Source organism: Macaca fascicularis, chromosome 16, assembly GCF_037993035.2.
Source record: "Macaca fascicularis isolate 582-1 chromosome 16, T2T-MFA8v1.1".
NCBI classification, from domain to species: domain Eukaryota; kingdom Metazoa; phylum Chordata; class Mammalia; order Primates; family Cercopithecidae; genus Macaca; species Macaca fascicularis.
In genome coordinates this window covers 59,292,146-59,393,214 of record NC_088390.1, presented here as the reverse complement: position 1 = coordinate 59,393,214, position 101,069 = coordinate 59,292,146, and the positions used below count along the sequence as shown (strand labels likewise).

The window sequence follows — 101,069 nt, the reverse complement described above, 5'->3', positions numbered from 1 at the left end:
CCAGGCTCCATTCTCTCCAGTTGGTTTCCCTCAGGTTCTCTTTCAGTGCTGAGGAAGTGAAAACAAGGAGAAGGTGGTGGCGGTGGCAGCCACTCATGCTGGGCCTCTGAAACAGCTGTTGCTTGGCCAGGCCTAGGGTCTGGTGTTGGGCTTTGAAGAGCTCAGGGACTGTTTGTCCTCACAGATGCTAATCTGGCCCTCAGGAGTAAACTCCTACTAGCCAAAGTCATGGTGGCTAGATTGCTAAACCCAATGCTGTCTTATCAATACGTCGTGAACACTGCCGGAAGCTTCACAAGCAGAGCCCCTGAATAGGGACAGGATAGTACCACCCACAGTCTCTGTGCCAGTCTACAGGGTCCACAAGGGCAGCCCCCCAGTCCTCCCTCCTCCCTGGCAGACTAGATCCCCTAGTGCTTCTCTTCTTCTACACCCCACAGGGACCAAAACCTTCAGCAACAATGTTGCCTCAGAGGTACAGCAGTGTGGAGAGGGGCAGGGCACATTTGATGTGAGACCAGGCTGGAGTGCAGTGGTGCAATCAACACTCACAGCTGCCTCAACCTCCCAGGCTCAAAGAATCGTCCCACCTCAGCCTCCCGAATAGCAGGGACTACAAGTGCATCCCACCATGTCTGGCTAATTTTTTTATTTTTTTAGAGACGGGGTCTCAGTGTGTAGCCCAGACTTCCATGGATATTTATTCTGTTTGATAAAATTAAAATAAGATACTTATCTCTTGATGAATGTCTTGGCCAAAAACAATCTTTTAGGGGTTAAAAAAAATGTTCCGGGCGGGCCAGCATCAAATTTTCCAACCATCTCTTCCAGAGGCTTCAAGAGGGAGGCAGACCAGGATTCACCTCCCAGACCTGCCATTTAATATTCGTGTAGTCTTGGGCAAGTGTTCTGACCTCTCCGCGCTGCAGCTCCCTCATCTGTGAACCAGACACGCTAACAGCACCTCCTCACATTGCTGTTGAAAGATGACATGAGAATGTGAGTCTAAAATGCTTGGTCTACTGGTGGGCACAGAAGTGATCAATAAAAATTAAGCACTGGCCAGGTGCGGTGGCTCACGCCTGTAATTCCAGCACCTTGGGAGGCCGAGGCGAGCAGATGACCTGAGGCCAGGAGTTCAAGATCATCCTGGCCAACAAGGTAAAACCCCATTTCCACCAAAATTACAAAAAATTAGCCGGGCATAGTGGCACATGCCTATGATCCCAGCTACTAGGGAGGTTGAGGCAAGAGAAGTTCTTGAACCTGGGAGGTGGAGGTTGCAGTGAGCCAAGATTGTGCCACTGCAGTCCAGCCTGGGTGACAGAGCGAGACTCCATCTCAGAAAAAAAAAAAAAAAAAAGTTCCTTCTACAAAGGATTGAATTAATTCATTTTATGTTGATTATTATTAGCTTTAGCTCAGCAGGTGACGATTTCTGACCTTGTCCCCAAATTCTAGGAGGCCATACCATGGCTACAACCAGGTGTTCCCTTTGCGGGTGGCACCTGCTTTCAGCCAGCTGGGAGTTAGAGATGAAGAATGGCAGTTTCCAGCCTGGTGCTCATCCCTGCCCCCCAACCTGCTTCCTTCTACCTCGGTAGCCTCCAGGGCTCCCTGGGGAACAGGGAGAAGGTGGAAAGAGAGCTAAGAGCCACGGGTAAGGCAGACAACTCCCGGGGTGCCATGAACCTAGGAAGGGAGGAAGGAGGGGGATTACCCAGGAGGGAGTGGAAGGAGATGAGAGGGAAGGGGGGACGGCGGGTGGCGGGCCCTACTCCTGCACCTGCTGCTCTGAGAACAAAGCCAAGAATGATGCAATCCTGGCTTGGTGCAGCTGAGGCTGCAGGGCCCCGAGAGAGAAGTGGGTGTCAGGGGTGGGGAGGGCAGTGGGCAGCAGGGCAGGACGCCTGACCTTGATTCACAGCCAACGTGTGGCCCCTTCATGAGGCCCCTCAGCCTCCTCCTGAAGCTCCTCACCCAGGGCCAGACCCCTCCCCAGTAGTCACAGTCACCTAATAGGCAGGAGACGGGCATGATGCAACCAGGCTATCACTCCAGGCAGCCTCCTCGGAGGGAGGGGCATGACAAGAGGCCCAGATGACGGTGTCTCCGAGGCCCTATCCGGCCCTCAGGCCTCAGGCGGCCGGTCTCTGTCCGCACCCTCTCCATGCTGGAGACAAAAAGGCAAAGTCCTCCAAGAAGGTGAGATGGGAAGGTTCAGGAGAGCCCTAACCCGGAGACTGCACAAAATAGTGCCTATTTATAGAATTAACTAGAACCCGCAGCAGACACAGACACGTCCCGGGCTCCAGTATCTCCCATCAGCAGCCATCAAGCCAGCGGGGGCGGGGTGCATAGGCGTGGCATCCACCATCGCCAGGTGTCCGCCTTGGCCCCCCAACTCTGCCCCGGAGCCAGGAGAACAAAGGCTTCTCGCTCTCCCTCCACCTGGAAGAGGGGGTCGTGTCCCACACACCAGGGCCAGGTGAAGGGCGCCTCATGGGCCAGGGTCCCTGAGAGGGCAGAGCGTTGAATGGGTTAACAGAAGGCGACTGGAGACGCCGTGTTTAGGAATATGTAAGTCCGGCCTCACCCCAGCACCACCGAGGGGACCTGAGGGAACAGCAGAGTGGCTTAGCCCGGAGCAGCCACTAGGTGGCAGGAGAAGCCCAATCACTCACCCAGCTCCGCCCACGGCCACCAGCAGCCTGGGAGGCATTCCCCACCTGGAAGCTCCCTCTCTTTTTCCCTACAGCCCACCCCTCTGCAGCCTCGGGTCAGGGGAGCTTTTCATTCTTCCTCTGCCTTTGGCGAAAAGAATCTCAATCCTGGTTTTCAAAATACTTCAAATAGGGCGGGGCGCAGTGGCTCACGCCTGTAATCCCAGCACTTTGGGAGGCCGAGGTGGGAGGATGCTTGAGCCCAGAAGTTTGAAGTTGTAGTTGCTTCTGCACTCCAGCCTGGGTGACAGAGCGAGACTCTTTCCCTCTCCCAGCAAAAATAAAACCCCGCTAATAATAATGATCACGGGACCAGGAACGGTGGCTCATACCTGTAATCCCAACACTTTGGGAGGCTGAGGTGGGTGTATCACCTGAGGTCAGGAGTTCAAGACCAGCCTGGCCACATGGTGAAACCCAGTCTCTACTAAAAATACAAAAATTAGCCGGGCATGGTGGCAGATGCCTGTAATCCCAGCTACTCAGGAGACTGGGGCAGGAGAATTGCTTCAACCCAGGAGGCAGAGGTTGCAGTAAGCTGAGATCTTGCCACTGCACTCTAGCCTGGGTGACAGAGAGACACTCCATCTCAAAAAAATAATAATCATAATCAGTGCCCAGAGATAGACAGAGAAATGACACATTTTGAGACAGTGTCTCGCTCTGTAGCCCAGTCTGGAGTGCAATGGCACCATCACCACTCACTGTAGCCTGGAGCTCCCAGGCTCAAGCGATCCTCTCACCTTAGCCTCCTGAGTAGCTGAAACTATAGGTGCATGCCACCATGCCCAGTTAATTTTTTTTTTTTTTAATGGAGATGGGGTCTTGCCATGTTGCGCAGGCTTTTGTGGATGTTTATTGAGTGCTCAAGATGTACCAGGCATTTTACACACATGTCTCATTTACTTACACATGAGATAGGAAATAAAACTCAAGAGGAAACAGACCGAAAAAGCATAAATAAATTGCCCAAGATCACACAACCAGCAGGTAGTAGAGCCGAGACAAACTCAGGTCAGCAAATCCTGGGCTAGGCCCTCCCCAGGAGTCTTAACAAGCAGGCAGGGGCATGGGAGGAGGCGAAGAGCCCATGGATGCCCCTGAGATGTCTCATCTGCTATCCTCATCACCCCCTCTCCCCCACAACCCCTTGAGATTCTAGGAGGGTGTCTTAGTCTTGGGAGTGAGATGTGAAAAGGTTGTCTAAGTGATTCAAGCTCACAAAGCCTCTGCCTTGGCTGAGAACCACAGCACCATCCCCGAAGCCTCTCCTCCAGACTCCACAATGCATTCTGCGGTCTCCCTCACCAGCATTGCTGAAAACAATTCCCACATAAACTCCCATTCCAATATGGGAGCTCCCCGATCCAGGCCCAAAGGTGATTCCAGCCCAGAAGACCTTTCCCCACTGCTACCTCCCTCCTGGCCTGGCTCTGCCTCTGACCTGCTCCATGTTTTTAGTAAACATTCACAGGGGTATGTATCCCTTCATGTGCTAGGCTGGAGAGTGGGGGTCATCCCAGAAGACGAGCAAGACACAGAGCCCACTCTCCACATGCAGTCGGCATTTAACATGTCCAGAGCCATGTGGGATCCCAGTCAAAGAAGTATCTGCCCTGTGTTCAGACAGGTTTTTGTTCGCTTTGAGACAGAGTCACTCTGTTACCCAGGCTGGAGTGCAGTGGCGCAATCACAGCTCACTGTAGCCTTGATCACCTGGGCCCAATCGATCCTCTTGCCTCAGTCTCTTAAATTGGTTGGGCTTAAATTGGTTGGGACTACAGGCACACGTTACCATGCCCAGCTAATTTTTTATTTTTTTTAAATAGAGATGGAGTCTTGCCATATTGCCTAGTCTGGTCTTGAGCTTCTGGGCTTAAGCAATGCTCCTCTTTTTTTTTTTTTTTTTTTTTTTTTTGAGACCGAGCCTCCCTCTGTCACCCAGGCTGGAGTACAGTGGCACGATCTCGGCTCGCTGCAACCTCCGCCTCCCAGATTCAAGTGATTCTCCTGCCTCAGCCTCCCAATTAGCTGGCGTTACAGGTGCCCACCACCATGCCTGGCTAATTTTTGTATTTTTAGTAGAGATGGAGTTTCACCATGTTGGCCAGGCTGGTCTCAAACTCCTGACCTCAGGTGATCCACCTGCCTCTGACTCCCGAAGTGCTGGGATTACAGGCGTGAGCCCCCATGCCTTCCCCATACTCCTGACTCTTAAAGTGCCGGGATTATAGGCGTGGGCCACCGCGCCAGGCCGATATCTCAGGTTTTTCAATACCAAGGCATAGGGGAGAAGAGGCACCAAGAGATGACACTCACTGCATAGTTAAACATCTTGACTTTATCAGTCTCACACACAGGACAGCTGTTGCCAAAGAACTTCCTACCTGTTTCTAAACCTTCTCAATGTTCCCCACGCTCAGCCATTACCATTCCCTCTTACTTTTCTCTCCGAGTATAAACCTAGCTAGCCTCTCCCGTTCTCCCATCATCCCTGGATCTGCAGAATAAGGGCCCAGAAATAAAATCAAATTTCTCAGCAGTGCAGGGGCCAGGAAGCCAGGCCTTGACACCCACCCCCAACTCTGACCCTGATGAGATGAGAAACCTGGGATGTAAGCCTGGGATGTGAGAAGGGGGTCTGGGTTGAGCTCTCTTTAAATGCAGGGTTTCTGTTAAGTGGTAACTCAGCAGGTGGCTCAGTGCAATCTTTGGCCACTGGACCAAGCTGGCTGACCCTAGATCGGTAGCGTCTTCCATCCAAGAGCAGCAACAGCTCTATCATCCTCTATGACGCCAGGAGGAAGCAGTCTATATCCCACCTCTGGAACATCTTGGGTTACCGCTGTGTCACTTCTTTCTTTCTCTTTCTTTCTTTTCCCTCCCTCCCTCCCTTCCTTCCTCCACTTCCTTCCTTCCTTCCTTCTTTCCTTCCTTCCTTCCTTCCTTCCTCCCTCCCTCCCTCCCTCCCTCCCTTCCTCTCCTTCCTTCCTTCCTTCCTTCCTTCCTTCCTTCCTTCCTTCCTTCCTCCCTCCCTCCCTCTCTCTTTACTTTTCTTTTTTTTTTTTGGACGGAGTCTTACTCTGTCACCCAGGCTGGAGTGCAATGGCATGATCTCAGCTCACTGTAACCTCCACCTCCCGGGTTCAAGCGATTCTCCTGCCTCATCCTCCATACACAGGCGTGTACCACGACGCCCATCTAATTTTTTGTATTTTTTAGTAAAGACGGGTTTTCACCATGTTGACCAGGTTGGTCTCAAACTCCTGACCTCAGGTGATCGACCCGCCTCGGCCTCCCAAAGTGCTGAGATTACAGGTGTGAGCCACTGCGCCCACCTTGTATCACATCTTTCACACTCCTACTCCAACCATGAAAATTTCAGTCTCTTGAGAAAGTTTTGCAGAAGACTGACATTTGGGGCTGGGCACTGTAGCTCATGCCTATAATCACAGCACTTTGAGAGGCCAAGGCAGGTGGATCACTTGAGGCCAGGAGTTAGAGACCAGCCTGGCCAACATGACGAAACCCAGCCTCTACTAAAAAATACAAAAATTAGCTGAGTGTGGTGACACATGACACATGCCTGTAATCCCAGCTACTTTGGAGGCTGAGGCATGAGAATCACTTGAACCTGGGAGGCAAAGATTGTAGTAAACTGAGATTGCACCACTGCACTCCAGCCTGGGTGATAAAGTAAAACTCCATCTCAAAAAACAAACAAACAAAACAAAACAAAAACAAGAAGAAAAAGACTGGCATTTGGTGACTAAAAATCCCCACCTCTAAACAATCCAGTTGTCCATTGTGAAAGGTGGAGATCCAGGTTCAAGGACTGGCTGACTAGAGACCAGGGAATATTAGCAACATTCCTGGGGGGCTGATCTCATCTCCTCAACTTATCACCACCTTGGCACGGCCATTCAACTGTGCCAGGCCCTGGGAGTGGGGAGAGAGATAAATAGGACACTGTCCCTTGCAGAGGTCACAGTCGGAACAAGCAGAGATAGATGAACAAATGTCATAAGAGAGGAAAGAGCCATTTGTTTGTGGCTAGTGACAATTCCAATTCCACAGAGTGACCCTGGGGCAGGGCCCGAAAGGATGAGTTCAGCAGGTAGAGAGGGTGACAGGTAAGGGTCCTCCAGGCACAGGGTGAACTATGAGGGAAGGCAGAGTGGCAGGAGGAATGCCATGATCACAGACATCAGGTCACACGTGTGGCCAGACTGAAGCCTACGTTGTCAGGGAAGGAGAAACAGCATTGGAAAGCAGATCAAGGGTTAAGATTTCAGTGGGGATTTCTCTTGGTTGAAAGATATCAAAGATTGCAAACTAAAGAAATTACACCATTGGGTGTGGTGGCTCATGCCTGAAATCTCAGCACTTTAGAGGCCAAGGTGGAGGACACTTGAGCCCAGGAGTTCCAGACCAGCCTGGGCAACATAGTGAGACCTCGTCTCTACAAAAAAGATTAATTAGCCAGGCATGTTGGCTTGTATCTTAGTCCCAGCTACTCAGAAGGCTGAGATGGGAGGATAGATTGAATCTGGGAGGTTAAGCCTGCAGTGAGCCGAGACTGAGTCACTGTACTCCAACCTGGGCAACACAGTGAGACCTCATAGAAGGACATTTTAAAGGACTAGAGAGGAGAAACAGGAAGTAGGAAGACCAGTTGAAATTGTCCAGGTTCACAAAGGAGAATGCCTAGTGAGGACATGGCAATAGACAGATGTATGGTGAAATCACAGCTTCAACGGGAATCTGTGCAGCAGAGGAAGCTACAAAATTCCTCTCAAAACCCCCCTGGGGAGGCGCTCTGTTAGGGATCAGCTAGTACCTCTCCTGAGCTGGAGTCGACTCTTGTGCCTTTGGCTGAGCACCAGTGAAAACAGTTGGTCTTCAGAATCCACGTGGTACAAATATGCACTAGAATCCTTATGTGCGAGATGTTCACACTATGAGAGGCTGGAGGGAACCAAGAGACATAAAACTTACTGTTTCCGTCTCACCTTCAATCAAGGGGACATACAATGGAATGAATGAAGAATCTCTGGCACTATTACTTGCCAAGTGCTTATCATTGAATTCAAGTAAGTATGTGTGTGAGGAAACTCCACTGCAGAGGTTTGACGGAACAGCCTTTGTGATGAGGAGATGAAGCAGGTAGTTTCAGGTTTTGGAGGTGAAGACAGTGGGAAGGGGTTTTATTTGGGGCCCATTGTTTCCAAAAGAATGCTAGGCTGGACACAGTGGCTCATGCCTATAATTTCAGTGCTTTGAGAGGCCAAGGGGGGAAAATTGCCTGAGGCCAGCAATTCAAGGCTGGATTGAGCTATGATCGTGACACTGCCCTTCAGCCTGGGCATCATAGCGAGATCCTTTCTCTACCAAAATAAAAAAAAAGTTTTTAAGTTAGCCAGACGTGGTGGCACATGCAGTCCCAGCCACTCAGGCAGCTGAGGCAGGAAGTCAATGCAACTGGTCATCTAAGAGCTCTGATGGAGCTGCGCAAGGAGATGAGTGTTGTTTTTGTGCCTGCAAACACAACATCCATTCTGCAGCTGATGGATCAAGGAGTAATTTCGACTTTCAAGTCTTATTTATTTTTCTGAGATGGAGTCTCTCTCTCTTGCCCAGGCTGGAGTGCAGTGGCATGATCTCAGTTCCCTGCAACCTCCGCCTCCTGGGTTCAAGCGATTCTCATGCCTCAGCCTCTCAAGTAGCTGGAATTACCGGCATGCATCACCACACCTGGCTAATTTTTGTATTTTTAGTACAGACAGGGTTTCATCATGTTGCCTAGGCTGATCTTGAACTCCTGATCTCAGGTGATCCACCCGCCTCAGCCTCCCAAAGTGCTGGGATTACAGGCATGAGCCACCGTGCCCAGCCCCAGTTTCTTTCTTTCTTTTTTTTTTTTTTGAGATGGAGTCTTGCTCTGTTGCCTAGGCTGGAGTGCAGTGGTGGTGTGATACCGGCTCACTGCAACCTCCACCTCTCAGGTTCAAGCGATTCTCCTGCCTCAGCCTCCTGAGTAGCTGGGATTACAGGTGTGTGCCAACACACCCAGGTAATTTTTGCATTTTTAGTAGAGACGGGGTTTCACCATGTTGCCCAGACTGGTCTCGAACTCCTGACCTCAGGTGACCTGCCGACCTTGGCCTCCCAAAGTGCTGGGATCACAGGCATCAGGCACTCCGCCTGGCCCTCAAGTTTTATTATTTAAGAAATACATTATTCCTGGGCACGGAGGCTCAGGCCTGTAATCCCAACACTTTGGGAGGCCAAGGCGGGCAGATCACGAGGTCAGGAGATCAAGACCATCCTGGCTAACAAACACGGTGAAACTCCGCCTCTACTAAAAATACAAAAAATTACCGGGGCGTGGTGGCAGGCTCCTGTAGTCCCAGCTACTCAGGAGGCTGAGGCAGCAGAATGGCTTGAACCTGGGAGGCAGAGGTTGCAGTGAGCTGAGATCACACCACTGCACTCCAGCCTGGGCGACCGAGTCTCACTCTGTCTCAAAAAAAAAAAAAAAAAAAAAAAAGGAAATACCTTCATAAAGCTACAGCTGCCATAAATAGTGATTCCTCTGATGGATAGGCAATGCAAATTGAAAACCTTTTTTTGGAAAGGACCCACCATTTTAGATGCCATTAAGAATATTCATGTTAGGCGTGGTGGCTCACACCTGTAATCCCAGCATTTTGGGAGACCGAGGCCAGTGGATCACCTGAGGTCAGGAGTTCAAGACCAGCCTGGCCAACATGGTGAAATCCCGTCTGTACTAAAAATACAATCAGCCGGGCATGGTGGTGCACACCTGTAATCCCAGCTACTCGGGAAGCTGAGGCAGGAGAGTCGCTTGAACCCAGCGGGTGGAGGTTGCAGTGAGCCAAGATCACGCCATTGCACTCCAGCCTGGGTGACAGAGCGAGACTCCATTTCCAAAAAAAAAAAAAAAAAAAAAAAAAAAAAACACGCATAATTCATGGAAGGAGGTCACAGTATCAACATGAACAGGAGTTTGAAAGAAGTTAATTCCGGCCGGGCGCGGTGGCTCAAGCCTGTAATCCCAGCACTTTGGGAGGCCGAGACGGGCAGATCACGAGGTCAGGAGATCGAGACCATCCTGGCTAACACGGTGAAACCCCGTCTCTACTAAAAAATACAAAAAACTAGCCGGGTGAGGCGGCGGGCGCCTGTAGTCCCAGCTACTCAGGAGGCTGAGGCAGGAGAATGGCGTGAACCCGGGAGGCGGAGCTTGCAGTGAGCTGAGATCCAGCCACTGCACTCCAGCCTGGGTGACAGAGTGAGACTCCATCTCAAAAAAAAAAAAAAAAAAAGAAAGAAGTTAATTCCAACCCACATGGATTACCATGAGGGGTTCAAGACTTCAGTGGAGGAAGTAACTGCAGATGTGGTGGTAACAGCATAACTAGAATTAGAGGTGAAGCCTTGAAGATGTGACTGAATTGCTACAATTTTATCATAAAACTTAAAACAGATGGGAGTTGCTTTTTTTAAGGGACGAGACTGGGTCTTGCTATGCTACCCAGGCTGGCCTTAAACTCCTAGGCCCAAGGGATCCTCCTGCCTTGGACTCCTGAGTAGCTGGGGTACAGGTGCGTACCATCACATCTGTCTGGAGTTACTGCTTATGGATGAGCAAAGAAAGTAGTCTCAAGATAGAATGTACTCCTGGTGAAGATGCTGTGAACTTTGTTGAAATGACAACAAAGAAGAATATTACATAAACCTAATTGATAAAGCAGTAGCAGGATTTGAGAGGGCTGACTCCAATTTCTAAAGGAGTTCTACTGTGTGGAAATGCTATCAAACAGCATCACATGCTACAGAGAAATCTTTTTTGAAAATAAGAGTCAAATTAATGCAGCAAACCTTATTGGTGTCTTAAGAAATCGCCACAATAGGCTGGGCGCGGTGGCTCACGCCTGTAATCCCAGCACTTTGGGAGGCCAAGGTGGGCAGATCATGAGGTCAGGAGATCGAGACCATGCTGGCTAACACAGTGAAACTGTCTCTACTAAAAATACAAAGACTTAGCCGGGCGTGGTGGCGGACGGCTGTAGTCCCAGCTACTCGGGAGGCTGAGGCAGGAGAATGGTGTGAACCTGGGAGGCGGAGCTTGCAGTGAGTTGAGATCGCGCCACTGCACTCCAGTCTGGGAGACAGATCGAGACTCTGTCTCACAAAAAAAAAGAAAAAGAAATTGCCACAGCCACCCCAGCCTTCAGCAACTGCCACTCTAATCCATCAGCAGCCATCAACATCGTGGTGAGACGCTTCACAAGTGAAAAGATTACAATTTGCTGAAGGCCCAGATGATCGTTAGTGTTGTTTAGCAATGAAGTATTTTTAAATTACGTACATTATTATTTTTTTTGTTTGTTTGTTTGAGACGGAGTCTCGCTCTGTCGCCCAGGCTGGAGTGCAGTGGCGCGATCTCGGCTCACTGCAAGCTCCGCCTCCCGGGTTCACGCCATTCTCCTGCCTCAGCCTCCCGAGTAGCTGGGACTACAGGCGCCCACAACCACGCCCGGCTAATTTTTTGTATTTTTAGTAGAGACGGGGTTTCACCGTGGTCTCGATCTCCTGACCTTGTGATCCGCCCGCCTCGGCCTCCCAAAGTGCTGGGATTACAGGCGTGAGCCACCGCGCCCGGCAATTACGTACATTATTTTTAAAGATTACACACAACAGCGTAAACATAACCTTTTTTTTTTTTTTTTTTTTTTTTTTTTTTTTGAGACAGAGTCTTGCTCTGTCGCCCAGGCTGGAGTGCCGTGATCTTGGCTCACTGCAAGCTCCGCCTCCCGGGTTCACGCCATTCTCCTGCCTCAGTCTCCTAAGTAGCTGGGACTACAGGCGCCCGCCACCATGCCTGGCTAATTTTTTGTGTTTTTAGTAGAGACGGGGTTTCACCGTGTTAGCCAGGATGGTCTCGATCTCCTGGCCTTGTGGTCCACCCACCTCGGCCTCCCAAAAGTGCTGGGATTATAGGCGTGAGCCACCGTGCGTGGCCTAACATGACTTTTATATGCACTGGGAAACCAAAAAAATTTGTGCAACTTGCTTTATTGTGATGTTCACTTTATTGCGGTTGTCTGGAACGGAACCCACAAAATCCCCAGGATATGCCTATACACACGTTGTCAACCAGAGGAACAACCTGGTCCTTTTCTCTCCGAAAAGCACAGCTTAAGCAACAGTAGGCTAGAAAGGCGGCACGAGGGCTATGGGTTAAACTTAGGAAAAATCTTGGTGCCAGCCACGGGGAATACTAGGAATGACTGCTATGGTAAAATATGAACTCTCCCTAGGTAGAGCCCCACGCTACTGCTCACTAAGACAAAAAGGCCACAGGCAGCCCCAGAAAGCTCTCTGGAATGCTCCTGCACTTCCTAGGGAAGGAGAAGGTAGCTCTGAGCAGTAGCCATCAGCCTCAGGGATTTTTCAGCACCTCTAATTCTGACAAGCCTAGTGCTGCGTGCACTCTGCTTGGCCGACATCACAAGGATCACCCATTCCCCGGGGCTGGGTCATCAGATCCTATTGGGGCATATCAGGAGTCACATGAGATGGGAGAGGGAGTGAAAAACACCAACCCAAAGAACATGAAATAATTTCTAAACATTTTTATTTCAAATCTCTTTTCACCCCTCCCCAAAAAGACATGGGTAGGTACAGCAATCATAAAAAGGAGATACAAACACAAGAGTCAAATGTCTCTCGCACTGACACTTACAAAAAACTGGGAATTGTACATGGGGTTTCCAAACAGGACCTGCAGCAGCTACTAATGTCCCTTTACGAGAGTCAAACATGCCTATTAATACAGTATATACAGACACCCCATTCTGGAACTAATCTACAGGGACATCCCTAACCCCACCCCCTCTATCCCCAGAAAAATACCAAAACACACCCAAAGTGCATTTGTTTTGTTTATATCAAAACCTCTTTCCCTTTCCCCATCCCACCCTCAGACCCCCCACCCCATTTAAGATTGGCCTGCAAGTCTATTTTAACCATTTAGTATTTTTTTATAGTTTATGAAAATAAATTATACAGCAACTATTTTAATAAATTAAGCACAAAAGGAAGGGCAAAAGAGGAAAACTAAATGGGAAGACAAAAGCCAGGCCACGCTTTGGCTTGGAGGTCAGAGGGGGGCTAACGGGGACAGAAGTGGTTGCAGGGTGTGGCTCCCTTTCTGGTGAAAAATTGGCAACCACCCCGAGCCAAGAATGACACCCCTCTTCATCGAGTTTCTTAAAAACAACCAGAAACGTACAGCAGTGGCTATGCCACAGGCAGCACCAGTTTGGGCATTCCAACAGCCAGCTACCCAAAGTGGCACCTGGACCCTACCTGTCCCTTGGACAAGGTTCTGGGCCTAAGAGTGAGGGGCAGGTCCCCACCCAAGGGAGCACCAGAGATGGAGGAGTGAGACCAGGCTTCTGCTCCACCTGAGCTGGTTAGGGAGCTCAGGACGAAGCTCTGAGCGGGGCAGTGTGGTATGTGATGATCCCAGAGTCTGAGGAAGAGTGTCCTAAGTTCCTCACACTCGATCTCCAGGAGGAACTACGATCGCAGTCCAGCTGCAACCAAACATGCCCGTCTTCCCGCTGTGGCCAGCAGCTTTCTGTCTGCCCCTCCAGGCCTCTTGGCATTGAGGAGGAGCGGGTAGGAGAGGGAAAGGGAGCAGTTCCAGGTCCCCTCTAAACCCTCTAGAAATGAAATGGGAGTGAAGCAGGTCATGAACTAAGCATGCAGGGCTGGCTTCCCGGGAGGTAGATGGGAGTGGGACAGGATAGCAGGTGTGGAGAAGACAGGAAGGAAAACAGGAAGAAACTGAGCGACACCTACCAGGAAGGTCAAGAACCAATGAAAAGGACAAAGACAATATGAAATCTGCATGTAAAGAAAAGTCCTTTTCTGGCAGACTAGAGAATCATCATTTTCAGTACAACTCATTACGCTACTTTCCTAACTGCAGTACCCGAGTCCCCAGTGCCTGTCTCTATGATCCAACCCCCATTTCACTGCTCCCAAGACTTTGCTCTCCATTTTCTCAAGGCCTCCGATTGTTTTGTGCTGAGCGAGAAGGCTCCAATGTGAAAGCAGGGTCTACCACAGGGACGTGCAGACTTGACCTTTGTGGCCCAACCATTCTATAGCTATCATGGCGAAGGAGGGGGGCACACTTTTCTTCTTTTTTTTCTTTTTCTTTTTTTAGTAAAAAAGGTTTTACTCCCCAGGAGCAAATAAATCATTTTCAACTACTGATAAACACTGCTGCAGTGAAAAGAAAGATGGCTACATGTATGCAATAGCACAAATTCAGTGGAAGAACAGCTGTGTTGACGATTAGAGATAAAAATCACTTCTCCATTCCCTCCTTTCCCACAAACCAAACCCAGGATTCCCATAGGGAAAATGTCTAACTCAATAGCTCCTCCCTTACATGACAGGGGGCGTGTCATTCTCTTAAAAGTGGAAACAAATGCCAGGTCTCCGCCCAGTGGAGATGCTCTTAACACCCCAACTGGTAGCAAGACTTCTGCAAATGACATACACACACACACACACACACACACACGCGCATACGCATATGCACACACACAGACTCAGACGTTCCAGCAGCCGTAGAGCTTTATCCCAGTGTCTTGTCCACTAACTTTAGGGCTCCAAAGCTAAGGGAGAGAGGCAGCAGGGAAGGGAAAGCTCTAACTGAAGGAAAAAGCTCCTCCTCTCCCCACTTTCTGCAGGGAGCAGAGGGCTTCAAGCATGCCATGCTTTCCTGGGAGCCCCGGGGTGAGGGCTGACAAGGCTGGATTCCAGGGCACTTCTGGTTCTACTCCCACCTCTCACCTCTAGGCCTGAGAACTAGAATTACCCCCACTCCCCAATTCTTCCTGGATGTCTGTTACAGGGGTGTCTGCAGCTATCTCCACACCATCCCCAACCTCAAGGGGGGCTTACATGATTAGCCCAAGTGAAATGTAGGGAAGTGGAAGGAGCAGGAGCCATGCGGGAGCTTCCCTTGGTCACACCTTTCTCCTCAGGGAGGCGGTGCCACCTCCACGGCTCAGGTTCCAGGATGTAACATTCACTTTACCTAGGTAAAGTAAAAGGTGACCAGGCCAAGGTCAGCACCAATGGTTCCAAAGAGCCAGCTGCCACCCACTTATCTAGTGCCCACAACAAAACCCCCACCCGCCTACTCCTATGCTCCTAACATAGCACACAAATTTCAAGTAACAGCAAGTTGTAGCAGTAGTTGTCACTGGCTCACACTGGCTCTCAACCTGAGGAAGGTTACAGTAGATCAGTCATAAACAGGTGAGGGTTATATAGGCACTGAAGCCACTAGTCTCACCCACCCACAACTTAGAAATCAATAGTGGGTCTCTAGATGTAAGCCTTTTCCAATTTGTGACTTGAAAATACAACCAGAAAGGAAATTTTTTTTTTTTTTTGAGATGGAGTCTTGCTCTGTCGCCCAGGCTGGAGGGTAGTGGAGCGATTTCAGCTCACTGCAACATCCGCCTCCTGGGTTCAAATGATTCTCTTGTCTCAGGCTCCTGAGTAGCTGGGACTACAAGTACAGGCCACCATGCCCAGCTTATTTTTGTATGTCAGTAGAGATGGGGTTTCACTATTTGGCCAAGCTGGTCTTGAACTCCCAACCTCGTGATCCGCCCACCTCAGCCTCCCAAAGTGCTGGGATTACAGGTGTGAGCTACTGCGCCCAGACCTAGAAAGGAATACATTTAAATGAGCTCTACACAGCACTGGTGAAGGAGGGGTGGGCCTGGTCGGGGAGGTGAAGGGCAGGTGCTACCCCAGCTGCTGCACCTGTTCCTCTGCTCCATTTACTCTCTGACCAGGCTGCATCCCAGAGAGCTGGTCCAGCCCCATGCCTCCTCCTCATCTTCCTCTAACTGCTCTGTGCAAGGCCACCCATGCAGGCACCAAACACCCACACCTGTCTCCTCTTGCACTGCTGTTTTGCAGCCCACTCCACAGAGGAAGGACTAGGCTGCAGCCAGGGCTGGGACCAGTGCACCGACAGATCAGACACAGTTCAACATGACCCTCCCCAGGAGAAGAAAGGTGGGTGGTGAGGTTGGGTCACACTTCCTCAGTTGGTTTGTTTTGTACCTGAGTGTATGAGTTCTCCAGAAGAAACCCCAGTAACATAAGGTGTGTGCAGGTTCTGCCTCCCTCACATGGCCTGACCATAGTGAGGCCCTGGCAATGGGCAGAAGCCTTGCTGACTCCTTTGGGCTTTGGGCTCCACCTAACCAGCATAAACCCTCGGCACTCAGGTCTGCCTGGTGGCTGAGAAGCTTCCATCTAGACAACTGCACTGGAAAGGATGCTTTAACCATGTAGCTCTAACAGGGCTGTGCACTGTTCAGTACATGCCATGCAGATTTCTGTTTCCTTGCTTTTGTTCATGTGTTTCTCATCTCACTGTCTGTCCTGCCATTAACTACAACCCAAAACCTCAGAGGCACAGAACTTTCCCAGACCATCTGTTCTACCCTGATCTTATCCACTACAAATGTCTTTAGATGGTCCTTGATTTTCTGCTTGATGTGCAGCAGTCACCTAAAAGCTCCCTTAGGCCACAGATTACGTCTTTTACCTTTTTTGTTTTCTATAGTATCTAGCACAAAGCCAGGCACACACACACTAAAAAATAATCTTAAAATTATGAGTGGTTGAAAAGGAACAAAAAAAAGAAAGCTCCCAGGCTGCATATCCGCCACCCAAGGATCTCAATGGATTCCAGACTTCAGGCTCTGTATCAGGGTGGCACTTCCTGCAAGATGGCGAGTTATATCACTTGTACTCTCAAGAGGCAACACTCACATGCCAAGCCAATTTCTGGGATCATAATCTTGCTTAATTGGTAATAGTTGGTAATACTACCATGGAAGCCAAGAAGAGAAGAGGTACCATATGACAAATCAGAGGTGGGCTGTGTTTATGGTGCAAAGCTCATCTTGTGGGCCGCCCCTCCATGGTCAGGTAATGATGCAAGTTTCCTCCCTGTTCAGCTACAAGGAGGAAGACTGGTCATTACATGCAGGACTAAGGAAGAAGGCAATGCTCCCAGATGAGGTGGTCCTATAAATTACCAAGACACTGGGGCCCCACCCAAACCATCAGGAAGCCACAAACCTGACATTAGTATCTTGTGAGATGAGGCAGCTATAAGCATGGGGAACCCAGAAAGTGTCTCACAGAACACACGCAAAGGAGTCATGAAGACCCAACAACTCCACTGTTACATCTCAATAGCAAACCTCTCCCCAGAGCAGCTCTACAAGAAAGCAAACTCACAGCGTCATATGAATTGGCCATGGCCAGCTGCAGAAACCATTAAAGACCATTGGAGTTTTTCTGCCCGCTCCTCCTGAGAGCCAGAAGACAGGCAGCTCTCAAATCGGCACCTGACAGACTTTCCAGTGAGTGGAGACCAGCAAGCTCTGATCTGGAAATGTCTGGGTTGCTAGAATGAACACAGGAAAATATAGAAGCCCTTGCTACCTCCCATCTCAGAAGTGGGACAGCAGTGATAAACCTAAAAACATGAGATGCGATGCTCTCCTCTGACCTAAGGAAATCCTGTGAGGGCTGCGTTCTGAGAGCTTTCTCTAGGAAGAGCACAACTGTGGGAGCTGCATTTCTCACCTTCCTCCACATTCCCCCTCATAAGCTGACAGGCACATGGAAATAACACTGACTCCTAAGTCATGAGTACAGTGCCATGAAGAACCTGGAAGCACGCTCCATTAAATTCAGCAGCCCATGATTGGCTCTGAACCGCCCAGGTGATGAGAAAAACGATTGCCTTGACAGCCGGCAGAAGCAATAGGGATGCCGTTACCATGACCAGAGTGACATGTACAGTTATCTCAAGGGGGAATGGGTTGAGAGCAGAGAAAGAATGGGTTAACTTCAGGTCATGGAACTTAAGGAATTAAGTAAATGACAACTAGTACAGCTTCCATGAGAGGTGTTTCTGAACTCAGATTCCTAAACCTTAAAAAAGGATGCAGGAGTCACTACTTCCCCCAGCTAAGGCCAATTGCCAGGTTTTGCCCAATATTCTTTTCGAGATCACCTACCCTCCTTTCTCTCCTGCTCCTACCACAGCTGCCCATGGCAACAAGAAGCAGACTCCCCCTCCCTCAGGAACTCTCAGTCCTTTGCAAACCTCAGGCCCTTCCTCCCATCTTCCAGGCCCACGGCACAGACTCTAACTCTGCCTTTGGCACCAGCTGAATGGCCGTCCCGTCCCCTCCTCCCACCCCTTCTTTGGACCTGCTCACCCTTCATACCACTTTCAATCTAATGGGCACAAACCCCAGCTGCCTTCAAGGTGAGTTTTCCATACCAAGTAATACAAATATCAAAAACAAAACTTCTGAAAAAGAAACAGTGTTGAGACTTCTTCCAGTTTTCCAAGGAGCCCCTCCAGTCCCAAGATGCCCAGGGGTGGGTATGAGGTGGAGCCCCACGCAGAGTACGGTCATGTGCTTCTTCCAAGCCCCAGGGCTGCGTGGGGAACCGAAGTCTCTGAACAGAGAATCCCAATCTTCCCGTTCCCTCACTTTTCCTCTTCTTTTCATGGTAGCTTAATTTGGTTCTTCAAAGCTGGAGCTTGGCAACCAAATGCCTAGGTAAAAAAGGAAAAAAAATTAAAACAGTTAAACAGAATAGAACCAAAATGGAGTGAAAGAACAGCCAGGCACTGAAGGTGGAGCAACACACCTCAAAAGGAGAATGGAGCCTGGAGAGCTGAATGCTTCCACGAGGGCCACATGTGACTAGGGATGCAGCAGTGGCCTTTGTCAGGGGACCTGAGCAGCCTATGACTTGGATGACAAAACAAGGTCCCGAAATAACTAATAAATATATCCTACCACATTGCATAAATTCTCTCTTTCCCTTTCCCTTACCCCTTCATTTCCTACCCACTTTTTCTCTGAGGCTGAATTGCTCTAGGGACTGAAAAGGGAAGTGAGCCCCTGGAGTAATCCCTTTTGAACCTGGCTAGAAAGAGCTCTATATTTCTTTTTTTGTTTTGTTTTGTTTGAGACGGAGTCTTGCTCTGTCACCCAGGCTGGAGTGCAATGGCATGATCTCGGCTCACTGCAATCTCTGCTTCCTGGGTTCAAGCGATTCTCCTGCCTCAGCCTCCCAAGTAGCTGGACAGGCGTGTGCCACCAAGCCTGGCTAATTTTTGTATTTTTAGTAGAGACAGGGTTTCACCATGTTGGCCAGGCTGGTCTCAAACTCCTGACCTCGTGATCTGCCCGCTTCAGCCTCCCAAACTGCTGGGATTACAGACGTGAGCCACCACGCCTGGCCAGAGAGCTCTATATTTCTGCAGCTTCTGTCAACTGGACAGGGTTGACACAGAATCACAAAGGCCACTGTTGCGTCCACCTTCCGACTTGAGACAGGCACTGTTCTCGCCATTACTCTGTAGCCTGACTCCAAACCCCCTGGCATGAAATTCCAGAGGTAACAGCACACATAGACAAAGCAGGCCATTCAGAACTCCCAAATTAAAATCAGTCTGAACAACCGGAAGTCCTAAAGACCAAATTTCAAACCCTAAAGACCTTTCCTGACGGGGCACAGTGGCTCATGCCTGTAATCCCAGAACTTTGGGAGGCCAAGGTGGGTGGATCACTCGAGTGAGGTCAGGAGTTCGAGACCCACCTGACGAACATGGAGAAACACCATCTCTACTAAAAATACAAAATTAGCTGGGTGTGGTGGTGCACACCTGTAATCCCAGCTACTTGGGAGGCTGAGGTGTGAGAATTGCTTGAACCCAGGAGATGGAGGTTGCAGTGAGCCAAGATCACACCATCGTGCTCCAGCCTAGGCAACAAGAGCAAAACCCCATCTCAAAAAAAAAAAAAAAAAAAAGACCTTTCCCTTGGGAAGTGTTACATCCCCCCTTTCCAGGGCTCCTAGGATCTACAGCAGGAGCAAGTTCAGCATTACGCTTATTCTTTGCTACAGGCATCAATCCTGATGTCACAGCAAAAAGGGATCCTGGGAGTTCAGTTCAAACCTTTGCCAATATATGACTGTCCCCAACACTCAAGACAAATGGCTACCCACTGGCCTGTTCCTGATCATGCCATGTCCCTCTCAGCTGAGGCAGGGCCTTTATACCTCTAGGTCCCCTTGCCCAGAATGTTCTGCTCCAAGGCACTCCCATGGCTGGCTCCTTGATATTCGGGTTTCAGCTGAAATGGCACCTCCTTGCAAGTCTCTCCCTGACTATCTAAACTTGAGGAGTACCCCACTACTAATCACTAAACTTTACCCAGTTTTATTTTCCTCACAACACTGTACAGTCACCTGAAATTAGCCCATTCATTTATGTTCGTGTTTGTTGCCTGTCTTTCCTTAGAAGGGAAGCTTAGTGAGAACAGGGCCTTTGCTTTGCTCAGCACTCTATTCTCAATTCACACTGGGTGCCGAACAAACACAAATATACAGCTATCTGCTGAATGGAAGCTCTTGAGGAAAAGCATCCCAGGTTTGGACTTCTCTGCTAAAAACGTTCTTCTAAAGTTGGACTGAAATCTAGTTCCTTGTAACTTACATTCATTTTGGTCCTTGTCCATGTCTCTTTTTGCTGTGATATGGGAAGGCCTTGGAGCAGAGCATTCTGGGCAAGGGGACCTAGAGGTATAAAGGCCCTGCCTCAGCTGGAAAGGGTGTGGCATGATCAGGAACAGGCCGGTGGGGAGCCACTTGTCTTGAGTGTTGGGAGCAGTCATGCACTGGCAAAGGTTTGAACTGAACCCTCAGGATCTCTTTTTGCTGTGACATCAGGATTGTTGCCTGTGGCAAAGAATAAGGGTAATGCTGAACTTCCTCCCCACTGGAACCACAGAGAGGAAGTTAATCACTCTCTTTCTCAGGAAAACCCATCAAATGCATCTTTCAGCTATCCCTCCCTAAAACCTCCATGCTCCCGGTTAATCACATTTCTTTCTAGGCCATTTATTCCTATATGATGAAGTTTGAGCTCTCCAATGCTACAAGGCCCTCCTCTGAATGTGCTCCCTGTTTATGTGGGTTCTTCTACAGCACTGCACCCACAGACATGGTCCTCTAACTGAATGGCCTAATTACTCTTCAAGGGTAGTCAGGTAGGTGGACCTCCCTAGTGCTCTCTCTACCTCTCAGCCTAATCTCAAGTGCAAAGCCATCATGCAGAGAAATCCACCTAGACACCAGACATTAGATGTTTAGTCACTTCCAAAGGCATAGAATTTGCATATAATTGAAGAAATGATGAGACTGTACATCTACTCCAGGATTCACACCAGAAGAAAGCAGTCATTGCACACTGGCAGTCAATCTTGCTTTTCACCACCACCACCAAAGTCACGGCTCCCTGGCAATTGTGTTCCCTACTCAGGAACTTGGCCCCACAACGTTCAATTTAGTGCAATTTAAAAGACTAATTGGAATTCATCTGCACAAACCAGTATTGCAAGATATTTTATGGGAAAATAAATGAGTAGAACTGTGTAATGATGGGAGAAGAGCCTCGTAGATAAATGAATTCCTTAGTTAATTCACTTATTCTCTTCAAGAATTTACTTTGTAATGGCCCAAATGGAACTCTAAATAGAAGAGTGGGCTGTTTTTCTTCATCCCCATATTCCAAGCTGTGGGACATGGTGGAGTCTCACTCAAGTGCATGCCTGTTGCAATTAAAGGCATATTTGTGTTCTCTTTGATGAAGTTTCCTTTCCCTTTAGCTTCCTGCTTTATATGCCAATTGTGTGGTATCAGGGAGATCAGCCCAAGTCCGTATGAGAGGAGGCTGCACTCTTCTTTTTATTTTTTTCAATTACCCTCTCCTTGCCAGAGGCCGCACTCTTAGCTACACTTGGGTGTCCCCCTCCTTGCTCACATTCAGTGATTAGCTTGCACATTTCCTGGCAATCTGCTTTCATGTCTGTCTGCTTTCCTCCCAAATGGGGTGTGTGCCCCTTGGGGACTCCACAGTCAGATCTTGTCATTCTATGGGCAAATGCTTGGATCGGGGCTATCCATGTTGGGAGATGCAGGGAGGGGGCCCAAGGCTCAATGCATGATGATGACTGCCCAGTAAGAAATGTGGCTGGGCAGTGAGGCGGAGAGCTCATACCCTTGGTGGCGACCAGCAGGGAGCCCCTCGCTACGTGGAGGGTTCCACCTCTTGCTTCTGTTTGGAAATGAGCTGCGCTTCCTTTAGAGACAGGTATACCTCTTCCTGAGGATCATAGTAGTAGAACTTTCGGATATAAGAGATCAGAGGTCTGTGAAAAACAAATGAGGGATATACACAAAAGGTTTTTATGCAAAATATAAAAGAAGTAACTCCTTTGTTCAACTCTTCTTCATTCCCTACATGGTAGAGACCTAACACAATTCCCATTTTCTCAGTTATTATAGTTCTGTCTTCCTTACCCTTACCATTTCTACTCTATTCTTCACAGAGACTGCAGAAGGGAGGCTGACACACACACCTTCCTCCCTCTGGCTGCAATATGACAGTTCTAAAGTTAGGTGCTAAGACACAAGAAATGTGAAAGAATGATGTCTGCAAATATTTTATGCCAGACTCTGCCTGTGAAGGTAGCTTGCAGGCCTCACTGACATTTGTTACCTCCCCACAACCCCCTTACTCATTCCTGTCCCAACCCTAAGAACCCCATTGTACTTAGGCAGTGGGAGATCTGGGATGTGATCTATCCTGACGAGCTGTCGTATCCGGAATCTGCAAAGGTGCTGGAGGGATTTGACATTGCTGAATCGGGACACTGGATAGAGCAGCTGGACAGGAGTTGGTGGCAGTCCTTCAAGAAAGAAAACAAAGAAAAATATTCAGAGAAACAATGGAGCTAACTACCATTTCTTGTATGAAGAGAACCTAGGGAGGGGAAATGGGACTTCTTTATGGTTCATATATGTATTCTGTGCAAAAGCCCCTCCGCAAAGGGCTGTTGATTTCCATTTCCAGAAGAACCACCACCACCTTCACACTTAAGGAAGTCTATTCTCTGCCAAAGGCCTCCTTACCATCACTTTTGTGTGTGTGAGTGGTTTTTTTTTTTTTTGAGACAGAGTTTCGCTTTTTTTTTTTTTTTTTTTTGTGAGACAGAGTCTCACTCTGTCACCCAGGCTGGAGTGCAGTGGCCGGATCTCAGCTCACTGCAAGCTCCGTCTCCCGGGTTTACGCCATTCTCCTGCCTCAGCCTCCCGAGTAGCTGGGACTACAGGCGCCCGCCACCTCGCCCAGCTAGTTTTTTTGGTATTATTTTTAGTAGAGACGGGGTTTCACCGTGTTAGCCAGGATGGTCTCGATCTCCTGACCTCGTGATCTGCCCGTCTCGGCCTCCCAAAGTGCTGGGATTAAGTGCTGGGATTACAGGCTTGAGCCACCGCGCCCGGCCTGAGAGTTTTGCTCTTTTTGCCCAGGCTGGAGTGCAATGGCGCGATCTCGGCTCACCGCAACCTCCGCCTCCCGGGTTCAAGCGATTCTCCTGCCTCAGCCTCCCGAGTAGCTGGGATTACAGGCATGTGCCACCACCCCGGCTAATTTTGTATTTTTAGTAGAGATGGGGTTTCTCCATGTTGGTCAGGCTGGTCTTGAACTCCCGACCTCAGGTGATCCACCTGCCTTGGCCTCCCAAAGTGCTGGGATTACAAGCGTGAGCCACTGCGCCCGGCCTGGTTTTTTTTTTTTTTTTTTTTGGAGACAGGGTCTCGTTCTGTCACCCAGGCTGGAGTGCAGTGGCCCAATCTCAGCTCACTGCAGCCTTGACCTCCCAGACTCAAGAAATCCTCCTGCCTCAGCCTCCTGAGTAGCTGGGACCACAGGTGCATGCCACTGTACCCAGCTAATTTTTGTATTTTTAGTAGAGACGGGGGTTCCCTGTGTTGCCCAGGCTAGTCTCAAACTCCTGGGCTCAAGCAATCCACCTGCCTCGGCCTCCCAAAGTGCTAGAATTATAGGCGTGAGCCACTGTGCCTGGCTCCTAGCATCACTCATAACAGCTGAGAGTCCTGCTCCTTGGAGTAGTCCAATGATGCCAAACTAGAGACACTGCTTGACCCAAGTGGCCAGTCCCAGGCCTGAGGCTCTTGGGAAGGCCAAGAATCAAAAGGATCCCTGCTGGGAATGGGAGATACTTGTTGGACACATCTACTAGTATCCTGAGAGTGAGGACTCAGAAAAGCCGTTCAGAGGAGTCCCCACCAAATTCCAACTGGTTCAGCAGAGAGGCTGGTAAGTAGAAGGTAACAGCTGGGATCAAAGTTGACAAGCCTATTATTCCCGCTATTACTTCAAGCCAGGACAATCAGGTTTAACCCCTCTTATACTCACCATCCACAACCCCCACTTCCTGCTTCTGAAATTTTAGGCCAGGAAACCAAAAAAAGATGATGCTTTTAAAAGAACAACCACCACAATAACTTGGGCAAGCTGGGTTTAGTACTACTCAGTGCAAACCTGCCTGCTGATTGATGCCAAATAGACTCAATGGGAGTACCACCTCCTTATGTATTAGCAGGCTATGTGCTGGGGAATCCCACCCCAAAAAGGGCCCCACGCCACAGCACAGAGACATCCAGAATGGCAGGAACACCGGGGTTCAAGGGAACTAAGAATATTTTGTTTTCTTTTTTTTTTTTTTTTTTGAGACGGAGTCTCACTCTGTAGCCCAGGCTGGAGTGCAGTGGCCGGATCTCAGCTCACTGCAAGCTCCGCCTCCCGGGTTCACGCCATTCTCCGGCCTCAGCCTCCCAAGTAGCTGGGACTACAGGCGCCTGACACCTCGCCCGGCTAGTTTTTTGTATTTCTTAGTAGAGACGGGGTTTCACCGTGTTAGCCAGGATGGTCTCGATCTCCTGACCTCGTGATCCACCCGTCTCGGCCTCCCAAAGTGCTGGGATTACAGGCTTGAGCCACCGCGCCCGGCCAGAATATTTTGTTTTCAATAAACAAAGGGGCTATGGAAGGTAAACAAGATTCTTTGAGAAAGAATCTGAGTTGTAAAACCTGTCAAAGAATTCTCAGCCATTGTCATATCAAAAGACATTCTGTAGACAATTCTGTAGACACAACTGATTGGAAAATAAAATATCTACTATTATTGGGGTTTAAGTTCAAACAGGTTTTTTGTTTATTTGTTTGTTTAAGACGGCATCTTGCCCTTGTCGCCCAGGCTGGAGTGCAGTGGCGTGATTTCGGCTCACTGCAAGCTCCAACTCCTAGGTTCAAGCGATTCTCCTGCCTTAGCCTCCCGAGTAGCTGGGATTACAGGTGCCCACCAACATGCCCAGCTAATATTTGTATTTTTAGTAGAGACGGGGTTTCACCATGTTGGCTAGGTTGGTCTCGAACTCCTGACCTCGGGTGATCCACCTGCCTCAGCCTCCCAAAGTGCTGGGATTACAGGTGTGAGCCACCATGCCCGGCCCAGATAGTTTTAAAATTTTGTTTGAAGGCATGGAAACAAAACAAATGAAAGCTTGCACACTGCATCCCAAAGCTTTTTCATGATCACTGACAACAGACTTTCTGGGGGGAAAAAAGAAATCAAAATATATTATTTTATTGTTACTGCGCAAGTAAGCTCATCTTAAAAACATACTCAGGCTAGGTGCAGTGGCACATGCCTGTAATCCTAGTACTTTGGGAGACCAAGGAGGAAAGATCACTTGAGGCCAGGAACTCGAGGCTACAGTGAGCCAAGATTGCACTGCTGCACTCCAGCCTGGGTAACAGAGCATGACCCTGTCTCTAAAAAAAAATAATAGTAATAATGATAACTTATTTAGTCTTTAAAACTATACTTTGAGGCAAACACCACCATCCCCATTTCACATATAAAGAAACTGAGGCCCACTGAGCTTAGAGAACTTGCTGTGGCATGGAGCCAATAAAGTCGGCCTGCCTTGAACACCTGCCCTAAGGAAGAATTATCGGTGGCTCTACCATAGCTGAGGAACCTCTCAGCAGGGTTCTCCAGGAGGGTCTCTAGAGTGCCTACACGTCTGCCCATCTAACAAGGAGGTTGTCCAGGACACAGCACTCTGGTTCATGACCAGCCTCTCCTAGTCCTCTGCCTGGCACTCCCACCCCTTCAAAACTAAGTCTTGTATTTTGAAGCCCTACTGCTCTCCTCCAGCCACATGGTTGGTCCTCTCAATTAAAAGAAAAGAAAAAGAACTCATACGTGAATTTTTCCTTGAATATATTTAACTCAAGCGGTTTTAAGAAATAATTTTGGGTTCAAATGCCTCTTTGAATTTGTCCTGTCCCGCACTGGTATTTATATATTCTTTAGTAAATTAAACTATGGCAAACAGAAAGCTTTGGGGGGTTGGCTGTAATACTGGTAAACTCAACATGATGTTTCAGAGATAAAAGTAATTTATATATCTAATAATTTATTCCCAAAGATAACACTGTGCTGAAAGAGATCAGGATAATATACAACATACAATTATCTGATTGTTTGCCTACTTAAATTTTAATGACCACATATACTTGCCTATTTAATCATATTACTTGTAGCCTTTAGGTTTACAAATAGCAATTTGAAACCTGTTAATTTTCTGATATTCTCTGGTGTTTATCTGACCATTTACTGTTTGCCCACAAGCGCAGAAAACGATTAAAACTCTCACATTTAAAGCATGCTAACAGAAGCAGTTAAAAATAGAAAGAATCCAGGATAAGACCCAACTGGGGTTAAAAGAGTAAGGGTAAAGTCAAACATTAATCATCAGTAACTTTCTTCCAGTCCTCATGGGCACAAACCTAGTCTGTAGCCATGCACTATTTTTCATTTGTCTCAACAAAGACCATGTTAGGGGTAAGAAATCTCTTCCAGGTATAAACACCCAAACACCCACGTCTTTCTGCCACACCAAAGGTTTTTCTGTCCCCTGAAGACAGAATCAGATCAGGAATCACATCTGTTTCACATTCCAAGTCTCATTTTCTTAACAGTATAAGTAAAAATAGAATAAACTAGGGAGTCTAGTTGACTTATATATAATCCTTCAAAAAGAAAAAAATAAGCACAAGGGCAATAGTAAAAGGCGGCCCAGTGCGGTGGCTCACGCCTGTAATCCCAGCACTTTGGGAGGCTGAGGTGGGAGGATTGCTTGAGCCCATGAGTTCAAGATTGGCCTGGGCAACATAGGGAGACCTTACCTCTACAAAAATTAAAATTAAAAAAATTAGCCAGGCATGGTGGTGCACACCTGTGGTCCCAGCTACTCAGGAGGCTGAAGTGGGAGGACTGCTTGAGCCCAGGAGGCTGAGGCTGCAGTGAGCTATGATTGCACCACTGCGCTCCCGCCTGGGTTATGGAGTAAGACCTTGTCTACAAAAAAGATATTTAGCTAACAGTGAAGTACTGTTTTTTAATATCCCACTCCTTTCTTCAGCTTGAAACAGCTTAAGAAAAACTAAACAATAGTTTAGTTTAGTGGGAGCAGGGGTGAGAGGGCAGAAGATTCACTTTTCCTTATATTCCCTTGGGTACTATTTGACCTTTTTATCACATACATGTTATTTCAAAATTTGAAAAGAAATACATGTTATAACTAAAAAATGAGTTATGCAAGGTTACAGGATATAAGATGAATATGCAAAAAGCAATTAAATTTCTATATTCTAGCTATAAAAAATCCAAAATTCAAAAATAATTAAAATTAAGAAAGCAATTTACAATAGGATCAAAAACAAATGCTAAAAAATAAATTTAACAGAAGAAGTACAAAATTTATATTATGAAAAAATACGGGCCAGGCACAGTGGCTCATACCTATAATTCCAGCACTTTGGGAGGCGGAGACAGGTGGATGGCTTGAGCCAAAGGGTTAGAGACCAGCCTGGGCAACGTGGTGAGACCACATCTCTACTAAAAATATAAAGATTAGCCGAGCATGGTTGTGTGCGCCTATAGTCCCAGCTACACAGGAGGCTGAAGTGGAGGGCAGATTGAGCCAGGGAGGTAGAGGTTGTAGTGAGCCATGATGGCACCACTGCACACCAGACTGGATGATAGTGGGACAAAAAAAAAAGACTGAAAGACAGAAAGAAAGATAAGGAAGGAAGGAAGGAAGGAAGGAAGGAAGGAAGGAAGGAAGGACAAACAAAAGAAAAAATACAAAACATTGTTCAGAGTTTTAAAAAGACCTAAATAAGCAGAAAGACAGCCTATGTCCATGGATCAGAAGACTTAATATTGTTGACATGTCAATACTCCCCAAATTGATGTACAGACTCAACTCCACACTCTTGCCAACACCAGGGTATTAAAATCTCAGTAGGCTTCTTTGCAGAAATTGACAATCTGATCCTAAAATTCATATGGAAATGCAAGAAATCCAAAATAGCCAAAACCATCTTGAAAAACAACAAAGTTGGAAGACTCACACTTTTCCATCTCAAAACTTACTACAAAACTATAGGAATCAAGACAGTAATGGCATAAGGATGGACATACAGCTCAATGGAATAGAACTGAGTCTGGAAATTAACCTTCACAGTTACAATCAACTGATTTCAACAAGGATGCCAAGACAATTCAATGGGGAAAGAATATCTTTTCAAAAAATGGTGCTAGAACTGAATAAAAAGAGTAAAGTTGGACTCCTTTCTCATGCCATACACAAAAATTCAAGGCTGGGTACAGTGGCTCACACCTGTAATCCCAGCTCTTTGGGCGGCTGAGGTGGGAGGATCACTTGAGGCCAGGAGGCAGAGGTTGCGGTGAGCCAAGATTGTGCCACTGCACTCCAGCCTGGGTGACAGAGAAAGAGTCTCTCTCCCTCTCTCTCTCTCTCTCTCTCTCTCTCTATATATATATATATATATATATATATACACACACACACCAAACAAAAAAAAAAAAGAAAAAACAAAAATTAACTCAAAATGGATAGTAGACCTAATGTAAAAGCTAAAAGTTTAAGTCTCCTAGAAGAAAATATAGGCATTAAGCTCCATTGCCTTTGGTTAGGCAAACTTTTCTAAATATAACAAGCAAAAAAAAAAAAAAAAAAAAAAAACAGGTAAGTAAGAATAGGAACTCATCAAAATCCTTCATGCTTCAAAGAATACCATCAAGAAAGTAAAAAGACAACCCACAGAATGGGAGAAAATATTTGTAAATCACATCTGACAAGGGACTTGTATCTAGAATATATAAAGAACTTTATTTATCTATTTATCTATTTTGAGATAAAATAAAAGCTGGAGTGCAGTGGCGTGATCTTGGCTCACTGCAACCTCCACCTCCTGGGCTCAAGCAATCTTCCCATCTCAGTCTTCCAAGTAGCTGGGACGACAGGCATGCACCACCACACTGGGCTAAGTTTTAAATTTTTTGTAGAGACAGTGTCTCCCTGTCTTGCCCAGGCAGGTCTTGAGCTCCTGGGCTCAAGCAATCCTCTTGCCCTGGCCTCCCTAAGTACTGGGCTTATAGGCACCATCCCCAGCCTGTGAAGAACTCATAACTCAATAAGAAGACAAACAGCTCAATTACAAAATGAGCAAAGGATGTGAAGAGACACACAGTAGCCAATAAGCAGATGAAAAGATGTTAACATCATTAGTCATTAGGGCAATGCAAATCAAAACCACAATGAAATACCACTTCATACTCACTAGGATGGCTATATTCAAAAAGATGGACAATAACAAAGTCTTGGGTGCAGTTGTTTTGGGAGTCTGGCATGGGGTTAAACATGGGATTACCATGTGACCCAGCAATTTCATGCCTAGGAATATATCCAAGAGAAGTGAAAAGATATTCACATAAACAGCTGTACATGAATGTTCAAAGCAGCATTATTTATCTCATAATAGCCAAAAAGTGCAAACGACCTAAAGAATGGAGAAACAAAATGTGGTATATCCAGAGTGGAATGTTACTCAGTCATAAAAAGGAATGCAGTGCTGACACATGCTATGACACTGGTGAACTTTGAAAACATTATGCTAAGTAAAAGAAACAAGACATAAAAATATTGTATGATTCCATTTATGTGAAATGTACCAAATAGTCAAATCCATAGAAACGGAAAACAGATCAGTGGTTGGTAGGGGCCAGGAGGTAGAGGGAATAGGGAGTAACTGCTAATAGTCTGAGGTTTTCATTTTGGTGTGATGAAAACATTCTAAAATCGATTGTGGTGATTGTTGTACAACTCTGTGAATATACTAAAAACCACTGAATTGCACAGTATTTTTTCTCTTTCTTGAGACACAGTCTTGTTCTGTTGCCCAGGATGAAGTGCAGTGGTGTGTTCTCAGCTCACTGCAACCTCTGCCTCCTGGGTTCAAGCAATTCTCCTGCGTTGGCCTCCTGAGTAGCTGGAACTGGGACTGCAGGTGCTCACCACCGCTCCTAGCTAATTTATGGTTTTTTTTTTTTTTTTTTTTTGAGACGGAGTCTCGCTCTGTCGCCCAGGCTGGGGTGCAGTGGCCAGATCTCAGCTCACTGCAAGCTCCGCCTCCCGGGTTCCCGCCATTCTCCTGCCTCAGCCTCCCGAGTAGCTGGGACCACAGGCGCCGCCACCTCGCCCGGCTAATTTTTTTTGTGTGTTTTTAGCAGAGACGGGGTTTCGCCGTGTTAGCCAGGATGGTCTCGATCTCCTGACCTTGTGATCCGCCCGTCTCGGCCTCCCAAAGTGCTGGGATTACAGGCTTGAGCCACCGCGCCCGGCCTTTTTTTTTTTTTTTTTAAATCAAGATGGGGTTTCGTGCCATGTTGCCCAGGCTGGACTTGAACCCTTAGGCTCAAGCAATCTACCTTCCTTGGCTTTGAATGACACATTTTAGATGGGTGAATTGCATGTTATGTGAATTATATCTCAATAAAATTGTTAGATAAAAGAAAGGAAGGAAGGGAGGGAGAGAGGGAAAAAGAAATACCCCAACATGAAGAGCCTTCTGCTGGCCAAAGGTGAGACAATACGAGCTTCAATAATTGTAACTGTAATGAATTAAAAGCCAGTAAGTGGGCCAGGCACAGTGGTTCACACCTATGCCTATAATCCTAGCACTGTGGGAGGCCGAGGCAGCTGGATCACCTGAGTTCAAGACCAGCCTGGCCAACATAGCGAAACCCCATCTCTACTAAAAATACAAAAAAATTAGCCAGGCGTGGTGGCACGTGCCTGTAATCTCAGCTACATGGGAGGGTGGGGCAGGAGAATCACTCGAACCCGGGAGTTGGAGGTTGCAGTGAGCTGAGATCGTGCCACTGCACTCTAGCCTGGGTGACAGAGCGAGACTCTGTCTCAAAAAAAAAAAAAGAAAGCAAGCCATTAAGTATGTTTAATTCCATGAATTTTATATATATTTATATAAAATATATATATACATATTTTTGAGACACAGTGTCTCTCTGTCACCCAGGCTAGAGTACAGTGGCGCGATCTTGGCTCACTGCAACCTATGACTCCTGAGTTCAAGCGATTCTTCTGCCCCTGCCTCCCAAGCAGCTGGGATTACAGGCACATGCCACCATGCCCAGCTAATTTTTTATATTTTTAGTAGAGACAAGGTTTTGCCATATTGGCCAGGCTGGTCTCCAACTCCTGACCTCAGGTGATCCAACTGCCTTGGCCTCCCAAAGTGTTGGATTACAGGCGTGAGTCACTGCACCTCGCTGAATTAATCACATATATATATATATGATTAAAAAAATATATATATATATATATTTTTTTTTGAGACCGAGTCTTGCTCTGTTGCCCAGGCTGGAGTGCAGTGGCATGATCTCAGCTCACTGCAAGCTCTGCCTCCCGGGTTCACGCCATTCTCCTGCCTCGGCCTCCCGAGTAGCTGGGACAACAGGCGCCTGCCACCAGGTCCGGCTAATTTTTTGTATTTTTAGTAAAGACTGGGTTTCATTGTGTTAGCCAGGATAGTCTCAATCTCCTGACCTCATGATCCACCCGCCTCAGCCTCCCAAAGGGCTGGGATTACAGCGTGAGCCACCGCGCCCGGCCATTAATTATAATTTTTTAAATGATCACCTTCAAAGGATGATAGGGAACCAATTCATTATCTTGAAAATTAGTAAATAAAGAAAAAGAATCAAGCATTTATCCTGCTTTTTCTATATGAATTTGGTAAATAATAGTTGAGGAGAAATGTCTCTAAAAAACTATTCCATCTAATAAATAAAAAGTGATAAAATCAGAGTATCATGATTTTGCAACTCCCAATGAACAGCTGCTAAGATCACAAAAAGAGACACAACCAGACATCATGTGTTTCCTATGGGCATGCCAAATACTGCCTATATAATCTTGCTAAAAGGATCAAGCCTCAGTTTTTTTGTTTGTTTTTGAGATACAGTCTCATTCTGTCGCCCAGGCTAGAGTGCAGTGGCATGAACATAGCTCAGTGTGGCTTTGACATCATGAACTCAAGCGATTACCCTGCCTCAGCCTCCTGGCTTTTTTTTTTTTTTTTTGAGACACAGCCTCCCTGTTTCACCCAGGCTGGAGTGCTGTGGCGCAATCTTGGCTCATTGCAATCTCCGCCTCCTGGGTTCAGGCAATTCTCCTGCCTCAACCTTCCAAGTAGCTGGGATTACAAGTATGGGTCACCATGCCTGGCTAATTTTTATATTTTTAGTAGAGACGGGGTTTCTCCACGTTGGCCAGGCTGGTCTCAAACTCTTGACCTCAGGTGATCCACCTGCCTCGGCCTCCCAAAGTGCTGGGATTACAGGCCTGAGCCACCGCGCCTAGCCTCGGCTAATTTTTAATTTATTTTTTTGGTAAAGACAGGGTCTTACCATGTTGCCCAGGCAGGTCTTGAACTCCTGGGTTTAAGCGATCCTCCTGCCTCACCTCCCAAAGTGCTGGGATTTTAGGCATGAACTACTATTATATGTTCAGCCAAGCCTGAGTTTGAATCAGACACCTGCTAATTTGTAAGAAATACAGAAGACAGGACAACATGCTAAACTCCAACAAGAGTATGTAATTAGTAAAATCCAGGGAAATTCTCCAGGTCAAACAGCCCAATTATTCAGTAAGTAAATTGTAAGGAAATGAAAGAAAAATCCAAGAATAAGAGATTTAAAAGATATGAATTTTTTTTTTTTTTGAGACGGAGTCTCGCTCTGTCCCCCGGGCTGGAGTGCAGTGGCGGGATCTCGGCTCACTGCAAGCTCCACCTCCCGGGTTTACGCCATTCTCCTGCCTCAGCCTCCCAAGTAGCTGGGACTACAGGCGCCCGCCACCTTGCCCGGCTAGTTTTTTGTATTTTTTAGTAGAGACGGGGTTTCACCGGGTTAGCCAGGATGGTCTCGATCTCCTGACCTCGTGATCCGCCCATCTCGGCCTCCCGATATGAAAATTTTTTTAAATGAGCAACATCAAACTATAGTGCTCAGGGATACACATTTGGGTGATAAAAGCATTCATGGAAAAATGAAAGGAAGTGATTATTATAAAGACAGTTGTAGAGATTAGTATGGGGAACACAGAAGGATTTCTGGAGCGTCTGGAAAAGTTTTGGTTCCTTTGCCTGAGTGCTATTCATCTTATAATAATATTAAACCAGCCGGGCACTGTGGCTCACGCCTGTAATCCCAGCACTTTGGGAGGCCGAGACGGGTGGATCACGAGGTCAGGAGATTGAGACCATCCTGGCTAACACGGTGAAACCCCGTCTTTACTAAAAAATACAAAAAACGGCCGGACGCGGTGGCTCAAGCCTGTAATCCCAGCACTTTGGGAGGCCGAGACGGGCGGATCACGAGGTCACAAGATCAAGACCATCCTGGCTAACATGGTGAAACCTCGTCTCTACTAAAAAATACAAAAAACTAGCCGGGCGAGGTGGCGGGCGCCTGTAGTCCCAGCTACTCCGGAGGCTGAGGCAGCAGAATGGCGTGAACCCGGGAGGCGGAGCTTGCAGTGAGCTGAGATCCGGCCACTGCACTCCAGCCTGGGCGACAGAGCGAGACTCCGTCTCAAAAAAAAAAAAAAAAAAAAAAAAATACAAAAAACTAGCTGGGCGAGGTGGTGGGCGCCTGTAGTCCCAGCTACTCGAGAGGCTGAGGCAGGAGAATGGCGTGAACCCGGGAGGCGGAGCTTGCAGTGAGCCGAGATCGCACCACTGCACTCCAGCCTGGGCAACAAAGCGAGACTCCATCTCAAAAATAATAATAATAATAATAATAATAATATTAAACCATGCATATGATTTTTGTGGTTTTCTATTTTATTAAAAAAAAAAGAAAGAAAAGAAATTCAGATGAAGTAGTGCTGTCATGCCGCTCCCCCTCCGCAGCGAATCCAAATTGGGTGAGCCTTTGGATTCAATTACCATTTTACAGAAAATTCAGAGGACAGAGAAACATATTAAACAATGCCATGGAGATGCAATAGGTAAACTCCAGACAGAACAATATTTTAAATATATAAATTGCAAGAAAAAAAGGGAAAAAGAAATGGAGGAAGAAAACTACAAATTAAAAAAGAAGTGCTGCCGGGCCTGGTGGCTCACACCTGTAATCCCAGCACTTTGGGAGGCTGAGGCGGGTGGATCACAAGGTCAGCAGTTTGAGACCAGCCTGACCAACATGATGAAACCCCATCTCTACTAAAAATACAAAAAATTAGCTGGGCGTGGTGGCGGGCACCTGTAATCCCAGTGACTTGGGAGGCTGAGGCAGGAGAATGGCTTGAAACCGGAAGGCGGAGATTGCAGTGAGCCAAGATTGTGCCACTGCATTCTAGACTGGACAATAAAAGCAAAACTCCGTCTCAAAAAAAAAAAAAAAAAAAAGAGCTGGGTGCAGTGGCTCACGCCTGTAATCCCAGCACTTTGGGAGGCAGAGGCGGGTGGATCACGAAGTCAGGAGTTCAAGACCAGCCTGACCAACACGGTAAAACCCTGTCTCTACTAAAAATAAAAAAATTAAGGCCGGGCGCGGTGGCTCACTCCTGTAATCCCAGCACTTCGGGAGGCCGAGATGGGCGGATCACGAGGTCAGGAGATCGAGACCATCCTGGCTAACACGGTGAAACCCCGTCTCTACTGAAAATACAAAAAAAAAATTAGCCGGGTGCGGTGGTGGGCGCCTGTAGTCCCAGCACACGGGAGGCTGAGGCAGGAGAATGGCATGAACCCGGGAGGCGGAGCTTGCAGTGAGCCAAGATTGCACCACTGCACTCCAACCTGGGCGACAGAGCAAGACTCCGTCTCAAAAAAAAAAAAAAAAAAAAAAAAAATTAGCCAGGTGGTGCGTGCCTGTAATCCCAGCTACTCAGGAGGCTGAGGCAGGAGAATCGCTTGAACCCAGGAGGTGGCTGGTTGCAGTGAGCACCACTGCACTCCAGCCAGGGTGACAGAGGGAGACTCCATCTCAAAGAAAAAAAAAAAGAACCTGGGCATGGTGGTTCATGCCTGTAATCTCAACACTTTGGAAGGCTGAGGAGGGAAGATCACTTGAGCCCAGGAGTTTATGACCAGCCTGCGCAACATAGAAACACCTTGTCTCAACAAAAAAATTGAAAAATTAGCCAACCATGGTGGCCCATGACTGTAGTCCTAGCTACTCGGGAGGCTGAGGTGGAAGGATCACTTGAGCCTGGGAGGCCAAGGCATGACTGCACTACTATACTCCAGCCTGAGTGACAGAGACCCTGTCTCAAAACAAAACAAAACAAAAGTATATTTAAAAACAAAACACTAGGCCGGGCGCGGTGGCTCAAGCCTGTAATCCCAGCACTTTGGGAGGCCGAGACGGGCGGATCACGAGGTCAGGAGATCGAGACCATCCTGGCTAACACGGTGAAACCCCGTCTCTACTAAAAAATACAAAAAACTAGCCGGGCGCGGTGGCGGGCGCCTGTAGTCCCAACTACTCGGGAGGCTGAGGCAGGAGAATGGCGTGAACCCGGGAGGCGGAGCTTGCAGTGAGCTGAGATCCGGCCACTGCACTCCAGCCTGGGCAGCAGAGCGAGACTCCGTCTCAAAAAAAAAAAAAAAAAAAAAAAAAAAAAAACAACAACAAAACAAAACACTAGTATGCAATGAAGAAGTGGACAGGTATACAAACAGGGCAGGAGTGGCCATGGGCTGATGGTTGCTGGGGCTGGGTGATGGATACATAGGGTTTATTACATCATTCTGCATACCAAGCAAATAAACATAAAGAAGGTAATAATCCAGGAATAAGTCTAGTTTGCAAATACACTCAAGGGAGTCTTACAGTGTTGCTGGAGGGGGTCATGCAGCCAGAGCAAGGAGGGGAGCCCAATCAGTGGCATGACCCTGTATCTATAAAATAAGGACAAACCACTTACTGGGGAGATGCCCAGGGACACTGGTCACAAATCCCCAGGAAAGGACTCCTGGCTTCCTTCTTTCACAAGCATAAGTGTAATAATCTCTTCTTAGTATGCCTAATACCTCATCAGCAAATGTTTGAGTGTTCTAATATACAAAATAATATAGAGCAGGCTGGGCACGGTGGCTCACCCCTGTAATCCCAGCACTTTGGGAGGCCGAGGCGGGTGGATCACCTAAGGTCAGGAGTTCAAGACCAGCCTGACCAACACGGTGAAACCCCATCTCTAAAAAATACAAAAAATTAGCCGGGCGTGATGGTGGGTGCCTGTAATTCCAGCTACTCAGGAGAATTGCTTGAACCCAGGAGGCAGAGTTTGTGGTGAGCCGAGATTGCGCCACTGCACTCCAGCCTGGGCACTACAAAGCAAGACTCCATCTCAAAATAATATAGAGCAAAGGAAAGACAGTTCTTGCTCTGGATGACCTGGCAATCAGATAGGTAAGATAAAATAACGACAAAGGGCATCTCAAAGGATATCACAAGGATATCTGAGGGGCCACCCGGAGTATCATTCAACACATATATCTTGAGTACCACCTTTATAGGGCCAGGAGAACACCAGAGATACCACCTTAAACACTTCCTATGCACCTACATCTTAGAGACCACTGAGAAAAGTAACATCTGTTGAGTGCTTACTCTGTGTCAGGCATTGTCTTAAATATTTTACATGAGTTAATTCTTGCATTCCTCTAAACAACCCTATAAGTTATGTACTATAATCATCCCCATTTTACTGTTGAGGAAACTGAGGCAAGAGAGGTTCAGTTCATGCCTAAGATCACAGAGCTAATAACTGGCAGGACCTGGGGTAGCACTCGGTGCTCTGGATCCAGAACCCGTACTTTTTAACCACTATGGTATATAGCAATGGTTCCCAACTGGGTATGATTTTGGCCCCCAGGGACATATGGAGACATAATGTGATTGTCACAGCTTTGTTGTTTTTTTTTTTTTTTGAGACGGAGTCTCGCTCTGTCACCCAGGCTGGAGTGCAGTGGCCGGACCTCAGCTCACTGCAAGCCCCGCCTCCCAGGTTCAAGCCATTCTCCTGCCTCAGCCTCCCGAGTAGCTGGGATTACAGGCGCCCGCCACCTCGCCCGGCTAGTTTTTTGTATTTCTTAATAGAGACGAGGTTTCACCGTGTTAGCCAGGATGGTCTCGATCTCCTGACCTTGTGATCCGCCCGTCTCGGCCTCCCAAAGTGCTGGGATTACAGGCTTGAGCCACCGCGCCCGGCCTGATTGTCACAGCTTTGCGGGGGCGGGTGAGTGCTCCTGGTATTTAGTGGGCAAAAGTTAGGGCTTCCTCCAATACACAGGACAGACCCCACAACAAAAAACTGTCCAGCCTAAAATGTCAATAATGCTGAGCTGAGAAACTCTGATAAACAGGGAAGACATGTCACTGAACAAGTAATTATAAACTTAACAAGCGTTACAAAAGAGGAAGTAACCAATTTCCTTAAAAAGCTGTCCAATTCGGCCGGGTGCGGTGGCTCACGCCTGTAATCCCAGCACTTTGGGAGACCAAGGCAGGCGGACCATGAGGTCAAGAGTTCAAGACCAGCCTGGCCAACATGGTGAAACCCCGTCTCTACTAAAAATACAAAAATTAGCTGGGCATGGTGGCAGGTGCCTATACCATCCGAGTACGGGAGGCTGAGGAAGGAGAAACGTTTGAACTTGGGAGGTGGAGGAGGTTGCAGTGAGCCGAGATCATGCCACTACACTCCAGCCTGGGTGACTGGGGGAGACTCCATCTCAAAACAAACAAAAAAGATCTGTCCAACTCAAAGCGTGTTTTTTTTTTGTTTTTGTTTTTGTTTAAGATAGGGTCTCACTCTGTCACTTAGGCTGGAGTGCCGTGGCGCAATCACAGCTCACTGCAGCCTTGACCTACCAGGCCTAAAAGATCCTCCCACCTCAGCCTCCCAAGCAGCTGGGACCAAAGGCGCATACCACCACGTGTGGCTAGGTGTTTTTGTTTTGTTTTGTTTTTGTAGAGATGAGGTCTCTCTTTATTATCCAGGCTAGTCTAGAACTCCTGGGCTCAAACAATCCTTCTACCTCTACCTCCCACAAGTGCTGGGATTACAGATGTGAGCCAACAAGTCTGATCAAAGTATGATTTTTTAAAGACATTTTTTGTTCATGAACTTTACAGATGAAGATTCTCTCAATTAAAAAGGGTATGTTTGCTTTTAGCCTGGCTCTAATAGGATCAGAGGTTTTGTGTGAAATCAGTCACACTCTCACTGCTGTCTGGTGTTAGGGGTTTAGTTTTTTTTGTTTTTGTTTTTGTTTTTGTTTTGAGATAGTCTCTGGAGTGCAGCGGCGTGACTTGGCTCACTGCAACCTCCACCTCCCAGGTTCAAGCAATTCTCCTGGCCTTAGCCTCCTGAGTAGCTGGGATTACAGGCGCCTGCCACCACGCCCAGCTAACTTTCGTATTTTTAGTAGACACGGGGTTTCACCATATTGGCCAGGCTGGTCTCAAACTCCTGACCTCGTGATCCAGCCACCTCGGCCTCCCAAAGTGCTGGGACTACAGGTGTGAGCCACTGCGCCCAGCAGGGGTTTAGTTTATAATTGTGAAATGGATGAGGCCAGACTGAGATGTAATCAGTGACCTCAGATCTGCTGGGACCAGGATTCAGTATTACAATAACCCCAAACTTCAAATTTAAAAAAAAATTATATATATATTTACATTTAAAAAAAAAAAAAAACAATGAGAAAGGATAAGGTCAAACCAAACTCAGGCACCATTATTTTACCAAGGGTTCCTCTCCCAGATGCTAATTATTCAATTTATTCTATTCTACTTAATTTATCTCTGTTCCTTATTTGTCACCACTCAGAACCTTCCCATTAGTCCTAGCTTTGCAACTCCTGTGATCCCTGGTATCCCTTTGACACCAGTCTTTTTTTTTTTTTTGAAATGGAGTCTCACTCCATAGCCCAAGCTGGAGTGCAGTGGCATGATCTTGGCTCACTGCAACCTCCAATTCCGGGGCTCAAGCAATTCTCATGTCTCAGCCTCCCAAGTAGCTAGGACTACAGGTGTGTGCCACCATGCCCAGCTAATTTTTTGTATTTTAGTAGAGATGGGATTTCACCATATTGCCCATGGTGGTCTTGAACTCCTGAGCTCAGGCGATCTGCCCACCTTGGCCTCCCAAAGTGCTGGGATTACAGGCATGAGGCACCATGCCCAGCCTGACACCAGTCTCAACACCTTCCTACTGCATCCAGCTCTGGGAACTGAGCCAGAAAAACCTGAGATCGCATCCTAGCTCTGCAACTCACTGGACCTCAGTTTCTTTTGCTTTTCCAAAAAGAAAAAAAAAAAAAGGAGACTGTACTATCCCCTCAAAGGATAACACTTGGTTAAATGGAATAACACCTGGCTCCTTGTAGGTGTTCAGTTTTCATCATTCCAAAGTTTGAACACACAGGATCCTTTCTGAATCGATCAAGTTAAAATCCTTGACGCAGACTAACAGAGCTCAACCTAAATGCTAATACCTACCTCCTTCCTCACCCCAATCCTCTCCTCTAATAAAGTCAAGCTTATATAATGCCTTCCCCTTTATGATAAGCAAAAGAGGGCAGCAAACAGTGGTAAAGGCTTTGTCTTCTTTGGCCCTATCCTTCAAAGTGAGGTCACTTAGGGTTGAGAGGCAACAACTCTGCTTTGCCCTCTCAACTTGATTACAATTTTAAGTCTACACAGATCTTTAACTGGAGCATTTGCACCCTCCTGCCCCCAATAAACATGGTTCTACCTTCTTCAGGTAGTTTCCATAAATGCCAGCAAACTTTCAATCTGATTACTACTACCTCTTCCAATAACAGACTGGTGGGAAATAAAGCCAAGGATTTGTAGTTGGGCCCAGGTTTGAATTCTGGCTTCAGCACTGATCAACTGAGTTAACTTTAGAGTACATAATCTAACTTTTGAGCCTCAGCCTCAGTTTCCTCACTGGCAAAATGAAGTCTTATGTATTATTTTATTTTTAAATTTATTTTATTTTATTTTTTTGGAGACAGAGTCTCCCTCTGTTGCCCAGGCTGAAATGCAATGGCGCAATCGTGGCTCACTGCAACCTCCACCTCCTAGGTTCAAGTGATTCTCCTGCTTCAGCCTGCTAAGTAGCTGGGACTACAGGCACCCGCCACCACGCCTGGCTAATTTTTGTATTTTTAGTAGAGGTGAGGTTTCACCATGTTGGACACATTATTATTATTATTATTATTATTATTATTATTATTATTTTTGAGACAGAGTCTTGCTTGGGGGCCCAGGCTAGAGTGTAGTAGCACAATCTCAGCTCACTGCAACCTCAGCCTCCTGGGTTTTAAGCGATTCTCCTGCCTCAGCCGCTGGAGTAGCTAGGATTACAGGCGTGTGCCACCACGCCTGGCAAATTTTGTATTTTTAGTAGAGGCAAGGTTTCACCACGTGGGTCAGGCTGGTCTCGGAACTCCTGACCTGAGGTGATCCACCCACCTCGGACTCCCAAAGTGCTGGGATTACACGCGTGAGCCACCGCGCCAGGCCATATTATTTTAATAGATTGATCTGTATTACCTAACTTTGAGGTTGTTGTAAAAATGTCAATATCTTTAAATAAAGAACCTGGCCAGTACCTGGCATCTAACAGGCACTCAATATTAACAGTGGCAAACACTATACACTCTAGCCCTTAATACAATGCTAAGAATCTTGGTTAAAATATCTGCAGACAGGGTACATTTGTAGAATGAAATAAGCTGTATCTGAGGAGTCCAATATTCCACGAAGTTTCTCAATATTCTACCAGTAGAGTGACGCTCCAGAGTCCAGAATACTCTCTGAGATTTTCCAGACTTACCCACAGGCAGAGCTGACTACCCTAATCTTGCTGGTCACCGCCACATGCTTTATACTGACTTGAACATGTGCTCTCACCTTTGTCTTCCTTCCTGTCCCCTCTTTGAGACTATGACTTCTCTGAAGGCAGAAATGTAGCTTATTTTTTATAATAAATTAAACAAACAAATGTTTGTTAAATAAAAACCCCCCAAAAAGCCAAAAACTTTAAAAACTGCTAAGCAGAGTCAACTCTTATATGGAAGGAATCTAACTTTTCCTTTTAAGCAAGTCAACTGCACAAGACCCAACTGTGTTGACAGCACTGAGGCAAAACTAAATGAAGTGAGAATTAATACAGTTCACACCCTGTCATGCCTGATTTAAATCACCAAGATTACAAGAAACATTCCTGTCACCTGGCTCAATCCTGTTTCTAGTCTTCTGCCTGAGGCTCCCCTGAGCTCCTACAGTTTAGACCAATTTCTTGGCATTCTGTTTAAGAATCTTAATTTGGGCCGGGCGCGGTGGCTCAAGCCTGTAATCCCAGCACTTTGGGAGGCCGAGACGGGCGGATCACGAGGTCAGGAGATCGAGACCATCCTGGCGAACACGGTGAAACCCCGTCTCTACTAAAAAATACAAAAAACTAGACGGGCGAGGTGGCGGGCGCCTGTAGTCCCAGCTACTCGGGAGGCTGAGGCAGGAGAATGGCATGAACCCGGGAGGCGGAGCTTGCAGTGAGCTGAGATCCGGCCACTGCACTCCAGCCTGGGCAACAGAGCGAGACTCCGTCTCAAAAAAACAACAACAACAACAAAAAAAACAAAAAACAAAAACAAGAATCTTAATTTGATTCAATGGTAAAGCATGAAGTTCTCATTTTAAATTGTTTATTTTTTTGTTTTGTTTTGTTTTTTTTTGAAAGAGTCTGGGCTCTGTCACCCAGGCTGGAGTGCAATGGCGCAATCTCAGCTCACTGCAACCTCCGCTTTCCCAGCTTCAAGCAATTCTCCCTCTTCAGCCTCCCGAGTAGCTGGGATTACAGGCACCCGCCACCACGTCTGGCTAATTTTTGTATTTTTAGTAGAAACAGGGTTTCACCATGTTGGCCAGGCTGTCTTGAACTCCTGACCTCAGGTGATCTGCCCTCCTCAGCCTCCCAAAGTGCTGGGATTACAGGTGTGAGCTACCACCCCATGCCTTTTCTTTTTGAGACAGGGTCTCACTGTGTCACCCAGGCTGGAGTGCAGTGGCTTAATCTTGGCTCATTGGAGCCTCTGCCTCCCAGGCTCAAGTGATCCTCCCACCTCAGCCTCCCAAGTAGCTGGGACTACAGATGCCCGGCATCACACCCAGCTAACTTTTGCGTATTTTGTAGAGATATGGTTTCACCATGTTGCCCAGCCTGGTCTTGAACTCCTGGACTTGAGCAATCTGCCCGTCTCAGCCTCCCAAAGTACTGGGATTATTACAGTGTGAGCCACCATGCCTGGCTTAAGTTGTTTGTGTCTTACAAGTTCCTCATATTAATGTCCTTGTCATTTTGTCTTACCAACACTATAAAGGCAGATTGCTCCAAAGAATCCCCTCTTGCCCTCCACAAACTATACAGACACCTCCCTAACTTAGTGGGCAGGAAGACTATACAATCACACCAGCAAGAATAGCAACTGCCCAGTGCTCCCAAATGGAGAGAGGTCTTGTATTCATCAATGGTAGGGACAGCAAGACACAAAACAAAGAATTTACTGTTCAGCAGCAAGTTTAGTACAACATGGGCAAACCCACAGCAGATACTTCCTAACAGAGCGCAATGTGCAATTGGATTTGGCCCTTGTTTTTTCTTTTTTTGGGGGAGACAGGGTTTTGTTCTATCACCCAGACTAGAGTGCAGTGGCACGATCACAGCTCAGTGCAGCCTTGACCTCCTGGGCTCAAGCGATCCTCCCATCTCAGCCTCCTAACTAGCTGGAACTACAGGCATGTACCACTATGTCTGGCTAATTTTTTAAAGAGATGGGGGTCTCAAATTCCTGGGCTCAAGCAATCCTCCCATGTTGGCCTCTCAAAGTGCTGGGATTACAGGCATGAGCCACCATGCCTAGCCAGACTGAGCCCTCCTGATACTCGCCCTGCCTTTCTGGTAAACATTCTCTTACCTTTCCCATTCCTATGGGTAGGACCTGAGAGCTCTCACCTTTCTCCTCCACTTATAAATGTTGACATGCCTAGATCAGGGACACCTCCAAATGTCAAATGTTCACATGATGCCTGGACATCAGAGGTGGAAGCAGTTTTCTCATTCACGTGGTCAGAGAAGCAAAGATTCTTCCTCAGTATGCTGAGAGATTAACGTACAAAGGCAGGGGATTAACCACAGGACCAGGAGTGGTGGCTACAACAGCCAGGGGAAAGAAGCTTAACCATGGCCTTTTGTGGGGGTGGTGTTTTTTGACACTAAACTGGATCATACCGAAGTTAAGTTAAATAATTAACAGAAATACAGCCTTACCTGGAACCCTGGATCTTAAGAAATAGAGAAACTTTCCATTCTTGGAGTGCATAATGGCTCTCTTAATAAACTCTACAACAGATTGACAGCGGTCCTCAAACTTAGGATGACACCACAGGCTGAAGGTTCCTGCCATGGAAAATTAAGAAGTAAAAATTTTAAAACTTAGAAGATAGGAGAGGCTGGTTTGAATATTTTAACAATGATTCTCACTTTTGGGAGGGCAGTTTGGGGGCAAGCTGGCTCAAAAGTCTCTGAAGCTACCTGTTCCTGCTTATCTCACAGTTAACTGTAAAAAGATGTTGCCTTTTGTAAGACATAAATTAGATCTTACAAAGTTTTTGTTAAGTAAATACAAGTTAAGTACTCCTTATCCGAAATGCTTGAGACCAGAAGTGTTTCAGATTTTGGATTTTTTTCAGATTTTGGAATATTTGCATTATACTTACCCATTGAACATCCCTAATCCAAAACTCTGAAATCCAAAGTGCTCCAGTGAGCATTTCCTTTGAGCATCATGTCAGTGTGCAAAAAGTTTCAGATTTTTAAGCATTTTGGACTTCAGTTTAGGGATACTCAACCTTTAATAATTTCAAATCAGAAAAAAAGATATGAAATTTTTCATCAAGTATGAACATTAATGTTTAAATCACAGACTTCCTCTCTCTATATATATGTACTTATGTATATTAAGTATAGGTACAGTCATGCATTACTTAATGAGAGGAATATGTTCAGAGAAATGCATCATTAGGCAAACATCAGAGTGTACTTATCCAAACCTAGATGGTATAGCCTACTACACACCTAGGCTATGTGGTAGAGCCTACTGCTCCTAGGCTACAGACCTGAATAGCATGTTACTGTGCTGAATACTGGAGGCAACTCTAACACAATGGTAAGTATATGAATACTTAAACATATTTATGTTTAAATATGTATCTAAACATATTTAAACATAGAAAAAGTACAGTAAAAATACAGTAATATAATCTTATGGAACCACCGTCATATATGTAGTCTATCATTGACCAAAATGTTGCTAAACAGTGTATGACTGTGTGTTGTGTGTACACATATAAGCAGGTCTTTGAATAACATTTTGTTCAGTGTTGTTTCCTTATAACTTTTTTTTTTTTTTTAGACAGGATCTTGCTCTGTCACCCAGGCTGGAGTGCACTGGAGTGATCTTGGCTCACTGCAACCTCCACTTCCTGGGTTCAAGTGATTCTCCTGCCTCAGACTCCTGAGTAGCTGGGATTACAGGCACCTGCCACCACGCCTGGCTAATTTTTGTATTTTTAGTAGGGATGGGGTTTCGTCACATTGGTCAGGCTGGTCTCGAACTCCTGACCTCAAGTGATCCACCTGCTTCGGCCTCCCAAAGTGCTGGGATTACAGGTGTGAGGCACCATGCTTGTTCCCTTATAATGTTGTAAGAAAAAAAAATTGATTTCCGGCCAGGACCACTGTCTGTGTGGAGTTGGCACATCTGCATGGGTTTTCTCTGGGTATGCTGGTTTCCTTCCATATCCCAGAGATGTGTGTGTAAGGTGAAATGGCACGCTAAGCTGTGCCAGTCTGAGTGAGTGTGGGTGTGTGGGTATACACCCCCCGATGGAATGGTGTCCTGTCCAGAGTTGTTCTGCCTTGCATCCTGAACTGCCATGATAGGCTCCGGCCACTTGTGATCCTGAGCTGGAATACTTGGGTAAATGATTATCTAATTTGTTTTCATTAATCTTTCTTACATGTGTGTATAGTTTACATATATTTCACTGTTTAATATTAGAAGTGTTTTGGTCTTTTTTTTTTTTTTTGAGATGGAGTCTAGCCCTGTCACCCAGGCTGGAGTACAGTGGCGAGATCTCAGCTCACTGCAAGCTCCGCCTCCCGGGTTCACGCCAATTCTCCTGCCTCAGCCTCCTGAGTAGCTGGGACTACAGGCGCCCGCCACCACGCCTGGCCAATTTTTTGTATTTTTAGTAGAAACGGGGTTTCACCATGTTAGCCAGAATGGTCTTGATCTCTTGACCTTGTGATCCGCCTACCTCAGCCTCCCAAAGTGCTGGGATTACAGGCGTGAGCCACTGTGTCCAGCTGTGTTTTGGTCTTTATGTAGAAGTTTGGTCTTTATTTCAGCCTGACCAACATGGAGAAACCCCATCTCTACTAAAAACACAAAATTAGCCGAGCTTCGTGGTGCATGCCTGTAATCCCAGCTACTCGGGAGGCTGAGGCAGGAGAATTGTTTGAACCCAGGAGGCAGAGGTTTCAGTAAGCCAATACTACACCATTGCACTCCAGCCTGGGCAATAAGAGCGAAACTTCATCTTAAAAAAAAAAAATTGGTTTTGTTATGCGTCATTTTGCTTAAAGTCAGTTTCTAAGAACCTATTAATGACCTTTAAGTGAGGACTGACTGACTTATGTACGTACACTGACCCTTGAATAATGTCGGGGGGGCATGAACCCAATCCCAATGGCCCAACATCCTCCTCAACCCCACCAAAATCAAAAATCCACATATAACTTTTGACTCCCCAAAAACTTTACTAACAACCTACTGTTGACTGAAAACTTTACCAATAATATAAACAGTTGATTAACATATGTTTTGTATGTGACATGTATTATATACCGTATTCTTACAATTAAGCTAGAAAAAGGAATACTATTAAGAAAATAAGAAAATATATTTACTATTGATTAAATGGAAGTGGATCATCATAAAGTGATCATAAAGTGGATCATCATAAAGGTCTTCATCCTCATTGTCTTCAAACCAAATAGACTGAGGAGGAAGAGGAAGAGGAGTGTGTCTCAGGGTTGGCAGAGGTAGAGAAGGTGGAAGGGGAGGCAGGAGAGCAAGGCACACATAGTATAAATTTACAGAAATGTTATAATTTGTCTAACTTTTTTTGCTTTTTCTATTTTTTAGAAACAGGGTCTCACTCTATCACCCAGGCTGGAGTGCAGTGGTGTGATCACAGCTCGCTGCATCCTCGAACTACTGGGTTTAAGTGATCCTCCTGGCCTAGCCTCCTGCATAGCTGAAGCTATCAGCCCAGGCTGGTCTTGAACTCCTGGCCTCAAGTGATCCTCCTGCCTTGGCCTCCCAACTGCTGGGATTACAGGCATGAGCCTCCACACTCAGGCTTGGTTTTTCATTTCTCTAAAAATGTTTCCATATGGTACCAATTCTTCTTCCACCATTTGCTTTGGTTTTAGTGCTCATATCATCGAAGGGTCCAAGTCTAAAATAACTCAAAAGCAGTCTCAAATAACCTGAACCCTTCTGCCAGATTGCCTGACATCAATGTTTTCTGGCACTGTTTCTTCTATGTCTTCTTCCTCGTCATCTGGCACTGGCTCAGAAGAACTCATCTCTATCAAGTCATCTTCAGTTAATTCCTCTGATGTGCTGTTCTTGAATTTCTCTAAAATCCCTCTCTTGAAATCTTTCACCCCTTACCTTCTATTTTTGCCATATCTCTTTCATGATTTCCTTGATTGGCTCTGTCACACATCCTATGAAGTCACACATAATTTCTGGACACAGTTTTCTTCAGCAGGAATTTATTGTTTTCGGCTTGATGGTTTTCACAACTTTTTCTTTTGAGACAGGGTCACACTCTGTTGCCCAGGCTGGAGTGCAGTGGCATGATCACCCGCTCACTGCAGTTTTGACCCTCCCGAGTACCTGGGACTAGAGGTATGCATGACCATGCCCAGCTTATTTTTGTATCTTTTGTGGAAATGTGGTTTCACCACATTGCCCAGGCTGGTCTCTAACTTCCAGGTTCAAGTGATCTGCCCACCTCGGCCTCCCAAAGTGCTGGGATTACAGGCATGAGCCACTGCACCTGGCCCACAATTTCTTCTATAACAACTACGGCATCTTTTTTTTTGAGATGGAGTCTCACTCTGTCACCCAGGCTGGAATGCAGTGAAGCGATTTTGGCTCACTGTAACCTCCACCTCCCAAGTTCGAGTGATTCTCCTGCCTCAGCCTCCCAAGTAGCTGGGATTATAGGCATGCGCCACCAGGCCTGGCTAATTTTTGTATTTTTAGTAGAGACGAGGTTTCGCCACATTGGCCAGGCTGGCCTCACACTCCTGACCTCAGGTGATCCACCCACCTTGGCCTCTCAAAGTGCTGGGATTATAGGCGTTAGCCACTCCACCCGGGCAACTATGGTATCTTCAATGGAAAAATCCTTCCAGACATTCATGATGTTCTATCGGTGTCTTCTTCCACAGCACTTAAAATCCGTTGCATAGAGTACCAAGTACAATGAGTGTGAAAGGTCCTTATGACCCATCTGATCTAGAGGCTGAATTAGAGACATTGTGTCTAGGGGCAAGCAGACCACTTTGACACCTTCAGTGTTGAACTCATGGGGTTCTGGGTGGCCAGGGGCATTGACCAATATCAAAAGAGCTTTAAAGGCAGTCCCTTACTGGCAAGGTACTTCCTGACTTCAGAGACAAAGCACTGATGAAACGAATCCAGAAAAAAAGGTTCTCATTGTGCATGCCTTCTTGCTGTACAACCAAAAGACTGTAGCTTTATAGGTAAAGGTAGTCCTGATTATTAACCCAATTGCATTTGCACAAAACGAGAGAGTTAGCCTACCCTTTCCTGCCTTAAATTCTGGTTCTTACTTCTCTTCCTTACTAATAAATATCCTTTGTGGCATTTTCTTTCCCCCAGAATAGGGCACTTTCATCTTCATTAAAAACCTGTTCAGGGCCGGGCGCGGTGGCTCACGCCTGTAATCCCAGCACTTTGGGAGGCCGAGGCGGGCGGATCACGAGGTCAGGAGATCGAGACCATCCTGGCTAACACGGTGAAACCCCGTCTCTACTAAAAATGCAAAAAATTAGCCGGGCGAGGCGGCGGGCGCCTGTAGTCCCAGCTACTTGGGAGGCTGAGGCAGGAGAATGGCGTGAACCCGGGAGGCGGAGCTTGCAGTGAGCCGAGATCGCGCCACTGCACTCCAGCCTGGGCGACTAAGCGAGACTCTGTCTCAAAAAAAAAAAAAAAAAAAACCTGTTCAGGCAGATATCCTTTCTCCTCAGTGATTTTCCCCATGGTGTCTGGGAACCTGTCTGCTGCCTCTTGGTCAGTAGAAGCTACGCCTCCTGTTATCTTGACATTTTTCAAGTCAAATTGTCCTAAAATTATCAAACCATCCATTGCCGGAATTAAATTCTCCAGCTCTAGTTCCTTCACTTTCCTCTTGCTTTAAGTTGTCATATAATGACTTTACTTTTTCCTAAATCATATTAATCTATAGGTATGCTTTGCTTTTCTGTTTTCTTTTTTGAGACAGGCTCTTGCTCTGCCACCCAGACTGGAGTGCAGTGGAGCAATCATGGCTCACTGCAGCCTTGACCTCCTAGGCTCAAGTAATCCTCTCACTTCATCCCCATGAGTAGCCAGGACCACAGACAGGCATCACCATGCCCAGCTAATTTTTAAATATTTTAGATCTCACTATGTTGCCCAGGCTGGTCTTGAACTCCTGCCCTCAAATGATCCTCCCGACTTAGCCTCCCAAAGTGCTGGGATTACAAGCATGAGCCACTGTACCCGGCCAAGGTATCCATTTCTTATAGTAGCAATCTGGCACCCATATAAAAGCTGCATTTTTACTACGAGATTAAAAAGTATTTCACAATAAATGAAAGCAGAAACAGTGGCTTCACGAACGAATGTCTTTTCCTTTTCTTTCTTTTTTTTTTTTTTTTGAGACGGAGTTTCGCTCTTGTTGCCCAGGCTGCAGTGCAATGGCATAATCTCGGCTCACCACAACCTCTGCCTCCTGGGTTCAATCGATTCTCCTGCCTCAGCCTCCTGAGTAGCTGGGATTACAGGCATGCACCACCACATCTGGCTAATTTTCTATTTTTAGTAAAGACGGGGTTTCTCCATTTTGGTTAGGCTGGTCTCGATCTCCCGACCTCATGTGATCCGCCCGCCTTGGCCTCCCAAAGTGTTAGGATTACAGGCATGAGCCACCACACCCAGCCTTTTTTCTTTTATTACAACAGTCCTTATGCTGAATTCACTTATCTTGAAATGGTGAACCACCACAGCTGCAGACCTCAAACTATGTACAAACTGAGCAATTTTTCTTGTGATGTTCTAACTTTTCTCTGCTTCTTAGGAGAACTTCCAGCAACACTAGTGGCACTAGTGGGTCCTACAGTATTATTCAAGGTTTACTGTATTGCACTAAACACAATGAAAACTATACAAGAACCATGAGACATCAATTTTTACTGTGATACACAATTAGCTGGAGAGATAAACGCTCACGTGGTGATGACTAGCGTCACACAGCATTTTAAGCGGATACTTGCAACACTTGAGCTCACCACAGTAGTAACAGGGAGTTGGCTATGAAACATTACAGTAGTACATCCAGTATGCAACAGTTAATTTTATGCAGTTATGATTTAATACTGCACCTTTACATTTGTTTACATTTTCTCTCAACAGTGAATGGTGCCATGTACGGTTTGTGTGCATAAGTTTTGATAAAGTTTTAACTTTTTATAATAGATTTGTATTTATTTCATGGTAGCAAATGTTAAAATAGACTAGTATCCACATATATTTTATTCATTCATAACATACCTTTTTAACTTTTTTGATATTTCTAGGCTAGTTTATCTGTAAGATTTTACAAACTGTCACAAATCTCCTAAATATTTTCCAATGTATTTATTTTTTTAAATCCATGTATAGAGGCCGGGCGCAGTGGCTCAAGCCTGTAATCCCAGCACTTTGGGAGGCCGAGACGGGCGGATCATGAGGTCAGGAGATCGAGACCATCCTGGCTGACACTGTGAAACCCCGTCTCTACTAAAAACTACAAAAAACTAGCCGGGCGAGGTGGCAGGCGCCTGTAGTCCCAGCTACTCGGGAGGCTGAGGCAGGAGAATGGCGTGAACCCGGGAGGCGGAGCTTGCAGTGAGCTGAGATCCGGCCACTGCACTCCAGCCTGGGTGGCAGAGCGAGACTCCGTCTCAAAAAAAAAAAAAAAAAAAAATCCATGTATAAACAGACCTGCACAGTTCAAACCCAGGTTGTTCAAGGGTCAACTGCATATACTTCTTAGAGACCATATGGGATAGTCGAGGAAAGGCAGGAACAGCAGTTTTGTGGGTCTCATTCATTCATGTGTGTGTTGAGTGCAAAAAATAAAAGTCTTTCCTTCTTTAACTGTAAAACCCCATGCCAACATATTATAAAGATCCCACCTCAAACTTTAAAATCCCAAATGGAAAAGGGAATCTGAACTCCTATGACTTAAAAAAATAAAACAACAAAAAACTCAAAAAAATGAAGCACCAGATTCCAAAGGAATCACCCACAAAAAAAAGAAAAAGAAAGAAAGGGCCAGGCGCAGTGGCTTATACCTGTAATCTCAGCACTTTGGGAGGCAGAGGTGGGCAGATAGCTTGAGCGCAGGAGTTCAAGACCAACCTGGACAACAGAAAAATCCCTGTCCTGGCCAGGCACGGTGGCTCACGCCAGTAATCCCAACACTTTGGGAGGCTGAGGTGGGCAGATCACCTGAGGTCAGGAGTTCAAGGCCAACCTGGCCAACATGGTGAAACTCCGTCTCTACTAAAAATACAAAAATTAGCCAGGCGTGGTGGCATGCGCCCAGGAGCTACTCAGGAGGTGGAGGCAGGAGAATCGCCTGAACCCAGGACGCAGAGGTTGCAGTGAGCTGAGATTGTGCCACTGTACTCCCCTGGGCAACAGAGCGAGACTGCCTCAAAAAAAAGAAAAAAAAAAAATTAGTTGGGCATGGTGGCACCCATCTGTAATTCCAACTACTCAGGAGACTGAGGCAGAAGAATCGCTTGAACTCAGGAGGTGGAGACTGCAGTGAGCCGAGATCGCGGCACTGCACTCCAGCCTGGGCACAGAGCCAGACCCTCTCTTTAAAAAACAAAACAAAAACAAAACAAAACACAAAAAAGGGATACTAATCAGTCAAGAGAACTGCAGATTTGAGGCTCTCTACCTACTCTTATAGTATAACTTTAAAAAGACAAAGACAAATGCTCCACTGCAAACTGGTAACTGAAAGGCCCATAAGGTTTCCATTAAAAATTCCAGTTATAGGCCGGGCACACGGTGGCTCAAGCCTGTAATCCCAGCACTTTGGGAGGCCGAGACGGGCGGATCACGAGGTCAGGAGATCGAGACCATCCTGGCTAACACAGTGAAACCCCGTCTCTACTAAGAAATGCAAAAAAACTAGCCGGGTGGGTTGGCGGGCGCCTAGTCCCAGCTACTCGGGAGGCTGAGGTAGGAGAATGGCGTAAACCCGGGAGGCGGAGCTTGCAGTGAGCTGAGATCCGGCCACTGCACCCCAGCCTGGGCGAAAGAGCAAGACTCCGTCTCAAAAAAAAAAAAAAAATTCCAGTTATAGGCCAGGCACTGTGGCTTATGTCTATAATCCCAGCTCTTTGGGAGGCCAAGGCAATAGAATTGCTCCAGTCCAGGAGTTCAAGACCAGCCTGGGCAACACAGTGAGACGGTGTCTCTACTAAAAAAATATTATTTTTTAATTAGCTGGGCATGATGATGCATACCTCTAGTCCCACCTACTAGCAAGGTTGAGATAGGAGGATCACTTGAACCTGGGAGGTTGAGGCTATGATAAGGAGTGATCTCACCACTACACTCCAACTTCAAACTTGGGCTGCAGGGTGAGACCCCGTCTCAAAAAAAAGAAATTCCACTTATTCAAGGAAGCAAAGTCCCTTTAACAAAAAATAACTGATGGCCAGGTGCAGTGGCTCACACGTGTCATCCCAGCACTTTGGGAAGCCGAGGCAGGCAGATCACGTGAGGCTAGCAGTCGAGATCAGCCTGGCCAACAAGGCAAAATCCTGTCTCTACTAAAAATATAAAAATTAGCTGGTCGTGGTAGTGCACACCTGTAATCCCAGCTACTTGGGAGGTTGAGGTACAAGAATTGCTTGAACCCGGCCAGGCATGGTGGCTCACTCCTGTAATCCCACCACTTTGGGAGGCCAAGGCAGGCAAATCACGAGGTCAGGAGTTCAAGACCAGCCTGACCAACATGGTGAAACCCAGTCTCTATTAAAAATATAAAAAATCAGCTGGGCGTAGTGGCAGCCGCCTGTAATCCCAGCTACATAGGAGGCTGAGGCAGGAGAATTGCTTGAACCCGGGAGGTGGAGGTTGCAGTGAGCCGAGATCATGCCACTGCACTCCATCCAGTCTGGCGACAGCGAGACTCTGTCTCAAAAAAAAAAAAAAGAAATTGCTTGAACCCAGGAGGCGGAGGCTGCAATAAGCCGAGACTGTGCTACTGTACTCCAGTGAGATTCCATCTCAAAAAAAAAAAAGGAATCAGAGAACCATTTGAAAGACCTCTCATTCCTGGCATCTTACCTATCAAAAACTTAAAGGTCAAGTATTTATTTATAATTCCCATGGCCTAGTCATTTGAATAGGTTTAACAAAATACTTCACTCTGAAAAGCTTTGCTTCATATTTTGTTTTTTGCTTGTGTATTTTAATTTTTACAAACAGCAGAACAGCAGGCAGTCCCCCTCACCTACCCCACCTAGTTCATTTCCAGGTCATTGAATTAAAGTTCCTTTCTCTTCATGTTATCTCTAAGGTAGAAGTGGGTACAGAGGAAACCATGGACAAAGCTATGCTGACCTAAACAGCTACTTCCTGCCTTACAAGAGAACCAGGCAGTATGGGCTGAGAATGGGGAAGATGCTGTGCTGCCTGAGAAGAGGCAGGACAGAGGCTCTTACCTCAGATGCAATGTCTCAGAGCATTCATTTAAGGTTGACCACCATGGGAAGATTGTGAGGGATGGGAAACAAGTCCCTGAAACACCCCAAAGAGCTCTATGCTTTTTAAGTTTGTAGCATACACAGGTATTTTGACAAAGGATGTATTACCCAGCCTCAGAACCAATGACCATCACAAGTTTCTGGCCCAAGTTAAATACAGAATGTCTCGATACCAAGTCAATCCAGAGAGCTGTGTTTAACAAGTCGGCTTTTAGGTATGACTGGCACATGAAGTACCACCTGATCACAAAGGAAGAGGTACCACTAGGAGGATGGCAGATAGTCTAAAGCATGTTGATCTCACAAACTCTTAGCATTTTAATGAGTATTTCCTAAGAGACTACAACACTGACAAAAAGAGGAAATTATCACCATGCTGCCTGGGAGAAAGGGACTATCAGACAAAGAAATTCAGACACGCCTGTAATCCCAGCCCTTTGGGAGGCCAAGGCAGGTGGATCACCTGAGGTCAGGAGTTCGAGACCAGCCTGGCCAACATGGTAAAACCCTGTTTCTACTAAAAATACAAAAATTAGCCAAGCGTGGTAGCACAGGCCTGTAATCCCAGCTACATGGGAGGCTGAGGCAGAAGAATCACTTGAACCCAGGAGGCGGAGGTTGCAGTGAGCTGAGATTGTACCACTGCACTCCAGCCTAGGCGACAGAGCGAGACTCCGTCTCAAAAAAAAAAAAAGAAAAGAAATTCAGAACAGAACAGTTACAGGATCAACACTAAATTCTCCTCTTTGTATATGTGATTTAACAAAGTATCTCTAGATGATAAGTTTAATTCCAAACAAAGCTTGTGAGAATTTGCCTAATGGTCCTAGGTTCTTTTTTCCTTTTACCTAAAGAGTTTTACTGGCTCAGTTCTTGGCAGCCTCTCCAACAGTTTTGTTCAGGCCCTCCTATTTAGGAGACAAGATGCTGCTGACAAGACTTTTAAATGGAACCCTTACTCTCCCTTCCCTACCCCCTCCATTTCTTCTAGTGACTGAAACAAGTGCCCATATCAATATTCAACTGAGTCTAAGATAATTTTTCCCCTATTCGTAGTTCCATTCCCATGAATCTCTTCCACAAAAAAGTCAGACAGCAAGGGCAGAGCAAAGCAAGTGGGGGAAGAAGGCTCTCTTATCAGCATCTCTTACCTCTGTAGTGCTCCATTCTAGTGTGGTGGGTGATACCCTGCGATCGGAAACTGAGGCTCAGGATGTAACGAGGATCAGAACTGTCTCGTACCAGGAAAGAACCATCTGGTTTCCCTTTCAGCTTCATCTCTGCATCTTCCCAATTCATTGGCCCCCAATACCAACCACACTATCAAAGACAAGAAGCAGTCCACTAGTTATCAGGACAGAGAAATGTCAAAGTTTTCAGCACAATCTATCTTAACATGGGAGAACCCTCTGCATTCTCTCCAAAACATTTTGGCCGGGCGCGGTGGCTCAAGTCTGTAATCCCAGCACTTTGGGAGGCCGAGATGGGTGGATCACGAGGTCAGGAGATCGAGACCATCCTGGCTAACACGGTGAAACCCCATCTCTACTAAAAAATACAAAAAACTAGCCGGGCGAGGTGGCGGGCGCCTGTAGTCCCAGCTACTCAGGAGGCTGAGGCAGGAGAATGGCGTAAACCCGGGAGGTGGAGCTTGCAGTGAGCTGAGATCCGGCCACTGCACCCCAGCCTGGGCGACAGAGCAAGACTCCGTCTCAAAAAAAAAAAAAAAAAAAACAAAAAACCACAAAACATTTTAATAGGTAAAAGCCACTTACAAGTGTCTCAACCATTAGCAATGAACATCACGCTCACTATACTTTTAGCCCTCCAAAGTAACAGAATAATAATTCTGGCCATGAGCTATGGCTCATGCCTGTAATTCCAACACTTTGGAAGGCTGAGGTGGACGGATCACTTGAGGTCAGAAGTTCGAGACCAGCCTGGCTAACATGGTGAAACCTCATCTCTACCAAAAGTACAAAAATTAGCTGGGTTTGGTGGCACATGCCAGTAATCCCAGCTATTCAGGAGGCTGAGGCAGAAGACTCGCTTGAACCTGGGAGGCGGAGGTTGCAGTGAGCTGGGATTGTACCACCGCACTGCACTCCAGCCTGGGTGACACAGTGAGACTATGTCTCAAAAAAAAAAGGCTGGGTGCAGTGGTTTACACCTGTAATCCCAGCACTTTGGGAGGCCAAGGCAGATGGCTCACCTGAGGTCAGGAGTTCGAGACAAGCCTGGCCAACATGGTGAAACCCCATCTCTACTAAAAATACAGTAATTAGCTGGGCATGGTGGTGGGCGTCTGTAATCCCAGCTACTCGGGAGGCTGAGGCAGGAGAATTGCTTGAACCCAGGAGGCAGAGGTTGCAGTAAGCCAAGATCACACCATTGCACTCCAGCCTGGGCGACAAGAGTGAAACTCAGTCCCAAAAACAAAACAAGACAACAACAACAACAAAAAAAAACAACAAAAAAGAATAATAATTCTACAATTATGTTACCAAAGACCCTACCAAGAAAAGAAGAGGGAATTGGGTCCGTTAATCAATCAAAATCAGCTTAGACTGTAAACATTTCTCCAACAACCTTTATCAGGTCCAAAATTTTTTCCCCAAATTCAATTTTATTATATCTCATGGAATTAACAGTAGTAGCACACTGCTTTTGTCACTGTAAATATGGAAGAAAGTAAACTATTCTTCCTCTAAAAACAATAAATAGGGGCTGAGTATGGTGGCTCATGCCTATAATCCTAGAGTTTTGGGAGGCAGAGGCAAGAGGATCCCATTGAGCCTAGGAGTTCAAGACCAGCCTGGGAAAAAGCAAGACCAATCTCTACAAAAAATATAAATAAATTTTAGCTGGGCTTGGTCATGCGTGCCTGTAGTCCTAGCTACTTGGGAGGCTGAGGCAGAAGGATCCTTTGGCCCAGGAGTTCGAGGCTACAGTGAGCTATGATTACGCCACCACCCCCTAGCCTGGGCAACAGAGCAAGACCCTGTCTCTAAAAATAAATAAACAAATAAATAAAGGTGTGCCCAGGTACAGAATTTAGCTAATGGGAGAAGTGATCCGCCAGTCCTTAGGTACCACCTACCTTCTCCAACTCTCGAAGGCTGGCTGCAAAGCTGCTCGAGTCAGGCCGATAGAGAGGACACTGGAGGTGCTGTGGGGGCTGGCTGTGCAGGGATTCAGCTGCTCGGATGGGAGCAATCCGGGGAAATGCATCTGCAGGGCAAGAGAGTGGTGGTCACTTGTTTACCCTCACTGCTCCCAACCACAAATAGACCCTCCCCCAAAAACAGAAATGCTAACTGAAGAGGGCAAGGCATTAGAAGCTAAGCTGGAAAGGGTAGAAGCCAAAGCAGTGGGAAAGAGCTGGATGGGCTGGAACAAAAAGCTGTGTGGCCTTGTGTAAGCTGTGAAGGATGGGTGGGGGCAGTTAACCCCAGGAAAGGGGAGGGGAGCTGCTCACTAACCTGACTAAGGTGACTACTTCAGGGGCTTCACCAGCCTAGAGCGATTCCAACTTCTCCCACCTTGAAGTGAAGTGCCAATGAGGCAGCCTTGGAAATAGTGACTCGCTTACTTGCCCAGGAAGAGTAATGATTTTGCCAGGCAAGTAGAAAACAAAGCTGATTTCATTCATTTTATTCCTTGGGTACTGGTAGCTGGCAAAGCAGGTGTGGGCTACTGAATGCTTGGTACTTATTTACAAGGCTGCAGTAAATACTAAAAGCTTAGAATAACCACAGAACCTTGAAAACCAGCAACATATTAAACCTCACTATCCTGAAATTAAGGCAGTTTCTTAAGTGATATCTACTCAAGGATTGCAAAACAGTCTCAGCAGCAAAGAGATGAAAAATTCAGTAGTCTTTTATCCCTAACAAAAATCAGATTGACCTCCACAAAGAAAACGGGTTAGGAAAACCAGTTCTCGGCCTCATTTCCAAGGAGTCTGGTACAGCCAAGGGGAAAAGAGTTAAACTTTCTACTAAGCTATTATTTCCATAAATAGATTTCTCCCATCCTTCTATGGTACAAAGTATCACTCTGTACTCCCAACTCTTATAAGTCTTGCCTCTAAACTAAGCTAACCTGGGGCATGGGGTGGAGGAGGCGGAGGTAGGGGGAAAGACTGCAAGGAAGACCCCATCGGAGCCACAAGGACAGATGTAGGCAGCGTCCCACTGATATCATCTAGAAGAGAGAACAAAAGCAAGAGGTTCAGAAATGTGAGCACAGAATGAGCACGGTGAAGGCAGAGGAGAGGGAGAAGGACTATCAGGCTGCCCTCTGGGGCAGGATGGCCCAACCTTCACCCAGTCTTTTTGGACAGAGGGCAACAATCACCTTACTCTGGTTTGCTTTTGGAAAGCAGGGTAGTAAGGATATTCCTAATGCAGCCCAATAGCAGTGGGTTCAAGGCAAGATAAATGTAAATCGAATTAATATATGCACAGTATTACAGCATGCAGGTGAGACCCATTTAATTGCTTAGGGAGATGACGGGGTACTGAGAAAGAGCTAGGAAATAATTAAGTCATCATCGGAAACACAGAAGCGTGGTCGGCCCCCAGCAAAGAACAAGTCCCTGGAGCTCACCCTCCCACTAGGCAAGAAGGAGGAGAGGGGAAGAAACTATACCTAGGAGGCTGAGGCTTCTTCTTGGAGGAGGAGGGGGAGTTGGAGGGTGTGGAGAGGTCAGGCCCCGCTGAGAAATGTCCACATCCACAAGCGACACAGTTTCACCTGAGGGATTCATGGAGCAAGCAAGTTACAGAAGCGCCTTGCTCAAAGCTGACACAGAAAGCAAAGGGAAGCAAAGGGCAAGCAGGCGAGGCTGGGAGTCTGCTGCTCTCAGAAAGCTCAAAACCTAATGCCCCGAGGGCTGAAATCACCCCAACACCAGGAAGCCAATTTTTAAATTCTATCATTAAACCTTGGCCCTGTTAAGGGTCAAGGATTCTTTAGGACAAAACCATGGGACTGACAGTGGAAAACCATCTAATTCTGATTCCGTCACTGACTTACAACGTACCCTCAAACAAGAGGTCTTCTTTATCCAATGGAACCCACACCATTTATTTTTTCAGAACTGTGTATCAATTTCTGCCTTAGGAAGCAAGCCAAGTGGCTTGTTATATGCCCAAATAGACATGGAAAGCAAGGGCCAGAAAACCTAAGAACTGCACGGTAAGCGGAATATAGATAAAGTTCCCAATGTTAGTCCTAACTTCTTCCTAGAGGGCAGTCCATATCTTAATTTTCCAGAGTATTCACGCATAAGAGAATCTACCTGAATAAGATATCTGTTCTTAATAGCTGAGGCTACAAAGGCCGAAAGTACAATTTATATTCCTAAGAATTAACTACTTTCACAGTCAGACAAAAGTCAAGTAATCTAAGAGGCAGCTTCTCCATAGGAAGTTGGTGGGAGGAGGCACATGGCCTCTCTTCTTCCCAGCATGTCATGCAGTTCTGTTCCCTGCCATATATAAGACTCCTTGCCACCCAACTCTGTCTATTCCCTCTCCACTTGAGTCATGAGAGGATGAAGGGTATTTTATTAATATTAACACAAGCTGATAGCCAGGAATAGGGTTATTTTGGCAGGCCTGATCCACAGGTCAGAACTCAGAATTTCTCTAATTTAGCCCTTAGGGTGTTCCTTCCAACACCTTTTTTTTATTCAGGGCTGAATGAGTCCCTCGGCTAGTATTTTAATGTTTCCCCATTAAGAAAATGAGGTGACCAATATTTACCAAAAGGACAGAAACTGGATTTTCAGAACCTAAATACACAGTCTTTTTTTACAAAGGTCTTGAATATTAATTAAGATAAACAGAAAAGCTCTTCTAAAAGTCATCAGTGAGACCCGGTGCAGTGGCTCACGCCTGTAATTCCAACACTTTGGGAGGCCAAGGTAGGCGAATCACTTGCACTCAGGAGTTCAAGACCAGCCTGGGCAACATCGTAAGACCCCGTCTCCACAAAAATAAAAAAATTAGTCAGGTATGGTGGTGCATGCCTGTAGTCCCAGCTATTCTGGACTATGAGGAGGGAGGATCATTTGGGTCTAGGAAGTTGAGGCTGCAGTAAGCTGAGACTGCACCACTGCACTCCAGCCTGGGAGACAAAATGAGGCCCTGTGTCAAAAATAAACAAACAAAACTCATCAGTGGAAGTTCTAGAAAACTGGTACCAGACTCACCACACAGCTTGGTAATTGAGAGGCTGGCTGTCCAGAGCAATGCAATGGGGCCAGGCAAGCATGTTTCCTGACAGGCCAGAGCAGTCTAGACTGTTGGTAGGGCACTTAACATAAAGGATGTCATTCCAGAGGGCTGAGGCTGACCTGAACCTCAAACCACAAATGTAGGTAGTGTTCCTTTTTTTTTCAGACGGAGTCTCACTCTATCACTCAGGCTGGAGTGCAGTGGCAAAATCTCTGCTCACTGCAACCTCAGCCTCTCAGGTTCAAGCGATTCTCCTGCCTCAGCCTCCCGAGTAGCTGGACTACAAGGTATGTGGCACCATGCTCAGCTAATTTTTTGTATTTTTAGTAGAGATGGGGTTTCACACCATGTTGGCCAGGCTGGTCTGAAACTCCTGACCTCAGGTGATCCACTCACTTCAACCTCCCAAAGTGCTGGGATTACAAGCCTAAGCCACTGTGACCGCGACCAGCCATGTTCCTTACTTTAAGGAGGAAACAACTATTAACTAGAAAGACATGCTATCACAACATAAGATTTTTAAATTCTGGGCTTGGATAAGAACAGAGACCTCCTTCTCCACTACAGTAGATGTCTATACAGGTACCAATTCACTTGTTTTGACAGTTCACAGCAGTCTACCCAGCTGCAGGTCTCATTGGCCTGCTTAACATTTTCCTGGAAGCATCCATTCCCAAATCATATGTCTTCCAATCACCTTTTTGAGGGACATTATATCCAAAGGAGTTTGAGACTGAGATTTTTTTTTAAAGGCTTCTCAGTCACAACCAATGAGAAGTACTCAGTTTCTGAGACACAGGCAGTGTGGCAAAGCCCCACTTTTCTACAGCTTATTCATGCAGGAGCTTCACATGTGACTGACATAATAGAAGGTCTCCATCTCTGAAAAAGCTCCCTACGAAATGAGAAGGCAGTTACCCATCATCCAAAGGAGATTCTACAGTCTTCCTAGTTTAGCAACTGTGTTCCCTGCTGCAAGAGGGCAGACTTAAATTAGATACAATAAAGAACTCTAACAGCTGCAGGAACTGCAAGCCCCTAAAAAGACAAGAGCTCATGTAATCCCCTCTGCCCAAAAAAGTCTTCAAAAATAGACCAGATAATCATGGATCATTTTTATGAGATAACCCATGAACTCCCTTGGAAGCAGAGACAGAAACTGTATGACTTCTAGAGAGTCTTTTATGCACTGTAAGCCCATAAATTTGTAATTCCTAATTTTAATTTATATGAGATGACCCTGAGCTAAGCACTGCATAACTGCTAGGGCCACCCAGGTCACCCAATTACCAACAAGCAGCCTCTACCTCCAACTATAAAGCATCCAAAGTCAAGAACACATTCCATACCATAAAAATAGCCTCATCTCAAACCCACTAAGCATGGAATGAAGGAAATAACTGCAGACACGCCTACAGCTCCCTGTGACGCATCTGCAAGTGTTTCCCAACAGGTCTCAGAACACCCCTGTTTTCAGATGTCAGAAGACAGAAAGATATTACCCTTACCTGTGAACAGGGGGCTGAAGGAGACTGGAGAAAAGGCACTTTGAGTTCTTGTCAACCTGGGTTTCCTAGGGAGTGAGAAAGCAGAGAGGGAATAGAGGGGAGAAATGAACACATACGCATTTAAGTCACCACAACACTCAGTTCCAGATGCACTGAAAAATAAAGCAAACCCTAGTCGTTGTCAGCAACACTCTTGTAATAAAGCATAAAATAAAGGGGAAGAAGGAAATAATTAAGGCAATTCCTTAAATAGCTTTGGCTACAGAATTCACCAGCCTACAAAGCAATGAGAAATCCCTTTGGAGCTCACCATACCCAGTACATTAAAAGAGTAAAACACCTTGAGTGGTAATTAGCAAGTCCATTTCAAGAGGAAGGAAGTCTGATGCAGAGCTGACTTCCATCTGGGAGTCAAGAAAAAGGCTCTTGACCTGAACAGGCACCAGCTCAGAGCAGATTTTCCCTCTGGGCTTGCCTGTAGGATAGGTCATTCCAAAGTGAACCAGGGAACAGATTCTGACCTGAGAATAGCACTGTAGGATGCACATGCAGCCTTCAACCTTGAAGACCTCTGATTTCCGCACAATTGCCCCAAGGCATGAGTCAAAGCCATCAGCTAGCTACTAAGTGGGCCTCCTCAGATTAGGGGCTCTGCCTAGCACCCAAGAAGAGGGCCCATTCCTCTCTCTGAGCTGCCACTCACACGGCCCTCCCCATGACTTCTTGATGCTGTGCCAGGGAACCAGTCTGAAAACCCAGATCTTTTGGTTAATATACCAAAGATCACTTCTTACCACACTTTCAAGTGGCTTTTCAGCAATAAATGAAAGAAACTCGAAAGACTCCAATGAACACATTATGGTCGGAAGTGTGTTAAACTCAAAAAACTCACCTCAGAATGACTGAACTTGTCGAGGTGATAGAAATATAATATATGCTGGCCGAGCAGTGTCTCACAAGGTCAGGAGATCAAGACCATCCTGACTAACATGGTGAAACCCCATCTCTACTAAAAATACAAAAACTTAGCCGGGCGTGGTGGTGGGCGCCTGTAATCCCACCTACTTGGGAGGCTGAGGCAGGAGAATGGCATGAACCCGGGTGGTGGAGCTTGCAGTGAGCTGAGATCGCCCCTCTGCACTCCAGCCTGGGCGACAGAGTGAGACTCCGTCTCAAAAAATAAAAATAAAAATAAAAATAAAAAATAAAAATAAGAAATATGCTATATGCTGGCTGGGCACGGTGGCTCACACCTGTAATCCCAGCACTTTGGGAGGTCGAGGTGGGCAAATCACAAGGTCAGGAGTTCGAGACCAGCCTGGCCAACATGGTGAAAAACCCCGTCTCTACTAAAAATACAAAAATTAGCTGGGTGTGGTGGCGTGCACCTGTAATCCCAGCTACTCAGGAGGCTGAGGTACGAGAACTGCTTGAGCCCGGGAGGTGAAGGTTGCAGTGAACCAAGATCACGCCACTGCACTTCAGCCTAGGTGACAGAGTGAGACTCCATCTCAAAAAAAAAAAAAAAAAAAGGAAATATGCTATATGCTGATTATGGTAGAGATTATGATGACTATATATAAATTTGTCAAAATGAATAGAGCTGGACACTTAAAAGGGTAAATTTTGCAATATATAAATTATACCTCAGGCCCGGTGCAATGGCTCACACCTGTAATCCCAACACTTTGGGAGGCTGAGGTGGGCAGAATGCTTGAGCCCAGGAATTCGTGACCAGCCTGGGCAACATGGTGAAACTTTGTCTCTACAAAAAATACAAAAATTAGCTGGGCGTGGTGGTGTACACCTCTAGTCCCAGTTACTCAGGAGTGTGAGGTGGGAGGATCACCTGAACCTGGGAAGGTCAAGGCTGCAGTGAGTCATGATTGAGCTGCTGCATTCCAGCCTGGGTGACAGAGTGAGACCCTGTCTCAAAAATAAATAAATAATAAATAAATATTTATTTATTATTTTTTTTTATTTTTTATTGTTAACAATAAAACAGACTTAAAGAAAATCCTACCCCAGAATTAAGTGTCTGTCTCCTAGCATTGTAGCTGGCTCACCTTCCAAAAATACTCTTACCCAAAGGTCTAAATAGAACTTAAACTCTTTTCAACTATAAATTGCACCAATAAAGAGGGGCAAAAGCAAAGAAAATCCAAAATGAAATTCTATTTTAAATTATTTGATTTCAGAAGATGTTTATGCATTTATGTTTTAACATCGATGTCTGAGCTTCTCAGAATTCACTTCAAACAAAATTTTAAAACCATACCATGAAGATCTTATTCAGAAAGAGCTGAAACCCTGGTCCGTCTTTCTCTTGACCTAGCTTTACATTCCCTTGGCAACCTCTTCCGTACTTGAGGGGTCTGATGATCACGCTCACTATGAATATTCCACCCACAGCACCCACAGGAGAGGTGGCTACATAAAAATAAGATACGGCCACACAGTTGCTTTGCTCATAAAAGTGGCTCATGACTGCAGCTTAGTTCCAACAATCCAGAGGACTGGAATGCAATGTTAATTCCACTGGACATGAACTTTAGGACTGCTGAAGAGCTTCCAAGCTGATTTTTATTTGATAACTTGTGGGTACAACATTAAACCCAGCAAGTAGAAACCTAAAGCACTGGCCTTTCAAAAGGTTCACACCTCAGCCATTTGGCCGTTTGCCTCTTTTCAAAGGAAGCTGCATTACTCTGCCATCTGCCCATGCTGGGGACGAGTCTCTTCAGTGCCAAGCACTGAAGAACGGCAGGACCCAAATGCACACATCTTGCGGAGGCCTTCTCACTTCAGCTCATCTTCTCCCCCACCCCCGGCATTTTGAAGAAGAAAAATCATAGTTTCTAGGATCTAGAAAAAGAAAAACATCTGAATCCAGGGAGAGCTGTTCGAGAGTGCCAGAATGGTTTTTCCTGGCAAATAAGGGGGCTTCATAGCTGGATGCTTGGAAAGGTAAAAGGTCTAAAGTCTAGCAGGCTAAAAGGCTACTAATAAATAGGCATGCTTCTTTCTCTCTTTGGGAAGACAAGCCTAACTACAAACCCAAAGCAGTATCTGTCTCAAGCGTCCTGAGAGCATTCTAATGGCAGTCATTCATGAAACAACCAATCTAGATGACTATAAAAAAAAAAAAAACAACAAAGCAAGGTACTGATTAACATAAAATTGAGGATGGTGGTTACCAGGGGGAGGGATAAGATGTAATTAGAAAGCAACACTCTTCAAAGGTACTGATAACATTCTATTTGTTAAGTTTAGTGAAGGTAACTATGCTTGTATTTTATTATTATTAAAAGACATACACTTTATACATCCCCTTTTGTACACATGAACCATTTGGAATGATAAAAGGCCATTCTAAGCTGACACACTATATTTTGGAGAGCAATATAATGGAATTTCAGATAATATTTTAAACTAACCCTCTATACTACATTCCCATGCTATTTATTCTTCCCCAGATCACCTCAACAAGCATTAGGGTGCAAAGTTATACCCCTGTAACTTTGCCAGTAGGCCACTTTCATCTTAGCAGCAACAAAGACTGGAGGAGTAGGGTGGGATAAAACAGCATTTGGTGGGCTGTGCTTCAGGTGACACAAAAGGACAGGGCAGAAGGCCTCAGGCAAAGGTCTTTGAGACTAGCAGTCCTTTGTGTCAGCTAAGTTACTGCCTATGCTGTAGGTAACAAAAAAACAGGATGCCTCTGTCCATTTCTACCCTGCAAATTATTAACTGTACTACAACAGATTTATGGGATAAAGGAGTTAAAAGCATTAGATTAGACAGAACAACAACACATAGACGTAACCATTGGCCGGTTTTCAAATTCCTTGAAACCTAAAATAAAAACAGTGAAATAGTAATAACCTATTTGCCCATAAGTGCCCTGTACTGATGCCCTAAGACTTACACGTCCTTTTCTAAAGTAACTTCCAAATTAGGATGTCCAAATACCAGATTTTACGGCTCCAATGTACCTCTGCCCCTGCTAAAGCACACAGTGCCAAGACAGCCAGCCTGTGCCATTTCCAACACGTCATAAGCCAGTGTCTGTTCATGTGCTACAGGCACAAAAACCATGTGTTCATTTTTAGTTCCAATACACAGACATCTGTGCAGCAAGGTCAGATCCAAAACTCCATCATAAACCCACTAAAGAACCTATAGAGGGAACTTCCAGGGAAAAGCCAAGAGGCACGGTCCAAGGTCTAAAACCTTAGAAATGACGTTGGCAGAGAGAATGTTAAGGAGTAATTAGCACGGCACGGGACTCAAATGGACAGAGATTTTTTTTAAGCCCAGGAGTTCATTATAAAAGAGAGCTGCCAACCGCAACCACTTCATGGAAAAAATAGTTAAAAAGATCAATATTGTGTGGACCCAAAACCCAAACATAAAATCAGAACTTCCTCAACACACCATAAAATCATTTTGCTCTCAGCATATCATGCTATTACTCAAAAAGACCCCTTTAGACCTGAAGACCCAAGGATACAGTGAAAAAGGTTTCTCACGTCTGCCAGGTCTGTCCACGACAGCAGGGCCCCAAATGGATGCCAAAGCAGCCTGCCTCTCTTTCCAGAATTCTATCTTTCCATCCCCCACCAAATACATAGATAGGAAACCACTACAGAACCGTCCTCCATTTCTCCACCTCACTACCATGAAGACGGCCAGTAATAGCCTCATTTGTTAACTTGGTAAAAAACTAATCTTGAAAAGTGAACAAGGTACCTATTTCCAACCAAGTGTGTATTACATGATGATTCAAAATGGTCAGATCAAATTAGATCTCTCACCAAATCCAAAGGAAGGCAATCAGTTCAACATATGAGAAACAGACATGGGAACTCCACTGGTTTTCCTGAAATAGCAATGCTAGATTACACTGAGGACCACAGGCATCAAGCCCAGCTCTTTGAATTCCAACATATGTGTGTTATAAGCCCTAGCCCAGTTCCCCAGAACAGAAACCTGATTAGTTGCTGGGCCCATTTCTTTCTTTCTTTCTTTTTTAAAGAGATGGAGTCAGCCGGGCGCGGTGGCTCTGGCCTGTAATCCCAGCACTTTGGGAGGCTGAGGTGGGCAGACTGCCTGAGCTCAGGAGTTCGAGACCAGCCTGGGCAACACGGTGAAATGCAGTCTCTACTAAAATGCAAAAAATTAGCCAGGCGTGGTGGCATGCATCTGTAGTCCCAGCTACTCGGGAGGATGAGGCAGAAGAATTGCTTGAACCTGAGAGGCGGAGGTTGTAGTGAGCCAAGATTGGGCCACTGCGCTCCAGCACGGATGACAGAGCGAGACTACGTCTCCCAAAAAAAAAAAAAAAGAGAGATGGAGTCTGGTTCTGTTGCCCAGGCTGGAGTGCAGTGGCACATCATAGCTCACTGTGCCCTTAAACTCCTGGGCTCAAGTAATCCTCCTGCCTCTGCCTTCCAAGTATTGGGACTACAGGTGCGTACTACCACACCCAATTGGTGAACCCATTTCTTACCTCGCTTAAAAAGAGTTATCTAAATTGGCCCGGGGGTGGTGGCTCATGCCTGTAATCCCAGCACTTTGAGAGGCCAAGGCAGGCAGATCACCTGACGTCAGGAGTTCGGGACCAGTCTGGCCAACATGGCAAAACTCCAGCTCTACTAAAAATTAAAAATTAAAAAATTAGCCGGGCATGATGGTGTGCCCCTATAATCCCAGCCACTGGAGAGGCTGACGCAGGAGAATCGCTTGAACCCAGGAGGCGGAGGTTGCAGTAAGCCAAGATTGCACCACTGCACTCCAGCCTGGGCCACAGAGCAAGACTCCACCTCAAAACAAAAAACAAAACAAAAACAAATCTCTAAACTAACTCATACTACACTGAAGACAATATATCCATGTAGGTCCACTTACTAGACTCAAAAGCAACTAAAAGGAAGTTTTGCTTAGTGCTAAAATGTGGGAATTGTTAAACCTTCTAAAATGATTGTAGGAAGGCAGATGTTGAGAATAGCAAAGGGAATTATGCCCAGAGGTTACTGTAAAAGTCCCAAATTGTACAGCAAAGACTGTAGAAGCCCATAATTAACTCCAATCAACAATGAGGACAAAGGCATATACCCTTTGGCAAAAGACTGAAATTTCTCACCACTTCCAGGTCCTACCAATCAAAACAAGAGAAAAGCTAAAAATCCAACCTCATCCTCCCGCTATTGCGGACTTAGGAGGTGCAGATCCACAGAAATCACAACTACCCTGGCCAGACTCACCAAGTTTCTCACAGCTGCGAGGCTGCCAGCAAGACTGGCACATAGTAAGCTGTGGAAAAGCTCACAAGCAGCACCAAATCCTAAGCATTAAAAAATTTACCAGCTCAGTCTTATTACTTATCTTCTAAAAAGCACAAACTATTCCATCTAGATTTCTTCTCAACAATCTATTCTTATAAGGACAGGAACAAGACAGTCAACACTCACCCATTTTACAGATAGGGGAAAAAGGGAAGCATGAAGACAACAAATTTGGTCATCTCCCAGCTGATGTTGGAGTTTACATGGAATCTAGACTTTCACATTCTCTATACAGCATGCTGCCTCCAAACAGCAGTCAACTAAACGTTTATACACAAATACCTAGCTCTTCTCCAATTCATCAGAAAAAGCCCTTGGACCAAAAAATGTAATTCTCCAGTGCCCTGAACTAAGCTTCTTTGCAAAGCTACAGCCCAATTTGCTCTGCGGCAGAAATCTGTATTGTGCTTAGTGTGAGGGTTGGTGGCAGAGCAGCCAATGACCATTAAATTCTGCTTCCAAAGGCAAAAAACCGTATAATGTTATATGCCTTTTCCTCTTCCTAATCTGTTAGACGTAGCAGCTAATTTCACGCCACACCTCGTATTCGGCATCTCTGGAATCTCAGATGAACTCCTGGTCAACGTGGAACAAAGGCAAGACAAACCACAAGAAAATTAGCAACCTATCCTGTGTCATTACCCATAGCTTTAATCCCGCCCTCCCCTGCATCTGATGAAAATTTCATCTGTGCTGGTAAGTGGAGCATTGAATACAGAGCCTACCACAAAAAAGCTGTTTCAGCAGCCACACACCAAGATCTGAACTCCTAGCATGAATTCACTAGGAGGCAAAGGCAGAAACACTGGCCTACCTAAAGGGGCAACACACTGATTTCTTCAGAAAGTTTGGATTTGGCCTGATCTCCAAGACGAGTCCATGGCACAGCTGTTCAGAAAGGGCAAGAAAGCCAAATCCACCCAACATTTTCTTCTTGGAGTATCCAAGTTCCCTTGAAAAGAGAAGTCCATGAATGAGTGGTTCCCAGTCAGGATCAACTGGGGAGCTTTTAAAAAATTCAAACTCTTAGGCTTTTCAAAAAGCTCCCCAAGTGATCCTAGTTCACGGTAAGGTTATCACTTTATACCTGTTCTTTAGCTTTGGTTTATGGCTGCCAGTATGTCTCAAGAAGAATCCATCACGTAAACCACAACAAAACCAATTCCAATCTTTCTGAGAACCCGCTCAAAGAAGTACAAACCACAGTGGCAGTTACCACAACTGTTAGCAATTTCACTAACACCAAAGTTGACAGTTTTGTAAACCAACGCTACAGATCTAACACTGGATGCCAAAGATCAGTCCACCCCTCAGAAATGCAGGAAAAAAACTCAATGTCTACGTTTGGAATTTTCATCAACTGGCCTAGAACTCATGTACCTGTCTCTACCTTGTCTATGTCTTACTGGTAGTTAGAATTCTCAAATGGCCTTGAGAGAGCACAGAACTATTTTCTCGAGACAGGCTCTCACTCTGTCACGCAAACTGGAGTACAGTGGCATGATCACTATTCACTGCAACCTCCGCCTCCTGGGCTCCAGTGATCCTCCTCCCTCAGCCTCCCAAGTAGCTGAGACCACTCCCGGCTAATTTTTTATTTATTTTTTGTAGAAATAAGGGAATTTTTTTTTTTTTTTTTTTTTGTAGAGATGGGGTTTCGCATGTTGCCCAAGCTGGTCTCAAACTCCTGAGCTCAGGTTATCCGCCATCCTCGGCCTCCAAAGTGCTGGGATTACAGGTGTGAGCCACTGTGCCCAGTCTATTTTCTATTCTTACAGACAGTGGTCAGCACCCAAATTTGATATGCCAAGTTCATCTAAGGGAACAACCAGGAAAACATTAAAACTTTGAACAGATGTCCAATTGATTGCTGGCCTACAACTGCATTTGAAGATTCTCCTGTCATTTGCATGCATGAGTGTGAAGGGGGGTGCGGTGCTGCTACACAGAATAAGCAAGGCGGTCAAGATGCAACACCAGCTTTTTGCCCCAAAGGCCAAACATTTCCAGCAATCTCCCTTCCAGGGATAATGGCACACAGCCGCCTTGGAAAAACTTAAAAAGCTATGCCAGGGTGGGGATGGGGGGATGGTCTGAAACCATCTTCCAACAAGAGATGGAAACCAGCTCAGAAGTGTCATGGAGTGTGCACTCTTTAAGAGTGAAAGCTGTTTCCACAATTAGCTCTGACCTTATGCGAGATGTTATCACCTTTGGTACCAAGTCTCTGCCTCCTCCTGAAGACCCTATCTTAAGAACTGTCAGGATCGCGGTAGCAATAGATAAAAAGGGAAACCTAACAAGAAAAGGAAGTTTGTCAGCCAGCCCCCCGCCGGTCTCACCTCCCCGCGTCCAGCTCCCGGCCCGCAGAACCTCCCATGTCTGTCAGGCTCGCAGCTGAAGCAGCCAGCTCTCCAGAAGGCCTCTTGCCGGTCCCATCCCCACCGCCGGAGCCACCGTTGCAGCTCTTGGTGCGAAAGAGGCGACTGAGGCGGATTTTGAAGGAGCCCTTCCGAGAAGGACCCGCGAGTGGCCGGAGGGGCCCGGGAGGAGGCGGGGGCGGGGGAGGTTGCTGCTGCTGCTGCTGCTGCTCCCCTCTACTCAGGCGCCCCAGAGGGACCAAGTCCTGCAGCGGGAAGGGCACCGGAGGTAATTCAGGGCCTGGGGGCTGCAGCAGAAGCCGGCCGCCCCCTCCTCCTCCGCGACCCGGGCTGCTGAGCTCCTCTTCCGAGCAGCTGTTAGTCTCCAGGCTCTCGGCCTCCGATTCCAAGCCCTCCAGGACTAGCAGCGCGTCGCTCGTTTCCGTGGGGTCCTCCCCGGCCTGCGGGGCGACAGCAGGCGGCTGGGGCTGCGGAGGGGGCGGCTGAGGGGGACACGGGCACGGGCAGCAACCCCCACCGACTGTCTTGACCCCCGGCCCTGCCGGCTGCCCGAGCCCCAGAGCCGCCAACTGCGCCTCTAGTCCAGCCGCCGGGCCCCAGGTCCGCTCGAGCGCCAAGCCCGGCGGCAGGGCCTTGGGGTCCAGGGCACAGCGGTGCCGGGGACACAGCAGTTCCGAGGGTCCCGGCTCCGGGGCCGCCTCCACGTCCTCCTCCTCCGGCGGCCGACCCACGTTGCGGAACACCATCAGCTGCGGCGGCCGGGAGCCCCGCGGGCCGGGCCGCGCGAGGAAGGGTGGCGGCGGGGGGCCATGGCCCGGGGGCGGCGGCGGCGGGCCTGGCTCGGGGGCCGCCTCTCCATAGCCAAGGAGGCGGCTCAGGACGCGGTACGAAGCGGCCGCCGCCGCCGCCTCGCCATCCCGGAGCTCGGCCCCCTGCATCGGGGAGAGGGAGGGAGGAGGGCGGGCGGCTGGAAGCCGGGCTGGGGTGGGGACTAGGCCGGGCCCGGCCGGAGCCCCGCCCGCCGCGGCCCCCGGAGCGACAGCGCTAACGGCCGCCGCGGCCTCTGCCTCATAGAGGGGGGCGGGGGACGCGCGGAGCCCAGCGCGAGCCCAGGCCGCGCTCTGCCACCGCCGAGCACCGCCCCCCAAGGCGACGTCACTTCCGGAAGGGCTTAGCCACGCCACTTTCCCCAGGGCGTGCTCGCGCTGGCCTCCACGGCGAGTGACGTCGCGCGCGCCCCCGGCCGCTATTGGCAGTGAACTGTCTGTCGGCTGGCGTTGGTCTCCTTTCCCAGCGCTTGCTTTTCACTTCCTGGGCGCCCAGGCCCAGGCCATCCCATTCGGTAGAATGGAGAGGCCTTGGAAACTATGGTCTGGTCCTGGGAGAGAGCCGCTGGCCTTGGAAGCACATATGGTTCTCCCACCTATGCCGCTTTGCGATGTGTGACCTTGGCTGAGTCATTTCATCATTAATCTGTATCTCCCTCCTGGCACCCAGTGAATGTTTGTGGAATCACTACATGAATCGTGTTCTAGACCCAGTGCTGTACTGATAAATGTGTAACAACCAGCCGTCTGGGGGGAGAAAGGGAATGTATGCACATATATAGGTACATAAATTTGTCGTTAAGTTTTACTGACATAAAGGATGTGTAGTTCACAATTTACAAATAATAGCAAATTGGCAAATTCCATATAACTTTCTCACAGAATGCTTTCATTGATTTTTGCCAAACTCTGATAGGTAGACGAACTGTGATTGCAGTTGACCAAGGAGTGTAATTGTAAACGTGAATGTTGGTTGATACAAGTGAAAAAGACAAAACGTAACCGGATTGTCAATGATGGGAGCAACTTCTTTGCTGAGTCAGAAAACGGTTTCAAATACTGGAAGAATATTTACTCAATTTTTGTGCTATTCATAATGTAACGGGTACAGACAACACATTAAGTTTTTGTTGTTGTTGTTGAGATGGAGTCTTGCTCTGTTGCCCAGGCTGGAGTGCAATGGCGCGATCTTGGCTCACTGCAACCTCTGCCTCCCGGGTTCAAGCAATTCTCCTGTCTCGCTCCAGGTAATTTTTTGTATTCTTAGCAGAGACAGGGTTTCACCATGTTGGCCAAGGTGGTTTTGAACTCCTGACCTCAGGTGATCCACCCGCCTCGGCCTCCCAAAATGCTGGGATTACAGGCATAAGCCACCATGCCCGGCCTTCTTATCTGTTATATAGGGATAAGGATTGCAACTTTGCTTACTTGCAGGCATGTTGTGAGGATCAAATAAGGTCAAGCTTTTTGTGTGGAGGAGGTGAGACTGGAGGCAGGGAGCCCACTGAAATAGTCCCAGTGGGAGATATTGAGAAATACAAGGGAAAAGGAGGAAGGATTAGCCGCAGAACTCAGTGACTTCGATACCTGAGGGTGCATTGAGGGGAAGAGGGTGGAGGGTTGAGTCCTGCAACCAGATGGACCTTTTCAGAATGGAAGTGTGTTCATAGCCTGTGATTATAATTGCTCATGGTTTCCCAATGTTCTTAGGCTAATGTGTGATCTTGTGATCTGACCCCTGTGTGATCCAACTCCTGCCTCTCTAGCCACATCCCCCGCTAAGCTCCACCTTGTTCTCTCTTCCCTGCATTCCCATCAGCCTTGCGGCAGGCTCCCACACATGTGGGCATTGCATAAGCTATTTCCTTTTCTTGCAAGACTTTTCTCTTTTTGCTTAGTAAACTCCTACTCATCCTTCAGATTGAACTCACTCCTCACTACCTTAGGGAAATCTCCCTGCCTGGGCACTTCTTCCTCCCCAGGCTCTGAGATCATTCCTTTGTTGCACTTACTTGCACAGGTGTAATTTGCAATCTGTCTGTGGGGTCAGTTGATTAAAAGCAGTCCTCCCTACTAAACTGTAAATTCTATGAGGGCAGAAGCCATGTTTGCTTTTTGCCCCTTGTGGACTCTCCAGTGCCAAGGACAGTGCCTCGAATTGTTGTTCAACCTTAAGCCCTGTGAGAGGCTCCTGAGACAAATTCTGCACAACAGAATTATCTTTCCTCACACATAAAGAGACAAACTGAAACTCACTGAGTTATTTAGCTAGAGTCACTCAGTTCAAAAGGATGCAGTGAAAATCAAAACCAGTTCTGACTCCAGAGAGTTCATTCTCTTTCCCTGGCTGCCTCTCAGGTGTCACTCAGGTTTCTGAAGAAAAGAAGAGTGATTGAGAGGGGCATGTTTACTCACGTCTGTAATTCCCGCACTTTGGGAGGCCAAGGCAGGTCGTGGATCACTTGAAGCCAGTTTAACGCCAGCCTGGGCAACATAGCAACACTCTGCCTCTACAAAAAAATTTAAAATTAGCCAGGCATGGTGGTGTGCCCAAATGTGGTCTCAGCCACTCAGGAGGCTGAGGCAGGAGGATTGCTTGAACCCAGGAGGTGGAGACTGCAGTGAGCTGAGATAACACCACTGCACTCCAGCCTGGGTGACAGAGCAAGACCCTGTCTCTATATAGATAAATGAATAAAATAAGAGAAATTGCTATAGAATCACACAACACCTGAGGCCTAAGAAGACTACCCAAGATCCCTAGCTTTCTGTCTGAGAAATTCTCTGGCCTCAGAGCCCATTACAAGCCGATTACAGGCAAAGTCCGTGGCTCTTCATCGCCCTCTGCTGTCCAGCTGCTTTCCTGGCCACAGAAGAAGTGGACTATGTCGGTTATCTGGAGTATCTCTACTTGCACAGAGTGCACAGAGGTACCGGGGAACACCCCAGAGCTCTTTCCAAGGCAGGGCAAGCCAGGGGGTAGACTTTTCCCATTTCCATAATTGTCCGTTTCCGTAGCCCAGATCCTGGAAAAAACATTGAAAGTTAAATTCCGAGCAAAGAAAATGTATCTTTGCATTTGTATGACTTGAATTTGTGTTGGGTTTTTTGTTTGAGACAGAGTTTCATTCTTTTTTTGTTGTTGTTTAGATGGAAGTTTGCTCTTGTTGACCAGGCTGGAGTGCAATGGCGCTATCTTGGCTCACTGCAACCTCCGCCTCCCAGGTTCAAGCAGTTTTCCTGCCTCAACTTCCCGAGTAGCTGGGATTACAGGCATGTGACACCACGCCCAGCTAATTTTATATTTTTAGTAGAGACAGGGTTTCTCCATGTTAGTCAGCCTTGTCTCGAACTCCTGAGCTCATTGATCCGCCTGCCTGAGCCTCCCAAAGTGCTGGGATTACAGGCGTGAGCCACCGCGCGAACCTCAGAGTTTCATTCTTGTTGCCCAGGCTGGAGTGCAATGGTATGATCTCGGCTCACTGCAAACTCCGCCTCCTGGTTTCAAGTGATTCTCCTGCCTCAGCCTCCTGAGTAGCTGAGATTACAGTCTCATGCCACCAGGCCCAGCTAATTTTTTTGTTTTTAGTAGAGACAGGGTTCCACCATGTTGACCAGGCTGGTCTCAAACTCCTGACCTCAAGTGATCCACCTGCCTCAGCCTCCCAAAGTGCTGGGATTACAGGCGTGAGCCACTGCACCCTGCCAAATTTGTGTTTATTGAGCTGACTTTATGTCTAAATATACCTCTTTCACTGAGCACTATAAAAGTGGTCCTCAGCCGAGCATGGTGGCTCAAGCCTATAATCCCAGCACTTTGGGAGGCCAAGGTAGGCGGATCACTTGAGCCTGGGAGTTTGTGACCAGGTTGGGCAACAAAGAGACCCAATGTTGTGAGGATGTTGTGAGACCTCGTCTCTACAAAAAATAAAAAAAATTAGTTGGGCATGGTGGCATGCACCTGTAATCCCAGCTACTTGGGAGGCTGAGGCAGGAGAATCTTGAGCCTGGGAGGCAGAGGTGGAGTGAGCTGTGTTCATGCCACTGCACCCCTGCCTGGATGACAGAGTGAGAGACCCTGTCTCAAAAAAGTAAAAATAGAAAATAAGTTGGGCACAGTGGCTCATGCCTATAATCCCAGCACTTTGGGAGATTTAAGTGCTCAGATCACTTGAGCCCAGGAGTTTGAGACCAGCCAGGGCAACAAGGCAAAACCCCATCTCTATCCCTCGCCAAAAAAAAAAAATATATATATATATATATGTATATGTATTTACCCAGGTATGATGGCATGCACCTGTAGTCTCAGCTACTTGGGAAGCTAAGATGGAAGGATCCATTAAGTAAGTCCTGGAGGTGGAGGCTGCAGTGAGCTGTGATTGTGCCACTGCACTTTAGTCTGGGTGATAGACGCTCCAGCTTGGGTGACTGAGCAAGACCCTGTCTCAAAAAAAATAAAAAAGTGGTCCCTACAGAGGAGTACTAGTTTAAAACTTTTATGAAGGATGACGTAGAGAATTTAAGGTCTTGGCCAGTCACGGTGGCTCACGCCTGTAATCCCAGCACTCTGGGAGGCTGAGGCTGGTGGATCACCTGAGCTCAGGAGTTTGTGACCAGCCTGGTCAACAGGGTGAAACCCAATCTCTACTAAAAAATACAAAAAATTAGCCGGGCATGGAGGTGTGTGCCTGTAATTCCAGCTACTCAGGAGGCTGAGGCAGGAGAATCGCTTGAATCCGCTAGGTGGAGGTTGCAGCGAGCTGAGATCGTGACGCTGCACTCCAACCTGGGTGACAGAGTGAGACTCCATCTCAAAAAAATAAAGAGAATTTAAAGTCTGGCACAGTGGCTCACACATGTAATCCTAGCACTTTGGGAGGCCAAGGTAGGAGGATCACTTGAGCCCAGGAGTTCGAGACCACCCTAGACAACATAGTGAGACCTTGTCTCCATAAATTCTTTTTTTTTTTTTTTTTTTTTTGAGATGTTCCGTCTCTCTGTTGCGCAGGCCGGAGTGCAGTGACGCGATCTCAGCTCACTGCAACCTCTGCCTCCTGGGTTCAAGCAGTTTTCTGCCTCAGCCTCCCGAGTAGCTGGAATCACAGGTGTTCACCACCATGCCTGGCTAATTCTTTTATATTTTTAGTAGAGACGGGGTTTCACCATCTTGGCCAGGCTGGATCTTTTCTTCTTTTCTTTTTTTTTTGAGACGGAGTCTTGACCTGTTGCCCAGGCTGGAGTGCAAGTGGTGCAATCTCGGCTCACTGCAAGCTCCACCTCCTGGATTCATACCATTCTCCTGCCTCAGCCTCCTGAGTAGCTGGGACTACAGGCGCCCGCCACCATGCCTGGCTAATTTTTTTGTATTTTTAGTAGAGACAGGGTTTCATTGTGTTAGCCAGATGGTCTCGATCTCCTGACCTCGTGATCTGCCCGCCTCAACCTCCCAAAGTGCTAGGATTACAGGTGTGAGCCACTGTGCCCAGCTTTTTTTTTTTTAATTAGCCAGGTATGGTGGCACATGCCTGTAGTCCCAGCTACTCAGGAGGCTGAGGTGGGAGGCTCACTTGAGCCTGGGAGGCTGAGGCTGTAGTAAGCCATGATCTCACCACTGCCCTTCAGCCTGGCGATAGAGCAAGACCCTGCCTCAAAACAAAAAAAATGATAAAGAATCCAAGGAATTTCTGAGATTCATTTGGTCATTCAACAATGGGCTAGGTTTGGGGATGCAGTAATAAATGAGACAGACACAATCCCTGCCCCTCTGGACTTTGTGGTTGGTCTAGTTAGTCTTAATCATGCCACTTTCTGAATATATGAGCAAACGCAAATAATTAAACATCTCCAAACCTGTGTTTCATTTGTAAAAATGGGTCAGTAATAATCCCCCCTTGACATGGCTATTGTGGGGAATTAAATGAAAACTTACATGTAAAGGTACTTAATAAATTCTGCAGTGCTATACAAATGTTAGTTAATACATTTTTTCCCAAGAAGCTTTTCATGATAATAACTTAATACATTTTTTCCCAAGAAGTTTTTCATGGTAATAAGTTACTATTGTCTTCACCCAGTGTGAAGTAACCAGTAATAAATAACAGTAACCAGTAATAAATACCAAGAAATGGAATAAATCACTCTCAGAAAGGCCAAAGAAAGAGCTATGGATGTGCAATACAGGTTTCTGCTCCCAGCAGTACCACTAACTGGCTGGTTGACCTCATGAATGTCACTTTCCCTTCAGTGTTTTAGTTTCCTAATTTGTTTTTTAAAAAAAACAAAAAACCGTCTGGGCTGTGGGCCCTGCTAGTTTGCCATCATAGAGATTCCCCTGGGGGCTTGTCCTCTAGCCCCCCCCTGTCCCCACAGCCTTGGCACTCCCACTCAGGTTGCACAGCACAATTGTTCTTTGCAAGGCTGGGCACGGTGGCTCACACCTGTAATCCCCGCACTTTGGGAGGTTGAGGCATGCAGATCACCTGAGTTCAGGTTTCAAGATCAGCCTAGCCAACATGGTGAAACACCATCTCTACTAAAAATACAAAAATTAGCCAAGCGTGGTGGCGCACGCCTGTACTCCCAGCTACTTGGGAGGCTGAGGCAGGAGAATCACTTGAACCTGGGAGGCAGAGGTGGCAGTGAGCTGAGATTGTGCCACTGTGCTCCAGCCTGGGCAACAGAACAAGACTCCAAGAAAAAAGAATTGTTGTTTGCAGAGGTCAACTGGAAAGCAAGGGACATTTTTGGCAACCACCACTCATCCCTTCCTACATACACTCAATGATCTTGGACATCAAAGGTTCAAGACATTGGGGGTTTGGAGGGGGCTCGAAGGGAAGAAGCCAAGAGATGGCCTGTGCCTGCGGGGCCAGATTGCCTCGTGAAGCAGGAAGCCCATCATCGATGGAAAAGTGATGGGTGGGCAGGCAGGAGCTTTGTTCTGTGGCTTCCCCAAGAATCCATGCCCTTCCGGATCCAAGGAGGCTGGCTCAGACAGCACTGACTCGGGGCCCCCCAGTTACTGTGCCTAGCTGCAGAAAGGAGGTGAGGGGTAAGAAAACAGGAAAAAGCAAGAGAGAGTAGCCACAGTTTTCATGAAGAAAAGGAGAAGGAGCCAGGTGCGGTGGCTCACACTTGTAATCCTAGCACTTTGGGAGGCTGAGGCAGGTGGATCACTTGTCAGGAATTCGAGATCAGCCTGGCCAACATGGTGAAGGCCCCATCTTCACTAAAAAAATACAAAAAAAAAAAAAAAAAATTAGCCGACCATGGTGGCACATGCCTGTAGTCCCAGCTACTCAGGAAGCTGAAGCAGGAGAATCGCTTGAACCCAGGAGGCAGAGGTTGCAGTGAGCCGAGATCACGCCACTGCACTCCAGCTGGGTGGACAAAGAAAGAATCTATCTCAAAAAAAAAAAAAAGGTAGAACTTAGAATGACAAAATGAAGGTTTAAGAAGTAGAGGCGGCCGGGCGCGGTGGCTCAAGCCTGTAATCCCAGCACTTTGGGAGGCCGAGACGGGCAGATCACGAGGTCAGGAGATCGAGACCATCCTGGCTAACACAATGAAACCCCGTCTCCACTAAAAATACAAAAAAATTAGCCGGGCGTGGTGGCGGCGCCTGTAGTCCCAGCTACTCGGGAGGCTGAGGCAGGAGAATGGCGGGAACCCGGGAGGCGGAGCTTGCTGTGAGCCGAGATCGCGCCACTGCACTCCAGCCTGGGCGACAGAGCGAGACTCCGCCTCAAAAAAAAAAAAAAAAAAAAAAAAAAAGAAGTAGAGGCAAAACTGTGTTCACTGTCTTCTCCATGCCCGCCTCTCTCCCGCCACCATTGCCGCTGTGCTTGTCGACTTTGCGGTTCAGAAGGAGGCCTGGGTTGTGGGGCGGACACCTGGGTGGAGTCTCCAGCTCTGTCACAAACAACACCACTGTGGTTCTAGGGAAGTCCCTTGACCCCTCTGCAAGGAGGCTTTGTTATAGTCCCTGAGGCTGAGTAATGGTGATGGTGGTGGTTTGGGTGGGCAATGTAGGGGAGTCAGAGCTCTGGGTGTAAGTCTCTGAGTGAGCTGCTTTGTGACCTCGGGTGAGTCTCAGTGTCTGCATCTGTGAAATGGGGATAAGAATATTCACCTTACATGGCTGTGGGGAAGATTCATTCAGATAAAGCACATGAAAAGCACTTTATAAGCTGCCTCAGTCTGTACAAAGACCGATTACGGTACTATTAGGCTGTCTTTCCTACCCTCGGCATCCCAATTCTCAAAGCAGCTCAGCAGCACGGGGTCACGGGGGTGCAGGCAGCCAGAGCAGACTGCCAGGAGATGCAGCTTGGCCCCTTAGTGTGCCTGTTGCAGTTGCTGCCAGGAGCTTGAGTGGAGCAGAGGGGTGGAGAGAGGGGCACAAGCTCATCTACGGTTGCTATGGCACCCCATCCTGGATTTGCCCATTTCTCCTAATGGAGCAAAGGGCAGGCAGAGGGAGGGAGAGAGGGAGAAAGAGCACAACTGGTGCCTTCGTCTCCCCTTCCCTCCCATCTCTCTCTCTGGAGCAGATGTGGGTGGGGGATGGAGGGAGCCTGGATACTGGATAGGAGGGGAGGAAAGAGTTGGGTGCCAGGATTAAGAGGTTTGAGACAGTGGGCCGCACTGAGAGAGGAGGGGGCAGGGCCCTCATACCTACATCCAGAAGCCAGCTGGTGACGTTAGAGAAGAAAAAAGCAGGCGAGCCAGCACCAGCGTGAGAGGGAGAGGGAGAGAGGAAAAGGGAATGCCAGCATAGGAAGCGTGGAGGCAGACAGCCCCCAGACTGCAGCCAGCCTCTGCCTGGGCTCTCCTGAGCCTGGATCCCAGGGTCCTGAGAGCTGTCCCAAGGATGGGCACCAGGGGAGCGGTCATGCCCCCTACTGTGTGGGGGCTGCTGGGCTGCTGTTTCATCTGTGACTGGGCTCTGGGGGGTCCGCGGCCCCTCCGCTCTCTGCCCCCTCTGTCTTCCCAAGTCAAGCCAGGATCTGTGCCCATGAGGGTACCCCCAGAGGGGGCTGAGGCCGCCCTCACTTATCTCTACTCCGGAGATGCCCAGCAGCTGTCACAGGCGAATTGCAGTGAGCGCTATGAAGCGCGTGGGGCAGGAGCCATGCCAGGGCTCCCCCCAATCCTACAGGGAGCAGCGGGCACCCTTGCCCAGGCCGCCAATTTTCTTAACATGCTGCTGCAAGCCAACGACATCCGTGAGTCCAGTGTGGAGGAGGATGTGGAATGGTACCAGGCACTGGTCCGCAGCATGGCCGAGGGGGACCCAAGGGTGTACAGGGCTTTGCTGACCTTTAACCCTCCACCAGGGGCCAGCCACCTACAGCTGGCCCTGCAGGCCACCCGGACTGGGGAGGAAACCATCCTTCAGGACTTGTCTGGGAACTGGGTGCAGGAGGAGAACCCACCTGGGGACCTGGACACCCCTGCCCTGAAGAAGCGGGTGTTGACCAATGACCTAGGGAGCCTCGGCAGCCCCAAGTGGCCACGGGCAGATGGATATGTGGGGAACACACAGCAGGTGAGGCTGTCTCCTCCTTTCCTGGAATGCCAGGAAGAACGGCTCCGACCTGGCTGGCTGATCACACTCTCTGCCACCTTCTATGGACTCAAGCCAGACCTAAGCCCAGAGGTCAGGTAAGTGGGTTTGTGCAGGATTTGATGTGTGTGTGGGGATGTAGGAGAAGGAAGTACAGGTCCCCTCAGCTGTGCATGGACCATTTGGCACAAACATGTGCATGCCTGGAGGGCACACAGATGTGGGTGTTTGTACTCAGCTGTGTGTACTCACAGTCGGCTCTGGGAATCTGTAACTATTAACACATACAGGTATGAGTGTACATGTGTATAAATCAATCCATATTTATCTGGGTTTATGTGCTTGAGCACATGCAGGAATGTCTGTGAGCCTGTGCATATACAAATAGGTATACATATGTAGCATACATCTATATGCAGGTATACACATGTGTGTAGCGATATGTCAGTATAGCTGGGTGTGGTGGCTCACGCCTGTAATCCCAGCACTTTGGGAGGCCGAGGCGGATGGATCACCTGGAGGTCGGGAGTTCGACACTAGACTGACCAACATGGAGAAACCCCGTTTCTACTAAAAATACAAAATTAGGCAGATGTGGTGGTGCATGCCTGTAATCCCAGCTACTCTGGAGGCTGAGGCAGGAGAACCGCTTGAACCTGAACCCAGGAGGTAGAAGTTGCGGTGAGCCGACATTGCACCATTGCACTCAGTCTGGGCAACAAGAGCAAAACTCTGTCTCAAAAAAAAAAAAAAAAGAAAAGAAAGAGATGTGACAGTATAGACAGGCAGAGGTCTTGGCCCCCCAGGCCTGAGGAGGGAGTGTAAGAGGTAGGAGAGGTCTTGGTGTGGATGACAGTGACAATCTATGCACCAGGCTTGTCAGAGGAGAGCCGGGTGGGCACTCCAGGGGTTCAACCTGCTGCTGTCTAGCAATTGAGAGCTGTACAATGAGGCTTCCCAGGAGAAGGAAAACTTTTTTTTTTTTTGAGACAGAGTCTCACTCTGTCACCCAGGCTGTAGTGCAGTGGTGCAACCTCAGCTCACTGCACCCGCAGCCTCCCAGGTTCAGATGACTCTCCTGCCTCAGCCTCCTGAGTAGCTGAGATTACAGGTGCATACCATCACGCTTGGCTAATTTTGTATTTTTAGTAGAGACGGGGTTTCACCATGTTGGCCAGGCTGGTCTCAAACTCCTGACCTCAGGTGATCTGCCTGCCTCAGCCTTCCAAAGTGCTGGGATTACAGGCATGAGCCACCATGCCCAGCGGAAGGAAAACTCTTGAGGGGGCTTGGAATCAAAGCTCTTTCTGCCAAGGAGCTGGCTGAGTCCCCAGGGCCAACTCTTTACACCAAGCGGCCCTACTATCCTGCCAAGCAGAAGCTTGTGATTCTCCTCCAGTAACTTACCTCCTCCCTCAACCACAGGAAAGGATTGAGGGTCCTATTGGGAAGGGAGCAGCAACTGAGCCCAGGACTGCAGGGCATTCAACAGTCAACACTGCTTCTCCAGCTCTGTGTCCCCATTCATTGTTCCCAGCAGGATTCCCCTCCTGCCAGCATGCAGCCTGGCTCCTTGCCAGCTCAGCCCAGAGCAGAGACTGGGGAGCTGCTGGTCCAGGCAGTGCCAGGTCAGGGCTCCTCAATTTCATATCTCCTTTGCTGTGATCAATTCAGACCTGGCTTGGGCAGAGAGAGGAGATGGTTAACAGCTGAGCTGATCTCTGTGTGTGTGCATGTGTACATGCATGAGGAAGTGTGAAAATCCTCTTCAGAGATCATCATGGCTCCTGCCATGTCTTGACATGTGCCCTCTCTCTACTCCTTGATAGAAACCAGGAAATGATAGGATATCAAAAAGCTGAGGGGTGGAGAGAACAACCTGGTAGAAATAAAATTGTTGTCCACAGAGACAGTGAACATTCATAATACTGGAGAAATGGAATGCACGCATGCCCTTCGCACACACTGCAGGTGCTGGGCTAAAGTTTGCAAAGACTGCGTTGTCCCCAGATCTAGTGCCTGTAGGGGCAGAAAAGTGTGATCCCTTTCCTCACTCATCATAAGGGTCACAACACTCCTATAACAAAAGACAGATTAACAAGAGAAAGGCATGACGAATTTATTTTTTTTTCCTTTTGTTTGAGATGGAGTCTCTCTGTTGGCAGGCTGGAGTGCAGTGGCATGATCTCAGCTCACTGCAACCTCCGCCTCCCGGATTCAAGCAATTCTTCAGCCTCAGCCTCCTGAGTATCTGGGACTACAGGTGCATGCCATCACGCCCAGCTAATTTTTGTATTTTCAGTAGAGACTGGGTTTCAGCATGTTGGCCAGGATGGTCTCGATCTCTTGACCTCATGATCCACCTGCCTCGGCCTCCCAAAGTGCTGAGATTACAGGGGTGAGCCACCGCTCCTGGCCGTTTTTTGTTTCGTTTTGTTTTGTTTTTTTGAGATTGCCTCTCGGTCTGTCACCAGGCTGAAGTGTAGTGGCGCGATCTTGGTTCACTGTAACCTCTGCCTCCTGGGTTCAAGTGATTCTCCTGCCTTAACCTCCCGAGTAGCTGGGATTACAGGCATGAGCTACCACGCCCGGCTAATTTTTGTATTTTTAGTAGAGACAGGCTTTCTCCATGTTGTCCAGGCTGGTCTCGAACTCCTGGCCTCAGGTTATTTACCCACCTTGGCCTCCCAAAGCGCTGGGATTACAGGTGTGAGCCACTGCACCCCACCTATTTAGCCAAAGTTTTACATGACACAGGAGCCTTCAGAAATGAAGACCCAGTGGCAGAGGCTCAGTGGCTTACACATATAATCCCAGCACTTTGGGAGGCCCAGGTGGGAGGATGGCTTGAGTCCAGGAGTTCAAGACCAGCCTGAACAATATGACCAAAACTTGTCTCCACTAAAAATAATTTTTAAAAACTAGCCAGGCATGGTGGCACAAGCCTGCAGTCCCAGCTACTTGGGAGGCTGAGGTGGGAGATCAGCTGAACCAAGGAGGTGGAGGTTGCAGTGAGCTATGATCATGCCACTGCACTCCAGCCTGGGCAACAGAGCAAGATTGTGTGTCTAAGAAAAAAAGAAAAAATAGACTCAGGGAAAATTGTTCACTGTTTTGCTTAGATTCCATGAAGCATGGTCAGCCCTGTAGAACTGTGATTGGACAAAAAAGGCTATGATCTAATGGTGGTAGACTAAGTAGGGAAACTCAGCCAGGCGTCTGTTCAGCTTCCTCTTGGCCTGTCTATGTAGCATCCTTCCTCCCAGGTAGAGGGCAGGATCCCTCTGGAATGAGGGTCATATGACCTACTTACTATCAGTCAAGGCAGGCCAGAGAATTTCTTTATGACCAGCTCCTACACAGAAAGGTAGGGGAAGATGAGAGTAATATTTCTTGGTTTTACATCTCGCTCTGGGGGAGGGGGATTCTAGTGTCTATGACCTGCCTTGGGGAAGGGGAATTCTGGTTTCTAGAACTCACTTCAGCGGGGAGAAAGAGGGATGTGAGACAAGAGGGAAGGAGAAGGTCGGAGATACCTTACTTCTGAGCCCTTCTAATCTCCTTTAGTTCAAAGTCCTCAGCATGCCAAAGTGCCATAATTTGGAGCATCGTTTTCTGGGCCCCAACAACGCCCAGGGACACACATCCACTTTGGCATCCATCACTGTGCTCCTAATTGTCAATTCACTGCCGTAGGGGGCAGGTGCAGATGGACGTAGATCTCCAGAGTGTGGACATCAATCAGTGTGCAAGTGGCCCAGGCTGGTACTCTAACACACACCTGTGTGATCTCAACAGCACCCAGGTAAGGATGAGGAGGATGGGGGGGGCACTACTAGAGTCCTGCCTCCCTCCCCTTTTCCCATCACTGCCACCACGCAGCTCCCAGGAGCAGCAGACAAAGCTACCCCAGCATCTCAGGGCTAAGGGGAGTTCCTAGTGATTGGCAGAGGTGAGATACCAGGCTTTTAAAAAGTCAGGTTACCTACAGCCTGCCCTCCCTTCCCCTATTCCCCCTACTCTTGCCCTCACTCCTTTGAAGTTTCAGTGTTCCTTCCTGTCTGCTCTCCTTTCTGGTACTCAGTGCTCCAGGACCCCTCCCCAGGGTGGCTTCCTGAGCCTCAGTTACTTATCTCCTTTCCTTCCCCGGGAACACATTCTTCATGTAACACAGCTCTGGGCTCCTCTTGGCCCACAAAGGATGTTCCATTGGTCTGTCTACAAAAGGATATTCCATATTGCTGAAATAAATGGAATTGCTGGTTGGGGTGTAGGAGGAATCTAACCAACCAAGGAGCTCGAAGAGGCCTGGGACCGGTGAATGTGATGGAACCTGGGCCAGATGCAGGTCAATTCAAAGCTATGGGTGCAGGTGACTCACAATGATGGAGAGCACTGGCTGGTAATCATGCAAACCCAGTACTGGGAAACTGGGAGGCCAGTGAATTCACCCACTCCATGGTTACAATCACTGCATGCTTGTTCCTGAGCTGAGCTGAAGCCAGAGTGAGCCCTGTGACCTGCTGGGGCTGGCAGGCATATTGTTCTGTGTGCACAGGTGGTCCTACTGCTCTTCAGGGAACATGTGTCTGCAGCTAGAGGTGGAGGGATGGAAAAGGACTCCCACCATCCAGTTCACTGTTTAACCCAGACACATGCACTTCTCTAGGTGCGTGTTTGTCTAATTGTACAGACTGTGGCAGGAACAGAGTGTAGTTCGGTGGTCCAAGCAAGAGGGGAAGTTGGACCACAGCTTCACAAGCACCACACACTAACCCTACTAGGTGAGGTCAGGGGCTTGATATAGAATCTTCCAAGGTTAACCCCTTCCTTTGCATCACTGATGTCTGTTCCCAGCCACTCCCTACAATAGATCTGACCTCATTTGCTCATATTCCCTGCCTGGCTCTGAGGTCTGCTCTGTCCCCTACCGGGCAAACATCAATAGGAGGAGGTGGAATAAAGGCTGGCCTTGGCATCCCACCAGCCTGGCATTAGCCTGGCATTAAGGCTGGGAAAAACAGTCCTGTGCCAAAGCCAGATGGTCCCTGATGAAGGAAGCTGCTCCTCTGTGGTGGCCTTTCCAGTCTATTTGTGTGCCAAAGATGGAAGCTGATGGGGACCCTTTGAAGTAGGATGTAGGCACACAAGGCGTGGCTGGGCTCAGAACTTTCCCTACTTCCATCTCCCGCAGTACCTTGCCCTAGCAAGAGCTGGGCACTAGGAAATGGGTCTTATGAGGCTCCTGTCACTGCCGGTCTGAACAAAAGGGTGATTTCTCCCTGGGCTCTTCGCTTAGGATCTCTTTGGGAAGAGAGAAAACAGCAGGGGCCAGGTAGGGTTTCCACAGAGGGAAGGCTTCCCAAGAGCTAGAGAGGGCTTCTGGAGGGATTCCCTAGTGTGGACACGAGTCCCATGGATAGGGAGGTAGATGGACCCTCCATCTCTCCCAGGAGGGAAATTTCTTCCAGAGATAGCCCCACATAAACACATACTGTGTTTGTTGTCCCCATAGTGTGTCCCCCTGGAGAGTCAGGGCTTTGTTCTTGGCCGCTACCTCTGCCGCTGCCGACCTGGATTCTACGGGGCAAGCCCCTCTGAGGGTATGTAAGTGTGATGGGGGCCAGACATGCGTTTTACAGGAGAGGCTGGTTGGGTGGGTACATCTGGGGAAGAAAGCCAGATTGGGGTGAGACACTGGGAGGGAACTTGTGGGGCAAGAGCAGAAGGTTGAGAGAGGCAGGAAAGGCAAGCAGGTTGCAGTGTGGGGGTGTCTGCACCTTCTGAGTATGAGCTTATAACATGCAAATATGATGCAAGTTGACCTCTCAAGGAGCCCTAGCCTGGTGTCACCTCTTCCTGGTACTCTTCCATCCCAAGGAAGCACCCATTCCCACTTGTCCCTGGAGCCCCAGATCACAGGAGAACAGGGAGAGGGCTGTGGTGACTATCAGGAGAAAAGGCTGGGATGTCAGGATGCTCTAGCTGGGCCCCTCTCCCTGCACCCATCTTATTCTTTATAGGGTTAGAGGAGAGTGCTTTCCAGACTACCGGGCAATTCGGGTCCCCAGAAGGCAGATCTGGGAGATTGCTGCGGTGCCTGCCATGTCCTGAGGGCTGCACCAGCTGCATGGATGCCACACCGTGCCTGGTGGAAGAGGCCGTGGCTCTGCGGGCTGCCGTGCTGGCCTGCCAGGCCTGCTGCATGCTGGCCATCTTCCTGAGCATGCTGGTCTCCTACCGCTGCCGCCGGAACAAGGCAAGGAAGGCCCTACACCTCCTGCACACATGTCCGACCCGTCTCAACAGGAGACCTGAGATTACCTAAGACCAGAATTTAGGAGAAATTGGTTCTAATCTCGATTCTAAATCTAACTCACTATGTAGCATGATGCAAATGATTTCTCCGCCTTGGACCTGCTTCCTCATCTGTAAAATAAGGGCATTGAACTTGATTCAATAAATGCCAGTTGAGTATCTACTCTAAGCAAAACACTGCCTAGGCTCTAGAGGAAGTGATCTGGGCTCGCATGGAGCTCCCAGTTTAATGGAGGAAGCAGACATGTAAATAAAATGACAGCACAGTGAGATGGGGGCAAGGATGGAGGTGTCTGTCAGCTGCCGTGGGAGCTTATAGAAAGTCATTCTGCCTGAGATGGCATGGGAAAGACTTTCTGGATGTGACATGAGCCAGGCTTGAAGGTTAACTGGACACTTACTGGGCCAAGAAGGGGTACCCTGTTCTAGACAAGGGAGCAGCCTGACGCAATGCTTGAGGAATGAGTAAGATCCCTTCCAGCTCCAGCAGCCTCTGATTTGAGCCTAGGTCTGCAGCAAGGCCCTAAGTGGGACTGGGAGGAACACAGGGATGTGTGTGGGGGGATGATGTGAAACCTTGGCCTTAGCCATGTTTAGTGCCAGTGGAGTTGAGCCTGGGGTGACAGGGGGCATGGCTATGGGTAGAGAGGGCAGAGCCAGTGTTACAGGGTGAAGCCTTAGCTCAGGGCCACTGAGTTACCCTTCACATAGGCTTGAGAGCCTCTAGAACCATCGTCCAGACTCTGCTCATATGCCTCTCTCCTTGCTCCACAGAGGATCTGGGCATCTGGAGTGGTCCTGCTGGAAACTGTCCTTTTTGGATTCCTGCTGCTTTACTTTCCTGTGAGTCTGTGGCCAGAGGCTGGCCCCACCTTCCGGCATCCCCCACAGCCAAAACCTGGCACCCTCCAAGCCCCAGAACCCTTCCTCTTCTCTGCCCTCTGGAGGGGATTCAGAGACCACAGATTTCCCCTACTCATACCCACAAATGATAAGCTCTATGAGCTCTGGAGCCCCAGGCTTAAAAGAGCTCTGTGACTTGCAGTGTGATTTAGGGCAAGTTACCTAACCTCTTTGATACTTCAGCTGCTCCTCTGCAGAATGAAGGTGGTGATGGCCCTATTGTGGGGGTGTTGGGAGGATCCACAGTGTGCTTAGCATAGGCCTGGCCCACAGCAGAAGCACAGTGGAGAGGAGAGATTTTTGCCCCTTCCCACCAGGTCTTCATCCTATACTTCAAGCCCAGTGTATTCCGCTGCATCGCTCTTCGCTGGGTGCGGCTGCTGGGTTTTGCCATTGTCTACGGCACCATCATACTCAAGCTTTACAGGTACGGCCTGGGACAGACTTTGCCCTCATGCTGCTCATTCCAGACCACCCCAGCTCACTCATGGAATGGTGTTTTTCAAAGCCAGACTCTTGCCAGCCCCACTCCCCTGTACCCCCAAGGCCAACTCCCATCACCAGAGCCTTGTCCTCCATGTTACTTTTTGCGGGGGTAGCAAGAGGCAGCAAATCACAAAAAGGATGGAAGGACAAGTACCTGTGTGGAGGAGAGGGCAGCAATGGACAGACACCAGGGTGCTGGTGCCCTCTTCGCGGTCCACCCAGGTCTCTGCCATCCACCCTGTGTATTCTAACCCTCGCAGAGTGCTGCAGCTCTTTCTGTCTCGAACGGCCCAGCGGAGCGCCCTTCTGAGCAGCGGGCGGCTGCTGCGGCGCCTGGGGCTGCTCCTGCTACCTGTGCTGGGCTTCCTGGCTGTGTGGACCGTGGGTGCCCTGGAGCGAGGCATCCAGCACGCACCTCTGGTGATCCGAAGCCACACTCCCACTGGCCGCCATTTCTACCTCTGTCACCACGACCGCTGGGACTACATCATGGTTGTGGGTGAGCTGCTTCTGCTGAGCCCAGCCTTCCGCTAGTCCCTGACTCTGTGCCTCAGGGATTCTCTTGTTCTGGTTCTCCTGTCTTTTCCCCAGACCCCTGGCCCAGGCTCCCCCCAGCACATCCTTCAGAGAAAGGGGTGGGACGGCTGCTGAGGCAGTGCTGGCTCTCTCCCTCCCTGCAGCTGAGCTGCTGCTTCTGTGCTGGGGCAGCTTCCTCTGCTACGCCACACGGGCTGTGCTCTCGGCCTTCCACGAGCCACGCTACATGGGCATTGCCCTGCACAATGAGCTGCTGCTTTCCACTGCCTTCCACACGGCGAGGTGAGGACGGACCCCCCTACCCACACCCCCTTCCACTCTAACACCACTCCTCACCTCTCACAGGTGAGGTGCCCCCATCCCATGCCATCCTGGCGACACTGCTATGCCTCAGCACTTTGAGGAAGGCCCCCACTTCTGGTTTTCTCCCTACCCCCAAGATGTTCCTTCTGTACTCCATGCCTGGCCCAGGTGAGGAGGCCCCCAACACACAAGAGGAGGAAGAGGACCTTCCTCCTAACTCATCACCCCTCCCAAAGCACCTCTCCAGCACCCCAACATACCCCTTTCCATGCATGCTCAGTCCTCCCTGCCTTCTCCCCTTACTCCTCAGCCATAAGAGCAGCAGTGTGTCCATAAGGACCAGGCCCTGTGGTGGAGGCAGTTAACCCACAGAGTGGGCCTAAGAGGCTGGAGCACAGGTCCGTGCTATACACAGCCAAAGAAAGTGAGCTGGAGTAGTCTGGGAGGGCTTCTTGGAGGTGGGGATTAACAGGATTGAGGTGGGACCTAAATCCTGGAGACAGCAGGAGAGGACAGAATGCCCCATCATCCTAAGGATATCAGGGCTAGGGCTGGGGTGAAACGCCAGTGAGAAGGCGAAGTGGAAGAGGCCATTCCCACCTGTAGTAATGACCTGTGCCCCCATCCCGCCCCAGGTTTGTGCTGGTTCCCTCCCTGCACCCGGACTGGACCCTCCTCCTCTTCTTCTTCCACACCCACAGCACCGTCACCACCACGCTGGCTCTGATCTTCATCCCTAAGGTAAGGCCCTCCCCTCCTGCCTGTGAGGCCGACCCCAGCCCCTCTGTCTGGGGCACTGTGGAGCTGTTGTCTCGCAGTGCCCTCTGCAGGCCAGGGTGAGGACGACAGAAGTTGCTGGGTGAGTGAGCAGAGTGCCAGGGGCCCTAAGCTAGGAGCCGACTTGAGTGGAGACACTCTCTGCTTCCAGTTCCTGGACAAGGGAAAGAAGAGCCAGGGCTGGAGGGGCTCCCTCCTGCAATTGGAAGGTTAGCACACTCTGAAAATCTACTCAGAAGCAGGTACACAGAGAGCGGTGGGAGAGCTGAAGGACCCAACTAGGAATTGCAGGGTCAGGGACTTGGAACCACCCCGCTCTCTGAGCTAGAGAAGGTCAGGGAGGATGAGGGGAGTAAAACTCTAAAGATCCCCAGAATTCCAAATCAGAGAAGGGGGTGAAGTGTCATAAAGTAAGGATGCGTTCCACAGGGCTGGTGAGTGCAGGAGTGGACAGGGAGCCAGGGTGAGTCTCTTTCCCACTCATATGCTCCCCTGCCAGTTCTGGAAGCTGGGGGCTCCTCCCCGAGAGGAGATGGTGGATGAGGTGTGCGAGGACGAGCTGGACCTGCAGCACTCGGGCTCTTACCTCGGCAGCAGCATCGCCTCAGCCTGGAGCGAGCGCAGCCTGGACCCTGGAGACATTCGGGTATGTGCCACCCTCCCTGCCTCCTTTCAATGCTAGCTTTTAGCAACGGGGCAGAGGAAGGACTGGGCCCTGCCACCTGGGCTATGTGCCACTGCAAGTCCTCTTCCCTCCAAGACCTGCCCTCTCCCTTCTCCACCACTGGCCTAAACTGATTCCCCTGACTCTATTCAAAGGAGGCCACACACACCCAAGTGAGAAGACCCCAAAGCTCCAGAATGAGATCCTGGAGGCTCAGGCCATGTGGCAAGCTAGAGGCAGGGCCGAGAGTAGAGCCCTACTCCCTCACATCCTTCACTCTCACTCAGCAGGGGCATCAGGTCGGTAGCAGACTAAGAAATCCCTCAGCTGGCCGGGCACAGTAGTTCATGCCTGTAATCCCAGCATTTTGGGAGGTCAAGGCAGGCGGATCACTTGAGGTCAGGAGTTCAAGACCAACCTGGCCAACATGGCAAAATCTCATCTCTACTAAAAATACAAAAATTAGTCGGGCATGGTGGTGCATGTCTGTGGTCCCAGCTACTCAGGAGGCAGGATCACTGGAGCCTGCTAAGTTGAGGTTGCTGTGAGCTGAGATTACACCACTGCACGCCACCCTGGGTGACAGAGCAAGACTCTGTCTCAAAAAAAAAAAAAAAAAATCCTCAGCCCCCAGCAAAGCAGGCTGGTTGGTACCTAGGGACAGCTGTGGGGTTGGGTAGTTCAGGTGGCCACCAGGATCCCCTTTCCCTGGACCTGACAGGTCTTAGAGAGAGGAAGTTCTTCCTGGGTCTACACTGGAAGAGCATGCTTATTTTAATTTATGTGCTCAAGGGTATCATTATAGTCACCAGAACCCTAACAAGAGGCTCAGTGGGTAAGATATAAGGAGAGCTGATAATCTAAGCCCATTGTTTTATATAATCCAGAGTCTAGGAACCATTGTGGTGAACCCCTCCACCTCTACTGGGGCCCTCTTCACACCTGACTTGTTTACAGGCTCACAAAGCAGAGTCCTCCGCATCTCCCGAGTCCTTCCTTGTCCCAGCTGCCTCTGCCTGTTTCCCCCTTGTGTCCTCAGCCTCTAAGCTCTGCCTGCCCTGCATCCTGAGACCCCAATCCAGCTGAAGGGCCAGGGAGTATGGAGGGACAGCTCCACCTCGACTCTCCACTTTCTGGAACACAAGCCAATCTGTGGCCCCTATGCTGGGTCTGGGGAGAAACCCAGAACAGAAGACTTTTAAAGCCCTGTTCCATCACTTACACCTGAACACTGCACATTTCACACCCACTAGTCTCATCAATCTTATATAATGCTCTTAAGGAAGTTAACACTGGTCACCCAGGTAACATTGCTTTACAGAAGATCCAGAGGCTCAGAGGGAGGGGTCATGAAAACAGCCTCCAGGCACACAGCATATTGAGGGTCCCCAGGCTACTGACTTCTCACCAGACCACAATGCCCCAGAGAAGGGGGTACATCTGAGCCCTCTGAGCTGAATGGATCTGGCTCGGACTCAGGTTGGCAACTGGTCTCACAGGAACAAAGAGGTGAATTCTGAGAGTTTTAGAAGCAGGGATGAGATACAGCTTGATGGAAAGAGATCCCTCAGGGAAAAAGGTCTAATTAAGGGCAGACTAACAGACAGCCAGAGGATGGAGAGAGCTCACCTGCAGCCCTGCTTTCCTTCCTGCCGCCCCACAGGACGAGCTGAAGAAGCTCTATGCCCAGCTGGAGGTCCATAAAACCAAAGAAATGGCTGCAAACAACCCCCACCTGCCCAAAAAGCGTGGCAGCTCACGCCAGGGGCTGGGCCGCTCCTTCATGAGGTACCTGGCGGAATTCCCCGAGGCCCTGGCCAGGCAGCACTCCCGGGACTCAGGCTCCCCAGGCCGTGGCAGCCTGCCCGGCTCCTCCCGCCGCCGGCTCCTCAGCTCCAGCCTCCAGGAACCGGAGGGGACACCGGCTCTGCGCAAGTCCCGCAGCACCTATGACCAGCGCAGGGAGCAGGACCCGCCTCTTCTTGACTCACTGCTGAGGAGGAAACTGGCCAAGAAGGCCTCTCGAACAGAGAGCAGGGCGGTGGAGGGGCCCCCTGCCCTGGGCTTCAGGTCAGCCAGCGCCCACAACCTGACGGTGGGAGAGAGGCTACCCAGAGCCCGGCCCGCCTCTCTGCAGAAGTCGCTCAGTGTGGCTGGCTCCAGGGAAAAGGCCTTGCTCATGGCCAGCCAGGCCTACCTGGAGGAGACCTACCGGCAAGCAAAGGAGCGGGAGGAGCGGAAGAAGGCCGAGGCGGCCATGGCCAGCCTGGTGCGGAGGCCATCGGCCAGGAGGCTGGAGAGGCCTCGAGGGGCCCCCCTGTCAGCTCCACCTTCCCCTGCCAAGAGCAGCAGCATGGACAGCTCTCACGCCTCTGGGAGGCTTCATGAGGAGGCTGGGAGAAGGCTGCCTCACCCACCTATCCGGCACCAGGTCTCCACCCCCACCTTGACCCTGTCTGGGACCTGCCTGGGAGAGCCAGGGATGCTATCTCCCACCTCCACCTTGGCGCCAGCTCTGCTGCCGGCTCTAGCTCCAACCCCAGTCCCTGCCCCAGCACCAGTCCCAGTACCCCCTCAAAGCCCCAACTTACTCACCTACATCTGCCCCTGGGAGAACGCAGAACTGCCAGTCAAGAAAGAAAATGTGCCCCAGGAAGGCCCCTCAGGGCCAGAGCAAGGCCACCACTCCCCTGCCCCAGCTCGAGCCAGGCTCTGGAGGGCCCTCTCTGTTGCAGTAGAGAAAAGCAAGGCTGGGGAGAATGAGATGGATGCAGAGGACGCACATCACCAGAGGGAAGCTAACGATGCGGACGAAGACAGGCCCAAGATCTTCCCTAAATCCCACAGCCTCAAGGCCCCTGTTCAGCAGGGTTCCATGCGCAGCCTGGGGCTGGCGATTAAAGCTCTGACCCGTTCTCGGAGCACCTACAGAGAGAAGGAGAGAGTGGAGGAGAGTCCCAAGGGGCAGAACAGCGGGACTGTGGGAGAGAGTGTGGGGGCACCCTCTCGATCGCCCAGGCTAGGCCGGCCCAAGGCAGTGAGTAAGCAGGCCGCTCTTGCCCCCTGTGATGATGAGGAGTCCCTCCAGAACCAACAGAATGCTCACACCAGCAGGATGCTCCAAGTCTGTCAACAGGAGGGCAGCAGGGAACAAGAAGACAGAGGCAGGAGGACATCCCAGGGTCTAGGGGAGCAGAAAGCTGAGAGAGCAGGTAAAACAGGGCTTGCCGCGCTGAGGCAAGTTTCCAGGGACAAAAATGTCAAGCAATCAAAGGACGCCCCTGTTGGGTGGCAGGAACTGCCCAAAATTGGCATCCAGTCCCTGGGCAGTGTTGACCACAGGGTGGCAGAGGTATGCCCCTGGGAGGTCACTGAATCAGAAACACGTCAGCCAGATAGTGGCAACAAGGCCGAAATCTGCCCCTGGGAGATGAGTGAAGGAGCCCCTGAGTCGAGGTCACTAAGACAAGACCCAGGTGACTCCCAAGAAAAGAGCGGGGAGGCCCGTGGAAAATCAGAGCCCACGGATGTGGTTCCCATGATGCGGAAAAAGCCAGATAGGCTGGTGAGGGAGCAGGAAGCAGTGTGTCCCTGGGAGAGTGCCGATCAAGGAGGTCTGTGCCCTGGGTCAGCTCCTCAGGACCCTGGCAGAATCAGAGACAAATCTGAGGTTGGGGGCAGTGTGGAGGCCAGGAAGGTGGAGAAGCCTGGGTGGGAAGCTGCTGGCTCAGAAGCTCATACATCTGACATCGCCAAGGCAGAGCTGTGTCCCTGGGAGGCAAGTGAAGGAGGTGAGGATGGGAAACCGGCCCTAGAGGTAGTGAAGGATCTCCCTCAGGAAAAGCAGAAAACCAGGAAAGCAACCTTTTGGAAAGAACAGAAACCGGGCGGAGACTTGGAGTCTCTTTGTCCATGGGAGAGTACAGATTTCCGGGGCCCCTCAGCAGTCTCAATTCAGGCCCCGGGAAGTTCAGAGTGTTCAGGGAGTTTGGGTAGTGGCATTGCTGAAGTGTGTCCGTGGGAGGCAGGAGATGCTCCTGCTATCCGGAAAGCAGAGATCTGTCCCTGGGAGCTGGATGATAACGTGATGGGGCAGGAAATGCTGAGTCTGGGGACAGGTGGAGAATCTCTCCAAAAGGAAAAAGCCTCCAGAAAAGGAAGCTTTGGAGAGATGGGGGAACACACTGTGAAAGCAGTGCAGAAATTAAGTCAACAGCAGGAGTCAGTGTGTCCCAGGGAGAGCACGGTCCCTGGGCCCTCCAGCCCATGTCTAGACAATTCCTCATCCAAAGCTGGTGGCCAATTCCTACGCAATGGAGGAAGCAGAGCAACACAGGTGTGTCCACAGGAAGATCTCAGGCCGGAGGCACAGGAAGCAACACCTGCCAAAGCGGAAATCTGTCCCTGGGAGGTAAATGAAAGAACAAGAGAGGAATGGACATCAGCACAGGCACCAAGAAGAGGAGACTCTCAAAAGGACAAGGAGAAAATGCCTGGAAAATCAGAAATCAAAGATGTCACAGCTTGGGAAAAGCCTGAGGGGCAGATCCAAAAGCAAGAAGCGGTCAGCCCCTGGGAGAGTGTGAACCCTGGCAGCTTCTCCCCACAACCACATCCTCAAGACACAGAGAGACCCCAAACCCTTCTCCAGATATCAGGCAGTGTGGGAAGCAAAGCTGCCGACATTTGCTCTTTGGATGTGGAGGAAACCCTGACTGCGGGGAAGGCAGAAATCTGTCCCTGGGAGGTGGGTGCTGGAGCGGGGGAGGAAAGGGCTTTGGGAGCTGAGGCCATTAGGGTATCTCCAAACGATACAGGAAAGGTTTTTGCAGATCTTGGACCCAGGGAGACAGCTGTTACTGTTCCAGAGAAGCCACAGAAGCCAACCCCAGAGTGGGACGTGGCTTGTCCCTGGGGGAGTGTGGGTCCAGATACTCTGGATGCTGATGGACCAAAAGCTGGGTTCCAGGAACTGGACCATATGGGGTGCAGGCCAGGTGAGGTGTGTCCCTGGGAAGCACAGGAAGCTGCTACCAGTGAAAAAGCCAAGATGTGTCCCTGGGAGGTGAATGAAGGAACTACTGGGAAGGGACTGGACCAAGAGACAGGGAGTGAATCAGCAGAGCAGAGGGAGAAAGCTCTAGAAAAGGGGAGACTCACTTCCCTGGGAGAAGACGCATCAAAACGGATGGCAAAACTGTGTCAAGAACAGGAAGCTATTTGTCTTTGGGAAAACAAGAACCTGAGGGAATCCCCTGCTCAGGCGCCCAAGATCTCAGACTTGCCCAGCAGCATGAGAAGTGAAGTGGCAGAGGGACATTCCTTGGAAGCAACAGAGAAGGCAGACCTGAGACAAGACCCAAAGGTAGGTTCCTTCCCAGAACACATAACCCAAGAAAAAGCTCCAGCTCCAAACACAGAAGAATTCACCACCGAAGATGGGGAAAAAACAAGCCATGAGCTACAATCTGTCTATACATGGGTGACCACTGCCCCAGCAGTTTCCTTCTCCCACCCAAACAGACAGCGCCCTGACCAACCTAAAGCCAGTTCCCAGAGACTGGTCAGCACTGGGGGCAGGGCCGCTGATGTGTGTCCATGGGATGTGCCTGATGCAGGTGTATATAAACCTGACAGAAGTGCCAAGGCCGAGACCTGTCCCTGGGAAGTTACTGAAAGAATCCCTGTCAAAGGGGTGTCAAGGCAGGATGGAAAAGGGGACTCTCAAGAAGAGAAAGGCAGAGCCCCAGAAAAATCAGAGCCCAAAGGTGTGCCAGTTCAGAAAAAGCCAGAGATGGCAGACTTCAGGCAGCAGGAGGCTGTGTGTCCCTGGGAGAGTCAACATGGCAAGGATCTGTCCCCACAGCCAGCCCCAGATGCTTCTGACAGCAACAGAGGAAGTTCTGAGGCAGCAGGCAGTGTGGAGACCAGGGTAGTGGAAGTGTGTCTGTGGGAAGTGGAAGAGGCTCCCTCTGCCAAGAAAGCAGAGATCAGCCCTTGGGAGGTGGGTGGAGGAGCAGCAGAGGAAAGGGAACTGGAACAAGAATCACAAGGGCAAGGAGAGATGTTTCTTCAGAAGGCAGGACCTGGAGGGACTGAAGAACACTTCTCAAAAGCAGCAGCAAAGCCCAGAGAGCAGGAGGTAGTCTGCCTTGGGGAAGGCACAGGCTCAGGAGGGCTCTTGCCCCAGTCAGGTGCCCTGGACCCAGAACTCAAAGTCAGCCCCGAAGGAGCAGGCAGCATGGGGAGCAGGATGGCAGAGCTGTGCCAATGGGAAATCACAGATCCAGAAGGAAATAAAATAAAGGGTACCATGGCAGACATCTGTCCTGGGGAGGAAACTGGAGTCCCACCTGAGGAATCTGGCCTCCTAGCTTTAACAGCAACTCAGAGAGAATTTTTCCCCACAGCTCCTGAAAAACCACTATGCCTTTTAGTCCATGGGCCTCTGGATCACTTCTTTCCAGAAAGCAAAATCCCCTGCCCCAAGGTAAGCAGGCCAGCCAGTACTTTCACTCTTGAAGGTGTCAGAGAACTACAAGGACCTTCAGGGCTTGAGCCAAGGACCAGCTTAGCCCCAGAGCCAAGTCTCCAGGAAGCTGAGGCTCAGTCTTCCTCCTTAACTGAAGACTCAGGCCAAGTGGCTTTTGAAGCTCAGTATGAAGAATTCACCCCTCCAACTGTCTATCCTTGGGATTGGGAGTAACAGCCTTATTAGGTGAGGTCAAACACAGAGCTAGCTTTCAGGAGCCAAGGCTCTCTCCAAGTCCAAGTGTTCCCAAAGAGCTGAATCAAAGACAGCCTGGCCACTTCCCCTCCTTGAGAAGACCAGAAGTCAACTCATCCCAAAGACAAATTGTATGAAAAGGGTACAGCTTGGACCCCAATGGGAAGGCCCATCCTCTCTTTACTTCTAACTTTTCTTCCTGTTCGAGGAAACAAAGACTGGACACTCTGCTTCCAAGGACTCCTCCCATCCACCTATAGTACTCACAACACAAACCACCCAAGTCTGGACACTCACCCACAAAGCCAGCGTTAGGGACGAAAGGAAGTCAGCTGTGCCCAGCCTGCCTTCTCTCACAGGGAGACCCAATTCTCTGAAGTCTATGACGGAGCATTTTTTGAGAAGAAACTAAACCTTACAAAGTGTTGGCAACATAGGGATGGTGGACCATAGAAGGCTATAAAGGCCACCATAGGAAGCTGAAGAGCCATTTAATTGAAGCTGAAAGATAAATTGGGGGAAAAGCTAAAATGACTCAAAATAGGTGCCTGAAAATGCATTAAGGACCTTGTCATTTTGACTTTGAATCTCCTGTTTCTGCTTTATTGCTTCTCATACCTGCCTTGCTTGACTGCTGAAGCAGAAACAACTAGGCACGCTGACATCCTTACCAACATCTGGCATCCAAAGCAACGTGAGAGAGAAAGAACACAGAAGAAAAGCAATTTCCCCAGGTCCTCCCCACAGTCAAGGGAGCTCTTCCTTCTAGACATCCTTGTGTGCCTCTTGCTAGTTTTTTAGGGGGTCTCCCCCTCTTCCTGCCCCAACTCTCACCAGTCTCCAGAGCTCGCCTCACTGGCTCATTTGTCTCCCCCTAGCTTTTCAGCACTGCCATCAACAGGACCTCTCTCTTTTGTCAAAGCAACTGGAGTCAAGGGGAATCTCTGGTTCTGATGCAAGACCCACCCCCCGCCACCCCCACCTCTCCCTGCCCAGGAATCACTTGCTCAGTAACAAGAGGCCACATCAATCTCCTTCCAGAGGAGCTCAAGAAAGGCGGTCCTGTACACAGCCAGCACTCTAATTCTTCTGCCCTCTGAAAGAGGAGTGCTATGGGGCAGGTTAGAAGCCTTAGGGGTGGGAAAAGGGCACTGTTGAAGACAAAGCCTTCTTTCTTAGGGAGCTCTTTCTTGGCTCGGCTCTCTTGTCTCCTCAGTTCAGGCTACCCTTGCTTAAACAGTACTAGATTACAAAGTGCTGAGATTAGATGATAATACCAGAGGAAAATGAGGAAGGAGAAAAACATACAAAGAAGTCCCAAGATTGGCAAAGGGAGGTGGGAAAGCAGGGAAGGGGCAGCTAGAGATGGCAGAGCTGGACAGGGGCACTAAAGATGGCAGTAAGTCACACCCTCTAACAGTACAACAGTACCGACACTGATGTCATTCATGGGGAGAAAAAGATGAAACAGGGAGACCAAATACCCAAAGGGAAAACGAGCCGTTAACATCTAGTCTGCATATAAATATGCTGGGTGGTTATGGGACTTCACAGAGAAAGTAACAAACTACTCCATTTCTAAAAGGGAACAGAGGAATGGAGTAACCTACTCTCCTTTGGGGACCAGATGTCCTCATTCCCTTACCTAGGGCCCTTATTCTGGGCTTTTAGAGCAGTAATTTAAGTGTGGTGTTGTTCTGGGCTCTGGCTAGTTAGCCTTACAGTTTCTGAGCTAAGGTGGATTTCGCTGTGCACCCCAAAACAATCCCGTTGGGTCTGGTCTAGCTGGAAACAGCAAAGAGGGTTTGCCGCCAAACCCACTCTTGTGAAATAAACCATGGGGAGCGGAAATAAAGAGTGCTTTTTCTTGACGCTGCAGTTGGCTCTAGCTTATTCATAATGATGATTATCTTTTTTAACATTTTTAAACAGTAACAGAAGATAGATAAGGAAAGAACAATGCCTGCTCCAAAGCTCAAGGTAGTAACACTGCAGCCTTGGGACTTTCGGTTATCTGGCTAATGCTCTGCCAGTGCCTAGGTCAGTGCTGACACTGCAGATGGTCTCTGCCTGGTCCTTCTAGCGAGCCCCTCACATCTGGAGGCCATTTGCTCAGCTGGATTTAATCCCAAGGGGAAATGGAAATTGCACTCATCCTCTGGCTCTCTGGTGGCAGCTACTGCTTAGCTGCTATTTAGGATTATCTAGAGAACCCCGAGATATCCAGGGGAGTGGGATGAAGGTTTATTTGAAGCATTGTTTTTACATATTCAAAGGAATCAATGTATTGTTTGCCCACTAATGTGCTTTTTTTTTTTTCATTTCTTTGCTTCCTTACCCTGCAAGGATTATTTCCCCTTCCTCCATATTCCCTGGCAGTGGGTCCTGCTCAAAGCACGTCCCTTCTCATTTTGCCTTAATCCAGGGCTCAAGCGAATAGGATGTGATCAAACCTCACTTGGGCAGTAATTAAAGTGATGTACACTTTAAGCCAAAAAGGTTGGGACTAAGTAGCATGATGAGAGTGGTTGATGAGAGACACCAGGGCTGTCTCTTCCCTAAGCATATGTATCTTTGTTTCCATAGTTAACACTTAACAGGCTGGGCATGGTGACTCACACCTATAATCCCAGCACTTTGGGAGGCCAAGGCAGGGGATCACCTGAGGTCAGGAGTTCGTGACCACCCTGGCCAACAAGGTGAAACCCTGTCTCTGCTAAAAATACAAAATTAGCCAGGTGTGGTGGTGCATGCCTGTAATCCCAGGTACTTTGGGAGGCTAAGGCAGGAGAATCACTTGAACCTGGGAGGCGGAGGCTGCAGTGAGCTGAGATCGCACCATTGCACTCCAGCTGGGGCAACAAGAGCAAAACTCCATCTCAAAAAAAACACAAAAAAACATTTAACAGCTGCTGTGAAAACATCAGTCTTCCTTAGTGAAGCCTGGTTTGCTGCTTTGCTGAGGTAGTAGCTTTATAGAGACTGGAGAGTTAAGTTATTTATCCTTGACCAGATTCCAGTTTCTTTGGACTCTACTCTCAGGACAAGGTCAGTGCAGATTAATCTTTACTTTAAGTGACAGATTTCTTCAAAGAAAATTCTAAGCTTGAGAAAGAGAAGTATGAGAATTTAGGCCCTATTTTTCTTTTTCTTTTTCTTTTTTTTTTTTTTGAGATGGAGTCTCGCTCTGTCGCCCAGGCTGGAGTGCAGTGGCCGGATCTCAGCTCACTGCAAGCTCCGCCTCCCGGGTTCACGCCATTCTCCGGCCTCAGCCTCCCGAGTAGCTGGGACTACAGGTGCCTGCCACCTCGCCCGGCTAGTTTTTTTTTTTGTATTTTTTAGCAGAGACGGGGTTTCACCATGTTAGCCAGGATGGTCTCGATCTCCTAACCTCGTGATCCACCCGTCTCGGCCTCCCAAAGTGCTGGGATTACAGGCTTGAGCCACCGCGCCCGGCCGTAGGCCCTATTTTTCAAGAGGAGCCCACACCGGACTGATAAAAGCAACAGTACTACAAGCTAAGTTTATTGCTGGTACAAAGTAGTTCCTCTGGCTGGGCGGTATAGTGGCTCATGCCTATAATCCCAGCACTTTGGGAGGACGAGGCAGGCAGATCACCTGAGGTCAGGAGTTCGAGACCAGCCTAGCCAACACATAGTGAAACCCCATCTCTACTAAAAACAAAAAATACAAAAATTAGCTAGGCATGGTGGTGCATGCCTGTAGTCCCAGCTACTTGGGAAGCTGAGGCAGGAGAATAGCTTGAATCTGGGAGGTGGAGCTTGCAGTGAGCTGAGATCGTGCCACTGCACTCCAGCCTGGGCGACAGAGTAAGACTCCATCTCTAAAAAATAAAACAAAACAAAAACAAAGTGATTTCTCTTGTCACGCTCAGATGACCTAGGACACATGGGCATGTGAGATCCCACACCCTTCTAACAGCCCATCTGGAGCTAAGGAACAAGGAGGGGCTGGCCTATTTTCCTCTGCACAGGTTCATACTCTTGTACACTCACCTTCAA

The 101,069-nt window shown here is 48.3% G+C and overlaps 2 protein-coding genes across 7 annotated transcripts; one reads left to right on the top strand and one right to left on the bottom strand.

The window, feature by feature from the left end:
• Nucleotides 1–12,370: 12,370 nt before the first annotated feature.
• Nucleotides 12,371–71,088, bottom strand: SOCS7 (suppressor of cytokine signaling 7). 6 transcript variants are annotated; one of them, XM_005583957.5, is made up of 11 exons: nt 69,899–71,088; nt 68,371–68,508; nt 61,210–61,274; nt 58,110–58,214; nt 57,561–57,662; nt 56,557–56,687; nt 54,608–54,776; nt 43,584–43,712; nt 22,519–22,654; nt 21,964–22,114; nt 18,197–18,447 (listed from the first exon to the last, which is right to left on the bottom strand). In XM_005583957.5, the coding sequence occupies exons 1-10, from the start codon at nt 70,873–70,875 to the stop codon at nt 21,994–21,996; spliced, it is 2,073 nt and encodes a 690-aa protein (XP_005584014.2). In that variant the 5' UTR covers nt 70,876–71,088; the 3' UTR covers nt 18,197–18,447; nt 21,964–21,993. The 6 variants fall into 6 exon arrangements, with proteins under 6 accessions (XP_005584016.2, XP_005584014.2, XP_005584015.2 ...); XM_005583959.3 differs by lacking the exon at nt 68,371–68,508 and having other exon boundaries at nt 12,371–18,447; XM_005583958.5 differs by lacking the exon at nt 57,561–57,662.
• Nucleotides 71,089–79,468: 8,380 nt separating this feature from the next.
• Nucleotides 79,469–98,918, top strand: GPR179 (G protein-coupled receptor 179). Its single transcript, XM_005583504.4, has 11 exons — nt 79,469–80,430; nt 84,029–84,137; nt 85,848–85,935; nt 86,356–86,591; nt 87,425–87,493; nt 87,871–87,980; nt 88,300–88,538; nt 88,720–88,858; nt 89,515–89,620; nt 90,156–90,302; nt 91,984–98,918. Exons 1-11 carry the CDS (start codon nt 79,637–79,639, stop codon nt 97,024–97,026), a joined length of 7,080 nt encoding a protein of 2,359 aa, XP_005583561.3. The 5' UTR covers nt 79,469–79,636; the 3' UTR covers nt 97,027–98,918.
• Nucleotides 98,919–101,069: the final 2,151 nt, after the last annotated feature.

Excerpts from the sequence above, each read along its gene's own strand:
- SOCS7 (XM_005583957.5), bottom strand. The coding sequence starts at position 70,875 with ATGCAGGGGGCCGAGCTCCGGGATGGCGAGGCGGCGGCGGCGGCCGCT. Across the intron at positions 68,509-69,898 it reads CGGGAGCTGGACGCGGGGAG|GGAACTTGGATACTCCAAGA; the intron begins GTGAGACCGGCG and ends TCTCTTTTCAAG. Across the intron at positions 57,663-58,109 it reads AAGAAGCCTCAGCCTCCTAG|ATGATATCAGTGGGACGCTG; the intron begins GTATAGTTTCTT and ends TCTCTCTTCTAG.
- GPR179 (XM_005583504.4), top strand. The coding sequence starts at position 79,637 with ATGGGCACCAGGGGAGCGGTCATGCCCCCTACTGTGTGGGGGCTGCTG. Across the intron at positions 86,592-87,424 it reads ACCGCTGCCGCCGGAACAAG|AGGATCTGGGCATCTGGAGT; the intron begins GCAAGGAAGGCC and ends CTTGCTCCACAG. Across the intron at positions 89,621-90,155 it reads CTCTGATCTTCATCCCTAAG|TTCTGGAAGCTGGGGGCTCC; the intron begins GTAAGGCCCTCC and ends CTCCCCTGCCAG.